The sequence below is a fragment of the Hesperophylax consimilis genome, chromosome 9 (genome assembly GCF_061612785.1).
Source record: "Hesperophylax consimilis isolate HC1 chromosome 9, BYU_Hcon_1.0, whole genome shotgun sequence".
Taxonomy (NCBI): Eukaryota; Metazoa; Arthropoda; class Insecta; order Trichoptera; family Limnephilidae; genus Hesperophylax; species Hesperophylax consimilis.
The window spans coordinates 12,609,804-12,748,560 of record NC_142844.1 but is presented as its reverse complement, the minus strand read 5'-3'; the positions used below and the strand labels follow the sequence as shown (position 1 = coordinate 12,748,560).

The window sequence follows — 138,757 nt, the reverse complement described above, 5'->3', positions numbered from 1 at the left end:
TTCATATTATGATGTTCCTAGTTCTACGTAGTTTGTTTGTATTGTCAGTAATTTTATGAAATTATCAGGATCTTAATAAACGTGCACAAATTCAAAAACTTTCAAAAACAATGAACATCATTTCGTTTTTACTTCTCCCCTCATACCCAGTACTTTAACCTTCAGTCTCCCTCTCTCATAAAGTTTTCATTTACTTTCACGCAATATAAACTAAGTAAGTTTAGAGAAAAATGGTCAAAATTAATTTAATGATCTGACATTAACCTACAAATCAACAGTATGAGTTTTTGTAGAAAGGGTGACTTTGGAAAGGGTGACGGTGGGAAAATATTGAAGAATATAATATTGTTTTAGTTCGATTATAGATTTTTCCTTAAGCATAGCATTTCGAAAGTTTTTATTTCTTTCCGATCCGTTACAAGGGTATTTAGAAGAGAAGGAATGGTCCAACTGTACTAAATATCTCAGAGTAAATAGCAGTTATTCTCCCCATCTCTCCTCAGATTGCTTCTTCGTTTACACAGCCATCATAAAAGTTCCCGAAGAGTTGAGCAGACAACTCACGAAACTGTAATCTTTTCAATAAAATAACATATTTCCTAAATTTACGCTCTCACATTCAGTAAAGTTATGATGCAGAAAACCCGCCAAAAAACTTTTATTTTTATTTTTTGACTTGTACGCAAGTTTTTAAATGTGAGAAAACTAACAAGCACTGGTTTCTTTTCATCGAGTATTATTATTTGAAGATCTCTATGTTTTTCATCAAGAAAAATCTTGGGAAACACAGCTAAATCGCGTATTGGCAGAAATTTGTAGGGTTTGTTTTTTTTTCTTTTAGCTGACGAATAATTTGGTTTCGCGACAAATTTAAAGTACTTACGTAAATAGATAGTATATAAAATGTTTGTTTCTCAAAACGAAATAATTTATTGCACGATTCTTTGAATTCAATATTTGGCATATTCAATTTCCATAAAGCATTATATTATTAAGCCCAGTAAAAAGCATTAATTTTATTCGGAATCGTCGTAAAACCTTGTGGAGTTTCTCAGAAACTATGTGGGAATTTTCTGAGAAACCCGTCGATGTTTTAGAAAATTATTCTTCCTTTAGCTCTTTCAATGCCGTTAATATTTCCACTTGAATAATAATGGAAACCCATCACAATTTTATTCGTTCCCCATTTAAAGAATCCAATATATTTTATCATTAACCTTTCATTATTTTTTACTAAAATACTATAATTTCCACCCTCCCGAATTTTTCTTGTAATCCCAATGGCCAATGGGGAAATCTAGTTAATTTTTATTTTATTTTATCAATAATGACCTTCTAACTTTGTTACCAGTATTTTTGAAGTGAAACTTCTTTAGGCGCGTAATGGATTTTCGTGGACGGAGTAAAACCGAGTCAGGATCGACACGAAAATGCGGGTACCCCCACCACCGCTCACCGTTCACCGTTCACTGTTTTCAGTAAAAGCAACAAATCATTAGCATGCGCATAAAAGTTTTTATGTGTTTTATTTAAGTACTTTTTTACTCGGTAGTATAATTTTGTTTGGCGCATGCCTTAGCTGTGGTACAGACGTGGACAGGGCTTTCCTGTACCGTCCGTCCGCCGTTCAGTCTGGTTTACTCGTCCGTCGAGAGCGCTCGCGTCGCGCGCTTTGCCGTTCCATTCGTATTCCAGTATATAAATATTGTTTACTGTCGAGGAAGTTGTTATAAAAATGAGTAGTGACGAGATATTTAATTGTAATATTGTTATTTATGTAATATTGTATACTTGTGAATAAATTGAAAATTTTTGGAACTATACATTAATCGAACGTCATTCATCTATAAGAAAATATTAGAAAAAGCAAATCCATGCTTCGTCGTTGAATTATTTAACCTCTAATTTTCAAACTATGAAAATAGAGAGAGAGGAATACTAGAAGTTTCACTTCTGTCTTGTTTATTTTTACGGTGAGTGTAATTTTAAATGTTTTATTTTTTCCGGTCCCCCAAAATCGCACCAAATCTATGACCTTACCAGTCACCAGTCTCAAAAAGTCAAAGTTTTTATCAACCGGTGCTATTTTTTTTATGAGAGTTGAAACGTGTTTTAATTACTATGATTATGCGCTTTTAACATTGAAGAATACTAGCTTAAATGTTAGCATCTAATGTTATTGTATTGAACCAGGGTGCAAATATATATCCATGACCGCACCTGATACTATTTACTGATGATTCAACACCTGCATTACTATGAAAGAAATGGTGTGACTGTGGACCTTGTAGACCACAGATATATTTTTAACGTTGTGATGTCAGAACTTGTCAGAGTCAGCAGATTCCATCGTACTAACCAAACGGTGTGTTTTAATGTGATGGTGTTTTATTAGTTTTTAAATGACGATTAATAAATTCTACGTATAATAAAACATACGAGTATATATTCAGAACCAGCATTTATTGATCTATTTGAATATTTATTATACTTTATGCGGGTTAATACAAACCACGGAACACATTGTGATAAAATGTTGATTTAGGTAGTTACCTACCATTAATTTTTAATTTGGGAAGCGGGTAGGGTTACCGCCGTCCCGGGAACCATTTAATGGATAACCAATACCTATGTCATAGATCACCTCAAGAGGTTCGCTACGTTTGGATGGGTGCCCAGGTTCATCGGGTGAGGTTTGTTCAGGTGTCGGCGGCGGGTGCATCTGCCTACTACCCCATGACGGGATCGGAAGAGGCCTATTTGGGGACATCCTTTGTCTTCTTCGACTGGTCTCTCTCAACTCAAAGTCTTGCATCGCAGCGGGAGGGATGGATTCATACGTACGTCACTCCTGAACACACTTTCCCCTAGATCCCTACCCACCCCTCATACCTTTTTCCTTCTCAGAACTTCTTCTCCTTCCTTTCTTTAAAAAACACTCTCCACACAGGATCCCCAAAGATGACACAGGCGCTGACGGAAATTATTATTAATAATGAAAATATATCAAACAAAATTAATAAAAGTAGGTAGGTATTTCAAGCAGTGTCATCCTATTTCTGCAACAAACGGATTTATCTGTTGTTTGTTTTATTTATATTGCACTTTTAATTTTTTATTAATTTTAAATTAATCTATCTATAGTCTTTTTTTTTTTTTTTTTTTATATCTTTATTACATTTTGTTAACTTTAATTATTTTTACATAATTATTAATTTTGTTTTATGTTTTATTTACGAGCAAGTTTTGCTGCGTAATTTTTAATAAACCTGACAACTGTTTCGCCTTCTGAACGCATTATCAAACTGCCTTGATTTATAAAATAAAAACATAAAAATAAAATGTACATCTACAAATTAAACTTGGTAATAATAAATGCATATATACTCATTAGGGCTGTATGCTTCAGTTAAACCGTTGTTTTGTGGATATTAAATTATCAAGACACCCAAAAACTGTGCATTTGTATTATTGACTAAAGATTTTTCAATTAGGTGCCAATTATGAAATAATTTAAAAAAAGTATACAGGTTTCCGGATATCTGTGCTATAAACACATATATTTATGTATGGAAATGGAGTCATTTAACAGGTTTCCAAATATATGCACTATTAACACATATATGTACGTATTGTTATAAAGTCACTAAACAGGTTTCCGGATATATGTACTATAAACACATATATGTACATAAGGAAATTGAGTCATTTAACAGGTTTCCGGTTACATGTACTATAAACACATACATGTACGTATATAAATAGAGTCATTTTAAAGGTTTCCGGACATATGTATTATAAGCACATAAATCTACGTATGGGAATGGAATAATTTAACAGGTTTCCCGATATATACACTATAAAACTTTTTTTTACTAAAAAAAAAACAGTTCTCTGTAAATCAAATTATAATCAATATATAATAATCATTAAAGTAAAAATTTTTGTTATTAATTCATTCAACTTTTGCAAAATCATACAAATAGTTATAATATTCCCGAAATTAAAACCGAAATTCCTAGGAAAAATATAAAGAACAGAGTTAAAAATTTATGTTCCGAAGAAGCGAAAGGCAGTTCAATATGAATCAGTGGTTCGGTTGAAGGAGAAAAAAAAAGTTCCAAGAAAACTTAAATAATATGATGTTATGATTCTACTAGGCATATAAATTATTACGTAGAAATTATATCTAGTGCTCCTACGGGGAAAAACGAGTCACGGACTTTGTTTATCAACAATCAATAACTGACTGTTACTACTGACAAAAAGTATTATGTAGACTATTACCTCTTTAAAAATATTTCATATGTTGCGATTTTATCGCCGTCCTACGCTACAACTATTTATGTACAAATTACAAATCTGTATAGTTTTACTCATCGTATAGTGTATTTCTTTCTGAGTTTCCCACGATTGGGCCGGTAGCCCACTACCGATATACTCGGAGATAATAAGGCAGTAAAAACTTATTATTTTAATTCATAAAAATCAACGAAATATTCATTACGAAGGCAGACGATAAAATCGACGAATGTGTGACAAAACCGGCGTTAGCGGAGAAACCATTCACAAACTACTTCCTACGCAGAGTGTGAACTTACGAGAAATATAACAGGTAGAAATAATATGGATACTACTATCCACAACACTTTCAAAAATATTACATAATCTTAGTAAAAAATGAAACAAAGGGTGTATGTTTGAATGCATGACATTAAAAATTGAAACAATGGGTACATGTTTGAAAGTGAGACATTAAAAATTGAAACAAAGTGTGTATATTTGAATGCATGACATTAAAAATTTAAACAAAGGGTGTACGTTTGAATGCATGACATTAAAAATTGAAACAAAGGGTGTATATTTCAATGCATGACATTAAAAGTAAAACCTATTATTAAAGAAAAAGATAATACTAATAAATCTAAACGAAACATAAACGGAACACAATAACATGAACACGAAACATAAAGATAAAAAGGTAACGGTCTCAACTTAGAATCGAACCCAGGATCTCTGTCTTACCGGGACAATGACTCTAACCACTTGGCTATTGGGACCTATCATTTTACAATGTTTCACCAACGTCACCAAACGTAACAAACCGCTTTGGGTAACCTATGGCAAAGGTTTAGGTTATCCAATAAACGGTTCCTGGGGCTGCGGTACCCATACCCGGCTCCCAAATTAAGTTAGATTATGTACCGTTCGATATAGGTAACTAACAGCCTGCTGGTCCCCAGCACGAGTAAAGCATCCAGAGAGGCCCACATAATCAAATAATGTTTTTAAATACTGTACGTAATAAAAATAAATAAAAAAAAACTTTGAAAAAAGTGCATGGGGCCGAAGACTATGGACGGTACAATGTAAAGACTGCACTAAAGGTGCTGAAGCTTGCAGTTAAAACAGCTATGATGGCTTCCACTTTTTTTACATTTACTCCACGCAGGAGGCCCTGAGGAAAATAATTTCCCTCAGGGCCTACGTCATCTCTGCGGATGATGTGTGGACGGTCTTCTTTAGGAGAGGAATAAGTAAACATGGGCCTTAAAGAGGCCCACAGCCGAGCTGTTGAACTCAAGAACGAGTCAAAGAACCGTCTCGTTCTTATTTGACAAATTTCATCCGTGTACGTTAGGCGCGCGTTTGGCGTATTTCACGATTACGCACCGGTGCCGAATTGTTCAATAACGCTGAGTTCCTCGGAGCATCTTAGACTGTAATACCGTTAGAAAAAGGACAACATGCTTACCTGACGCCGGTGATCTAAAGATTGCAATCCGCTTGTTAAGATATGGGTATGTATTTAAAGGGACCGCCCGTTTCTGCACAAAGTCAAGGGTATTTTTTGTTCATAGACCAGAGGTGGCTGCCAAATTCAACATTCAATCCAAGATGCAATCATTTTACAACTTATAAAATTACATAGATTATCCAGGTTGGGAGTAAGATCCAATCTTTTTAAAACTTATAAAATTTACGTTATTCTATCATAATCTTTAGTCTTGGTGTGTTCATTATTTACTTTAAAAATTATTTAAAAAATTATAATTTAAGGCAGTTGTTGTCAGTTTACCTTACATCATACATCACATAGGAAGTGTTTATGCCTTCCGCCTGTGGAACAGTGTTGACGTATGGAGATGGAGTAGGAACCGACCAGTGCCGCTACACCTCTACATGGTGGGCGGGAATAATATGTCACGGATCTTCCACGCCTCGCTGCCTCCATAAACGTTTTGACACTTTTTTACAAAACTCACTGTCAATTTATTGGCTTCTCTTAAAGCTTGAACCAGTGACTTTGAGTGGGCACACAAAAAACTATTAAAAACTAACAAATTATCAAAAAGAATTAACCAATTTCTCCGTAGTTATTTCTTTGTTTGTTTTCAAATTAACACTTTACTGTATGTGAGTTATTTCGGAAGACTTAAAATGTTTGAACACGTGGAGCTATGTACAGTGCGTAGGGATAACGTGTGTTTCACTTTAGATTTACCTAAACACGATATCACTTTATGTACATTTTCCAAGCGGGAAATATACTATAAATTAATAATATTGTTATTGTTATTACATAAAAAAACAAGTCATTCAGGCTCCTTAAAAAAGATATGAATAAATTTGTATAAATAAATAAAAAGAAGATTAAGTCAATCACAATAATCAGTGTCGTGTTTTAATGACATTATTTAAATTGTAGGCGTTGGATTGTAATAATTCTTTATTTTAGGTTTTATAGCCTTTTTTATCGTTTGCTTCTTGTGCATTTGAAACAATAATTATAATATACGTTTCTACTCAATAACGGAACAATACTTTAGGAAGATATTTCTTGAGCAGTGTTTGGATGATTTGATTAGGTAAAACTTAACTTATTTGGTTATGGTTAACTTAAAGTTATATCACCGTATAATGTCATATTCAGGGCGCTTCGTCATAATTATCTAAATTTGTTGGTCTGAACAAGTCAAGTTTGCATGTGCAAATGCATTAACCTATCATGTCAGCTATTTTTAAAATCAATCAGACGTCTTGTAAAAAATTCACAGTTCTTCCATCAGGCATTACTCACGGATCTATTTTAAATATTCAACTCATACCTATAAAGATAATGTGTCTGAACTACTCTCTGGATAGTGATAAATTTATAACGACTATATGTCATTGATTTTATTGTTGTTTTTTTTCATTAGAAAGTTCAAGCTAATGATATTGATAGTTGCTGTTTATGAAAATGTCGAAAACAATTTTAAAAATACATTGTTTTAGGTGATTTGAGTTTAATTAAGAAGATGAAGGTAATGTTGACAGTTCCTAGTAGAAGTATGATACAATTAAATAAAGGGATAGGGTCTAATTAACTCAGTGGTAGAGCAAAGCCCCGACAAAGCTGAGGACTTGTATTTCATTCATAGATGAGACTCAATCTTTTTATGATATATCCGTTTCTAATTTTCCTTTGAAAATCGCTTATATTGTCTTAAATGATTAAAAATATTTTGTGTTAGGAATTTTGGCAGCTACTAAATGTTATGTATACATACGTGAGCTGAACTGCCGAACTGAACCTCAACTTGAACTGGAACTTGCAGTTGCGTCGTTCCTTTCTCGTAATTCGTGGCTCGGCTCTCGTTTCAGTTCTTTGAGAATGCGACAAGTGATTTCACTGAATGATTTGGATATGAAAAATATTCTGTATGCCTCTGATCAAATTTATCAAAAGTATAAGTTTTTCCAATATGAAGTGTTATTTTGATATTAAATCGTAAAAGATCAATGGTTTTGTTGCTTGTGTGGCACATAGCACCGTTTTGTTAAAAGTAAACGTTGTCCAGATCAATACCATCCAATTCCGGCCATAAAAAATCACTAATTATCTCTCGATAGCGCAATCCATTCCCCGTAAATGTTGCTTCAGCCTCATTTTCAAAAAAGTAAGATCCAATGACTCCGTCGGACCATAAACCGCACCAAACAGTCACACGTTGAGAATAGAGAGGCTTTTCAACAATAATTCTTTGGTTTTCCGAGCCCTAGATACGACAATTTTGCTTGTTGACGAAGCCACCGAGGTGGAAATGGGCCTCATCACTCAAGATGATTTGCATTTGATTCACTTAAGTGATTTTTAATAATTTCAATGCATTGTTGAAGCGTGAATCGTTCCATTTTTATTAATGGCTTTGTTTTTACTTGTCAACTGTCAAAAAATAACAGCTTCAAAAGTAACATCTACCAAAATAGCGGGTTATTCAAAATAACACCTCTTATTGAAAAACCCTGTATAATTATTTTTATCCTGTTACCGATTCTACGTATATTACGAATCATATTCAACAATTAGCAACCATAAAAAGTGCCGTTCGTGGTCTAACCATTTAACGGTTCCATGATAACTCAACACAGTGACAATTTAACACACTTTTAAAAAGTGATATAAAGTCATTAGAAACGATGAAATTTTTTTTTCCTAACCTATCCTACTAAACCCAGTTTATAAAGTTTTTGTTTCATCACTCTCCATGACTTTATATAACTATTTAAAGATGTGATGAATTATCATTGTGATTATTTATCCGGTCACCCATTTAACATTGATTTTTTACTGCTGGTTTATATGACATCCTACGAATAAATAATATTAAATTGTGGATAAGTCACAGTCAGTAGCGTAGCGACTTTTCAGGCAATTTCGTCTGTTCTGAAAATAAAAATACATTTTGTAAATATTTTGGTTGAACTTGCGATGGTGATTTCTCGAAAAACCATCTATATCCAACAACTACAACCATCGAAGCTAAACAAGCTTTATTGTAATCTTAAAAGCGACAATCTGGCGTAGGCAGAATCTGCAATGGTGTGCTGAAAAATGTTTCCACATAACAACATGGCTAAACACGGATATATTTTATGTAAGCAGGCGCCTACCGATAATCGCGTACCGGAAGGCGTGGGAAGTAAAAAAAACACCGCTAACATATGAGTGAGCATTTCAACTGAAAGGGTCATCCAGGCCCTCGTTCTCGCCGGTTAGAAAACGTTTACAAACTATACCTACTGCCCGGTTAGTAATATTATTATTTGGATAATTTGTGCAGCGCTGTTTTTGTGGAAAAAATCTCGAGGGCGCTGTACAAATACATAATATATTTCTACAATCTTATCAATAACTATAGACAAGTCAAACTATTATCAACTTATGGTTAACAGATTGAATCCACCGGTTTGTCGATAACTAACACAAAACAATGTGCACAATGCATTTGATAATATTTGGCTAATTTATATAGCGCCGTTTTCGTGAGAAATCACCTCAAGGGCGCATAAATGAAAATTAAAAAATTGAAAATTAGTTTATTACCTTGGAGGTCACTAGAGATTAACACTATTTATTGTTTATTTGAGAAATTTAAATACAGTTCGCTTGCAGACGACATATTTTGGATTTTAATATTGGAAATGCCGTTATTCATTCTAATAATATATATTTATTTTATTTAATGAACGTGTTAGTGCATATTTCAAAATCATTTTTAATTGAATGCTATATTATTGCGCGTACGGGTTCGGCATGTAAAATGTTCCTAATTTTTCTAGAATTAAAAAATACCTTGATAAACATTATTTTATCAGTAATAACAGTAAAATTGGTTATGCTCTCGCATGAATTACATTGGTGTGTATGTTTCCTTTCTCATTGTAATGAGGTACCTACTTTTCAGATCATATTTGAGGATATTGGGAAGGTTTTGGGTGTGTCTTATTTTATCATCGTTTTCTTTTTAATAATTAGTTTGGTTATATGTATTTTAAGCATGCGGTGTACCTTTGATTATGTGTATGTTGACTGTCTTAAATCTGTCAGTTAATTTGAAAGGGAGATATGTAAACACTAATGTTAGAGGGAGCGGGTGAAAACGGTGAAAATATTTAATAAATAAAACACGACATGAAATAGAGCAAAAATCACTTGACAAATGCTTTATTTGCATTTAAAGATACACTGTGAATTTGTTCATGCCTATAACATATAGTAACAGAAAAAAAGGTACTTTTGATAATTTTTGGATTTTTTTCAATTTCATACAATTAACGTTTCGGCCAAACAAATGTATTGATATTATCTTCAAAAATAACATATATTTTTATTGGAACTTAAAAACTTAGGGTTAACAAGAAACTTGTTATAAATCTTTAGAACTTGGGTATGCGGGGCTTAAGATGTTATTCTTCTGTTTCTATTTGATTGTGACTTCTCGTTATATAATTAATATTGTGAACATGACCTGCTACTGGCAGTTGAGCGGGTGTTTATATTGAAGAATAATAAAAAATAAAAATAAAATATCTGAAAATTATCGATATGTTATAAATAGTTAAACACATTGAAGTTCGTAAAAATGTTCAAGAAGGCACCCAGACAAAGATATTAGAAGAACGAGATATGCTATGTTGGCCGCCGGACCGTAGGCGGAGTACTACCTAATTAGGGTACTTTGAATACTATCGGGACGTGTACGCACAGAAATCTGTTCTCTGTATTAGTGCGGATACCTTAGCGTAAACGAAGGTGTGCAGTAGTATTGGTGAACAAAACCGGCGACACTGGGCAAAGCAATTCCACACAGTATGAACTGCTCATAGCACATCTCGTTCTTCTAATATCTTTGCACCCAGATATTAGAGTTTGCCGAGGAACCGGCAGAACATGGCCACGCCACTGATAACTGCTACATAACACTATAAGATGATCTAATTACGACACGGCGCCAATAATTTCAGAATAGTCTGAGACATCAATATGACCGGCGCGGCGCGTGGATATTTATTTTATTTGTACGTTAATATTCAACCTTTACCCAGCTTCATTTACATTTATAAAGAAATATTATGTTTATATTTTTAAATTTCTGCCGGTCATCATTAACAGTCGCTGATATGAAGATCTAATTAATTATTCTTTTTTGTAAATATCTCTCATCGTGAATCTTTTCAGAGTAATTTTATTTCGCAGTCATGGGTCCATATAATTCACATATCATTCACCTATAACAATTGACACGTTGCATTAAATGCATATTAATGCAAATTGTTTAAAGTTATTTATATTTTATTGGAAATAAATCTTTTCAAATTAAAATTATTATTGCAGAAAGAGTATTTCATAACAAATTACTTCAATCAAAAATTACGTCTTCAAAAAATATAAAAATGTTAATTACATGTTTTTATTACATGTAAATAACCGAGTGGTAGATAGGTGCTCTCGGTAACGCCCTGGTAAAAGACCGTCATTCAGAATCGAAAAATTGCTTGAAATGGCTTAAGCCATGTTTGGTGCCAATGCTGCATCTCCTTCCAGATCCTAACGATATACCCTAATTGGGAATGCTATAGTCCCACAGGCTTCTGTCAGTCGGGATAAGTTGGGATTCCTCTGCGTTATTCACATGAACTAAAAATACTGTTCATTTTTCTAATACTTAAGTATACATAATACGATTAATGATATTATAGTATTTAGTAATTTATTCAACCATTGTGGTTTATGTGAACCTTAACTCAACAAAATAAAAATTAATGAAAAGAATTAGATCAACCTGATTCCGATTCACCTTTAAAATATCAGAAGAAGCCGACAGTGATGGCGCCACGCGATACTCTCTACTCTTTATAGTCGAATATCCGACACCCGCGCAATCCATGCCTACCAACCAAGGTACATGCTGTATTATGGTGATAAATAGGTACCTTTCTATACAGGGTGTATCGGCACGTACCCGACAAACTTTAACCAGCTCTTCCTTAGCACATTTGGAGTAAAAAATGTTATGGGCACTTTGCTGTCCGGTAACATTTTTTTTTAATAAAAAATTTAGTATTCATATTTTCACCACATGTCAACACTGTTTTATCCTTTGTCAAAGTTTGAAAACCCACCTGGTAATATTTTATTCGAGTTGTCTTAAAAACATTAGTTTACCAAAAAAAAAAAAATAATTAATATTTGACAAGTTCAAGTATTTCACCTAAAAATGTAGACAATTTGTCTTGACGCCATCTAGTGAGAGAGTTAGCACTTACAATGCCTTTCTCATATAAAATAAAGTTGGTTGTTTTCAGGTGAAAAAATGTAACAAGCAGTAATTGTTGAATGAAGCACTAGTATATATTGAATTATTTCGCGGGTAAGAGATAAGCCGCCATAGCTCAGTGGTCAGAGATGTCGACCGGAAATCGAAGGGATACGGGTTCGAGTCGCGTTGGCGTCATGTATCTTTTATCAGGAGATTTTTCAATGTGGATGAGTGTTTCAGGCGAATAATTATTGCTTGTAAAATAATTATTAATATATCATTTAATACATAAATTAATATATCATAAAACAGATTGTGGTTCAGATTCACTACTTTTGGGTCTTTATTTAAACGTAGATACACTTTTCACCTATTTTTTATAAAATTAAATGGACATTGTGTATTAGAATGGTGAGATTTGTAAATAATTAACACATTTTTGATTATTGAAGATAATATTCTATTTATATTATAATTAGGGTCCCATACGCTCAGTGGTAGAGCTGTGCCCCTGCAAGGCAAGGGTTCTGGGATCGAGTCCTAGATGTGACCGTATTCTTTTCTGATTTTCGTTTACAAATCGCTAATATTGTCTTCAAAAATTAAATATTACAATTTGAGGGTTTACTCAATAAAGTTATTACAAAAAATAAATAACACATTTTTGTCTGTTTCATAATCCATCCACATCTATAATTAGTTCACATTCAAAACTTGATTCCATTGGATTTGTTTTTCAATTACCGTCAAAATTTTGGTAATCCCTGATCTCGGAGTGTGAAAATATAACTACCTGGACCAGTTCTACACTTGTCCATTATTGTACATCACTTTTAATACAACATCTTAAAACTGTTAAATCTTACTGTGAAGATGCTTTTTATGCTCTGTGAAATTATTTTTTTTAGTAAAATTTCTTTTAATAAGTATTAATTAGTGAAGTACCCATATGAACAAACCTTATAAGTTGTTAGTTAGTAGAATTGGAGCTTAAAATTTAAGCTTTAGTTTTCTAAAGAAAATAAAAGGTATTGAAAAGGGTCCAAAAACATCGATGTTTTTGTTTCGCTGTGATTAGAAATTCACGTGTTAAAAAATAAAATACGTACGTCATTTCGTCCTAGGGTAGGTAGTCCGTAGTAAGGTATACAATTTAATTTAAAAAATAACGACAATTCTTGGCATCTACGTGTACATACAAAAAGTAAACACTAAGTGCAAAGCAAACGTTTCCCAACAAATTAAATTTTTTATCAAAATCAGACAATACCTACCTATTAAAAGTTTTATTTTTGAACTTAGCACATAACACAAGACATGACCATGAGGCCACTAACTGCACTCTTTTTATAATTATTTTTTGAATATGCTCGTATTCTTGTTGTAAACCTAATGAACGCATTCTTGACATTAAATTAAATGAGTGCCATCTTTTGCGTGACCTTCAGATGTGACTCATTATACAAAAGCCCAACATGAATAGCTATAATATAAACCATGTATTTATTTGCTTTCATACTTACGTAACACCCTTGACCTTTAGTTTTAGCGAACAACCTTGCTCGACCTTTTGTTCTAGTACACTTCTCATAGCTTCGTGCTTCAATGCACCCTTATTACATCATATAGACATCGACAGCCGACATTTATCAAATTATATATCAAATATAGCAGTTTGTATATTCCTATAGTTTAGGCAGTGGCGTAGCAAGAATGTTACGATCCCAATGTCAAATAAAAGCAATGCCGAAATTGACATATTTACAAAGGTACTCGGAGAAAACTTACTGATACGATATATTGTTAATTAATTAAAAATCTTGTCAAATCAGTTATTTTCCTGTTAAAAAGGACTAGAGGCCCATAACGAATGGTTTTACAAAATTCATAACGAGCTTTCAGTAAAGCACGATTACGTTATGCGGAAGTCAGAACATGTGTTCTTCAAAATAATAATATTTTCGCATATTGTCCTTTATATTTATTCGGAAAAGGGGCCCTGCGTGTTCAGATATATTCTGAATGACTAATAATAATAATAATAATTGTTATTAAACTTTGTATAGAAAATTTTTGGCTTTTCAGGAAACTATAGAACATATTATATCGGGATGTTCTATATTAGCACCGTCCGAGTATACATTAAGGCACAATCAAGTTTTTAAAATAATTCACCAAAATTTGGTAATTAAACATAACTTGATTGACTGCCGTAATATAGTACCATATTATGAATACGAACCAAATTCATTTTTTGAAAGCAAATTTTATAAAATATATTATGATAAAACTATACTAACAGACCGAACGATTAGTCATAATAGACCCGATATAGTTTTAAATGACAAAATTAAAAAAATAACGATTATCATTGATGTCGCTATTCTAAATTCATGTAGGTAATATTAAAAAATCTGTTAATGAAAAAATAAGAAAATACACAGATTTAGGAAATGAAATAAAAAGAAATAAAAACCATATTTTTTGTTTAAGACCACGAATTTTTATTAATTTTAAGACCGACCGGTTTCGCTTCACTCGAGCATCGTCAGGGTACAAAATAAACATTTTAGTTTAATTTTGTACCCTGACGATGCTCGAGTGAAGCGAAACCGGTCGGTCTTAAAATTAATAAAAATTCGCGGTTTTAAACAAAAAATATTGTTTTTATTTCATTAAAATGTTAAACAACAAAGTGATTGCGTTCTACGAAAAAATAAGAAATAAAAAGAATTTGGCATTCTCAGACTATAAAAATATTACCATTCGTTATTTCGGCTACTGGCATTATAACTAACTCTCTCATTAAAAATTTGTGCGTGTTAGATCTATCAAAAAATATATATATAAAGATGCAAAAGTCGGTCATTTTGAATACATGTAGGATAACGAAAGATTTTTTTAAATATTTATGTTGAGGGATCAGTAGGATTTATAGGCCCTGTTAGAACCCTCTGATATGAAAATATCTGGAGTCGGTGAATTATTTTCCCATTTGATCTCTGGAGAGTTGACATGTTGTTTTTGTATTGTTTTGTATTTATTTTGCTTATATAATGCACTTACATAATGTTGATTGACTAGATGATCATTTCTGTAAAAGTGTGTGGAAGGGCTTAGTTTTTCCTATGGAGAAGATTTAACCCGGACAATAAAATCGGAAGTTTAAAAAAAATATCTTATTAGGAAATGGTCATGCGGTCAAATTTGTATCAGTATCTTGATTTCAAAAAAGCCTACTCATTTTTCTCCGTGTATGAAAGCGCATTATTTCTTCTTGCATCTTGCAAAAAAATCGCTAAGCGAATTATTTTGGGTTCGCTTTGTACTCTGACAAGCAAAGGTCTGTACCATTTACACATCTATTTTATTAAATTTTCAATCTTAAAAACAAGCCCGATAGTCAGTATTGTGATTTATTTTGACTACCCTTATTGTACTGGAAAACAGAAAATTGTTTAATTGAAAAACGTTAAATTTCGACGAAATGTATCTACCGCGAAATTCTAAGCCATTTTGGAACTGATTGATTGCACAGCATGCAAAGCACATGTGTCAAAGGCAATTTTGTGATAGCTAGGTACTACATTTTCTGCGTTTTTAACGCAGGTATCTTTTAATGTGATTTAATTACAAAAAGCATGACTGGTGTTGGATTTAAATTATACGTATAATTCACCTTCAATTGTGTTGCTTTTATCGTTTTAATATTACATAATAGTTATACAAAAATAATAAATTGTTTTGTCTCTTCGCACTTAAGCGATGTTGGTATATTATTATCTATCTTCTATTTCGAAACGGAATGGAAGTATGAAAATAGTTCAATATAATAGTTTAATCAATCACAATTAATTGGGTATTTCATATAAGGATTTTTTTGCATTTTAACAATGGCTAAATATGTGATATTTATAATATATTTTTTTAATAAACTTCCAAGTTCCAAGGGTGCAATAACAAAATAAATCAAATATATTATCATGTTGCAAGTTATTAAATCTGTATTCATTATTCACTGTATTCACACCACTCCTCATTTCTGGGACAAATGGAGGTGTGGAATGATTTGCTAACTTTGCACAGGATGTCGTTGAAAATTTTACGCCTCGGAAGTGCTTTTAGAATCACTTTTGTATTCAAATATCTGAAAAGTATCAAAAAGTTTCGCAACTCCATATAATTATAAAGAGGGTAATCTTTACTACTTTTTAAAAATTAAACAGACATGTTTTATGTGTAGATTTACTCGTTTCCTGTCTTATCGCTAGAAAAGTAGTTCTTAGTTAAAATAAAGGTTACAATTAGGGAGGGGGGTACGGGTACCCGCCCTGGAAAACATTCATTTGATAACCGACACTTCTGCATAGGTCACCCCAAGTGATTCGCGACGTTTGGCGATTTAGCAGGGTGGTCGGATTCATGCGGAGAGGTTTGTTCAGGTCTTGGTGGCGGATGCGTTTGACAACAAGCTACGCGGCCAGATCGGAAGAGCCCGTTTGAAGGATACCTTTTACTGCAGTAGGAGGGATGGATTTATATTTCCCACCTGAATACACTGACTCCCAGATTCCTATATAACCCTGCTACCCTTTTCCTTCCCAGACCATCCATTCTTTCATTTACTTGGAAAGACCCTTCATACAGCATTCCCAAAGATGTAAAGTATTTTTGTCAGGATCTCCTGTGTGGAGTTAATTTTGTTTAAATGTGAATTTTTAGATTCCAATAATGGTAGGAAACAAAAAAATTACATTCATTATTGTTAACCCACTGTGTGGCTTATAATATGATAATTCTAATCGAACCAAACCAAACACGTCTTATTTTTATATCGAATTTTATTTTTATTTTCGGTAATGAATGAATGCAAATCTTGGTAGCCGAAATTAACCCACTTCCCGACATCGGATCGAGCTGAACCACGGCAGATATACTCGTGGTTGATGACAATGCGTTCATGAACTATTAGTTAACATTTAGATTAGAAATCGGATAACATTTCAGCAGTTATTTAAGGTGAAATAAGATTCTAATTATGGGGGCTTACTTGACGTTCACGTTTTAATTATTTCTGAAAAACGTATTATTAAGATGAGAAATATTTCTAAAAGGATCTTTACGTATGTAAGTTACTTATATTTAGAATTAATGAAAATATGACTTGACCATTAAAATATTTTATGTAAAATTATTTGGAAATATTATAAAACGTTTTTCAATTATAAAATTAGCGGTAAGCACCAGATTTTATTTTTTTAGATGATGAATTGGTCACTTCCCAAGGGATCCCTCTAGAAATTTGAGATTTTAGTAATACGTTCATCAAAAATAATTAAAGTAAGCCCCACGGAAAGACAGGGCAAAGTCGATTGTATGTCCGTCCATCACGCCGGGCCGCGCACCTTGTTTGTTCATGACTTCATCACGTATGTCGTTAAGATTCCGACTTTTTTATAGAGATTTTGATAGGGAAAATTCAACTGCTGGTCTATCAAATACACAAGAGGTATACCACACACCACGGCTGCTTCACTTCAGTCGCGTCGTTAAGATTCTGCCTTTATTTAAGTGTATTATCTTGTCTTAACGAAATAAATGTCGGGACGTGGTTCAGTTGTAGGCGTGGTTGACTCCAATCTCTGGGTAGGAATGTGCAATCCTCAGTTAAACAAAAAAAATCAGCAAAAAACTTGATTTTTTACATTTTTGCTTTTACCAATGTTTTCTGGTTAGAATCAGAGAAGAAAAGGTTTTAATTTAATACATAATGGAATTTCGCATTCCTAAAGCGCACTTGTTCGATAATTTATCACAAGTGCACTCAACTATAATAAACTTGACTAGAATATAAACGCATTAATGAGCGCTCTACTATACAAAATCTTGTTCTATAAACAATCGAAATATGTTTTGACATAAATAAAATTACTTGAAATACCCACACACCTCTTTGCCAATGTATAAATACAATACCATACCTCTTTTTCAATCTATAAATACAATTCCATACGTCTTTGCCAATGTATAAATACAATACCGTACCTATTTTTCAATGTATAAATACAATACCATACCTCTTTTTCAATGTTTAAATACAATACCATACCTCTTTGCCAATGTATAAATACAATACCATACCTCTTTGCCAATGTGTAAATACAATACCGTACCTCTTTTTCAATGTATAAATACAATACCATACCTCTTTGCCAATGAATAAACACAATACCATATATGTTTCATGTCGCATCTTGTTCTGAAAGAGTTCATTACTTTGATTAGTTTCTCCATTATTTAAGCATAATTCTGCTGAGAGAATATCTAAGCAGAATAAGAAAAGATTGAATGTAAATAATAGATGGACCCTCAATTTGAACTAATAAGGGTTTATCATCAATCAATATTTTTTGTTTACTATATTCTGATCGATGGCTCATTTATACAAGCAATTTCACTTAGGCCATCGTTTTTTTTCAGTTATTCCTCGACAAGTCTTTGTCTCATTGCAAATATATATGCCCTTCATCAATCATTTTCTTTACACTGCGAAATCTGAGTTTTCATGTGTGACCTTCAAATATATGATAAAGAATATTTTCTACATAGTTGCTAACGAAGGAAATATTCGAAAAACTGAGAAGATTTCACACATACGAATGAAGTTTTGGTATATTTTGTAATCTTCTTGAATTTTCTTAATACAATAAATTATTGGCCTCTATTTATTTATTTGTTTCGAGTTTTTGTTTTCTTCATATCTTTATTGTAACCCCATTTTATGTGAAATCTTGGCAGCATCAACATGTTCTGCGGCAAAGGTATTAAAGGGTTGGGGAGGATACGGTAAAGAGAAAGAGGACTTTATGAGAACCTGTCACTAAATATCTTTAATTTAGTTTATTTAAAATATTATTAACATTTTTTTAAATACATTAGTAAATTGTAACAATAGATTTTTCCACTAGGTATTTTTTTCATTGTTGGATTTAATACATCTGTTTTTTTAAAACTGTCAATAAATTCTTCTTAAAAGATCAATGAAATAATTATTTTTAAAACGTAACGAAGTTCTTTTTAACTCAACCGTTTTGCATTTCGTCCATATATAATTTTTTTTGAACGTTCCGTTTCCATTTCAAAATGGTGACCGTTTTAATAATTCAGTAAAAAATCGTTTTTCAGTGTGAAATCTTCGTATATTTTTGGACTTTCTTATTCGCATATTTTCCAAATTATAAACGGAGAAAAATGAGTTTTTGTGATTTATCAAAAATCTCTTTAAATTATTAGTTATCCGGTTAAAATAGGACTGCATGCCGATTCCTGATAAGATTTTAGTAATTTCATAATAATATAGGAACAGGTGTTCATGCACCTTCGTTTGTCTTAATAATACAGGGTTTTCCAATAAGAGGTGTTATTTTGATATTCAATCGTAAAAGATCTATGGTTTCGTTGCTTGTGTGGCACGTAGCGCCGTGTTGTTGAAAATAAACGTTGTCTAAATCAATACCATCTAATTTCGTCCATAAAAAATCATTAATCATCTCTCGATAGCGCAATCCATTCACCGTAACTGTTGCTCCAGCCTCATTTTCAAAAAAGTAAGGTACAATGACTCCGCCGGACCATAAACCGCACCAAACAGTCACACGTTGAGGATATAGAGGCTTTTCAACAATAATTCTTGGGTTTTCCGAGCTCCAGATGCGACAATTTTGCTTGTTGACGAAGCCACCGAGGTGGAAATGGGCCTCATCACTCAAGATGATTTGCATTTGATTCACTCATGTGAATTTCAATAATTTCAATGGGTTGTTGAACCGTGTATCGTTCTATTTTTATTAATGGCGTAGTTTCAACTTGTCAAATTTAAAAAAATGACAGCTTCAAAAGTAACATCTACCGAAATTGTAATTATTATTCGTTAAGATATAATTCTATAATTCCTATAAGAAATTTGGTTTGTGATTCTAGATAGATATTTAAGTACCTACTTGTCAGTTATAATTGAAATCTTTTTTGATTCTCTCTGGAACAAATAGACAGCCACTCTGAAAATACTTTTAAAAAATTATGGGGGAAATTGGGATACTTGGGAGAAATTAGGATCGTTGGGAGAAATTGGGATCGTTGGGAGAAAATGGGATCGTTGGGAGAAATTTGGCGCCATCTATTGAGAGCAGTATTAAATAATTTAAGTATTGGTATCCGCAAACTTCTACGTAAATAATATAATAAATTAAATTCCACGTCTCAGGTAAACCATAGATCAAACTATTATTTGTCTCGTCGGGACCATAAATCAGTCCGGACAGTTGGCAATCCTCGGTGCAAGTTTACGGTGTAATCCAATGGATGTTCTCTTTGTGTTAGACATCGCAGAATTGAGTGCATTATAATGTATTCGAGCCATATCTTATTTATAAAACCAATCTCTCTGCAAATTCATAGCTGTCTTATGTAAATAAATTGAAAAGTCTAACCAAAATTAAAACTTGTAACTGTTTTGAAAAGATAAACCTAAGTTATAATATTTTTAAGGTGTTAAATTATACATAAAAATATATAAATACTCAAAGGTGTTTTTTTAAAATCTCTTTCATATGTTAGGTATTCGCTGTTAACGACCAACGCCAGTATTTTTTTCCAGAAATATAGATAGAAGAGAGTTATGAATAGGTACACTGGTTTGGAACAGTGGTACGCAACTATGATATATTTCATTAGTGCCCAAAAAAATTTTTTTTAGTGAAATGAATCATTTCTATTTGCGCAAAATCCATTTATTTTAAATCTAAACCAAATTTTGTAACCATAATGACATTTCACACGTTTGTTAAAACCGATTATGATATCAGTTTATTAAACAAATGATTTTGTGTTTTTCTACGTACATTTACAAAATTAGGTAAGTGGTATTAAGAGATACTAAAATTGATCCGTAGCGTTTTTAATTAAGAAAAATTATTTTAATATACGCAAAGAATGATCAAAATTTTAAAACCTTCAATTATTTAATCTACACGTCAATGCACGTGTCTGCTTTTGCAAAATGCAATATAATTTTACTATACAAACAACGTAGCTCTGTTTATCTTACCAACTTATATCTTAGCAATGTAATTTTCCTAGTGTTATATTTTTCTATCTTGCATGGTGCAGTATCTAGTTTCGATTTTATTTCGTTTTTTACTTTTTTTATTTTGTCTTCTATTTTCATTTTGATTTTGTTTTTTTTTTCATTTTGTCGTGCTTATTTAAATGTTCTTTGAAATAAATAAAAAAATAACATGTTAAAGCCCAGCCGGGGGTGAAATAATAAATAAATAAATAAATCACTTAATCCCTAAAAGGTTCACGTCCCCTGGTTCTGTTCCAGGGGTTGAGATAATACCGCAGCCAAGGTAGATGTGATTTCTCACGATATTCTCTCCGAGTCACGGTATGATTTATAATCATTTTCTAACTTTCCCAGAACGATTTCCGATATTTTTCACCAAATTTTCGAAAATAGCTCTGCAGTAGATGTGTGGACAAGCGTAAAGTTAAGATATCTTGATGAACCAGAAAAATGTTCAAGTATGTTAGAATAATTTGCAATATAATTGTTTTTCTCGTAGGAAAATATCTTTATCTTTGCTTATTATGTTTCCTAAAATATTTCTTCCAGATGCTAATAAAAGCTCTACATCTTATTTAGATGACAACATGTATACATTATTCGTTAATACGAGATTTATAACTTTGTGTTTCTAGGTTACTTACATATTTTTCAAGGCTTTCAGCAAAGATGGTATCATATTATTGTTTTTTCGTCTTATCTGCGAGATTCAAATAGAGGTCACTCGAACTTAACTTTTTCTTTAACAAGAGCTTTTGTAACAATCTCGTTAACATCTCCTCCGCAACTAGCTCAGAATTATATTTAAATATATTGCTGTTTTATACTTACCTCTTCAGCCGTATACTCTGCCTTCTCACCAATTCGGGTTGCTTGGGTGGGGACTAGGGAGGTGAATTTAATTAAGATCATCTAATAATTATGAGTCTCGATGTTAATTGGGTTTGTCATGTTTTAATACTAAATCTAAATTATGCTTATGTCTACTTACATCTAAATCTTAGCTAATTGTCATATGGTTCGGATACAACTAACTTCGTGAAATCTTCTGCGTTCCGCCGGGGCGTTTCCAGGCGCGGTGTCGTCCGAATGCAGCAATGGGGCTGTGGGGGTTGGCAGTGGGTGGCGCGCGGTGTTTATTATTTTGGTTTATCACTATTTAATGTTCACAAGGTACATCGGCACTTTGCAGCACTATCCTTTGAACTGTTATTTTCGCAATGCTTGTTTGACACTTTAAATCGCAACAGCACTTTACAATATGTTCGTTTATTATCCTGTTTTAGTAATGTCCACTTCTCGTTTTAGTTTAACTGGCGATATCGATTGTCCACTTTGTACAACTCACTTTCTTTGTTTCTGAAGAACCTCTTCCTAACTAGCTCGTCTCTCTCCTGTCTCCCTATTGACTCCCTAGTTCCTCTCGTAGGACCTGTCGCCCTACCCCGCGTCGCCCTACCCCGCACCTCTCACTTCTTTCTTTAAAACCCCCGTCTGTCAACACTTGTCTTTGGGCGCTGGACACTCTCAGTTTATAACTCAAATTTATTTGTGACAAAATTTGAAACACTTTAAAGAGAAAAAAGATCTCAAAGAATTTTAAAATATAACAATAACAATAATAATAATAATTGGATGACTTGTATAGCCCTGTTTTTGTGCAAAATCACCTCAAGGGCGCTGTACAAACTTATAATACATTTCTACAGTGATCTATGTTATAACTTAACTATTTATGGAGAAAATATACAGTACAATACTTACCTGGTAGGTCACTTGAGATTAACACTTAATTAACATTATCTAATTGTTTATTTCGAAATTTAGATACAGGATTTAGGACTTAATTGAAAAATTGAATATAACTGGACTTTCTCTTAGGAATAGTATATTTAATCTAAGGGTACGACAGCTTAAAAAGGTAAGTTTTTATACAATATAGCTACATAAAAAAGAATACATTTGCAAGACGAACATTGGACTTGATCGTGTTGTAAAGTTTTTTAAATTATACTTTTTGGGGTGCAAAACATATATTTTTTAAATCGTTTCCATGCCTGTAGTACAAATGTTTTTGGTTATACTAACGTACTTAATTTCAGAAAAAAAATATTTAAAAAACGTTAAAGAATATTGTTTTCTGAATATACCTATACCAAACTTTTTAACATCGTTTTCTTCTCTGGAATTCTAAATTTTATTTATTTTTTAAATTATAAATTAATGTGTAAAGATAAATCCTAGCGATGAAGTACCCACATAAAATGTGCTTTAACAGAAAATTATTCTAATTGTCATTTAAGAGATTGGAACTGACTATCCCGTGATTTTTTCACGGATCTGCGCTAATAGGTACTACTAATTTAAATGTTTAATAGGACGCACTTTGAGCAGAAAAAAGTATTGCTGATTGGTAATTCTGTTACAAAACGGGGCTGCAGGCCGCTTACTGAAATACTTTTAGTAAATTCGTAATAATATCGGAAAACGTGTTCATACACCCGCGTCTGTCTTAACAATAATATATATAATTACGAAAATCAATGGAAATACATTGGTATTTTACTTAAAGTTTATCAGGAAATCTATCAATGAATTCGGTAATTGCCTGCAAACATAATTTGAAGGGAATTTTATATGATTGCCGCACAAAATTTCGAACTGCTCTCAAACGTCTTAATCCAGTAATATTATAATATCCCCATTTGGTGTATGTTGTGAAGCTGAAGATTGAGTTGAGGGGAAGAAGATGGGGAAGATGAAGGTGGGGAGTACCTGGCTATTCAGATCTGATCACCATACACGGCTAAAGCCATTTCAAGCAACGTTTCAATCCTGAATGGTGGTCTAACACCAGGGTGATACTGAGAGTATCTTCCACTCGTGTACGTACCGCAATTATACTGTATATTATTTAAAATTATGAAATTGTGAAATAGCACAAATTAATCAAATAAAATTTACTTGCGCACGCCGGGATTTGAACCCGCGACTTCGGCTTGCTAGTCGAGAGCTTTACCCATCGACCACGGGGGCCGTCAATGCTAGGAAATCATGAAATAGAACTTTAATAAATACTTTTTCACAAAGTTTATAATCAAAATGGAAAAAACTACTTTTTATCAAATACAATGAAGAACATTACGCTTTATTCTCTTTCAATTGACTTTGTCGCGGCTTTGATACAACTTTTCTTTTGAAAATACATATTTAACCGTGTTCATTATTTTCAATAAAGCAACTTTTATTGCTAAAGTGTCGTTTTTGTTCTCCACTAAAACTTCAACCTCTGTGGAAAAAGCGACTAATAACGAATGTGCCTTAAAAAACTTTATGTGACTTTGTTAATAATTTAAACAATTTACTGGTATCTCTTGCTACCGGGGGAACAGAAGGCAGGAGCATAAAATATACATTTTAGTAACTACGTCTAACGATGCAATATGTGTTCTGTATTTCAAGGCGCTTAGGTGTAAAATAAAATTTATTCAAGAATTAGCTTCTGATCGAGTTCACCACAACAATTGAGAAATGACAAGTGACGTATATTATATAAGGACGGGTTGTTTCGGAGAATTTGAACAATTCATCATATTTCCACGTTCATTTACGGGTTCTGTGAAAGTCCTATTCTAATTCTGTTATTATATAATTATAGGCTAGTTACTTGACAGAACTGAAATAAAAACAGAACTTAAAAAAATCTTTCATAGAACTTGAAAATTAGCTTTGAAATTTGAAGAATTGTTCAAGTTCTCCGAAACAACCCGTCTTAAGTGTCAGATGCCCATGAATATTAAATAAGTGTTAGATGCCTATGAATATTATATAAGTTTCAGACGCCTGTGAATATCAAATAAGTGTCAGATGCCTGTGAATATTTTATAAGCTTCAGATGGCTGTAAATATTATTTATGAATAGGCATCTGACACTTATATAATAATACCTCCGAAACAACCCGTCCTAAGTGTCAGATGCCTATGAATATTAAATAAGTGTCAGATGCCTATGAATATTATATAAGTGTCAGATGCCAATGAATATCAAGTGTCAGATGGTTGTGTAAATATTATATAAGTGTAAGATGCCTATGAATGTTGATGCTATAATATTCATATTTATGTGTATGAATTTCAGGGACGTGCTGAGATTTTATTTCTTTCTTTTTTCTATGTGAACACTGCACAAGAGTCCCAACTTTTCCCAGCGGTCTGAAGCCTGTGAGACTATTGCATCCCTAATTGGGGTATAATAATAATAATAATAATAATTGGATAATTTGTAGAGCGCCGTTTTTGTGAAAAATCACCCCAAGGGCGCTGTACAATTTGTTTCCTAGGATCTACATTTGTTATTTAGACCAACTGTGCCAACACGAGGTTCGTCATCCGTTCAGGTATGTGTCTGCCGCCAATATAGCGCTGACATGTGTCTGCTGCCAATAAAGAGCGCTGACACAACATCCTCACATAGATAACAAACCTTGGCAGCACCGCTGTGACGTTCGACGAAGACAGAAGATGGAGACTCTGCTGCAAGAATCCTAGGTAGCGAAGGAACTGTACCAGCTGATGCAGCGAGAGAGACTACCCCGTCCACCAACTATGCCAGCACGAGGTTCGTCATCCGTTCAGGTATGTGTCCGCTGCTAATATAGCGCTGACATGTGTCTGCTGCCAATAAAGAGCGCTGACACAATATTCTCACATACATAACAGACCTTGGCAGCACCGCTGTGACGCTCGACGAAGATAGAAGATGGAGACTCTGCTGCAAGAATCCTAGGTAGCGAAGGAACTGTACCAGCTGATGCAGCGAGAGAGACCACCGCGTCCACCAACAGTTCCAGCACGAGGTTCGTCATCCGTTCAGGTATGTGTCTGCTGCTAATATAGCGCTGACATGTGTCTGCTGCTAATAAAGAGCGCTGACACAATATCCTCACATAGATAACAGACCTTGGCAGCACCGCTGTGCAAAATTACCTTATCCTAGTCTATTTTAGTCTCTCTAGTCACTTCCTATCCATTCATGCCACTTAGTGTATCCTCTCGACCTTTTTAGACTCTTTCCTGGCTCCAATACCTAAATAAAATCCAGAAAAAAAATTACAATTCTTTTTATTGTCGTGATTCGACGATTTCACACCTCTGTCTCAGACCTTTAGGGCTCGCTTATCGCAGGCTATCATAAGCAAAATCTTGAACCAAAGTCAAAGTAAAGTGTATGTGTGTCATCTGTAACAAAATACATAAAGAAAAACAGAAAATGATGTAAATTGTATAAAATAACAATAATTACGTATCTGTGGAATATCGCGTAATACAATATATTAATCCGCGTTTAGAATTTTGCGATTTTTTTCGCGAAAATCGCAAAATTTTCAATTTTCGGGCAAATTAAGTGAATTTTCGTATTTTTCAAGCGAATTACTGATATTTAAACAAAATAATTAAAAATTAATAAAAATATTTCTTTGTATAATATGCTTTTGATAAGCTTGAATAAAGTCGTGAAACTGAAGGTAGTGAGAAGGGAAAGGGGAGGAGGAAGGTGAGGAAGTACCTGATAATTTAGAGCTGGTAACCAAACACGGGCAAAGCCGTTTTAAGTAACGTTTGAATTCTGCATGGTGGTCTTACAGCAGGGCGATACTGAGAGTGCTTTCCACTGTGGAAAGTGTCGCAAATATACTATACATTATGGTATACTATATATGGTAATTTGTGAAGTAACATAAATTAATCCAATAAGGGTCAGATGTATATGAATGTTTGTGCTATAATGTGGTCTTACACCAGGGCGATACTGAGAGTACCTTCCACTCTGGAACGTGCTGCAAATACACTTTATATTATTTGTAATAAGAAATTTGTATATTATGTAATTCTTGGTATATTATGGCAAGTTTGAAAAACGTCTTGAATGATCGCTTGCCATAATGTGCCATATTTATATAGATCCTAAAAATATGGGATAAACTGTGAAATCTTGGTGGATTCATTCAGTTCATATGTATTCGTATTATTATTTTGAGGAATCATATTAATTAAATCGAATGGACAACACCCAATGCTCGAGTAGTTTTAATAGTTAAATACAATGGTTTGTTAAATACTATGTATTAGTAAAATGAGGAAATCTTTAATTTGTTTCTCAGTTAAGTAAATTACACATGTATAAAGCAACCAAACCATAAACTGTAGGTTCCCTAAAACCAAATTAATTAATAAATAAAAAGGCAAATCTTTTGATGTTGTTGTACAGTCAATTTTTTTATAAAAATCTGTTTGGGTTCAACAAAGTATCTTTCCAGATAGTTGTTTAATACAATTGGAAATGGAAATAAATCTCCAAACTGAAAATGTTTGCTGTACAAATTTTTGATACTGTTTAAAACATATCACATTCCATTAAACATATTAACAACACACTAGATAGGTACTATTGAAAGTCATCCGCTTATTAAAAACACCTGGCAATGGAAAATGTGACTACCCCCATTTCATCAATCGTAAGTATCATTGGCAAATCGGCGAGCTTCCACAATCCGCGTACCTACAGCCTTCTCGTGTTCCGGAGACCGAAGTGGGGGCAGGGCGGACTCGGCGGCCTGCGCCGTCCAGCGCTCACTGGCGGCTCTCGACTCTCGGCACTGGCGCGCTCGCCTGCCTGTTGAACACACGTCGTACATACCCGCTCCTGCCGCACTGGCCTCAGAGGAACACAACTAAATTCGAACTTCGTACGCGAGTTTCATTCTCCCTAATTCTGTGGCTATTGTGTTGAATTTTAACCGACCTGTAAAAATTTTAAGTACCTACCCGCAAGTGTAGAGTTTAGTGTAACAATGTGTTAAGAACGCAAATATTTTTTTTGTGTGTGTTTTATAATAACTGTTCTCGCAGCTTTTTTGTACTATACCCGTTTTCGTCGTTTGATTGATGTGCGGAAGTTTCATTGGCGCTACGGGAGAAAGAAACAGCCGACTATTTCCTGAAGGAAATTCAACGCAAGCCGACTGATACAGTAATGTAGATGTATTTTGGCGGCATCCATGCTTCCCGGAAAACTTCGATATCACTCTAAAAGTAAGTACCCTTTCTTTTAATTTCATTTCTTTTTCTATAGAATGGCAGACTATATCCAAAAATAAAAAAAATTATACGAAACACAAACTTACGTAGGTAGTAAGTACCTACCTAGCTGAAAATCGTATTGACAATGTTCGGTTTTGAAATCTCTGTTAAACGAATAATTACCACCCGTCTTCGCCCAAGAATCAAAACTATTTTTCGAAAGCTTGTTTTTCAGAATTAATTGAAGAATGTGGAAACAATCTTGCCTTTTTATGGTCAAATAATTTTTGTATCAAAACTCGACGGATATTGATGGAAATAACTTTGTCCGCTTAATGTCATTGCGTTGGCCTAGAAATTTCACAGCAAAGCTTTGCATTTTTCAAGCTCACCTTTCGAAGGTGAGTATGTTACCAACGAGACAAGCAATATTCTAAAGTGGTTGCTTCATTTAATTTATAGAACGGTGATTGATTATACCTACTGTTTTTCATGATTTAAAAAATTGTACCAATTTCAATGAGATAATGAGACAATGTTTTAATAACTCTATGGCAAAACTCTATTTATGGAATGCCAAAAGAAATATTTTTATAATTAAATGTTCAAAGAAGCGAAGCTAGCAGTCCACAATGAAGTGCTGGTCCCTACCCTGATGTATGGCAGTGAGGCATGGAACTGGCAGAGGAAGGATTAAAGTAGACTGAATGCTGTAGAAATGAGATACCTGAGGCGTATATGTGGTAAAACCATGTATGATCGTGTGAGAAATGTAGATATCCGCAAAGAATGCAAGGTTGATGTAGACGTAATGATTACGATTAAGAAAAGGACGCTTAGATGGTTTGGTCATGTAGAGCGAAAAGAGGAGAAATGAACGAAAAGAGGAGTGTATGACGCAAATACGAATGGTAGCAGTAGTCGGGCACGCCCGAGAAGATATGGCACGATCAAGTAAATTAGATATGGAGTTTTACGATTGTTCACATGACATAAAAAAGACTTTATGTTGTTAAATATTTTAAGTATCGTTTTACCTTGAAAGTTTTAGAAGCTCAAGGGCTTATGAAATATACCATTACAGTCGGGCCATGTCAAGAGCTAGAATAATACAAGAGTATTTAATAGACGAGATGTATGAATGTGAATGAGGCAAAGAGTGTCAACCTCTCTGCCTACCCCTGCGGGGAAATGGCGTGGTAGTTAGTTATAATAAACGATGGTTAAATATAAAAATTATAACAACATATTATATTGAATTGAGATGTTCACGAACGCCTAAATATTTAGATTTTCAAAATTGATTACTTGATTACCATGTGACATTAGGTCTTAACTTCGATATTTACTTTTTGTTATTGAATTAACACGAATGTTTTTTTAAAAAAGTTAAATATTTCTATTTATTAATTAAATAAATCGTAAAACTGATACACGTGATTACTAACGAATTAATGAAAGTTGATCTCGAACCTGAAAACGCAATATTTCCTATGTTGTACAAAATAGATAAATCAAAGTCCTCTTCTTTTGTTCTCTACCTCTCCCGGGGGAGGGAAAAGAAGGAAATCCTCCCCCTTCCCATTAGTTCTGGCGGACATCTTCATCCCTTACTTTTGACACAATAAGTGGTCGGTATTTATTCTGATAGTTTTTGCGAAAACTCTTGGCGCGTATTTGTCATTTTTATTAGTCCGTTCAGGTTTCACAATAAATTTCTCGAATGTAATACAATCAACTAATATCTAACAAAGACAATAATTCTCTCAAAATCTTCGTGCAGATATTTCGATGGTTTTGTTTATTTAATTATTAATTTGACGAGATTAACCCAACTACGCAATTAGTACAACGCATTTTTATATCGGTTATTTATGTGAAAAACTTTAATAGTAAGAACTTTTATTTGTACTATGTATCTTGGTAAATTAAGAAAACTTTAAAATTTGCGTTCAAGTTATTATAATATTTTTTTCTCGTTTGTGTTCGTGCGTTTTTAAGTGAACACAGCAAAAGAGTCCCAATTGCTACCAAGACCTGTCCGGAGAAAGTGAGACGATGATTACCCCCAATTATTGGGGTTTTTTATAAGGCTTAAAAGAAGTTCGGAAGAGAATTAGTTGGGGAAGAGATAGGAGAAAAGTTAGGAAGGTTACTCTTCAGTAAAATAAAATCATAATATTTTTACAATATAACGAAAAAAAATGTATCGTCATAATTGATCCATAAAACCTTCTTAAATTAATGTTTTATTGATAAGGCCGGTAAGTTTTTGTGAGGGCATAAATTGATTTCTCTACTTGCATATTAAGAGTATCTGACCCTCGGTAGTTACGTTTTGTTTCGTAAAACGTTTAGCGATTGTTTAAATATTATTATTTAACCAGTTCATTATTGTTTGGATGGAGGCTTGATCAAGATTCTTTCAACATTATATTTTGCTATATTATTTCACACACCATAACGCTTATTTGTGTTTAATATTACCAATAGCTACAACGAGCGGTTATTAGATTCTCCGTAAATATAAAACCTACAATCATTTTATTTTACTGCTATCAAAAAATGCCAACAACTTCACACCAGAAGTCATCTGCCTTATCTCTACTCCACAGAAGTCATCCAATAGTCAGTTATTATAATAAAAAATAATGAACCCTTAGTTTAAATTAATATTCTCCGTTGGTAACTGAATATTACGGAATTTATAGCTGAATCCCACCCGAGTTAAATGATGGTAGTGATTTTAAGAAATGTGTTTTTAACGGCAGTATAAAAGTCTGACAGAAACTTAATATTTAAGTGTTATTCTTGTCATTTTATAATTATTTGGTGGTTCCCTTACAAGAAAAGCTGCGTTTGGCTCCAAGCCATTTCATATAAATTGCGGAATTATCAATATAAAACAAATACTTTTTTGGCCCATTTAGTTGCCAAATTTCCATCGTGATAGAATGTTTGTTTCCTAAAGCGCTGTTACTTACTTTTAATTTTTGGTGTTTTAAAATGTTTTCTTTAACGCGGTGGCTGGATAGAGGATAGTTCTTGCGGAAGCAGACTCCAAGTCGGTGAGGAAAGGTTAAAAGGTTATATTCTACGTGTTCATAGATTGCATTACTAAATTATTTTACTTAAATACGCTTTTTACAAGGTATTGCTTAGCAATATTAAGAAAAATTATTTGTTTGCGCCCGTACATACGCAGTATGAATATGAATAAATAGTTTTGTTCGTTTAAAAACTCAATTCTTTGAAGAAAGGCATACAAATACAATTATGTATCGATGATTCAATCCAACATTGTGTTTGTATGCCTATCTTGAAAGAATTGAGTTTTTACGGGTGCAAAAACATAATTTGTCTTAATATTGTTAAGCAATACCTTGCAAAAAATTTATTAAAATAAATTGATTAACGCCATTATAACGAGCGTCGCGTTTAACCTTAATGATTTCCGTCCTTACAATTTTCTTGTAATTCCCCAAAATTGATTGAAAATTATGTTTATAAACATGCCCAAATAGGCAAAGAGTAACAAAAATATGAGTAAGTGGATTTTTTTCCTAAATTAGGTTCCTAAATTTAAAAAAAAATTTCTTTACAAAGTTTCGATCATATTTATGTAAGTTTTTTTAACGTTTCGTTAAAAAAACTTATGAAACCTTATTAACTTATGTTGCTTTATTGTTGTAACCATAAAATATTTGTAACAATAAAATAAAATAAAATACCATAAAATATTTTTTACGTCTAGTGAATTCCTAAGAAAAATTGATAAACTGCAGAACAAACACACACATGAGACAAGGAAAAGAAATGAATTGAGACTCCCCTTCAGGAAAAAAACACAGAGTCAAAAGTCATTGATGTACGGAGCGTTGAAGATATTTGGAGAGCTACCAGAAGAAATAAAATCAGAAGAAAACATAAAACATTTAAAATTAAATTGAGAAAATATGTGATTGATTCATTTTAAATGTGTTACCATAATTATATGTATATTTATATAAGGATTGTATTAGGACATAGATAACTATGTACCTACTTAAAATACCACAATAAACAATAATAAACAATAACATATCAATAGAATAATATGAACAAAAATATATGTTGTTGGTTTAAAACCAAACAACGAACTTAAACAGTGGATAAATAAAATATTTCAAAACATTTGGTTCAGATAACATAATATTGTGATGGGCGGAAAATCACATAACGTTTTCTAGATTTGGAGGTATTTTTGAAAATTATGTTTTACAATAAAAGCGGATTTTGGATCCCCGAGGTTTTTTGGAAAGGCTGACAGATATATCGAAAGAATGGTAAATGCTGGAAACTGCGAAGGACCGAACGCGAGTAGCGCTAACAAAAGATTGAGCAAAGAAGCGATGCTAGCCATCAAGGCATAGAGCTGGCGGAGAAAAGACGAATAATGTAGACAGAATGCTTTAGCAATGAAATCCTTGAGTCGTATGTATGGTAAAACCATCCATTATCGTGTGAGAAATATGGAGATTCGCAAAGAATTCAAGGCTGATTCAAGCATAATTAGTAAGATTAATAAAGGGACGCTTAGATGGTTTGGGTATTTAGAGCGAATGAACAAAGTAAAAAGTGGAAGTTGAATGTATGACGCTAATGTGAATGGTAAAAGATGTAGGGGACACCAAATGAAGACATGGCACGATCAAGTGAACAGAATACTTGAGAAGCAAGGAGAGTGTGCCAAGACCGAGTTGATTGGTGGTCAGTTATTTCTGCATACCCCTGCGGAAAAATGGCGTGATGGTTAGTTAGTCAAGTTTGTGTGTTATTATGTAACATCATAAAATGAGCCTTATATAATGTGCAAAGGGAGGGTGATTACATCCCACGAATTTAAAATAAAATGTAAAGATAAAATAGAAATATTTTAAGAAAGAAAAGAAAAATAATAAAATATATTCAAAATAATAATAACAAAAAAGGAAATGAAAATAAAGTTAAGCTTTTAGATATCTATGATATCCGGAATTGGCTCCATCGCTTGTAAATGGGACCCTGCCTGAAGTCCAGTGCTGCCGTCACAAGGGCGTTAGGCTAGTCGCGTTCTCTAGCTTGTGATCCATTTTTTGATTAGGGCTCGGAATCCGGGAACGTGCCCTTCTTCGGACATCTCAGTGGCATTGCAGTACCGGAACAATCCAAAAAGCATTCGATACTGAAATTCCATTCCTTTTATATGTTCCGTAATTTACAATTATGGTCTCTACAATATGAACAATAAATGATAACTACTATCGGGCGAAGCCAGCATAAATGTGTTGTTGGCATAAATTATTATTTATAAAAATTATTGACATTCCTCGTAAAACCATAAAATTTACATACCAAGTTCTCCCAGTAAAACCTAGATACATAAAAAAATTATCATTTACACGTATCAATGAAACACGAAACATGAAACACGACCCAAGGTTGAACACCTCTGGCACTTCGTATCCGTGAACACCATGTCGAAAGGCTTGACAATGTAATTGCATGAAATGTACTTGTTTCAATAAGGCACGACGCTGACGCTAAGGCACAAGGAACAAGCTGTATCGATACTTAGTCGACAGTGTTTGGGTAGGATTTAATTGATGCCGGAATTAATGTGAAAACTATGCAAATCGAGGGAACAATGAATCGTGAAAACGAAGCGAAAATCCACATTTCGCTCGTTAGTAAAACGACTGTCGATAATAATTATCGACAGTTATAATGATTATTAGTAGGCTTTCGTTTAAGCACTTATTTATGAGTGGCAGATAATGAAATCATAAAAAACAGACATTTATTTTAAGTCTGAGATTTGTAGTGAAAGATATGAAACGACTAATACAGATAAACTAAATTTTTTGAGGGTTTAGTGATTTTTTTGCTAAAAATACTCGCATTGACAAAATGGCATAAAAAATGTGATTTCAGAACTAGAGTTTTTGCTTTTCAGAAAATATATTTCTGCGGGTTTTGTAAATCATTTTTTTTTAATTCAAAGGTGCAAGTTTTTTTTATTGTTTTTCACTGATTTAAATGATCAGAAATATTTAAATTTTTTGAGTGCTTGAAATCATTTCAGTTATTGTTAGATTATCAAACTTATTATATACTTATACACTTAGATATTATATACTTAGCCATATATTATCAAAAGGGTTAAATCCCATTCAATAATTATACATGCCTCTGTGGCAACCAAACACGCAATATCTAGAATCAACGCCAAATATGACGTCCATTACTCTATGGAAAACGCCTTATGAAATTAACTAAACATTTTCCTGTACCAAATTTCGTTAGACAAAAAGAGATGAGATGAATCTGTCGACTTTTTCTTCAAAAGAATCATATACTTTGTGGTTAGACATTATATTAGACAAAATAAACATTTTGTATTAAAATACGAAATTGATTATATTTTACGTCAACCGTTTCGCTTGGACCAAGTTTTATCTGGACAATTATACGAGTAATACTATAAGTTGTTACAATTATCCTGATGATGGTTGGTTCAAGTGAAAAGCGATTGATGTAAGATATTGTAAATGTCGTGTTTTTAATACTTGCAAAGTATTTGTAATTTTAACTATCAATTTTTGTTTCATTTTTCAATTCTAACCAATTAATTACAATCTTTAAAACATCGAAAAATTATAAATAAATCAATTTAGACAAATATCATTAAAAATGAATAGATATTTAAAATTTATTAAGAATCACAAATTATTGGTAATCCCGTTTAAAACTGAACTGCAGGCCGTTTCCTGAAAAACTTTTAGTAAATTCCTAATATATCGGAACAGGTGTTGATTTAATGATATTTTAAGATTCTACTTGTTGTATAAATATCATACCTAATATATATATTTTTTAAAGTGAAAGGATTTTTAATCGGCTTAAATTTTAATTACAAACGACTAATTGAAGTTGCAACAAAAATTTGTCCTGCATAAATTAAAATTTCAACAACAAACACGCTTTTTACGATGTTTTATTTTTGATGTGTTATTTAATTACATTAGCATTAACATATTGTTCCGAGAGATTATTTTTTTAATAATTACCATTAACAATAAATGCCAATAATAAAACAAAATGACATTCTTTAAGGTGAAGTACTACGTAGTAATTTAAATTCGTTTGTTTTTGATTTTAAAATTTAATCAAAAATTTTCGATGCTTTAATGAATACATCTTGGCCTTTGAGTGAACCTTGGAGTGGTTTAATTAGAAAATCTTTTTTATAAGCACGGAAAAAATAAAGTATCAGGCCTAAAACTGTTTTAAAGTTCAAAATCTTCTACTTACTTAGAACTCCTTTTGGCGAATTTTTTGTCTTGCGCAAATCAAAACAGGCGGCTGCTGTTAAGCAGTAATTTAAACTGTATCGCCATCTACATAGTTGTAAGTCACTAGTTATAAGCTATAAGACTAATAACTTAACATAAAAATATGTATAGTTTTAAGTCACTAGTTATAAGTGGCTAATTCATAATCTTAGTTAAAAACCAATAGTTATATGACTTAGTTGTAATTCACTAGTTATAAATCGAGGTTATAAGTAAAAATTAATGGCCTAAATTTTATTATTCAAAAAACGAATAAATCAAATTACTCACATCCGTATTATATATTTATCATTCCTTTTAATTAAAAAAATGGTATTTTGGCCTCAAATCTAAAATTTGCTTTTGTGTGAGAAAGACCGAGTAGACGTTCACTTTTTTGTTTTCTCTAGAAATTAATTTCAGCGAAATCATTTAACATTTAGATTAATGAGTAGGCGCCAATAAGCCAATAGCATTAGAAGCCTCATTGAAATCTCTTTGTCATTCTTGGTTCGCTTGAAAAAAAAACCTTTTTGTCTGAGTGTATTGATGTCACCTCTTGGGAATCAATCAGATATATGTCATCGCGTATTTTTCCATGTCATCCTCGTCGATGACAAACTTCGTGAAAGAGGACTAATACATAATCATTAGGTACCGGTAATGTATGCAGCGACACGGGCAATCCTTCGACCGTCAATTATTGATATCACGAGTTTCACATTACATCGGTTTAATTGTCTTGTCAACCCTACGACACAAAGCGTTGTAACTTTAACTACGTTGGTTTGGCGGAATTACATTCCTGGTGAAGATACTATCCCTACTCCCTACATACCAATAAGTATCGTATGTTCTAACTGGAATATGGAACTTACCAATCTATCTAACCAATCAAAATTAAGATTAGTAATAGATGAGGAAATATAATATTGCATTATGCTTTATTTTTTAGAATGCACACTTTAATTTGAACCACTATTCCATTGGCCAACTTAAATAAAATAAAATTGAGATATTCAAAACAGAATATTTTACTACATCACAACATTTTCATTCCAAAATATTTTACCAATCCTGAATGCAGATAACGACTATCGTTTATACATAGCACAGAAGTAACAAAAATATAAAGTAAAAAGCCAGTTTTCACAGAAACCTATGCCTTACAATTGATTTTCGGAGCCACCTCTGGGCTGGAGCACCCAAACTACCTGATAATTTACGAAGGAAGGCGGTCCGATTGTCATCTCTAAAGCACATGAGATGTAGGCATGATGAGTCTGTTCTACAGGTAATTAATGAAACACGACGTACATTCGCAAAACAGCAGGTTGTCAGCTTCACGCTCGTTTTTCCAACTTGTTTTTTTGTAAATCACTATAACAATATACGAACAAAACACAACTGTTGGTACATCAACACGAATTTCACAGAAAATCCTAACTACTGTGTAAGGAATATCCTTTTAATAAGTACTTAAAAAATTTACTGCTTAATTTTTTTTGATTAAGAAAATACCTTTTTCATCTGCGTGTTCCTTATTTAATATGCCGACTATTCTACGGTTAAAATATTACAATGGATAAACCTAAACGTTGATCTTATCCTGTTTGTCGGTCACTTAAAATCGCATTAATTCTCAAAAAAAATTAATAACTAATTCAGCGTAATATATTCAGACCGGCTTGATATACTGGATTGATTTTTTTATATTGTCACTCCAAACAGATTCAGATGCCCGCAGGAGATAAAGTCATCCTTCGATTGCGGATTCTGTGTGGGAGATTTAAAATTAAATCTCGAGTAGGATATTGTTAAAGCTCTCCATTTTTTAATAAATACATACCTACCTACAGAAGTGGCAATGAAATACCTACATTTTTTTGAGTGAGATCTCTAAGGTATGCGATCTATTATATAGGTAAATAATATAAAAGAGTTCTTGCATTTTATAAATGTGGAGATCCAAAAAAATAGCACAACGGAACCATAGACGGTTTGGTTTCAGCAGATTTTTGACATGCAAGTCAAAATCAATAATTAAATTAAAATATATGTCTTTTTTACATCACTATTTAAATTATATGTTATGACGAACGACATGATAAGATCAAGTGATTTAAATACTTGAGTCGGGTCATATCAAAGAAATATTACAAAAGTACTTATAAGACGATATGTGAAAGACGCATCACATTTTTTTTATGCATGTCTAACTAGGAAATACCTGTGTCAACACAGATGTAGGAGGCAGGTAAATGCGTACATATATACATACATAAATACTATACTGTTAATAGAATATTTTTTAGTACTGCTGATTTATTAAAATCCGGTTTAACGGGATTGCAGGCTGTTTCCTGTTAAACTTTTAGTACATTCCTAATATATCGAAACACGTGTTCATGCACCTGCATTCTTTTTTACAATATATAATAATGATTTGTGAAAATATAATAATTTTTATGAACAGGAGTTCCGACAGGTGTTTCAAAAAGTTTTTGACGAAACCTATCAATTCATTAGTTAAGGGCACGCAGTCCTGATTTAACATGATTACGAATAATTTTAAGAGGTTCAGTAAGTTTTCTCCGTGTAATATTACAAATTTGGCAAGAAAAGATGAACTAAAATTGATATAATAATATGTGTGGAAGTTAAATTCGACGAGATTATATTATTAGGAGTATAGGTATTATTGGGGTTAGGTCGTATGCAAATAAGTATTCTATAATGTATTATGTGTGCAAGAAAGGGTTCTGTGCGGTTCGTCCTCTCTGCCTATCATTGCGCGGAATTGGTTGGTTAGTTTATTAGTTCTTATAAGTACAGAATTTCGGGATTTGATTCAGACTATGCTCTAATCTTCAAATTCTCTAATTTTTTCAAAAGATATATTTAGTAGTCAAATAACTTTCTAAATCTGATAATAAATAAATATTTTCGTTTCACTGCAAAGCTTAAAAGCTTTTCGTCTTCTAATAATGCTGTGACAAAATGATTTTTCGCCGAACATGATAAGTTCTTTATTGAGATAGTCATCAACAATCTTATCATCTTCGACCCAACCTAATCACACATAATTCTCGCTAAACCGTACAACAAAGCTTTTCGGAAAACTGAATTTCGTCTTTGTTATTTCAAGTAATGAAAAGTGTGTTTTTCTCAGTGGAGCAACTCGGATATATTCTGCAGAATCTGCATATCTTCCTGAGACGTATTCCATAAATAACAGCACATTTTGTACTTGACTGGCGCCATCCAATAATAAATAAACACGAAAGTTTCAAGAATATCGATCCAGGAATGCTTGTCATTATTCTTTGCAAACACCTTTGTTTAATCATTAACTTATTGATAAACATCACAGAAATCTATGGTATTTTATGTATTTCTTTCTGTTTACTCTTTCACCGTAGATAATAATATTTGGCTAATTTATATATCGCCGTTTTCGTGAGAAATCACCTCAAGGGCGTTGCGATAGTAATTTGAAACATGACAAATGTACATGGTTCAAACAAGCCCATGTTGAAGGCATATCACATGGAACAGAATACAAACTTGACAGTCGGTATAACAGTGGAGTTTTATAAGGTTGTATATGAATTATTGACTATTTATTTATTTATTCATGTTCTCTATAACACTTTTTATGCACCAATACATTTCAATGAAGTTTATAAAATTGATGTACATGTAAGTACGAGTATTAAAGGTCATGGGGGTAGTTTAAGTATTTTGTGACATACGTCAAAAGATAGTTGCTGAACTGTCTGTAAGTGATGTTGAAAATTTCGATGGTCAACGCAGAATCATTAAGCAGGTGAGTCGATCTGTTGATTGGCGCGTTCGAATAGGCAGAAGTCCCCTTTCAGAGTATAAAAAAAGTGCATGGGATCTCCCACGAGTAGACATGATACACAAATTTAAGTTAACCTCTTCAAGATGTGGATAGTGTATATATGTATGGGTAACGCATGAACCTTTTTTTGTACTTTTTCTATTTCAAGGATATCATTTTTTTCAGAAGGGGCCCAAATAATAAAGGAATGTGTGCAAATACAGATTTATTAGACAGTCTGTCACATCTACCTTGGTAGTTACCATCGTTGAAAATTCATAACGATGATTTTATATCATGTTGGCAGATAATATAACACGGTTTTAGGCACTGTACTGTGTTTAACGTGCAGGTCGAAAACACCAATAAATTTCTCTCCATTTATATAATAAGGTATATTTTCAAAATTGTGAGATCCAAACAATATTAAGTTTTTGTTTCTGAAATTGTTACAACTGCACTAATTGATAATTCCTTATTAAGATTTTTACTAAATGTAACTAGCATTGTACTCTTTAAACGGTGCTATAAAAATGATGAAAACATAATTATTCCACCTATGAATTAACAATTTGACCCGACACCCACCACAGTGCCACACAAATACCATACAAATTAAACAAAAGGCATTCTTAATTACACAACGGTAAAGATCGCGTCATCTAAATTGTCTCAGAATATTGTGACAGAAGCGTCTCTCATTCAAACAAAACATTTGAAATTGAATCCATACGAGGGGCTGAAGGTTGAAACATCTCCCGACCAGGGAAAGGATAACTACGCTAACCAGTAATTTGCGTGCAAACCAATGTCTTTTACAATACGGTAAACAAAACTATCAAATTATCAGTTAATTCGACAGTGGTTTCAAAGCGGTATAATAGTTAACCAGAAAAATCGTAGTTGAACAAAGAAATAAGCCAAAAACGTTCAATAATTGTAAGGTTAGATGGATACAAAATATTTCCAATTAAATAGCTGCTTAATTTTAGACGAAAACTGACTGCCAAAATATAAATTATTTTAAACATCTATTCTTTTATTATTTGTTACCGTATGATGTACGTGTGACAGGTGTTGATCTTTCTAAAAGCATTGGCGTATTTCTTTTAATATGCATCGTATAATGTATTTTGTGCATTGAAATACATTAAGACATATTGAATTAACTCACAATACGTCAAATCACCAGAGATATCAAATGGGAAAAAAAAAATTCACCGTCTCCAGATATTTTCATATCAGAGGGTTCGGCTCGGTAGAACTTCTAACAGGGCCTATAAATCCTACTGATCCCTCAACATAAATATTTAAAAAATCTTTTGTTATCCTACATGTATTCAAAATGACCGACTTTTGCATCTTTATATATAAATTTTTTGATAGATCTAATACGCCTAAATTTTTAATTAGAGAGCTAGGTATAATGCCAGTAGCCGAAATAACGAATGGTAATATTTTTATAGTCTGAGAATGCCAAATTCTTTTTATTTCATTTCCTAAATCTGTGTATTTTCTTATTTTTTCACTAACAGATTTTTGAATATTACAGGAATTTGGAATAGCAACATCAATGATATAAGTTATTTTTTTAATTTTGTCATGTAAAACTATATCGGGTCTATTATGACTAATCGCTCTGTCTGTTAGTATAATTTTATCATAATATATTTTATAAAATTCGTTTTCTAAAAATCAATTTGGTTCGTATTCATAATATGGTACTACATTACGGCAGTCAATCAAGTTATGTTTAATTACCAAATTTTGGTGAATTATTTTTAAAACTTGATTGTGCCTAAATGTATACTCGGACGGTGCTAATATAGAACATCCCGATATAATATGTTCTATAGTTTCCGGAAAAGCCAAACATTTTCTACACAAATCATCAATTTGATTTGTATCTTTGATTATATGCTTTCTATAATTTTTAGTATTAATGACTCTATCCTGAATTGCAAGCATAAATCCTTATATTTCTGCGCTCAACTCTCCAATACTCAACCATTTGTTTGACTTAATTTTGTCAACATACGTTTGGTTGAGATAATTGAAGTGTTTTGCGTGTAAAATTTTATTTGACCAGGAATCTAATAATTCCTGGTTGGGATTTATAAAAATGTTGGCATTCTCATCGTATAAATTTAAAGGTGTAATATTTCTGTCTGCCTTGCAAATTATTTTGTGCATTTCTGAGCTATGAGCTTTCCTATGGAAAAAAGTTCTTAGCATTTCTACCTGATTATGTTTCAAAGAAGTTATTTTGACTATACCTCTACCTCCTAAATTTCTAGGTAAATTAACTCGTTCTATAGCTGAATTTGGATGATGGCAATTAAACTTTGTTAGCGTAGTTCTAATTAATCTTTCTAAGTTATCTAAATCTGTATTAGACCAGTTAATTATGCCAAATGAGTACGTTAATAGAGGTATTGCCCAAGTATTTATTGCTTTTACTAAATTTTTAGCAGATAGATTGCATTTTAAAATTTTCCTTATCCTAGTTTGAAATTTAATCCTAATATCATTTTTAATACTACTATGGTCTAATCTATTTGATTGTGGGTATCCTAAATACTTATAAACCTCATCCCTTTTCATACTAGTAATTTGGAAATTTCTAAATATACTCTCGTCCCCATCTACAATTTTGCCTTTCTCTATATGGATCGTTCTACATTTATCTAAACCAAATGTCATTTTGATATCATCTGAAAAGTTTTTAACTACCTCGATCATTTTCTCTAAATTTTGTTCAGAATTCGAAAATAATTTTATATCATCCATAAATAATAAATGCGAAATTGTACTACTCTCCCTTGTATTACCCTTAACTTTTATTCCAAACTTGCTTTTAATTAACATTTTAGATAGAGGATTCAATGCTAAGCAAAACCAAAGAGGACTCAATGAGTCTCTTTGAAAAATCCCTCTTTTAATTGAAATGCCCGGTATTACTATTTTCTTACCTTTTAAATTGATAAGTAAATTGGTATTCCAAAAGGACATAATATTTTCCAAAAAGCTAATAATAATGGGGTTAATTTTATATATTTTTAATACTTTGATCAGCCACGAGTGCGGGACACTATCGAAAGCCTTTTGGTAGTCTATATAGCAAGTATGTAAATTACGTTTTCGAGTTTGAATCTGTTTTAGAATTACAGAATCGATAACTAATTGTTCTTTACATCCCATATGTTTTCTGCGACAACCTTTTTGTTGTTCAGATAAAATATTTTTTTCATCTAAATGAGTATATATTAAATCTGTTAAACAAGAGGTTAAAATTTTGTATATTGTCGGTAAACATGTAATGGGTCTGTACTGAGAAGGATTATTAATATTTTCGCTTTTGGGTAACATATAAGTAATACCCTTAGTTAGAAAATTTATATTTTAATTTATATTTTTTTTGTTTACTATTTTTATTAAGAGATGTTTTTTTATTTTTTTTTTGTTTTGACTGGGAATGAACCTTCCTCCCCAGAGACTTGCTCTTAACTACTGTGAATGTAATTTAAAACTATAAAAATAAAAACTAATTGTCTGACTGAGGATTGAACCTTCATCCCCAAGGTCTGGAGACAACCCGCTAACAACTGAGCCATATCTCGATTGTTTTGACCGATATTTATTTCGTTTATTAACTGCTGTAATGTCATCCAATTTCAGAGAAATGCTTATATGTCCGCGTGTGTATGTGCGATTGCCACAAAAATTCAGGACAAACCTCTCCTCATGACCCTGGGCACCCCTGCTAAGTCACCAAACGTAGGAAACCACTTAGGGAGACCTATGGCAGAGGTGTTGGTTATCCAATAAATGGTACCCAGGGCGGCGGTACCCATACGATTTACGAAAACAAAATCGAAATTCAAATAGATGTACATATTTAAAAATATTTTTAATTTCCATAAGTTTTGAAAGAATCTTTTCTTCATTAGGGCCAATATTCCAATATCTTTGAGGGAAACCATCACGGTAGTCCCGAAAAGGGTTAACATATATTTATTTTATCTTACTAAACCCATTATTCGCATGACAAGCCACAATATAAAAGCATGTTTAATGGATTAAATCAATGTAGGAGACTTCTTTGTATTTATTTAGTTATGCAAACTTGACTGAACTGTCGCAAAAGGCTTCAAATGCTGGGCGTAAATAATTATATAAATACTGCATCCGTTTTGCACAAGTGGGTGGCGGTGAAAAACCTACTGCCACTTAATTTGTTCCTCGGAAAACCACGGTATGTAGGCAGTAGGGGCCTACTCGAATCTGACCATAATAAAGTGAGTATTGGCACTGAATGCAATACAAGAAACAGCGCAACCACTGAACTTATAATCCCTAGAAATTTATATTTACCAATTTGAAAGAAAACTTACCAATTTACTCGTTATAAATCATTTCAGAAAATAACCCCAGAATGTCAAAGGATAATGTATGAAACGATTAATGACGGCCTCCGAGATTAAGTTTATATCCTTCACTACGAATCCGAAGCTTGCGGGTTCAAATTACTTTTGATTAATTTATGTCATTTCACAATTTATTAATTTAAAATATCGATATAAGTTATATTTTTAGCAATTACCTTACGGTAGATACTTCAAGATCCCCAATAATAATCGAAAGGTTGCTTAAAATGGCTTTTAATAATCTGTTTTTAAATAATAAGGATGTTTTTGGAATCTGTTTATAAATAATATAATTAGATTGAGCCTTGGATCTCGTAATTAATTGGGCAGCGCCCTTGAGGTGATTTTTCATATAAACTCTTATTACTATTTGGTGACCAAATCTCAGTATGTAGGTACTTCCCCGTCCTTTCTCTTCCCATCTTCTCCTCCCCAATTCCTTCGTCGTACAACAAATCCCAATTACGGATGCTGTAGTCTCATTGGCTAAAGACTATTGGGAGCAGTTGGGACTTATTCACATAAAAAAGAGTTAGGAAAAAATGACCTTACTTCAGGCATACGGACTAGCCTAAACCACGCTTCATCAAAGTATCTGTTCAGTGAAGGCAACCAATACAGCACCGCTGTTGTAATAGCAGTATTATTTGCGATCATTATAGGCTCATCTCCGCGAAGCTGTCTTTGCAACAAGTAAAATGGCACAATGTAGCCATTACTATTCAAGTTGTATCACTGCGCTAGTGAAGATATTATGATTTTCTGTGAAAAGCAAATTGAATTGCCCCATTTAACAGCTTTTCAGTAGCGGCGATTAGCTTTTAGATTATAAAATCACATGGCTTGAATTTTCACTTTGTTTTTATCAAGTGGCTTTTCAAGCTTCAGTGCTGTGGTGGTATAATTTAGTCTAGTCAGTTTTAAAATGAAAGAACTGTATTCGTGGCTAAAAAACTACATTGATATTATTAGTAGTAAAGCATTTAGGGAACAGACTTATTTTAGTTACTTCACTTCGACGTCAATTTTTTCTTGGTTCAGCAAAGCAAATGTTCGTAAAGTGAAGATAGTGTTATTTTTTGCGACCAGAATTTGAACTTAGACAACTTCTAAACAACTGATAATATTACATACAGTATTATTATGTTTTCATTATTTTTATAGAATAATGGTGCTCGTCATGCAGTTTATAAGGTATAAATAATTACAAGTTTGTTTCCACCAAAAAAACTTGATTTAATTTAGAATATTCTAGAATATCGACAGTAATATATATTTTTTGATAATTCTGTAAAACGAATTTCAGTTAGCAAATATTATATGGTTTACTTTAGTTTATATATCTACCATCATATTTACCATTCAGGGAAAGGAATTTAGGTACTAACCTTTTTTGGTTCCCATACCTCTAAGGCGATATAAGACTGTAATATCGGGGATTTGCTCGAGCTCACATTTTAATTATTTCTTATGAAAGTATTACTAAAATCTAAAATGCTTCTAGAGGGATCCCTACGGATGTAGGTTATTTATATTTTAGATTAATAAAACCAGCACCTTACAATAAAATTATTTCGTGTAAAACGGTTTGGAAATATTATAAAACGTTTTTAACTATGAAATTAGCGGTAAGCACCAGATTTTATTTTTTAAGATGGTGAACTGGTAACTTTTTTAGGGATCCCTTTAGAAACATTTGCGATTTTAGTAACACGTTTATCAAAAATAATTAAAATAAACCCCATGGAAAGATAGGTTTTCTTAGGACAAAGTCGATTGTATGTCCGTCACCGAGTGTCGTTTATACATGACATCATCACTTATGTCGTTAAGATTCCCACTTTATTTTAAAGATTTGATAAGGCAAATCCAACTGCGGTCTGTCTAATACACCAGCTTTACTTACGTCGTTAAAATTCTGGTTTTATTTTAGGGTATGGTCTCGTCTTAAATTAAACATACATACCCAAGAGTACCATTTCTTTTATTTCCTATTATATATCTTAATCACACTTTTCTTACTGGATTAACTTACACACCTCAACCTGTCTCTTTCCGAGGGATGAATCACATTTAGGAAGATAAAATCCATGTACCGCCCATCTTAAAGATTGCTTTTCCTCTCCTAAATACGTTAATTAAAGAACTTATTATTAAATAAATACCTTTATTAAATAATATTGCTTCTGATAACACGTGTTCCAAATTGCGTGCGAACTGTATCTAAATTTATTTAATAATCAATAAATAATGGAAATCTCCAATGACCTCCCAGTAGAGTATGATCTTATATCTAACCTGTACAGAATATTATAAATATTATAACTTATGTATATTTCAACGCAGCATCACGTTCATTGGTCAAATTCATTGTACGTATAGTTTTATATTAGTGATAGACGAACCGATGGATGCAATTTGTTAATAAGCAAAAAGTTGTTATATAGTTTGTCTAGTCCATATTTAGTAATAAGATAATAATTAAATGAATATATTATATATTTTACAACGCCCTTCAGGTGATTTTTCATATAAAACGACCCTATACAAATCATCTATATATTATTACTAACCCTTCGCAGTAGCTTCCCACCGATCGCACATTTTGTTCCTTATTATCGGGTTGTAATTTATTATAGGTGGATTTTTTCTATTATTAGTACTAATGTGGCCAGTTGCCATTTGCCATGCCATCAAAATTATATCTGAGCACTATAATATGTAATAATTTCCAGAATCTCTAAGGATGCATCATCCACAATTCATCAAATTACAACTTAATATTCCGGTTCTGTGAAAGTTCTTTTCAAGTTCAGTTATTATCAAAATTCAGTGTAACAACCGGCACATGATGAAATAAACACACAACTTGAATAAATTTTTCACAGAACACGAATTAAACTTTCAAATTTGATAAATTTATTGTTCGATTTCTGCTGTCCTAAGAAACTTACTTTTAAAAAGAGAACTTATATTTACAATGACAATAAAATTTAAAATGATTGGCCAATTAATTATTTAAAAGAGCGTAGTGAACCCTGACCGTCTTGCATTTCGTCTCTACATTTGCTTGTACTTTAAGTAGGGAGCTCTAGACTTACCTTCTTATAAATCTTTGGTTTTCATTTATTAAATAAGATAAAATTAAAAACACACTTTTTGGGACGCGAGTACTGCTACTGTTCACAGAACTACCAGTTGCCGTAGCTTTCAAAAGGATTCTTCAACTTTTTCTATTACAAGATGCTTAATTAAAGTATTATTATTGTCAACTTCCTTCAGAAGAATTTCAGAGCCTACATCAAAAGGGATCTTATTTCAAAAAAATCATTTAAATAATTTATGGATTTATTGCAAATATTATTACCATTCTGCATATAAAATATAGAAGGTGTTAAGAAGGTACGTATTTGGAATTTATCTTAAGTTTTAAGAGGGTCAATTTTTAACATGATATCATATTACAGTTTTTAACGGTAATGTTGTGATAAAAATCATACAAAAATAAATATTTGATGTCATGGCCAATTTTAATGGTCAAGGGTTCAATATTTCAGTTATAATAAAAAGCTTCTAATTTTATGCTTAAATGTTAATAAAAATGACATGTTTTATAACCGAAGTCATACACAAACCTTTGTTCAAATTGTTTTAATATTGATGAAAATGTAAAAAAAAAACATATTTATTTGCATACCACGTTTTTGCTATGATCCACCGCAAATGCTAATTTCTATCCTCCACTTAACCTGTGTGTTACGATTACTCAATGTTTTTCAATTTACAGGTGTCAATTTATATTTTGTGTTTCGCCTGGTTATTAATAATAATAATAAGTGTTATTATCTTTTTTTGTGTAACAAATAGATATAATGATATCCTCACTGGGATCTCCCGTGCTGAGGATTTCATTTACATATTATGTATAATTTAATTATAAGAAAATTAATATTACATCAAAGTTACAAATAAATTTAATTATGAACAAATATCATGCAATATAATTTTTTTTTACTGCCCCAACGAAGGCAGGATGTATTCGAAACGAGCTGGCAATGTTAGCATTATTACTAGTTTTGAAATGCACGATTTAAACAATGGTGTATTTTCCCAAAAATTAAGATTTAAATGTTATTTTTTCTGATTCTGATCAATTCGTATTAAATTAAAATTTTCATTAAAAAATATTGATTTTAAAAATTATCTAAAATAGTACATTCCGAAACGGTTCCAATTGGCTGCAACGTCATTATGACGAGGAAAACGCTACAGTCTTGCAAGACAGCTGTCAGGCAGACAGGCGGTGTGACGTCAACAACGCCATATTCACTAACAAAAATGAACGTGTTGTTTTGGCGGTAAATAAAAAATAGCACCGTATAGATCTCTTTAGAAAATTTATTAGTTAACTTACAAAATATTATAAAAATGGTTTCAAAATCTTATTTTTATTTCATAATTTTTTTTTCCAGAAATTAATAAAACAACAGTGAAAGTATCCCATCGTTGTGCTGAACAGTAGAAAAAATCAGTGGAAATTCAATTATTTGTAGCTTAATCAAATATGGGCTCCGCACTCCTCAGCCTCCGATGTTCAGAATGACATATGTCCCATGACATCACGACCGCTAATACTACGTTCGTTTGTTCCCCGGCCGCATAATCCTCACGCATTAATATTGTTGAACATTGAGCATATCTCGACTGGTAATCTTAATGAATTACATATTACTTTACATGTGAAATGACACATATTTAAATGGAAATGAGGAAGGACTCCGAACAGGTCCCTTGTGGGAGTGGAGAGAATTACATAAGCACTCTCATACCGACCTGTATGATTCGATTTGCCGCTATGTTATTAGTTGCGCTAATTCAAAGTTGTTAAGTTCTTGTTTGTTTTCTTTTAATTTTACACATCGAATCTACCTACTAAATAAGTAGTTGAAATATTGGACATTCAGTCTCAACTACCCGAGAACACTATATTATCTACACCATCCGTAAACGGAGAAAAACGGGAATGGCTGATTAGTTGAAATCCTTGTTAAAAACGCGATGGCAATTTATTTCCTGATAAAATACAAGTCCATTTGGAATATATCGGAACAAGTGTTTATGTAGGTGCGATTTTCCTGATAAATATATTATATTTCCTATGAACACGTGTTCTGCCGTCCTCATAACACATTGGTGTTTTACTGATACTTTGTTAGAAAATCTGTCGATTCATTCGTTAAAGGCCTCTGCAGTCTTGTTTTTGACAGGAATACTAGCAATTTGACCATATTTTTAATAAATTAGGAATATTTTATATCTTTTAGTTTTCTCCGTGTATTCTGGTTATTTGTGTCCTTGATGTAACATGGAGCAAAAACGGATGTATTACGTGTACCAAAATTAGCTTACCTAATGTGATAAGTCACCTTTTTCACTGTTCTGATGAAACGCGCCGCGTAATATTTACACCACGTCTTTTAGTAAGGATGTAGTAAGACTGAAAGTTCTAATCGGGTATATTTTCAATCATTTGATAAAATATTAGAATACAAAGGTTTTTAAGCTCGTACATAAACAATATCAATGTAATAAATATTGGCTGGCTACTTTGAGAGCAATAGTATAACGATTTCTTCGAGGTTGTTTTGATATCATTATTGCTGCTCCAGTCAGAAAACACGCAACTATCCGCCATATCTTTATTCTCCGGAAAATTTTAACCGATTTACGACTTGTTTTTGGATGAGAAGTTTGTTAAAAATTGGGGATGATCCTTTTTGAATAAAAACTGGTTTTCTTGACACCACTTTACATTTATTTCAAACTATTGAAACAGGTATAATAATTATAAAGAACTGTGCGAATAACACTGCTACTATCGCTCTGACTTATGAGCTTGTTTATTATCGAGTTATTGTTGAGAAAGGGACGAAAAAACACATAATGCGAGCCTTTTTAAAGACTTCAAAACCCACTACATGTAAATAAAACACTTGTCATCGTGATGTCTAGCAGTAAAAATGAAACCTGCTATACCGACCAAATTGACACTATTTTCTAAGCAAGGACTCACACCATTTTGGTTAAACGTAGTAACTTCAAATTTCTAGACTACAGATGTCGGTAGCCTGCAAAATTGAACATATTGCCAGGGGGCGGGATTCAAAAATTGCACTAAATTTTTGAATGATAATCTATTTAAAAATAAACTATAAAACAAACAGAATAAACTAAAAATTCTTAATCTAAATATACCACAAAAATACTAACAAAATAATTCAAAATAGCAGAAATTAACAAAATAAAACTCCCTTTTTTATGCCCTACTGGTAAACTTATAAATTTAACTGTATAAATGCTGTTGAATTACTCTATTAATAAACTAAAAATAACTAGAAAATTATTAATCCTATTAAATAACCAAAAAAAAAATTCAAAAATGACTAAATTACACACGTCTGCATACTAATTTTTACATATTTAAATAGTTCAATAACACAAATAATATAGTTCACACTGAACACAACACAATTATTGTTCCTTTTTTTTTTTTTTCTTTCTTCTCAGGTCTTCTGCTTGATCCATCCAAGGTGGAGTCGAGAAGATAAGCATCATAGTGTAATGTACATAATCAATCCTTGGTAAGGTCCGGGACGTCAATTACAGGTTTAGTGTCTGAATCCAGGGGCATCAGACATATCTTTGTGATGGGCCTCACAAAGACTCCTTGAGGTGTTTTTAGTGTAACAACTCGTACTACTCCATCCGCTCCAGGGTGTGTATGCAGAATTCGGGCCATTTTCCATAAAGGTGGAGGTAAATGATCTTCCTTTAAAATCACCAGATCGTCTTTTTGCAGTGCCCGTTGAGTGCTGGTCTGCCATTTAGTTCTCTTTTGTAGTTCCATCAGGTAATCTTGCTTCCATCTAGACCAAAAAGATTGAATTAGCGAACTGATCCTCTGATATTGAGTTAGTCTGTTGTCCGGTATCGCCCGGACGTCTCTCTCAGGAATGATACAGGATTCAGTGCCTATAAGGAAATGGTTTGGGGTAAGAGGTTGGTAATCATGGATGTCGTCGGATAAGGAAGTTAATGGACGGGAGTTCAAACAGGCCTCAATCTGACAAATTAAGGTATATAAGAGTTCAAATGTTAATGAAGAATTGTTAGTGATTCTATATAAATGGAATTTTGCTGATTTTACTGCTGCTTCCCACAAACCTCCCTGATTAGGGGCTCGAGGGGTTATGAACTTCCACTCAATACCTCTGTTCACTAAATAATTTTGAATATTGTCGTTGTTTTCCCTCAAGCTGGTGTACAGCTCTTTGAGTCTGCTGCTAGCTCCTTTAAAATTACTAGCATTGTCGGAAAAGATCTTTTCAGGTTGTCCCCTACGGGATATAAACCTTTTTAAACTGTTCAAAAAAGCATTGCTAGATAAATCCGAAACTAATTCCAAGTGAACAGCCTTGGTTGAGAAGCAAATAAAGATACATAAATACGATTTTATGAGGGAAGCCTTCCTCAGCGTCCCACTTTTAATTAGAATTGGTCCGGCGTAATCTATTCCGGTGATAGCGAAAGGACGACTCGGCGTAATTCTTTCGGGTGGCAAATTTCCCATGATTTGATGACCGGTTCGGGGACGACATCTAAAACATACAATACATTTATTTAATATTTTTTTAATAGTGTTTTTACCAAAGATGGGCCAAAATTTTAATCGTATTTCAGCTAACAAAGCTTGAGGTCCTGCGTGTAGGTTTACATAATGGTAGTGACGTATTATCAATTCAGTTAGCTTATGTTTAGCCGGCAAGATAATTGGGTGTTTTTGTTGGTAAGATAAATGTGTAGCCAAATTCAACCTACCGCCTACATATATTAGACCATCATGTAAGAAGGGATTAAGAGATTTTAAATTACTTTTCTTGTTGACGATGCCATGGTTTTTTAATTCTTTCAATTCCTTTTGAAAGGCGTGTATTTGAGCTGATCTCAATAGACATTTCAAGCCTGATTCCAATTCAGCCACACTTAAATTGTCTGAAATTTTACCCTTAACACTTCTGCAGTTATTGACAAATCGCAATACATACGCAGTAACTCTTTTCAATTTAATAAATGATGAGAATTTTTCAAATATCTCCCATTCTTGAATATCTGTGGATAATAGAATATTTTTGCCTTTGAGTTCCGGAGGGTTTGAACACGAAATATTTGATATAGGCCAAGCGTTGACTCCCTCGGTCAACCAACTTGGTCCATTCCACCATATTGCAGAATTTATCAATTTATCTGTAGTGGTTCCTCTTGAAAGTATATCTGCTGCATTGTCGGCTGATGATACATGTCTCCATAGATCTGGATCACTAAGTTCTTGTATTTCCGCTACTCGGTTTGCAACGAAAGTAGCCCATCTCGTAGGTTGACCTTTCAGCCAGCACAACGTTATCATGGAGTCACACCAATAATGTGTGTCGATCTCCACTATATTTAGCGCTTGTTTTACATTTTTAATTAATTTCGCCAGTAGCACAGCACTACAAAGCTCTAACTTGGGCAGGGAAATACACTTCAATGGCGCCACTCTTGATTTGGACGTTATTAAATGTGAATGCCGCTTACCGACATGGTCCACTGACACCATGTAAACGCAGGCTCCGTAAGCTTTCTCAGATGAGTCGCAAAAACCGTGTAGTTGTAGATATGTAGATTGCCTGCAAATAATTTTTCTTGGTATTTTCAACACATTTAGTTGAATTAATTCTTGAAGGTAGGACCTCCAGGGTGCTAATATTTCATTAGGCAATGGATCATCCCACGCTGCTTTAGACTGCCATAACTTCTGCATTATTAATTTGGCTACAACTATAATCGGTCCTAGAAGACCTAATGGATCGAAGGTTGATGCGATGCAAGATAATATCTGTCTTTTACTCTCGGTTCGACTTGATGGTTTCATTAATACATAAGAAAAATAATCAGATTCATTATTCCATATTAATCCTAATATTTTCTCAGTCTTTGGATTGTCAGTAATAATTTTTTCAGAATTGCCTGATTCGGCAATCTTAGCTTGGCCCGACTCGGCTGACAACTCCAAGACATTGGACCTCCATTTCCTCAAGGTCATCCCCGCAGACAAAAAGATGTTGATTAATTGCTCTTTTAACTCTCTACAGGATTCCATGTCATCTCCTCCGGTTAACAAGTCATCCATATAGAAGTCATTTTCTATGACCTGACTAGCTCTAGGAAAATTTATATTGTTATCCATACCAATTTGCCGTAGACTTCTAGTGGCTAAGAAAGAGGAAGGCCCCAGACCATATGTGACTGTCTTCAGACGGTAATGCTTGAGCACCTCCTGCGGCGACTCGCGCCACACTATCTTCTGCAGGTCACGGTCCGCTTCACACACGTTAATCTGGCGGTACATCTTCTCGATGTCAGCCGTCAGTACTACTTGATGTTTCCTGAAATGCAATAGTTGGGTGTATAAGTCCTTTTGTATAACAGGTCCTGTCATCAAGGCGTCATTGAGAGAAATTCCATTTGAAGTTTTGGCGGAGCCGTCAAAAACGACCCTCACTTTAGTAGTAGTGCTTGATTCTTTTGTTACAGCGTGATGAGGTAAAAAATAGGATTCACGATCCCCCTTTGACTGGTCACACACCTCCATATGACCTAATTCCTCATATTCACGCATGAATTGTATATATTGTGTCTTCAATTCGGGATTTGACACAAGTTTTCCTTCTAAATTTTTAAATCTTTTTTCAGCAGTGAGCAATGAACTTCCCAGCTGATCAATGCATGCTCGACGCGGTAAACTTACTACGTATCTACCGTCGTCTTGTCTAGTATGAGTACTAGCAAAACTGGCTTCACAAGCCTTTTCTTCATGATTTAGAATCTTAGTGGGATTAATCTCCTCCAATTTCCAAAATTTTTCTATTTGGTGACTTATTTTATTTATAGATAAATTACAACAATCTGATACAGGCCTTTGCTTTGGGTACATGTGGATTGGTCCTGATATGATCCATCCCAGTTGCGTACGTTGAAGTGTTGGTCCCGATTCGAGTTTCAATCTATCGTTGGTTAGGATTTCCCAAAAGCTCTCCGCGCCCAACAGGATGTCGATGGGTGCAGCTATATTGAAGTTCGGGTCAGCTAGCTCCAATCCTCGTGGTAACTTGAAGTCTTTTTTCGCCATTGTCACTTGTGGTAAATTTGTTGTAATCTCCTGTAAAATCAGACATGATATTTCACTTTTATAATCAGTATGAAGCGAATTCATCTCCACTGAAATTCTCTTTTTTATGTGAGTGATGTTATTATGGATCCCAGAAACGGGTTTGTTTATCAATTCACATGGTAAATTTAATTTATTAGCAAATTCTGCTCTCATAAAATTTGACTGGGCCCCTGAATCAATCAGAATGCGGGCTTTAAAAATTTTATTGTTACTACCCACAACTCCTATGTTGGCAGTTGACAATAATATTATTTTTTCTGCCTTATCCGATGCAGAAAAATTCGATACTGAAACCTCGTTATCAGCATCCATATTGGAGGCCTCCCGCAGAGGTACCTCATTGTGTAGTAAGGTGTTGTGATTATCTTTGCCACAACGCCTGCAAGAAAAGGTTGCCTTGCAACTCTGTGCCTGGTGACCCACCTTTAAACATTTAAAACAAGCTTGGATTGATTTCGTAGCATCAATCCTCTCATGTAATTTTAATTTCAGAAATTTTTTACAATAATAAATATGGTGACCTTTCTCGTTACAATAAATGCAGTTGTTAGCCTTTACCGCTAAAAATACTGATGAATCTTTTTTGCAATTATTGTTGCCTAGTTGTGTTTTATGTAAGCTAGAAGATTTTTTCTCAGAAGCGTTCATCAGTTCCAATACTTGGGCTCTAGCAGATAAACATTTTAAGAATTCCTTTAACGTCGGTAATTCGTCTTGTAATATATATTGTTCCCAATTTTTTCGGGTAGCTGTGTCTAATTTATTTGATATTATATAAATAACCAATGGATCCCATTGATCTACCTTGACCCCGATATTTTGTAATGCCTTTAAACTAACGTTTGTTTCATCAATTAGATACCTCAATGCTACAGGCTCTTCTTGTTTCATGTCTTTTAATGAAAATAGAGCTTGGATGTGTTTATGAACGGTAGTTCTTAAATTTGCATAACGTTCATTTAATAATTCCCAAGCGGAAATGTAATTTAATTCAGAAATTTCTAGATTAGCAATTATCTTTAATGCGTTTCCCTTTAAAGTTGATTGCAAATAAAAGAATTTTTGTACGTTGCTTAAATTACTATTGCTATGGACTAAAGTCTTGAAGGTTTCGACGAAATTAACCCAATTTTTCTGATCGCCATGAAATTCCCGTAATTGGAGGTTGGGTAGTTTAATTTCCACCTTACTTTGATCGACGGATTCGATCGCGCCTTTGGCCGTTGCCAAAACTGAGAAATATTGGTTTTCGAAAGCTTCTCGTTGACTATAATTTTCAATTTCGTCTGAATCCGGTAACATTTCAATTTTCTGTTGAACTGCTTCGAATTCATCTAACAATGATTTCACCCGCTCATATCTTAATTTAATTTCATTTACCGACAATGCATTTAAGGAATCCGCGAATCGGGTTAGTTTTCCTTTGATTACGCCGCGTTTGTTTATTAATGACTTCATATTTTCCATTTTTAATTATATTTTGTTAATATCGGTTGACAATTATTTTATTTTAGCAAACACCCGTTTGAAAGAATACCACGACAATCTTGACAATACTATTTGAGAACACTATTCAATAATATTATATTCTTATTTTCAAGTGGGTAGTGATTTTATTTATAATATTGACTCTATTTAAGATTAATCTCGTTTAAATTACATGAGACCTGAATAAACATAAAATGGATGATAGGAAGGAAAGCACTGAATACTTATCTCAGATTTGCGATGTGGTCCACTTTCCTTAATGATTTCCAGTTTCAATCAATTTTGTATCCTTTTGGCTGCTGGTTCTTTGTTTTTTTTACATACAATCTCCTGATCGTAATCCGGTTGAAGGATCAAATGTTAAAAATTGGGGATGATCCTTTTTGAATAAAAACTGGTTTTCTTGACACCACTTTACATTTATTTCAAACTATTGAAACAGGTATAATAATTATAAAGAACTGTGCGAATAACACTGCTACTATCGCTCTGACTTATGAGCTTGTTTATTATCGAGTTATTGTTGAGAAAGGGACGAAAAAACACATAATGCGAGCCTTTTTAAAGACTTCAAAACCCACTACATGTAAATAAAACACTTGTCATCGTGATGTCTAGCAGTAAAAATGAAACCTGCTATACCGACCAAATTGACACTATTTTCTAAGCAAGGACTCACACCATTTTGGTTAAACGTAGTAACTTCAAATTTCTAGACTACAGATGTCGGTAGCCTGCAAAATTGAACAAAGTTCACATAATTACACTTCTCGGTATGAACCGGAAAGCCAAGTTCACTTTAGGGGTAAATACTACCCATTTATTTGAAAAAAGAACAACTTACATAAAAGCTCGATTATTAGAATATCATTTTTCAACCGCAAAATCACCTCACATCTTAAAAGTAGGTAAGAGACGTGTATAGTTTATTGAGTTGCCTAACGGTGGAAATTTGTTTACGTTTATAAACCGTCACGGAAAATGAAGTTTACTGAAGATTTGCCAAGAGATAGAGATCTATTCATGTTTTGGAATGGTCCTCCCACATTATTGGTTAAAGGGACTTTATTTGAAAAAGTTACGATTGAACCCTACACTACATTTAACCAGTGGCGGTTTTCTCTAAAGTGCGTTTGTGCGGCGAACCCCCATTAAAAAGATGAGAAAATAAAACAAACTTGTTTTATAATAATATAAGCACATTATAGATAGCACGCTATTAAAATTTCGCCTTCAAAACCCGCGCCACCGAAAAATACGATACCTATTCCAAATTTGTGCGAGTTGAAATCCGCGCCAAACTCTTCATACAAAATAATCTTAGCCGGTACAGACCCTATGACGGTGATATATACAAAATTTGGTCTTTCTTTGCAAAAATAAGACAAATTGTGTGCGTCGAACACGCGTTACGATATCACGTGACCTCCGAACATTGACGAATGTAACCGAAGAAACCCGAGAACTTCGCGGCCGACGTTTGACCTTTGAACCATAGGTATGCAAGTTAAGGTTAAACGCAACGCTCGTTGTATTCTACGTGTTCACAGATGGCGTTAGTTAATTAATTTTGTTTTAATACGCTTTTGCAAGGTATTGCTTTACAGTATTAAGACAAATTATTTGTTTGCGCCCTCATATACGCAATATGAATATGAATAAATAGTTTTGTCCATATAAAAACTCAATTCTATCGAGAAAGGCATACAAATACAATATTGGATTGAATCATCGGTAAAATATTGTATTTGTGTGCCTTTCTCGAAAGAATTAAGTCTTTAAACGAACAAAACTATTGATTCATATTCATATTGCGTATATACGGGCGCAAACAAATGATTTGTTTTAATATTGTAAAGCAATACCTTGCAAAAGCGTATTTAAACAATTTAATTAATTAACGCCATCTGTGAACACGTAGAATACAACGAGCGTTGCGTTTAACCTTAAGTGTTATTTTTTTATGTTATATTATGGTATTTAACTTTGTAGTCATTTTTGTACATATTTTTGTTTTCTTGTTTCTGCATTTCTCCAACCGTTTGCTTATGGCATTTGTAAATCTACTACCTATTGAAGTAGACCGATTTTGATTACTGTTTTCGTATTTTTTTTTTAGATAAGTCGTTATATTCCTTAATTATATTTGCGAAAGTTTCGGCAAACGCCCCATTGTCGTCGCTAGTTATGCAATTTTGTGTTTTGTCTTCTCCAGTTCAGTTCTCCATCTCCACTATCTCCAGTATTCTTTCGGATTTCAAATTGAAAGCGTTTAATAATTAGCAACATACCTACATTGAGTGCTATAAAAACATTAAACAATTTAATTCCTATAAAACTTTTCTCATTATCTAATAATTGTGTCTAGGTAAAGTGATTTAAAAACAATAATATGTAGGTACCCCTCCCACTAACTTTATTTAAGTTGTGTGACTGCTGCCGTATTCGACTATTTGACGAAGGAAAACAGTAAGTAAATTTTAATTAGATATGTTTATCTTCTCTTGAATTTCTGAACCCCCTGTTAAAAAGACCACGAACCGCCACTGCATTTAACAAACAATAAGGTTGTGCAGTTCTACCAACCTTTAAATTTTATTTGAAATAGCAGTTTGCCCATTGCACCCAAAGGAGATGATAAAATTTTATTAAATAAATACCCTTGTGAACTATTTCATCAAAAAAATTGACATGTTTCAAAACCAATGGTTTCTTCGTCAGGATAATTTTATAAAAAAATTATTATTCCCTAACGTAAGTTCATAAAATTGTATCTTGCAAATTGATAACTGAATTTATTTTTACCATTTTCAGCTAATTTTTTAGTTACTTTGCATTCACACATTAAAGGTTAAGATAACTCTTATCATAACGTCTAAAACTGGGCCTCGCGATGCTCATCACTATCAGACATTATACAAATTCAAAATAAGGAAAATATTATCAAGAGTCAAAGTTGAGAGAAATACTAAAGGTTAGGCCATCTTGGAATAGGGATGGTCGATTTTCCTGCCCCTATAACTTGGTCACGGTGACTTTTCTGTTACTGGGACAGAGTAGATCGAAAATAGTAACCGTTTGCTTTTTTTTAAGAATTTCTCTAGCATGCACCCTATCAATTTTTAAAATATTATTTTGAGGAACCGGTTTCAAAAGTAACTAGATGAGGAGCTGGTGTAACTGATAGGATTATCACACAGCAAATAATAAATTTCACCTCATAGTCCCCCTTAATTGCAGTGTAAATTATAGGGAAAAGCGAATCAAATTCGTTGATTTTCAAACATCGCATCGGTTAGACTAAATAAAATAAAATGGAGTTCACGCTGTAATAGACCATAGTGTAGTGATAGATGTGGGGAATCTAGAGTCAAAATCGGAATTAGGACAGATTTTTGAAATTATTAATATTATGTGGATTTTAAAATACTGAATTTATATTTTGAAAATTCAATTTGTTCTTTTGTGCGTTCTATTAAATACGTTGATGACTAAAATGAACCTTATATCCATTCATATTCAATTATATACACATTTAAGATGCTGATAGGTCTATTAACCCTATGCGTCCCATAAAGAGTAGTCCGCTCCGGGCGCCGTACAATGACTATGGAAAGAAACCATGGAGCCAAGACGCTGATTATAACCTAACACAGCGCCCTTGAGGTTTTTCTAGCGATAAAAACGCGGTCCCCTAACCGCGTACGACCCTGATCGACCACGCGCAGTTGTTGAGAAAAAGCAAGAATGGCTATGGATCATGTGACGTGTATTTACAAAAAACTACAGTTATGATGTCTTGTCTAGAATGGTCAAATGCTGTTATATAAATGTAAGAGAGGGTCCGAAAACAATACGCAATATATTTATGTTTGTGAAATGTGAATGATGAATACTTGGAGCAGGTGGATGAGTTTGTGTATTTGAAAATATGTTGATGATAGATAGAAGGACTGACTGGGATATTGAAAGAAAGGTAAATGCCTGAAACTCCATAAATGGGGGACTATACGCGGTTGTGGCTAGCAAAAAAATCCATAGAATCGAAGCTAGCAATCCACAGTGAGGTATTGATAGCTACCAACCCTGAGGAAGGATGAACGAAGACTGAATGCTGTAGAAATGAGATCCCTGCGGAAAATTTCTGATAAAACTATCTCATGTGAAAAATGTGGATATCCGCAAATGATGCAAGGCTGATGAAAGAGTAAATGCTTAGATGGTTTGGGCATTTAAGCGGATAAAACAATAGACAGTAGAATAGTCAGAAGGGTATGTATAAATGTGACTGAAGCAAAGAGTGTGCGCCAAGACCGAGTAATTTCTCAGCAGGAAACGGCCTGATGGTTATTTTTTTACATTGCAAGGAAGTTGTACCTAATAAGTGTAGCACCGACTTCAATCATATTTTATGCATAAAGAACTGTTTCCACTTGAAAACCCTTCATTTACAGAATGAATTGGTCAAATAAAATAATATAAAATGCCATTTTACCAAGTTGCCTACCCTGTCTAGCCAAAGCCGGCGAGGTACATATTATGCATAAACTGCACATTTAGTCCATATCACCATGTCTAATGTTCTTTTTTATAACGGCATTTACAAGTTGCAGATGTTACACACGTTCAATAACAACTGGCGATGTTCACTCGCAGAACCTTTAAGGCTCATTGTAGTGGCGCCAGACAGGGAAGATAACGCTTTTACAACGGTGGGGTTTGGGAAAATAAAAAGCAGGTTTTCCCCCGCCCGAAACCAATAATATTATTTCTCTGTCTGCCTGAAACGGCGCGAATATGTTTTGGCTTTTATATTATTTACTGAAACAAAAAGGGGAAGTAAATATTTTTCATTGCCATTAGTAGATATTTTATTTTAACGAAATGCACTAGCGCCCTTTAATGATAATGATAAGTACAGTGCCAGCGAATGTTTACATCGCGTAGTTCACTGGTTTTATTGTACAATGAAGCTAAAACTCCTAAAATAATCTAATAACAAGTTGCGATCGGTTGGTTAAGCGCCCCAAAACAAAACAATAGATATGAATGCTTCAAAACCTCCGTTAGAAGAACTTCCGTTGATATTATAATAACGATATTATTAATTATCTTTGGTTTTTGTTATTCTTCTCACAAAACTCTTCGGTAATTTTAATGCAGGTACTTAGGTGTGCGTTTTTTTCTGCGCATTTTATTTTTCGTATAATGTTGATATATTTTCTTATTTTTCAAGTTTTATTGTATGCTATGCCAATACAAATTACATTACATTGGACAACCATTGTCCAGCATAAAAACAAGTAAGCGACATGTTAATTGTGTGATTACGGAGACGAACTCAAGCAAATATTACCTGAGAAAACGTTTGGATATTTCTTAATCATTAGGTATGTGGGAAAAATGGATTAAAGGTTACTCAAATGAAAAGTACACAAATATCGATGCGGACTAAACCATCTCGGGTGGGGCAGTTTGCAGAGCGATTTGAGAGTAATATTGTATATTTTTTCACAATGATTATGTTCATAATACGTTGAAACATTTGAAGGCTAGGCCATCAGAAATTTTGCTATCTGTCTAGGCTTTTTTCAGGTATGTACGATCACCCAGTATAATTGAAATATTTATTTCATAAAATATACTTAAAGATGTAAAAAAGATGCAAGTAAGATTATAACATTTTTTACCGTTTCTAAGCTCAACAGTAATTGCCAAATTAAGCAATATTGTGTACTATTTGTAAAGTTTCCTTGTTGAAATGTACGTACAGGTTCTTAAGGATTTAACTGTTTAGTTATTTAAATATTAAAATATGTGTCGAGTAATAAAATGGAATTAAGCTGTCAAGAGATTTAATGCGCTATGCTTTGTTTTATACGCTTAAGCTCGGTTTAAACAAACATATTGTTATATTATATTTTGCAATCTATCAAATAAGAGATTGTCTCGCTTTATAAGATTAATTTTCAGAAAAATAATTTAATCCTTATACTAATTTCGCACAGTTCTAAAAACTGTAAAATAACTAATTGAGGTAATTTTTTCACTCTGTGATTCGTGCCAGATTTCAGAAGATATTAGAAGTCGTTTAAATTAAACGTTAATGCCTTTGGACACTGATAGAATTAGAAAATTTAATATTTAAGCATATATATATCTACAACCTATTCTGTGTGTTTATTCACACTTCTTAACAGCTTTAGGCCAATATTTATTTTATTTATGTATAATATACTCATTTTTTACAATAAATTTTCATTTAGTATTACATATTCAATGTTTAATTAGGTTTTAGGAAATTAACAAATGCTAATATTTGAAATCGACCCACTTCCCGACATCCGATCGAGCTGAAACTCGGCAAATAGACTCGTTGTCGGTGACAATTAATGTAACTTTTTGTGGCAATCACGTACACATACGCGGGCATGTACGAATTTCTCTGAAATGGGGTGACATTACAGCAGTTAATACAATTCCGATCCTACGGTCCGATCGGCATTTGTCGAGGTTGTTAGCGCAGTTGACTTCAGTCCCTGAGAAGGAAGGTACAATCCTCAGTCAAGTAAAAAAAAATTATTATTATTTTTTAATTGATTTTTAGACTTGTTTTAGTGTATATGTTAGTTTTAGAGCAAAGGGAATTTCATGGATTATTTTTTGTAAAAATGTAATTGATTATTTATAGATTCACAAAACCGAGCTAAAGCAATTTTTGGAAACTTTTCGATTTTTAATGGCAGTTTTACCGAACTAAAATTGGCATATTAAAATTACGTATAGTTATATATTGCTTAACCAGTAACATAAAATGTACCTTTAATTCCTATATTTTTGCTTTTTGTTAATTCCTAACATTTTTTTATGGATTATCTTGAAATTTGAATGTATAAGACATTTAAACTAAAAAAAACTAATGTTTCCACTATCTACTAAAAATTGATTATCATTTTCCCTCACTGGGTTTTCAACACTCAACCTCGGAAAGGTATGACTTTAAGATTCTCTAGGTGTAATTGAAGATAGTAATAATGACTGGATATATTACAAACAATGGAACCTTTCGATTCTTACCTTTATGAAAATTGGAAAGTCATTTTGAATTTCTATTTGGCAAAGGTACAGGATAAAGTGTACTCGATTATTCACTAATATCTAATTTTTGCATATTTTGTTATTTTACCTCTTGGTATTTTGATACCACAAATCATTATGCAAATACGTTTAATTTATCCTGCCACCCACATTAACTGTATGAGTCGGATCGTGCATAACACAATTTTTTGACTTTGTACACTGATAATAAGTAAAATAGCTAATTGGCAATTTGGTATTTAATTATAAATTAACGTAATAATATAATTAGTATGCATTACTAATTAAAATCATACAAATGGTCAATTACTTAGCAGCCATCGACAAAAACATTAAATAAACTTTTGATGTGATACTTTAATTTATTTATTTTACAATGTATCAGTAATTATTGTATTCTTATTGGGTATTACTTCAAATTTAAATATCGACCTTTAAGTCATCTAAGGCCCAGTTATTTCGCAGAAATTTACATATGACAAAGTTATCAAAGAGCCAATCAGCGTTTTTTTCGTTTTTTTGACAGTTGAAAGGTTCCCGTTAAATGCCGATTCCAAGTCCGTTTCAGCTTCTGAACAAATTGTGATCAGCAGAAGAGGAAAACAATAATGTTGTTACACTTGTCAGTTTATTACAATTTGATAGAAAGCTGAAGCACTGGTAGAATCGGTGCTTATCGGGGAGTCTTAAAATGTCAAATTTATAATAAATCGGCGCTGAAGAGGAAGCTACAAGCCAAAAAAGTGTATATTCTTGGTATTTTTTATATCGTAGGTAATAGGCATATTAATCGCTTGACAAACGGAGTCTAAAAACGTTCGATTTCAAGCACAAAACTGGTTTTTATTTATTTTGTAAATAATTTTATAATAAAGCAAAAAAGTTAATCATGTGAAACTGTGACAGATAATCTTAGCTATAGTACTGTATTTTTTAAAAGCTGTTTCCTTTATGCGTTCATACATTTCTAATGGTAATTTAATATGTTTTAGTAGTTTACATTTATTTTTTTTATTGAGTATTTTTTTTATTTGTATTCTACCCAAGCGAAACGATAGGAAAACCTTCAATTTATCTAAAACATATTTTTTGGTATTCATAATGTACACCAATTCGTTATAAAGGTTAATCAAAATAGTGATTTGGCATAAAGCTTCACCTAAATGCCCATTTGATGAAAATGTTACATTTGAATTTCTGCAAAACAACTGGGCCTTATTTAGCATGTTTTTAATTTTTTAACTAGTTACCTACGAAAAACTATCGATTTTGACTGTTTAATGCTAATGAACGAAATTCTTTGTGATAATGTTAAGAACACTATACCTGGAACTTTTTTTAAAGATTTGAATAGTATTGGAATAACTAGAGAAACCGTACTTAAGATTTTAAATGTCTCCCCAATTACTTCATATATTATTACGATTTCGTTTTAGGTTATATTAATTGTTAAAAAATAGGCTAGCGAGAAACACGTAATCCAAATACTACTAGTGTAGCATACTGCCATCAGAATGTATGAGAAATGTCAGAAATTGGAGGTATTATTAATATTAAGGCGATGCACTACGTCGTGTAATATTTTGAATTGAGCCGCTATCAATAACAACCCTTACGTAGATGGCGATAATGTTTAAATTTCCGCCTGTTTTGATTTATGCAAGAAAAAAACATGGCCAAAAAGTGCTTTTTATTTTATTTTGTGGATGTTCAGGCATATTTTTTTTTTCGATCATTTCATAAATAACTTAATTTTCCACATTATACAATAAAATTATAACCGAAAATGGGTTCGTAAGTAGGAGATTTTGAACTTTAAAGCAGTTTTCATAGGCCTTTATACTATTTTTATCTGGGCTTATAAAAAGACTTATCTAAAACATTCTTTTTATGATTTTACTTAAATTATTTGTAAAATAATACAAATTAATCAATTTAATTACCTCCGGTTTTGTAGTCAAAGTTTGTACCCTCTCAACCACGGAGGCCATCAAAAGTAATGATGGAAATGCCTCGGATTTTCTAAGCTAACATGTATTGAGTGCACCCAGCTTAACTGCTAAAGAGTGTTTGTGAAAATATCATTTACCTACCAGTAATTTTCAAAACATAAATCAATTTCATTTTACATAAAGGAATGCCCATTAAAGATTTGTTAATAAACCTACGCTGCAAATAATCGTCAAAAATGCACGTAATGGATCAACATTTTCACGCTAATTTGATTTCTGTACATAATACGGCTGTTGCGAAATTGGTTGGCAAACGATTCATTCCGTGTTTATTACCTGGATTATGGAATGCATTCTCAAACGTTAAGAACATGGGTGTTCAACTTTTTGACTTCTATGGACCACGTGGAGATAATGTTTAAGGATCCGCATTAAAAATATGTTTTTTTTTAATATCAAAAAAATAGTGCAACCTAATGTATGGCAGGTATTTATTTACCTTTAACCCTTTCAGACCTGAATTCAATCTGCAGTGGTAGAAAATATTTGATGATTGATAAAATTTATGAAATTTTTTTTTAAATTTTGGTGTTTTTTGTTTGTTTTTTTTTCAATAGGTTATTATTACAGATAATTAGTTATGTTTTACATCGAAGTTTACAAATTTCTAAGTGACGCTTAAATAGTTTGGGCATATAGAGCGAATGAACAAAGAAAGGAGTGTAAGTGAGTGAGTCGGGAGTTTTCAACAATAGAAGAGTATGTATGAGACGATGTATAAATGTGAATGAGTCAAGGAGTTTCTGCCAAGACCGAGTTGTTTGGCGGTCCATCGCTCTGCCTGCCCCTACTGTTTTTTTTTTCCTTTTTGATGGAGCCTAATTTCATTGCATGCTCTTGTGTTATATTTGTGAATGTCCTTGTACGTAATTTTCAATAAAAAACATTTTGTAATAGGTTATTTATTATTTTATGTATAAATATCATTGTGTTTAAAGTCACTTTAGAAGTAGTCACTTTTATTTCTCGTAACTGTCTCAGAGGGCGTCTTTCACAAAAATGACAAATCTTACAAGTATACCAATATAAGATTCTGTTAAATTACAAAACTCTTAAAGATTGAAAAAATACCTTCAAAACTTACATCACAAACAAAAAGGGAGAAAAGATTCGGTCGAGACTAGACACAAAAATTGACTTTCAAAATATAGAAAAATGGCTACCGCCAGTAGTGCCAGCAATTGGGAAACGAACACTACCATTTTTTTGTTAGTTCTTGATAGTGAAAAAATTCTTGAATGTATGCATTTTCAAATATCTACACGGTCTGAAAGGGATACAATAAAAACATGGTCAAGTAATCTCCTTTTTGCCCGAAATTTATGCTCTTATCATTGAAAATATGTGCCAAAAATGTATGTGCTGAAAAATATCCGTTATACGAATAAGGTGGAAGGTGAAATCAAAATATAATATTTTGAAATAATGGAATAATTCATCTGTGTTAGTATGAGTTGAATCGAAGGGTACGTCAGAAAATATACTATTTTGTGAGTAGCATTACTAGCTGTAATATTTAATATAATATTTAATTTAATGAAAAATGTGAAATAGAAATAAAAATAAACAGAAAGAGAAAGAAAAAGATCCATTCGTATCCTTACCGAGGAAGTGCTCATACTCTGAACTTATTCGACTATATCAACTTACGACATTTTTAACTGTATCACACTTCAACTGAGAGCTACAAACGTTTTCTTCATTTTCTTAACACATATTTTTTTGGCTGCTTTCATTATATATGCTTCCAAGATTCTACTCGTACTAAATGAAATCCAGATAGTGTCTTCGATAAATATATCCATTTTTTGTGCGACATCTATTGACTTTTCTACAAGTATAGGATTAATATTTTGTATAGTTGAATAACTTAATGATTTCAATCTTAAATTGAAATATTTGATTATTGAAGAGAATATTAATGACTTTCAAACAAAATACGTGAAACAAAAAAGACAGAAAGGGATTCAGTCGCATCTAGGAAATCGATTCCCTGGCAAGGAAGGGGTCCTGGATTAAATTCCTAGTTACGACTGAATCCTTTTCTGTCTTTTTTGTTTCACATAATTCTTTAATATTGTCCGTAACGAAGAATTATATATTCCCATGCTCCCTACATTCAAGAATTTAGCTTTATTATATTCGTTCAACCAATTTTATAAAGTTTTTTTGTTTCGTAAAGTTAATGCGAAAAGTTGGAAAATATCTGAATAAGTTTGCCAAATACATGACCTGCTCGCTGGCTGTGGTTTTTGCCAACAGATTGACGCGCTCCGGACCGGATGCAGCCACGTTTAGTTATCCTTGCGATTAGTTTGCCAAGGTAACAATCCTGCCCACTAGTCTTCAATTAAATTGTTGTATTCATGCAATGTATACCTTGTAATTGCACCAGCATAGGGTCGTTTAACTTTAGAGAAAGCTAACCCTTGAATTTCATGTAACTTATGCTGAAAACATCGATAAACTGTATGTCGCCGGTCCGTGGCGTCCGAGGACCCATATAAACAATGCTCAAGGATCATGTACTTTGTTAAGTGAAGCTTCATAAGTACGTACTGTCTATAGTACGTACAACCTGGGGAACTACTTAGCCATCCAGGGAGACCTTAGGAAAGAATGTGTTGATACAGATCTTCAAGAGATCCAGTGCTTAAACAAGGGAGGAAGGACGAATAGATATTTCCACATGCGTATGATTTACATACTACGGATGGGCTGTTTCACAGAATTTGAACAAATAGAACTTGAACATTAACTTTGAATTTTGATGAATTATTCAAATTCTATTAAACAATCCGTCCAAGAAATGTACCCACGTCTTCATGCTATATGTTTGTGCATACAACAACAAGCAACAACTACTGTGAACGTGAACGGTGTTGCACTCTTGTTCGTCGAGTTTCTCGGTGGTGCTACTAATATGCTTAGGGGATCAATGCTGCTAGGCAAACAAATGCCTCCAATAGAGAAATCTCATGTTTACGTCCACTTGTTTTTATTCAATTATTGTAAATAGGTGGAAAGTTGGTTAAATGTGTAATGACTTAGTTAAATTTTAAATGAGAGAATATTTGTGGGTAGTGAGCAAATATTATAACACAATATCATTTAAGGATTATTAGTTTAATGTTGCAGTTGTGAATAAGTTCCCGCAAACCTTTTTTAAGTCCTGACATTTTAACGTCTTGAATTAGGCAAGGGAATTGGCTTAGAATTAGAGGTTAAGCAATAAAGGTTACCGTGCCCTTTAGACACAATAAACTTAGTCATAGATTGTAGATAACTTCGTATCTTCAACCTTCTACCTACTCATCGTTTTTCATTAGATAATAAATTATCACCGTGATCTATTTCTGTAACTTTGAATATAAGATAATTAATTACTTATTACAAAGCTTTATGTTCAGCATTTTATTGGATTTGAAGTCATCTGGTTTCAGAAATAATCGTTTCTTCGTCAGGGCGGTACAACATAATTGGTAAATTAAAAATTTAGAAATCAAACCGTGCTTTATTTTTTATTTTATTATTTGTTATTATCTATTATTATTGAGCCTTACTAATATACCGGTTTTTAATTTTACCCTACTGATAAACAAACATTTATCATAAATAAATGGTTGGTAATAAAATAAGTTGTTTAGTAACAAAAATAATAATAATAAAATAAGTTGTTTAATGTTTTAACACGTTTATTAATAGCGGGTTGTAATAATAATAATAATATATCGTATAATAATAAATCCCTCTATACAATGAAAACTATGTGTAGGAAGTGCATATCATGTGAAAAAGCGATTAATATAACACCATATCGCTAGCCATAAAATCCCATACATACCTGTCACACCTGACAGGTTACGTGTTATAAGTGTGGGCGTGGCGACGATGATACGCTGTGATCTGCTAATCAGGCTGTATTTGAAAATGATGCGATCAATTTACGGAGTGCCGTTATTTGATTAGGTGACAGATCCCATACAAATAAATGATATTCTGCGGCAGTTCCCCAATTGATATGTTCCCGTCTACTGGGGAAGATTATAGCGTAGTGTGACACCTCAACTATATTCACATGTTAATTTACAGTCCCAAATAAGCGTTGATGCGAATAGTGTAATGCGTCTTAGTCTTAATAAAACACGCATGAAAAATGTTAACATTCATATATACTTAGATACACACATCCAATTTGATATATTTTAAACTTCTATATTGTTTCCCCAGAAATTTTCATAAATCTATAATATTTATTAACCTCATTTTAATTAGTATTGTAACGTGATACAAGTAACAGAGTTTTTTTCCACAGACTTAGTCTGACAGGCGTAATGCATAGCCAGGTTGATTCCTATAACTGTTCCGCGGATAGTGAAAATGGGGCTTAATGATTTACATTTCAAAAGGAAACTTGGGTGATTAGTTTGCACCCACGTGACATCGCTCTGTTAACGTTTCAAATGTAGGATGGGAGATTTCTTCAGATGATTGGAACGATAGAGGAAAGCGAGATTTTAAGGAAAATGACCAATAATTCCACAAAATAAAATGACTTTAATGTAAAAATCACTGAATAGGCAGGGAACTAAAGATAGTACGAAATAAATACAATATCTGCTTCACGGTCTGAAGGAGACCATTATCCAAATCGAGGGTACCCAATTTCCACCTATTCACTCTCGTATCACACAGTCACCATTAAAAAGTTGCTTGAAATGGCTTAAAGCTTGGGTAATACGACGCTAAATATTTTTTGGGCGTGGCCTATACATCTTAGCCATCTTAGCATCTTAGCCACGCCCACTTATAACACATCATCTGTCTGGTGTGATATGTATCTATGGGATTGTATAGCGAGCGATGTGGTGATGTGGTGATGTGGCTCCCAGCAATGGACGCCTGAGCATGTGAATTAATCATTAAGAGATTGACGCTAAGAGTTCACTTGTTTTGTGGAGGACATTTATGGAAGCGTAAATTAATTCATTAAACGGGACTTTAAAATTATTAAACAATCTCAACTCAGCGGCCGGTCGGTGGCTGAGTTGTCATCGCGTTTGGGTAGCCCAGGAGTAGTGTCTTCAATTCCTCGGCTGGCTTAGTGTGGCCAGGAGTAGTGTCTTCAAGTCCTTCATCACAAAACAAGCAACATTTTCCGCTTACTCATTTATTATTATTATTCTGAAATACAAAATTCTTATATTTTCAGAAAATAAATTGAATTTATGCCGCCGTTCTCGCTGGTGGTGTAATAAATGGTCATTACGGTTGCCTTACAAGCAGTTAATCGGGGTTCGTATCTCAGTAGTAGAATTTTTTCTATTTTTTTTTTGTTAGCTCTAGGAATAATATAAAACAATTTCAAATTAGTAAATTAAAAACGTAAAATGTGAGAGTAGTACAATTTCAATACAGTAAAATGTATTTATTTATAAAAGGGATAATTGGATCAGTATAGTGGAAGAATTGAAAATAAATCTAAATTACAATATGGTATTATTGGTTGGGGAGGAACATATAATAAATTTTTTAACCCACTTAAAGTAGTTCAAAGATTGGTAATCAAAGTAATTTTGAAAAAACCGTCAAAATTTTCTACCGAAATTCTTTTTACAATTTTCAAAGTACCTACAGTAGACAAAATGTATCAAAAATATTCAATACTTCAAATTTACAAAGAAATACAGTCAAATACTCATAACTTGAAATTCAAATACATCAGCAAGATACCTTAAACTATTAAAATCCCAAAATTTAACACTAAGCTCATTCAAAATACCTATCTTTATCTAGGCATAATTTATTTTAATAACCTTCCATTAAATTTAAAAAATATCGAAAACATTCAGGAACCTTAAATTAAAAAATTACCTTAAACTATTATAAGTCCAAAATACGTTCACTACTTACATCTAGAAGTAATATTGCTTAAATCTTGTGTTGTTTCTTAATAATTTATTTACCTTAATACTAACATGTACATAATTGAACTAGAATTCCCTCACCAAACACAAGAGCATTGTCTCTTTATGGTGAGGAAAGGCTACTTTAATTTCTATTGTTTTATATCTTGTTAATATCCTGTATTTATCTATGGAAAAAAAATCAGCAACTTATTATCAGTACCCCTTTGTGATTACACAATGCACAGCACTAGGGGAGCAGAAAATATAGGTGAGGCAATGCGAGCATGATACACAATTTCTCTCGGATCGTCAATGGTAAAGACCCAGCATAATAATAATAATGATAGTAATTAGTAATAAGTAGTTTCCTTTCAAAAAATTAGAGTTATTGAGAGCGCCCTGAAGGAGTAACTCCTTTTATTTAGAACGGGAATCGGGAAGCGGGAAAGCGGTGGGTCACCTCGACTGATAATAATTGGATAAATTGTCTTCATTTTCGTGAAAAATTGCCCCAAGGGCTCTGTATAAATTAATATGACTTCCTAGGCTCTATTTAATTGTGTTCAAATAGGAATAGAAAAAATATTTCCCCAGACTTCTAGACAAACACAGTTTTATTAGAAAATTTAAGCTTGGGAAGGTACGATTTATGTAGCTATATTGAAAATTTGTTATATTGAAAACAATGCACGTTGTATGATTTTAAAGTTGTTGTTTTTCAACCTCTTTCTTATTATTGTGTAGAATGAGATTGGTATTTATTTTGTAACTAGCTGACATTTATCCGCCGTTGCTTGACTTTCTATAAATATAATATGCATGTGTTATATATTCAAACCTTCTGGAAGAAAGTTTCTAAATGATAATGAAAACCCTATTAAATTCCATTGCCCAGTTTAGAAGAACTAAGCGTACAAACAAACAGACGCGGATAGCGACATTATTTTATACCATTTAGAGATTATCAGTTTCCCCGAAATATGTAACAATACAGGAAAGCAATGAAGATAATAAATTTTAGAATGGGTTTTATGTTTGCGCTGGTTTTTCTCCAACCTATTTGACTATGTACAAGAATTTCATTATTAGAAACTTGAATCTTATCAATTTATACTTATATCACTTATGTACATAGATTTTTCATGAATTTTGGGTATCAATCTTTTAAAATACTGCTTACTATGTGATTTATTGATGTGAGTGATGAGTTGGATGTCTTGTTCGTCCTGATTAAATTAGTTTAAAATGAATAGTTAACCTTTTTGAGTATATATATAGAGATACCAAAGATTGCTTCTACGCACAGGAACTCTTGTATTAAGTAAAATAAATAAATCAAAGTGTGAAACGGGGGTCAAGAATTATATTAGAGTACGAGTTTTAAGCAGGTATGTGCTTTTGTTAGGTTAAGTAATCCTGGTACTCCGGCGTATCAGAAGGTGGAACGTGACCTCAAGCTGCGTAGGCGGAGCAGGAAAGATTCTCGCCGGAGAGTGAACGTGAATTAATGTCACCACTGAGGATGAACATCCTTATTCAGTGATACCGAAGGCTTAACGCCCGTGTTGAAATGAAAATGAAAGTTACCGAACGCACTATACACAAAAGATAAAAAATATGAAATTTTGTTTACGATGGAACGTCTGCGCGGCCTTGTGCATACAAAACTTAAACATGGATTTGAGGCCAAAATACTTGACCATACTGAATGTTTATATTTAAACAAAAGTTCAAACAAGTAATACGAATGTCGCGGATTTAAATTCCGGCGTGCGCAAGTAAATTTTATTTGATGTGTATGTGGTATTGCACATATTATTAACTGAAAATTATGTGTAGTAAACTTGCGGCACGTACCAGAGTGTAAGATACTCTCAGAATCGCCCTAGTGTAAGACCACCATTCAGAATTGAAAATTTGCTTGAAATGGCTTTAGGCGTGTTTGGTGACCAGATCTGATTAAACAGGTACACTCTCACCTTCCTCTTCCCATCTCCTTCTCGTCCCTACCCTACCTACCTTCAGCCTTATAACATGCCCTAATTGGGGATGCCAGTCTCACTGCCTCCAGACGGTTGGGAGCAGTTTTGACTCTTGTGCGGTATTCACTTTTATGAAATATATATAAATATTTAGTGCAGATACGTATTATTAAATTTATTGATGTTTCAAATTATAAAATATGAGCCGTAAAGAAACAACTGCAATCATTGTGAGTTAATGATAATTATTTGAAAAAAATATTTTTTTCCTACGTGCTATGTAAATATAATCACAAAAAATATATTTCTTTGTCTGCCTATATTTTATAATTTAAAACATATATAAATAAATTAGCACATATCCGTACTCAATGTTTGCTGTACATTTTGTTTAAAGAATTATTCGGAATATATCTTTAAATCCAAAGGCCGCGCAGTCATTCCTCTAAAAAAATACATTTGTAAAAGATTTTACTTGCAAAAGCCATTTAGGCTTTTCATTAAATACTGTAAAAATTGTAAACAAAGTATAATCAAGAGATAGGTGAAACGTTTTGTTAAGATTTGACAACATTATTATAAAATACAATTATTATACCTACTTGTAATTGGTCAACTTTAAACAGCTTATTTTAGTCATTTTATTACTTAATTTGGTATTTATGTTATCCTTTCGAAAGAGGACTTTTTTGAAAAGGTTTTCTGAATATATTAAATATTTCAATTTATTTTTTCCTTCTAAATTAAATTTATAATATTATATTATCCAAGCACACAAAAAATCATCGTGTTACGTATCTGAATTTAAAGCAAGAATTAGAAACATATTTTTTCTGGTATTAGAAAGTATTTAAAATAATTGTGAATTATTCACGTACTTGGCGACATAAATTCGACAAATTGAATATTTTGGATCATTATTAAGTACGTACTAAAATGTATTTAAAGCTATTTATAATTCAACAAAATAGGAATGTTTTAAATAACCATAAAACGAGTTATTCTTCTAACATCACCTAAACAAGTTGCAGTAGGTACCCATTATCTAACTAAATTAATTTTCAAGGTACATTACGCAATTAAACATACACCTCCATTACGCCAACGTTCAAGCACAGTGTAATTAGTTAATTAAACAAAATAAAGCTTTCAAATCGACCTATTATTAACTGGCCTCATGATTGAAACAAATCATTAATTTTTCAAATAGTGACTGTGGGCTTTTCCACACAGAGGAAAGGCTGAACGCCGTTTATGCAAATACGATTTCTTTGTTTGTGTCGAACGTTTTTGAGATACAACAACTGAGAAGAAATTATCAGTGCTCAAGATTTAATAATATATAACTGTAAAGTAGATTTACAGCGCAACGTGGATAAACCCAACTAAGCCAGGTCAAAAATGTGAAGCATCGTAGCTCACCCTATAGCTATTTTTAATTCGATATCTAAAAGGACATCCTGAAGCTGAAAACTAAGTTGAAGCTGAAAATAAGGCCAAGGATTATAATATTATGTTTACATTTATAATGTGATGTTCACAGCATTATCAAATTCCGTTTTTGTCCAAAATGGAAGCTGGAAAGTCTCTCTCACCTACCGATAGCTTCACCTTCACACCATGATGTTCACATCATTATCAAATTCCGTTGTCATCCAAAGTGATAACTGCAAAGATGCATATATCGATGGATTCGCCTTCAGACCGTGAAGTTCACAGCATTATCAAATTCCGTTTTTGTCCAAAATGGAAGCTGGAAAGTCTCTCTCACCTACCGATAGCTTCACCTTCACACCATGATGTTCACAGCATTATCAAATTCCGTTGTCATCCAAAGTGATAACTGCAAAGATGCATATATCGATGGATTCGCCTTCAGACCGTGAAGTTCACAGCATTATCAAATTCCGTTTTCGTCCAAAATAGAAAATGCAAAGACGCACATATCGATGGCTTCACCTACACACCGTGAAGTTCACAGCATTCTCAAATTCCGAATCGGCGTAACTGACCGTTGTTGTCCAAAATGGAAATTGCAAAGACGCACGATATTTTACTGCGTTCCCGGTGACTTGCTGGTGTTATTTTTTTCTCAGATTAATAAATTCATCATAATGCATACACATACTTGACAATTTCAATTATTTTAAAATATTGTGCACTATCTCAATAAAATAGTTTTCTTCGTACAGTTGTTGTTAAATGTGTAGACTGCAACGTTTTTGCGAAGTTTTCCACAGTTATAGCTCGTAGCTCATAATGTTCGTACATTGAAGCAACGCACAGCGGTGTAATACTTATTCAAGTGCCTGGTTCCATTATGATTATTGATATGAATGAATGGAGGTACAGACTACAGAGCTCAGTGCAAAGTCATTACACCGCCGTGTGCCAGCTACAGTCAAAAACCGGTAATTTATCATTGTAGCCTGCTTTACAAATCTATTTACAGTCAGATGTATCTTCTGTTTGAATTGATGGCAGCACTATTATAATTGATATCTCAAACATGTAACACCGCAGAGGATATTTTAGTTTCGATTTGTAAGGTGTAAAATAATACAACATTGTAATGCAAAATTTTTCCTCATTACAGATTACATAATTTGTTTTGAAGATTAGTAGTTAGGTACCTTTGTGTAAATTCCTACCTCGGCTTTGTGCATGCGTACATCCCTGTTTGTTTCCTTTTATGTTTTTTCTCTAATATGAGTTTTGTAACTCATCTAGATTGCTGTAGCAAGAAATAACTACATGAAATCATGTGTTTGTTTATTTCGTAAAACTCCTTTAAATTATTTGTTTGTATTTACCTATTCGGAAAAAGCTGTGTTTGTTTATTTCGTAAAACTCCTATATATTATTTGTTCGTATATACCTATTCGGAAAAAGCATTTACTTTGTGGCTTGTCATAATTACAGAACTTAACTTTGTTTGATACAACTTAATACGATTCTCTACCGGTTTTGGAAGTATCCCTCCGTCATCAGGAGAATAATATTTAAACGACTTTAATATTCTTCTGATGGAGACATATTTATATATACATAGTAATAGTAAATACATAGTTTCTTAGAAGAGGCACTACCTAGTTTGTATGTGTCATAATGTATTCACAACTGTGTTGCAGTAATAAAATTAAAATATAGTATAAATTATTAATATAGATCCATATTTATTATTCTATATCCATTGTGCATTTAACCATGTTTAAATTATTTGTTCTAAATCTATGTATACCTACTTATAATATTCTTGTGTCAAATGTAATCAATAAATGTTATATTGGATTCAGAATTTAGATCCAAACTAAAAACTCACTTTTTCATACACTCATTTCCATGAATCCATCATTCTATCCAAATATTGCATTTTTTTCTTTTCGTTATACCGTAATTGTTGATTCACACACATAAATTCTCTAGTGATTCCAACTACTTATAATAAAATCAAAATGCTAATGACTTTCCTACCAATGGACAACAGACAATATCAGCGGGAACATAACACGTCAATCGGTTTAATTGTTGGCAGATGAATCATCTAAATGCGTTAAAGATCGACGACTAATTTAATTTATTCACTTCATTTATTTAAAATATATATCCAGCTAACCCATTGGGAGCATTTTGCACCCGTGTTCTAAAATTAATTATAAAAATACTCTAATATTATAGAATTTCCTTCTTCTACTGGCGCTAGTAAAATTAGATTTTTAATGTTAATGTTAGCTCTAAGTTTCTACATAATATAAATATATGTCATTAAGACAGTAGTAATAGGTCTTAGTCGTAAGTCATTAGATATAAGTTTTAGATGTAAGTCACTAGCTTTAAGTCAGTAGTTCTAGTATAAATTATTTAAGACATATATTTGTACAGCGCTCTTGAGGTAACTTTTCAGGAAAACGGCGCTATATAAATTAGCCAAATATTATTATTATTATTCCTACATTTTATTAAGATTTAAGGCATCTCGGTGCGTTGATGTTTACACAACCATGACAACTATTTCGCTTTGCGAAAGCATTGTTAAACTTTGAAATTGTTTAGAAGAGTTTCCTTTATCAGAAGGTCACCAAAATATCACGATGCTATTGGAAGGCCACACCCCTGAGATGCGCAAAATGAAGAAAAAATACATTTAGAGGTGGGTCTTTTCAAAACTCGTATTTTCCACCCGCGAACCGTAATTGATTTACAAATTTTGTGTCTTTCTCCGCTTATAAAAAACAATTACCAGTGTAATAATTAATACATTATAAACTTTTGTAATTCTTATGAAAAATGAGTACACTCATACGTTGCATCGGATAATTACTAGTGTCTGAGATATGCTACCGTTTATGGACACGTGTCGAATCCGGAAAGTCGAGAATGGTGGGTTAACATTGCACGTGCGCAGTTCGCGACGTCCGGTACTGGCACAAACTTTCATCCTAAATAGAGAAATTTTAAAGACATTTTCACGTCAAAATATATTAAATATTCGCATTAGTTCTACTGTCTGCTTACGTAATTATAAATAAATTGTTTTTTTTTTTGATAGTGAGCATGAGTATTTTGAATAAAAATTAGTAAAACACCTTAAATTTCGGATATTGAATAGTTACTAGTTATAACTCAATGAAATACACTGATCGTGCTCTAACGCCATTAATCATTTATAAATACATCAACTTTATGTCGAGTAGTACTCATTTTTCATTTCATTGCTATTAATTTGAATGGCGCCTTGCGCGCATCTTCGCAAACAAACGACGCTTTAGAAAGTTGGGAAGAGCGTCAGGAGCGGATTACGTCGTCACACCGTAAATCATGTCTCCCATTAAATTATTTTCAATACTTTCATAATGTAAATGTTTTAATGGGTAAAAGTTTTATTAGCAAAACTGCACTCCTACCAACGCGCAACGTAGGTTTCAAGCGAGGTGGCTCATCTTTCTCTACTGCGCCTTTTTTAATCTTTCAGACATTTTTAACATTTCATTAACCTCTTAAGAACCACGCCCAAGTATACTCGGGCGGCTATTATGTGCCAGAATTCGGAATTCATACTAAAGAAATTTTTTAATTATTTTTTCACACTATGCACCACAACATCAATATTCAGTCCCATTTTGGGTTTATATAATGGCTTTTATATGAGAATATATATTTTGAGTAAATAAAATTCATTGATAAAAAAGGTGTTTTTTTCCATTTTTAATTGTTAAATGATTACTGAAGGGGTTAAGGCGATGCCATACGTAGTAATGCAAAATCACGTGTTTTTGGTTTGAAAATTTGGTCGCCTAGAAATGTTTTAGATGCTTTCATTAAATACTGCGATTAGAATACATTTTGGCCTTTGAAATAATCGATTATTTTTTATAGTCTTTTTATAAGCCCAGAAAAAAATAATGTAAAGGCCTATGAAAATTGCTTTAAAGTTCAAAATCTCCTACTTACGAACCCATTTTCGGTTATGATTTTATTGTATAATGTGGCAAATTAAGTTGTTAATAAAATGATTTAAAAAAATTAAATATTTATGCCTGAACATCCACAAAATAAAATAAAAGGCACTTTCTGGCCATGTTCTTTTGTTGCATAAATCAAAACAGGCGGATGGTGTTAAGCGGGAATTTAAACCTTATCGCCATCTATGTAAGGGTTGTTATTGATAGCCACTCAATTTAAAATATTACACGACGTAGTGCATGGCCGTAATAATATTTATTAATAGTATTTTTTCAACCCTTTTTCAAATTTAAACAACATTTCCGGTTAACAAATAATCTCAGAATGTTGAAAATCCACCAAATTCCATCATTGAAACTGGAAAATTTGGCTTGCGTAATGATGGAGGGCTAAAATAAGAAAAATCGAACCTGCGAATAACAGTTAACTACCAAGCTATCAACTGGTTGGTCGTAATATTTCAAAAACATGTTTTTTTTACCTTTATAAGTTTTTTGCGTGCGGCGCATTTTCCATATAAACTGTCAAACTTTCTTTAATGTTATGGTTGGGGTGGGGGGGCCTTTGTCGACAGATTATTGCTCTATTTTATATAAGTCACGCTTTATTAAATGTTTTCGCTTACACATATTAAATATAGTATTTGTTTAATATTTGAGCGCTCCCTCTACTATTAGTTTTTACATACGTCCCTTTCAAACAATCTTCTTCTTCTTTTTCATCGCTTACTACGGAGCCTTAACCATATCGTTTGGGATCTCAGTAAAAACTTGAAGGCACAAATCGCCTTGATCCCCCTCTGTGGGTGGTTTTTCGTTAGAAGTTTAGTAATGGTCCCTGTCTGACAATCAGATAGCAAGACTTCTCTATGGATCTCACCAACTGGCATCGGATTTACACTACTAGAACTAACTATAGTGGGAGGATGTCTATTTATAGGAGAATAGGAGTATCGCATGTGGGCGCCCAGACGCATCTTTCTTCTCGGCTAAGTACAATGCGGGCTATCGGAACCAATCTACGTATATTGCCTAATCCTAATGTAATGTATGGGTACTCTCAGTGAAGTACCAATTCTTGCGAGCACAACACTAAAAAAAAAGAGTCCCCGAGGAATATACTTTCCCTCGGGGCTTTGGGGATGCTGTGTGGAGAATCTTTTTGAGGAGAGGAAGGATTGAAAATGGGCCTTGAATAAATCTAGACATGTTGTAAGAGGGAAACGTGTTTCCCGACTATGCACCAGTGCTGAAGGGATCAATGACGCTAGTTCTTCGAAGCATCTTCCATTAAAATTCCGGTAGAAAAAGTATGTCATTTTCAGTTGACGCCTAATTTAAAATTGCAATCTGTTTGTTAATGTAAGGTGGCTAAATAATAAAATCCCAAAACAAATCAACAAAAATGACAAAAATAGCTGTTGATTTCATTTTAAGTAGGAATCTAGGAACTTACAAGTAAATAAGGCAAATTTCTTATTGGCTCTTGCAAGAAAATTCTCCACTTAATATTTACGTATAGCTTTTGACTTGATATGTGATTTAATGTACGAACTTCCTCTAATTGTTCTCAATAATGTCTCAAAACAAAAAATAAAACTTTACAATCAAACAAAGAGAATTAAATAATTTAAAATTCAAATTACTATTCATTCAGCAAACATTCTTCTTTGTATAAATTCATAATAAAAAATGTTCTTTCTTATGTCATTAATTATTTTACTGTATGAATGAGTTTCTGTGTTTATTTTAATTATTTCTGATGAACGTATTACTAAAATCACATGTTTCTAGAGGGATACCTAGGAAAGATACTAACTCATCGTCAAGAAAAATAAAAATCTGGTGCTTACCGCTAATTTTATAAATGAAAAAAGTTTTGTAAACTTTTCAAACCTTAACATAAAAAAATTTAATTGTGAAGTACGTTTTTTATTAATCATAAATAATTATAACTTGCATCCGCAAGCATTGCTCTAAAAAAACATATTATGATAAATTTACATGTACGTTACCCGCCTCACTAGATGATGTCTGTTCTAAGACGGGTTATTTAAGTTTTTTTATTTTTTTTATTTTTGAAAAATTTATAAATCTATTCGCACGCCACTGGGGTACTCGAATGCATCGGCTGAAGGCGAAACACTCGAATGCATAGCGCCAACTACCCATTTTCAAAAGCGATCCGACAAATTAACATTTTAATTTCGATTAAACAGTTTTTTATCCTTCTGCCCACAGATGAGAATTGCATAATTGCTTAATAAGATTGTTGGAATTGTATAGATTCAAGGAAAGACCCGTGTAGGTATGAAACGGTAGACAAGTCTAAACAAAACTGAATTCATAATTTATGCAAATATTTTAATTGAAAAATTTTAGCCAGGACAAGAAGTTATAACCTTAAGGCTTTTTAGAATCCTTGCAAGCCGATTGAAGTTATTACTACAGATGTATAAATACAGCGCTTTCAGAATCGCTAAGCGCCTCTCCGTATCAAATCCTGAAGATAAAATCTTTAGACATAAAAAAGAATCCTTTGAAAATAAGGTTCTTTTTATTGGTCGTATTTAAAGGAATTAATATTACAAATATGCTGGCGTATAATGGTCCATTAGTAACCTCGGTTCTCCTTATTTATTTTGTTCAACACCTCACAAAGTCGGCTTCATTATAAAAAGCATATCCTTCGAAAAGGTTTTTTCATGTAAACGCTTCCAAACGAACTATTGTGCCGCGTTCTTAGACTGGATCTTACAATGTACGTTAGTCAGTCCATATTCCTCGAATCGCTATAGAGCGATGGTAATCTGAGATCCTTTTTCTATAAAGGTGGCATCGGGAGGCTACGGGCTTCGAGCATCTCGGGTCCATTCGAATTCTCCGCCTTGCCATATCAAAAGAATGGAATGTAAATCTCCGATGTGACAAAAAAGCGCACAATAAAATGTATGAATGGGGGACCCTAGAGGTATGTGTGTAATTTTAAGCGCCGTCGTAAATTCCGACCAACGCATGCGTGATATTCATAATAGACTGAAGATTAATCCTATACTCCCAGTCTCTCGGTCCTCGTTCCTGGCACAGAAACGATAAACACGAAGCACGGTCCGGTCCGCGGGCTCACCGCGGCAAAACTCGAGACTCGAGCTGGGTCGACTGCGATGGGTGACTGTGACTCCTACGTGGACACGAGGAACGGCTATTTTATTACTCTCTCGGTACTTTGTGTCACACTGCGCCTGTTATTATATTAATATATCTCCAATCACGCACTTCTCACATTGTTCTTAGGCGGAGACAAATAATATTATTAAAACATGCTGTTCTCTTTCGGGTACTTAAGACGAACGGCTGCGCGGCCCTTTTCGTACTAAACTTCATTTTGTTTTTGAGGCCAGATTACTGACAACAAACTGAATATTTTTTAGTAATAACTTATGACAAATATCTTTTACGGATTGAAGCTAGTTTATTTATTTATTTTTTAGATTTTAAAATACATGCCATTAAAATTAGGTACAAGTTCGGAAATTATTTTGCGAGTCTTTAATATGATGAAATAGTAAAGCAATTATTATTTCATCATATTAAACGAAATTTGATGAGCTTAAATTTAAATTACTACGACTGATTTACGTTGGAATAAAAATTTAACCTACTTGATTCTGTGCAAAGGATCAATTGACATTTATCAATTGTCCGTTTAATTGACAATCCATTGTTAACAGACCGATTGCCACATATAATGCACAGAAGCAATGTGGGAATTCTGAGTCTGTTCTACATGTATTTTATTATTACAGATATTTTTGTATTTTCTGCTCTCAGGAGCTAGCAGCATTGCTCCCAGTTCTACTGGTGCACCAGTAGAACTGGGAGACTCACAAACTCGAACACCCGTTCACAGTTGATGTTGACTTCATGAGAACGGGCCCTTTCTTTGACTCTTTTTTGAGTAAAACTGCTCGTATGTGGAACGAGCTACCGGTATCTATTTTTCCTCCTTCATATAACCCGCATTAATAAAGCCCTTCTTACAAACCTACCTTAACCAGCCTCACAACTCTGCCCAACCGGGTGGCGCCATAGCACCCCTGCCTTAACACTGTACAGTGTACAGGGGTGCTCTTATGAGGTTTCAAATAGATATAAATTAATATTTTCCCCAGAAAACGCTTCTTTACTATGTTTTTTCTCATTAGTAATAATTGCTATTAACTAAAAAAAACATTCCTAAGTAGCCTCTAAAATTATGAAAAATTGCATTCCTTATTGGCCTTATAAATCTCATATTTTAAAGATTGTTTCAATAGGTGTAAAAATAGTGAAAAAATTACAAACTTCTCTCACCTTCATTGCGACCGCTTCTCAGAAGTTTGAGTAAATGAATGGGAGGTGTAATAATTCATAATTTTTAAACGAACTGCACTTCCAACGTGCAGATAAAAAGCCGGTAGCTACCTGTGAAAAGCATCATCCAAAGGAGATAAGGTGCGTGACCATATTGAAACGTCCTCACACCTCAATATATATTTCACACTATCTCTTTTGTGCGTACGAAAGCGTGAAAATAAAGATTAAAATTCCTGTGTGGCTTGTTTGTTCCGTTTTCAAACAGCTCAAAGTGTCAAGGACAATAGTTATTTCTAATTTGATCCTCTTTTTTTGAAAAGGCCGACTCATTATTCCCATGCACGCATGCTTCCGGTGCATTTTTGAAAGCCTTCTAGGATGTGCACACACAATGACACTAAACAGTGTCTACGTTTGGACAATGGCACTGTTAAACCGAGCCGTTTACCCCTGTAGATACATTGTCCAAGTACTTGTATGGGAATAGCGTAGTAAAGAGCAGACTGGCGCAACTGACGGCGCCACAAATTCCTGCGCCACATGACGTCTTGAACTTCCCCTTTGTAAGTAAAAGCTGAATGGCTCCAAAACGATATTTTACTAAACAATATTCACTAATGATCAAAACAATTTGTAAAAGTTTCAAGCTTGGCCGACTAAAGTTCCGACCGCCGAGAAAATAAATATTTTTTACAAATCGTCGCCACTTAGATATAAAGTATGTACAACAATAAATTAAAATTTATTTCATAGCGTTAATGCAAGCGTTCTCCTAATAAGTAGAATAAATCATCCAGTTTTACATAATGTATCTAATATTCCTAGTAACTATCACGCCTTAGTTTTTGGATTGCAAATTAGTTTTTTTTTTTTAATTTCACGTTCGTCTAAAGCAGTTTTATTTCGAAAAAAATAATTTCGGTGGGTTTAATCTGTTTCGTATGGCAGAAAGTTGAATAAACATTTTTAATTTTACTGTAAATTTAATCGTAGCCTAGAGGAAACACATCAATTAAGGGTTAAAAAATTTACATACAAATACAACGGGCTTACAATTAGATAACTTCAGAATTTGAATAGTTAACTAGAAAACGTGTTTATAGTCAATAATTTTTTTTTTCTTCTCAAAAAATTTGTTTTCATATTGATCTTTTTTTATTTAAACATCTTAGTTACTCCTTGATTCTGTTGTGTTAATTTATAAAAGTTTTTGATACATGTATACATAAATGTCTTAATTTTTTTTTTTTATGTATCTGTTTGCATAAATGTGTTATTTTATAAAAGTTTTTCGATATAAATGCAATATATGCAAACATAAATGTATTAATTAATAAAAAGTTTTTGAAATATTTGTAAACATAAATGTGTTAGATTATAAAAGTTTTGGATATATGTATACATAAATGTGAAAGTTTATAAAAGTTATTGATATATATGTATACATAAATGCAATAATTATCTATTTTATGACAATTGAAACTAATTTGTCTAATTGTTTTTTTAATAAAAATAAGTAATTATTCACCTCTCATCGTAATATTTTTTTCTGTAGGTACTTATTTGTGTATTCTTATTTTTTTAATTTTAATTACACGTTTATCCTTAGAAAAAAACATTGGTTTTAAAACGTCTCGATCATTTTTTAAAAATTGTGGTTTATTTTATTTAAAATAAATATTGGTATTAGTCTTAATATAATATCGTGTTCTTTCTATTGTACGACTCCAATCGTTAACACAGCAAATCTAGACGGATACCGATAAATTAATTCGCGTGTAATGGCCATTACAAACAAATTCAAAACGTGTTTCATTGATAATGTGTCTCCGCGCAGTTCGTGACGAAGGCGCAGTCAATATCTCATAATAAAGTACAAGCTTTTAAGTGACGATTTGTTTCCTACGCATCCTGTAGCTCGGCACAGTACTATTGCCTTAGTACTGGGACTGATGTGCAAAATCTGGAATTAATATAGAATACATAAATAAAACAACTAAGGGCGTATCGTTAAAAAAAGTTGTCCTATAAAGGGTTAAGAAACTATTTTGATAATTATTATTTCAATTTTTCGTTTTGTTTTAGAACCATTTTTAAAAATGTTTCAGAAACAATGGTTCATTCATCAGGATACAAATAACAGTAATTAGTACTGTATTTCAATTTAATTCACTTTATTTATTTAAAAACATTACAAAATTGTTATTTGTAATACGTTTTCAAAATAATTTTGGTAATAAGAATTATTAGATTAATATAAACAGTATTATTTATGAACTATAGCAGTAATAATAGATCTTGCCTTTTAAAAAAAACTTGTGGCCAGTGGCGTGCAGTCCATGAGAGAATACGGCAAATTTCTGATTCGAATATATCTCTAGTGTAATTAGGGAATTATATATACATTTAGTCAAAGAGCAATGCACGCCACTTGTACTAGTACACAGTACCCAATAGCGCAGAATTGCCAGTGGCGGATCTAGCGCAGGTGCAATTGGAGCGTTTAATCGGGGCGGAAAGTCGTGAAGGACGCTAAGAATCGCATATTATTTTTTCAATATTAGAGCGGAATTCTTTAAAATCAGTTTTTTTCGTGTTAATTACTGGCATTTATCAACATTTGAATATATTGCAGGACCTCATTAATACCATCTACCTTTATTTACAATAATATTTCGATGAATCAATTACAACCTAAAAATGCTGCCTTAGAATTATGTCAGACGTGGTTGTATTACCCAGAGTCATTAATAACTTAATTAAAAGCCCTGCCATCGTCGCCTCTATGAAATTCTATGTACCGACTAGGAACACAAGACTAAATGCAACATTCTTTTGTAATACATACACAACGAACTATCAGACACACTCACTAACCAATAGGATGCACGATCAAGGCAACCAATTTGGGGGTACTATTGATATATTTAATGACACCATTTATAGTAATAAGCGTAATCTATTCCAGCACCTTGTTGAATCCTACAAATTATAATAGCGTTACTAATGTAGTTTTTGTTATTTGTCTTATGTTTTGTATTGTTCTAGTTTCTACTGTATTTTATGTTACTCTTCCGTTTTACTACAAACTTTTAGTATTTATTTATTTTTTAATTATTTTTCAATATAATCCCATTATACTTGTAATCACACAGTTTTACATTTGTGTATTCAAAGATCTATTTTGTACCTACTTTATAATGGATTATATATAATAACAGTATGTATATATATACTGTTATTATTTCATTCAGATGTTCTAATTTATATATACTGCATCATGTATCACATTTATGTAAAAGCCTTTAAAATAAATATATAAATTTAAAAAAACGTAACGAAAAAAAACTCCTATAAATTCCCTCACCACACACAAGAGCCTTGTCTCTTTATGGTGAGGAATAAATATTATTATTTTTTTAACCATTTTGAAAAGAGCAGAAAAAAATGATTATTGCAATGAAACTGAAATATTTGAGTATTTGACCATAATCTCTATATTTGTAGATCAGTTAAACTGGGAAATATTTGATACAACATCTAGTCTCAATCTATTCATAAAATAATGTTTTTTTTTTATATGCAGGGTTATTTTATTTTCTGTCATATTATAAGCAAGCATTATTACCGTCTTATGAAGGGTATGCGCCATTTATACATAATTTTCGCTGTAGACGAACATGTTGCTAGTGCGGCCCTGAAGGCAGCGCTTGAATAGCACCATACGATTAGCATATCACAGCATCAACACTTGTACCAGAGATGGATCTGGGGATTCCCCTACAAACGCCTTAGGCGAATGGTTATTAAGTACATGAATAATAATTGTTTAGTAAAATCATCGCACTACATCTAACTGTCCCTTCGTGTCGTACAACAGTAAAGTTGTTACCATACCTATAGACGTGACAGATCATGGCATGATGCAGTCATTCATCATTGTCAACAGAATAAGGGATAATTAAAATGTTTTATCATTCAATCATAAGTGATTAATTTACTGTGTACGGTCGTGAAGTCGTGCTTGTGGTTTCTCGGTACTTACTCTTTGCAACATCTTTCCTTCATCTTACCTAATTAAATAGTAACATAACTTTAATTTCAATGTCTGCATCCAACTTACTACGTCATCAAAGGGGCATGCATGAATTGTAATTAACTACCGTAAAACGTGAATTATAGACACTGCAATAACCATCAATGGAAGTAATTATATGATACACGAAGACGAACTCAACTATTAAATGTGGAACTGAGTATCATTAGCACAAACTATTGAGCGAGGTAAGTACTGTTAACTGGTATCTAACTACCAGGGGGTAGACAGGGAGAAAAGACCGCCACATAAATCTGTCTTGGTACATTGAGAATGGCAAATTTACTAAGAATCTCTTTAAATTTTTCCTAATTCAGTTAAAAACGGGATTGCAGGACTTTAACGAATACATTAACGTTTTTCCTGATTGACTTTAATAAACTGCGATTATATTATCATCGTGATGATCATTGTGACCTTTATACTATCAATCTAACTCTTGGCGTAACCCGACTCGACTTGAGAATTTTATTCACTCGAATGTTTATTAGTAAGTTATTCGAATTCAACACTTTTCAAGCAAAATTAAAACACTGACTAGACACAGGATATCGGTTTACGGTTAACGGTTGAACAAATATTTTAACGTAGGTGCCCCAGAAGAACTGAGAGGCGAATATTGTGTAGTCCGATAATATATGTAAGGAAGATCTAAATTAAGGTTTTAATAGTAAGAATTATACTGTACCTATCTATCTATACGGAGAAAACTTACTGATAAAAAATATTGCAAATGTATTAAGAATGTGATCAAATTATTCATATTCCTGTTAAAAAAGACTGCAGGCATTTAACGAATGAATTGACAGGTTACCTAACCAACTGTCGGTAAAACACGAATTTTATTAGGTTGTCGGAACACGTGTTCATAAAAATTCTAATATTGTTGCATTTCGTCAATGCATTTATCAGGAAAATCACAGCTCCACGAACACATGTTCCGATATATTATGAATGGATTAAAAGTTTACTAGGAAATGGATAGCATCACGTTTTTAACATTTTTTTAATATTTCACCCATACTCATTTTCTCCGTGTACAACCGACGAGTATAATGTTGATGTATACTGTTCAACTGCCCTTTACCTTTGTCCGGCTCTGCCCGTGAAGTAATACTTGGAACACGCCCGGATGATGGGGAACCACTTGAAGTATCAGCCTGTGCCAATTCCTGATCTGAAAATATGCCAAACGTTTTACGGACACTCAACAACATTAAAAATTGACGTGAGAAATATTTTAAGAAAAACAATCTTAAACCTAAGCGTGCAATACAGCTGTCAGGATTTTTAGTAACTTTTAATATCATAGCAATTTTTGTGATTAAAATCCCATCACAATAAAGTCATTGCGGAATGGTTAAGCAAATATGTATCCACCATTTTACATAAAAACATCACACCAATATCTGCAAGAGTAGGCAGAGTGACTTAAATGCAGCAAAACTCTGCCTTGCTGAACAACCTTCACTTCAATATGATTTGAGATTTTGATTTGTGTTTTATTCTCGGGCATTATGTTGTTGCGCTATCTCCTTCTTTAGCCAGCGTTTCGGACTGCATGACACTGTAAAGCTGTCCGAAACGTTGGCTAGAGAATGAGGTAGCGCAACATGGCATAATACCCCAAAATTAATCACTATAACCATCGCTTCATTTACATTCAACCATCGCTCATACACACTCTTCCGTTTTTACGAATCTTCACGGTTCCTAGCGCGTTCGCTTCTTCTACTTTCACCTACATACTTCCGCGTCATAATATTGTCCTTATCCGAATTTCTTTGTCAGGAATGAATTTTATCTTGATTACTCTGAATTACTCTTAGATCGGTCATGCATTATTTTCGGTATAACTTCAAACGCCTCAGGGATCTTAATCCAGTGCATTCAGTCTAATTTGTCCTTTCTCTGCCAGTTATATGCCTTGCTAAATTATATTTTGATCAGGTTGGGTTGTCGATACCTACAGTAACTGGATTTGCAGCTGGTGTTAGAAACATTGTTAAATTAATAGAACAGACTACCGAAACTAATATTAAACAATAAACTTGATTTACGATTTACACTTCCCAATAATTCAGCGAAAAAGACAATCGACAGATAAAACAACTTACGCATGAATTAAATTCGTGTCACGCAACTGTCACGAAATCCCGGTCAAATTATTAAACTAATTGACATAATAATCGAAACGACATTCAAATTACTTTGCATTCATTTCCAGTGTCTGCTTTTCGTTAGCATTCTCTTATCTGAACTTTATCCGATAAACTTTTGCCTCGTGCCGCTTTGAACCCACAACAACTTGAACATTCAGGAAATTGAAAAAGCAAAAAGGAGGTACAAAATGTACGTACTTACTTACTCGAGCGCACCAATAACAAGTTTATGGATCTCAACGCCCGCCAAAAATGAGAATGTTGAAAAAATCAACGCGGCTGTCAGACGCCCATCTTAGCGCCGTGTGAGCGTAGGTGGTCATGGACCATACAAAACAAATGCCTAAATGCTTGATAAATTATTTATAAAATAAAGGCAGGTTGTAAAAACAATCTCTTTTACAGCTGTCATAACTTTTGACCTAGTCACAGACATAATTCATATGTCTATGGACCTAGTCATAAATGTGCACGTTTTGAAAAGTTTACATAGACTTGACGTGGACCTAGATGAACAAGGATATTTTTTATATGAAATGTCGACGTTGTACATCTTACTATCGATAAATGTGAATTATTGCTTTCTGTAAAAGGTAATTTTCAATGATATTGTTAAAATTTATACGCAATATTACACTCGAATGCAGCACGTGCATATTTTTTCGTTTGTAGATACGTCTTACCTACCGTCAAACTACTTGTTATTTTCAATGAAAAAGTTGTAAAAAGATTTTCAATGATTGTTAAAATTAATACGCAATAAATAATACTCTAGAAGCCTTTATTTTCGTATCAACATTACACGAATTCCGATGCAGCACGTGCATATTTTTACATGAACTCAACCTTGTACATCATACCATATTCAATAGATAGGGGAACTTGAAGCATTGTCTACTGGATTTTTATACAATTTGTATATAAGCATCTTAACGCAGTGAAAAACAAATCGTAAACTCCGCATTCTGTTAACATATTTAAGGGAATTAGTAACATTTATGCTCTTCCCAAAGTTTTTTTATAAAACTTTATCATGTTTTTTTTTGTAAAAACGCAAAAGAGTCCCAACTGCTTCCAAACGTCTGGAGCCAGCGAGACTATGGCAACCCCAATTAGTATATGTTGTGAGGCTTAAGGTAGTAGGTAGGGGAAGGAGATGCGTATGAGGAAGGATGGGAAGTACTTGGCTATTCAGATCTGATCACTAATCACGGCCAAACCATTTTAAGCAACATCAATTCTGAATGGTGTTCTTATACCAGAGCGATACTTAAGAATATCTCCCACTCTGGAACGTGCCGCAAATATATTGCATATTATTTGAAATGTGTAAATTGCAAAATAACAAATATTAATCAAATAAAATTAACTTTCATGATTTGAACCCGCAACCTCCGTCTTGCTAGTCGACCATGGGGAGGCTGCCAAATAGTAAATACTCTGTAAATGTTCCAAAAACACTAAACAAATTACAGTTTGAAAGGTTTTTCTACTTTGAGGCGCTATAATTGAGGAGGTCTAAGTACTTTGGAAGTCCGAAGGCGGCCATATGCAGTTTATGACTCGAGGATGTTCCATGCACATGCAGGAAAGGTCCCAAAGCAGGGGTGGCTCCTTGGGCGATGGGGTAATCAGAAACACATGTAATCCTCTTAGCGGTCTAAAAGCCGGCGCATTCCTTGTAATAACGAAGAAAGTACAGAAACAATACACGTTTTAAACATGTCATACTTTAGTACAGTACGGGGAAAATAAAATTAAACCATCCAAAGATGAAATAATAATAATTGCACTTAGGAAAATCAACATTATGGCGCCTACTCTAGAACGCCATCGGAGATGAATTATTATTTGAGAAATTTAGCATAATTGTTTGGTCCTTGAAAACGTAAGCATGTGTTCATCATAAAATCAACATCGTTCTGAAATTCATGAATGTTCGAGTACCTAATAAAATATCCAAATCTGATTTTAAGAAGTATTCGCTTTTAGGCATTATTTCATTATACAATCAAACAGAGAAAATTAATGCGAGTATTGTAAAGCTTGTTTATGAATATTATTGCAAAGTGGGAATCAGTTGCCTAATACCTACGTTTTTATGTCTCACTGAAAACTTGTGAACAGTAAGCTCTGGTGCCACGAAAAAAATCACGAATTATTAGCCTGAAATTACTATGTCAAGGCGACTAATTTCCGCCATGAAATGTTGTTACATTAACTATCAAAAAACAAAAAAAACTCGCCTGTCGTTTTTGAGCCAAGTACCTACTGCCGACCATGGGGATGTTATACTCCGAATATCTTTGACCTAATTTAGTTTTGCGTGGTATTAATTTTTTTAGGAAATAATATTTTTAATTTGAACGTTGGTTGGATGAAACCGGATTGTAACTAGTACTTACCTACAAAACATATTTCATTTCAAGCTTGTTAACACTTGATTTGTAATTTTGATGATACAAGATGATTTTTAATACGCTTTTTCTTTAGCATCGTGAAGTGTCGCGTTCGCACATCCAGGCCGTGGGCTCAAGCGACTTTGGGCACGTGGGTTCACACCCACCGACCATTCATGCCCTCTTCCCCCCCCCCTCGCTAGCCCTTCTCCTCCAATCACTTGTCCACCGGACCCCTGCCCCGCTTCCCCTTACAAACCCGCCTGCGTACCGCCATTCAACTAGAACAGGTTGTCCTAACCCGCCACTTACGGAGGATTTCTTGGGATCGTGTAATTACGCTTAATTTGTTTTACGATAGGAATTCCACGTGCTCTTTAACCGAAAAATGTATACCCTCTGTTCATACCATTGTTCTTGCAGATCATTTGAACCATAGAACTTCTAATGAAATAAATTCCTAACCTCGTTCTATACCTCACATTCTGTACGATATCGATTATTAAAATGATTGTGTAACACATATATGATGCCAGGTAGGTACTCAACATTTATCCCTCATTCAAAATAAATTATCATCTTTTTGAAAGCAATCCTATTTCAAAGTAATAATTTCGCCATTTGGATTTCCAATATATTTTATACCATAGCATGGATAGATTACGCTTAATTATTCATGGTGTTATAAAATATTTCAATAGTACTCCTAAACTTGTTGCCCAGATCATGCATCGTATTGTGCCTGATAGTCGGTTGTGTATGTATTGCAGAAGAATGTTTAATTATGTCATGTGTTCCTAGTAGGAACAATGAATTAAATAGCAGCAACGATGGCAGGGCTGTCAATTAAGTCGTTAATGACTATATGTAACACAGCCATGTCTCACATAATTCTAAGTTAGACAGCGTTATTAGATGCAATTGATTCATCAAACTGATAAAATAAATGTATTCAATTGGAAATTTGAGGTTAAAATTTACGTAGTACCTAAGAAATTTGTGCTGAACTCTTTATATATTATTTTTTTTATTTTTCGTAGAAAGCAATCACTTTGTGGTTTAACATTTTAATGAAATAAAAATAAAAATAAATTGTTTAAAACCACGAATTTTTATTAATTTTAAGACCGACCGGTTTCGCTTCACTCGAGCATCGTCAGGGTACAAAATTAAACTAATCAATAATACAAAATGGTGCACCGGTGCTAAGATTCTCCATAGAAAAGACCATAGTAACAAATTGAATAACCTAGAAGCACTAGAAATTAAGAAAGCCATTAAAACCAAAAGTTTAATTCTGAATAATCAATTAGATTTGTCAAAAAGCCCAATACTGGGAATATTCCCTGTAAACTGTAAAATTCCCAGTATCCCTTAATCACCTTACAATTATTAATGCCCATTCTCTATTATTATAATATTTATATACACTAATTGTTTTCTTTTAATATATTGTTTTTTCATTTTGGTTTTACGTTCTATCTCCCTCTGTATGTATATATAATTACACATTTTGTATTATTGATTAGTTTAATTTTGTACCCTGACGATGCTCGAGTGTAGCGAAACCGGTCGGTCTTAAAATTAATAAAAATTCGTGGTTTTAAACAAAAAATATTGTTTTTATTTCTTTATATATTGTTAGAGTGAACTTTATACAAGGGGGACCAAATAGGTGAATTATATTCCACTTGACTTATAACTAATGAAATATAGAGGGTTATCATACAATCTAAGGACTTAAAATCAGTTAGAGATCTGCAAAGGAAGCCAAACATTTTAAAATCCTTATTATTTATATAGTTAATGTTATGCTCGATATGTTAGGAAGTGCTTACATAAATATTATCTGGAGCAAGATCGCAAGTCTAATCTAGCTTATCTTTGATAAATGTTTGATGTGAAACATCTTTTGGCGCGCCTAGGGGGATAAAACCGACCCTTGCGTAGCAAGATGGGACCACATTCTTGCACAGAAACTTCATTCGGCCAGCTTCGTGACCCGTCGGCACTTTCCGCCTGGTCGCCTAAACTCTGTGCGATTTATTTGCTTCTATTCTCACTAAAATTGGAAATGGTTCTATTTTAAACGATAATTTTATTTGTGATATGTTTCTTTACGTATATTTATCAAAAATAAAAAGACTACTTTAATTTTCACTTGCTTTAATAAAATCAATTTCGATGTTTCACATCTATGGTTATTTCAATATTGCATATTTAATTAGGTACACAATTTTAAATAGTGGGTACACAAAGCAACAAAAAGGCACAAAATTAAACGAATAACTCAAAATCCTTGTGATTGCTTAAATCATTTATAACACGAGAAATTTATATAATGTCAATTCTCAGAATATTCGCCACTGTCACTGTGGGGTTTTCGCGCCTATCCATTCGGGTTGCACGTTTCAGTTTGCAGTACAACCAACCGAACCATAAGGCATTCATTAATTGCACAGGGCCAACGCGGATTACCGCTAGTCCCCGAGGGGCGTGTGCACTATCATGTTACGTTTGTGGAGAAGGACAAATGGAAGCATTATCAAACTCCGCATTTTCACTAAGAAATATAGGCACTTTATGCAGTAGGTTCACAAGGGCTGATACCTACCCTAATGTGTGACAGAGATGCATGGAGCTGGCAGAGAAGGATGAAAGTAGACTAGATGCTATAGAAATGATATCCCTGAGGCGTATGTGTGATAAAACCATGTTCTTATGATCGTGTGAGAAATGTGCAGATAGTAAGGCTGATATAATAGTAATGAGCATGCATTACGAAGAAAGGAGTGTATGAAGAATATATGACTCGAGAACGCCGGAGGAACATATGGTTTGATCATATGAACCAAATACTTGATTTGGGCCACGTCAAAAGTCAGAATAATAGAAGGATGAATAGTGAATTAAAAAATGAGTGTGTGCCAAGATCGAGTTGTTTGTCCTCTCTGCCTACCCCTGCGTCGTAACGACGTGATGGTTAGTTAATTAATTACTTAAACTATTAAGAAATTGAACGTTAAAGTATGTCTTAGTTCATGCATGGTCTTCCAATATAAAATTATATATTTTCACAAATGTAAAATTATATTTCAGAATTGTATTTGTTATAAGACGCTGGGTAAGTAAAAAGACAGACGGAATGAAAGCAATTATATTTTTTAATCGATTCATGTAACGTGCTTACCGTAGTTGTAGTGACATTTTTACTCAATTTAACCTATTTATTTCTGATTAATTACTTATCAAATGTTTAGAGAGATACACAGCGAGTAAACTAGACAAAACCATTTTTTTAACACGCAATTTAACAATATCGATATTCTAATACTCTTGTGAAATACCGAAACGAAGTCAAGCGTACGACCACAAATGTTAATTAAATTAATGCACAGTTATAGAAAAGGTACAACATGAGCATCTCCTGTCCCTATCCCATCTTCCTCTGCCTCTTGCCCTTTCCTATTCCTTCTTCCTTCTTAAATATTTATATGATTTTTTTTTGTTAATTTCATTTTCAGTTAATGGTTATAACCAATTACAATTTTGTATTATATCATATTAACCAACATTAGCATAAGAAACTATTTTGGCTTACCTCATATTTAACCTCTTGTATAACTCATCCTGTATAAAATTGCTGTTTGTTTCTTACAATAAATAAATAAAAAACCACCTGAGATATTCTCATGTTTTACAAATGTTACATTTTGTTAACCTTTTGTTAAAAGTTCGAAGTCGTGGTGTTGTATGACAAATCAAATAGGTAGGTATTCAGAAATTACGAAATGTAATTTGACAAGAAGCAAAACAATACAACAATATTTTGTATATAACGTTTTTACGAATATTAAAATTAATGACGCCTTTAAATTTCATAAATCAAAATTTTGTTTACATCTAAATATTATGGGTCTCAAAAGCATTCATGTTAAGAACCTTCTGTAAATTTCTGATTTTATGCGTCGCAAAAAAATGTTTTGTATAAATGGCCCAATCGGCGCCAATAAATAACCAGCTTACGATTTTGGTTAATAAAGGCTGACAAGAGATCAATACGAGAAACCTTCTGCAGTTGGATCATTGTGCATTACCGCGGGTAGGAGTCAGTGTTACTGCAAGCGCCGATTTCATTAAAGTCGATTCGTAATTCACGTCAGGTTACTGCCAATTAGCGTCCCGGTGATATGTTTACAACACTGTATAAGCTTGTAATAAAAACTCTTAAATGCGATATTATATTATATAAATACACAATCGAAGACTATTATTTGTATTATACAAATGACGCAGTCAATGAAGGAATCCTACGACCAAAATATTCCAAATACGGATTGACTGTGCGTCAGAAATACTAAACCTTTAAGTAATGCAAAATAACATTTTACAATCTATTAATATCACAAAAATATTATCGATAAAACATGATCCACAACGAACATGTAAAGATAAAAAGTCTTCACTCTTTGATTATACACTTTTAATATACAAATCCACGGTAAAACCAAAATTAACGTACCTACCCAAGCCCAATCTGGGCCCACGCTTCAAAAACCCAAATAAAAAGATTACAAACATTCTTAAATAAAGCCATTCGCATAGTCCTGGGAGCTTCCAAGTGGATGAAGGTTTCCCAGCTCCACCAGGACTCTGAAGTCCGTCTCCTTAATGACCACATCTTAAGTTTCGCGGAATCTTTTTATTCGGGCATTCCAACCCATAAAAACGCGTCCATCAATTGTCTCGCCCGTAAATATCAAAAACGATTGAAATATCAAAACTAAATATAAAAAACCGAAACAAATCTTAAGTGAAGTACCCCCCTAACTGCAGCCATGTACCATTGTAAATAAATTTTCATAAAAACTTAATCAAATATTTTCCAACAACCATAATTTAAACTCATGATGAAAGAGAAAGGGGCCTTTTTGGCCCGGACCTCTGTATGCCACTATATCAAAAAGTTACTCTTTTATTACATTTATTAGTCATTTTGACAACCACTTCCACAATAATAATAGATCTTCGATATTCAAAATGTTGCTTGTTTCGTGACGGAGGACTAATTGAGCTATTGGTACCTAATTAAATTCGGTTAATTTTAATGAATCTCATTCCACTCGAGCGATTTGTGCCGTGTATAAATTTACCGTGTTATTTCATTCCTCAAAATATTAATATGGAAACATATGAAACTACTTACTGTGGTTTAAAACTAATGAATCCACCTAGATTTTGCTATTATCCCATATCTTTAGGTTTTATGAATTTGACACATAATGGCAAGCGATCTCCCAAAACGTTTTTGCAAAATTGGCAAAATATGACAAAAATCGCTCCAATGGTTATTCGAATTTTGAAGAATAACTAACAATGCAAATTAAAACAATTTTCCATATTTTTATCTTATCAATTTCCTTCCTATTTTTCTTTTACGAAAATTGTTAATGTTACTTTCAATTTTTAATTATCAAAATCAATTTTAAACTTCACTAAGTTAATCCTAATAATATTTAAATAACTATTATTTCCGAAAAGTTTTCTTTAAAGCTCCTGGTTGATTTTAGAGTTATTTTTATCATATTAAATCATCATTATTTGTCCGTTCTTTTTGTATAAAGTAAACAGCCTTTTTTGGTTAGCATAAACATTATAAGTAGATACATACGTACCGTAAAATACTCCATATTATTCGTCATAATTCCATGCATAATTCCATTCTCATTAATCACGTACGATATTGTGTTTGAAGAGTGTATTATATATTTCCTCAAAGATGGAGTGTTTTTCCCACTTACTCATTTAATCTTATATATTTAGCCTTGCTCCCACGATATGTAGATATAGATATATACATATCATTATTCGTTGAAGCGATGACCACATGAAAGTCCCAAGTTCCTGGAGCAAGTGGGACTGTGGTACTCTCAATATCGGGGAATGTTGTAAGTGAAAGGAAAAGAGGAGGATGAGGAGAATAGAAAGAAATCCTATGAAGTTATTAAGCAGCGCCAAATACCTTTAAAGCAAGGTTTCGATTCGGAAAACGGTCAACTTCACCAACCAAACACTATACATTGTGGGTAAATTTGGTGTTCCAATCCATGAATTAATGATGCAGTTCGTTTACCAATGGTGTCCCCCATGGCCATAAAGTATCCACTTGAGTATCAGCCTGCCGGCTAGCCCACGGCCGGAGTGACATCATCAGTCCCCTCTTCACATCTCCTCCCGCCCCGCCCGGCCTCTCGCCGGAGTATGGGCGGCGCCCACCAGCTCTAGGGTCAATTTCTAGATGATGTCCCGAGCAAACGGCTCACTTCATATCACGTATAGGAGTATTGTATAGTTCAACGTAAACACACCTGCTAAATTAATTTATCACCACACTTGGTTTTACATAAGATATTCAGGGCTAGTTGCGTATATCATGTACTCATGCATTTTATTTCTTCTTTTCAGGTGAAACCATCAACGTCTAATTCGAGCCGCAAAATGCTTCTGTTGTGGATTGTTGTTCCCGGCCTCCTCCTATTGACGACATCGACGGAAGCAGCATCCTACAGACGAGGAGCGTCTACATCCGACTCTATTCTGGAGATCATCAACACTCAGGAAGTGGAACGCCTCCTCGCGGCCAGAAAGCTCAACAATTCCCGCGCAGAACGGCGCTACCTCGCTCAGAATGACTTGGATGAAGATTTTCTAGAACCCAACCCACAAGCCATTCTTTATGAGCCACCCGAACACAACAATGATTACGAAAAACATAAGCCGAGAGACAGCGGTAACCGAATCGGTATCGATGTTTTATTGAAACAGTATAACACATCTTTCCAATCACCAGAACTGCTCGCCGAACTCGGATACACCGGACACAAGTTACTCAAGTCGAGCAAGAACGCCTTGATCGTAACCAAAAAGCAATACCTGAAAAAGGATTGGTGTAAAACGGAACCATTGGTACAGAGAGTTAAAGAAGATAAATGTATCACTAGAACTGTCATAAACAGGTTCTGTTACGGACAATGCAACTCGTTCTACATCCCGAAAAACCCCCGCAGGCGTCGCACAAAGCCACCACTTGCTCCAGAAGATGAAAGGGATGATTTGGATCAAACTGGAGCGGCTTTCAAGTCATGCACGTTCTGCAAGCCAAAGAAGTTCATCTGGATCAGTGTGCGGCTCGAATGTCCAACTTTGACTCCTCCGTACAGAATAAAACGAATACAGAGAATACGGCAATGCAAGTGCACAACAGTGGATGTCAATTGAGGAACTTTATGGCAATTTTCTGAGTTGTTATAGAATTAGCGCACACGAAGTGTGTTGGCAGCACAGGCAGGAAAATAATCCATTCTCGTTAATGGAAAATTATTTGCAATGGCGAATAAATTTTTACAGCTTTCGAATTGATATTCAAAAGCTTTGTTCCTTATGCAAAAATTTGTGAAAATTGTTCGATGTACTGTAGAAAGTTCTTGGCTTTTCTGACTCTGCTTATAGTGAAATATTTTCTTAACTCTACACCAAAGGTGCTTGCGGTAATATTGTTGATTTTTGTACATTCCTCAAATAAATGGTAAGCGGTAGAATGTCGCTGTATTTAGTTCCTAATCAAAGTAACTGTTTTCTATAACATGAAAACGGTGTTGTTATTTTAGAAAAACACTTCTTATAGAGACGCTTAAATAGTGAACATTTAATGGTTTTACAAGAACGCGGAGTGATTTAATAATAGTTGGTGAAGAACGGTTGTGAAATGTGAGTTCAGTATTCAAAATGGGAAACTTTGGAAAAGCTTACAAAGTAGACTTTTATCGTAAGAAAGTATTATTATTAGGTTATTTCTGTGTTAAAGTTTTAATTATATGTATGGGTATATTTTGTTGTTTATAGAATTACATAATACTAAGTGAATATATTGTTGTCATAAGTAGCTAGGGTCTCGTCGGGACGGGACGAAGGTGGTACACAAAAATCCCTCCCCCCAAACTTTTCCACCCCTTCCCCTCACACTCGCCCGTACTCGACAGCGGGCCGCAGAAAATGTTCGTAAGTAAACAGAGTTGTTTCATTGAGCATTGTGCAGGTTTTAATCGAGACATTATAGATTTTTCTGGACAGAGGGCTCCATAACGGTTACAGTCCCGTTATATTGAGAAGGATGGTAATCCTATGAATGTATGTAGTGTGATATTTATCATTGAGCTATTTAATATTTTTTATGTTTTTCAAGTTTTCTAAGACGCTCGTAGCAAAATATAAGACAAAATATAAAAAACGTCCGACAACATCAACATCCTTTTGGACCCATTTTCTAAGTTCCTCTCCATATTGGCCAACCTTTGAGGCATTGGGTGTTTCAATTATTTATGAGCCGACCACCATGGGTTTTACTAAAAAAGGTTTACGCCATAATTCAATTATTTGTGTACATTTGTCTTATTATTCCGCAATACCACATAACTTTAAGTAGTACACCATAATGTTTTGAAAGTTCAGGGGTAATTAAATTTAGATGATTTTATTTTGAGAACTTTATTTTTTAATATGTACTTAAATACTTATAGGTACTGCTATAAAGCTGATCAACAGTAATATTATTAATTTAGGCAGTTACATTCCAAAATATGTATGTTTATTAAATTTTATTTGGCCATTTTGAAAAATGTTGTTTTATATACCCTAATGGAAGAATACCATTTTTATCCTACTGGTAGCTAAAATAAATTTATATTTCAAAACTTTTCCGTATATCTACTTTGATATGTATTAGATACTATTTAATGTTTAACGCGGTGTAAAGTTAAATTACTTGAATTTAATTTATTGCTGGATATAATGAAATCCTAAAATGTGCTTAAAATAGGAATAACTACCTTACTAGTAGCTATCGACGTGATTATACTTTATTAGTCAGCGATGTAAGTAAAATACATTACTGCCATCTGTGGGCAGAAAGAGAAATAAAAGGAAATTAATAGAAACGTAAAAAGTAAAAAAAGTAACCTTCTAATTTTTGTAAAACTTTTCATTTCGTATTGCACGATGATTTGGAAGCAAACCCAATGTTATTTTATTTCCGTAGTTCTGGTAATTCAATATTTAATTACAAAGATATCCCACAGTTTGGAGTTCCAAAGAATTTGATGAAACATTTGGCTTCTCAATTGGTCTCGCAAATACTTGAAACATCGGACTTTGGGTGTAAACTTTATTAGCCATCTGGATATTGTTAGACTTATTGGGTAGATATTATTTGTAATTTTTGCAAGGCTGAAAATCTGAATTTTTGTATATGATTTAATGAATTACGCAACGATATTTATTAAAGTGTAATGAGATAATAATCGCAATAATAAAATTCTGCTAGGAAATAACGTATGTGAGATGATGATGTGAAGGTTTAATGGTTTAACAATAAGTTGTGTTATTTTAATCTTTTACAGCTTTATCACTTATTTATTTAAGTAGACGTGGTAAAATAAATATTTATGATGTTGAAATAAATACAAGTTAGAATAAACTATTTGTTTGATTTGTAGATTATGAATCACACCATGTGGGTATTTTACCATCCTCTTAACAGCTTACTCATACTCATGGCTTAACTTTTATTTTCGATTTACGATCGAAGATATATTTATTATATAAAATCTGAGTATACTATTCGGTACTCGAACCTATTAATAACAGTGGCTAGGTATCCGTTAAGTAAGCCAAGTTCTTTACCTATTTCGATTATTATAAATGTTTATTTATTATTATACATTATCCTATGGATAAGCTATCATTTGGGTGGTAAAATACCTATCTTCACTTATGTTATTGGGTTCCGAACTGTAATTATTCAATAGGCAGGAAAAATAATTCATAATCTACTATTTCATAGATGGCGCTAATTTAATTATTTTTGGAAAAAATAATTTTATAGTTCTACTTTAAAAAGTTGTGCATGATCAATATAAATGCGAATAAAATATTCATTTTAATATTAGAAAGCATAACTTGCAAAACGTGTATTTAAATAAAATAATTAAGTTAATGCCATCTATGAACGCGTAGAGTATAACGTACGTTACGTTTACCCTTAAGGTTAAACGCAACGCTCGTTGTATTCTACGTGTTCACAGATGGCGTTAATTAATTAATTTTGTTTAAATACGCTTTTGCAAGGTATTGCTTTACAATATTAAGTCAAATTATTTTCTTCTAATATCTTTGATCGGTACAATATTGTATTTGTGTGCTTTTCTCGTAAGAATCGAGTTTTTAAAAGAACAAAACTATTTATTCATATTCAATTTGAGCATGTACGGGCGCAAACAAATAATTGTTCTTAATATTGTAAACCAACACCTTGCAAAAAGATTATTTTAATAATATAATTTAATTAACGTCATCTATGAACATGTAGAATATAACGAGCGTTGCGTTTAACCTTAAACCGTTACCTTACTTTCGGACTTGACATTTCTTGCGCGGCGGCCTGTAATGGCGCGCGGTACCGTCGCTCCGAAGTGGACGTGTAATAGGCAAGTATATTAATTGAATTTATAGATTTGAGGACGTTTCTCTGTATCCCGATATAATCGTGAAAAATTATAAGAAAGTAAAATTAAAATAAATGATTAATAAGTGGTTGATTGCATCAGAAAAGAAGATAAAGTTTATTATACTATTTTATTAATAACATACATTTCAATAAATATGTAATAAATAGTTATACATAAGGTTATTTAAATAACATTTATTAAAAAATCATGCATTATACGTGTTGCTATGTTTGGGTCAGCGATCTCTCAATAACTTATTTACTAAAATAGTTATGTTATTCTACAATATTAGTGACTATGGCGCGTTGAGGCTTCAACCTCCAACGCATTTCCTTCCGTTCTTACATGCCTCGCGCTTTATGCATTCCTATTTCTATACATTAAGTACAAGCCGCAGAAAACACCTCAAATATCCAGAAAAATATAAGTATTTTTAATTCTAGGCATAGATTTAATATTATTTGATTAATATTAACACTCATCAATAATTAAATTTTTTTAAATATGTTTGGTTGGGCTATTGAAGAACATTTGTCAGGTTGACAACTTTCCTTGCTTTGATATTTTAAACCTTAAATCTAGGTCCTTTATGTAGCATGTACTTGCCTACGTATTAATTACTTAAATTACAGTACTTAAGAACCTTCCGTTCGGATGTACGCGTCGTGTCCATAGGATATGTGACAAGCTCCACTGGTTGACCAATGGTATGAAATAATAATCGTGGACCTGTCGAGAAGCACTTAGGCCCACGATCATAAACTTCGCTACCACCAACCCAACCATTTCACCAAACTAAGCAACTGAACTTACAAACACACCTGCCAGCGTCATTTGCCTATCCGTAAATCAATTATTCGAGATATCTTTTCGCTTCATCAAAACTACAACCACGTTTTCATAATAGTAAAATAAATGCCCCAGATATTTTACGCCTTTTTATTTATTTTTTTTGTCTCATTCTTAATCGATTCTAGGATAAAATTAGAAGTTGATAAATAAATCTTTGATGATATGAAAATTTAAAATATTTATGATTAATTGTTGCAATTTGCATTAGATATCAGTAGAATTATATATCACATGTCGGTGTATTCAAACATGATGACAATTTTTAAAATGATAATTGCTTATTGTCATCACGATGTGTCACACACCATAGGGCCACTATGTGATATATAATGTTCAATATTGCGAAGGTCTTTCCAACAACTGTAAGAATATCGAAAATATTATTTAAAATTATAAAATGAAAATGAAAGAATCTTAAAACTGGTTACATTTCCAATGGACACGCCTTCTATTTGTTCACTCCATCTTACTAAGAAGAACAACAAATAGATATGAATAATTAAAGTAGTAATTATTAGTAATTCAGATAAATACAAACATTTGAGTACATGGTACATATAGGTTACTTTAAAATTACAAACAGCAACATTGATGATAGTTAAAATATTACTTTCTGAATAACCTATTATTTTACGATATCAATTATTAAAACATTATACTGGAAAATCGCATTTAAATATAACTCAAAAATTTGTCAATTCGTAATCCTTAGGTAGTTTGCCATGGTCGTCACCGGTAGCATCAATTAGTCTTTACAAAAATATAAATAATCCATTTCCTTTAATAAAAATATACTTTTTAACAACCATTTAGGTGGTTTGATAATTGTTTTACAAATCATACAAATATTTGAAAAGTTTACGAAAAGGCAAAATTAGAAGGAAAATAATTGGATCGAAAATCTAATCCATATTTAAATCAACATTAATCCCCTTCTTTGCGGCAACCGGTAGTTTTTCTCCATCCAAATAAGGGTTCACGCTCTGAAAGAAGAAAATAAAAGTATGAGAACTTATTTAAGAAGAGTAGGAACATGGATGCCACGGAGTTAAATTTCATGACATTACGGGGTAGAATTTAAGCGTTTTCAAGGGTTATTAGGTGCCAATGTTGCTTTTTTTTCTGCTGGAACCTCAATATGTATTTTGCAATTGTTAAGAGTTGTTCTCCTGGAAATCTAAGCTGAATTTGTAGCAGGGTGGAAGAGAGCCCACCGATGGAGAAGTTTGTGTTCGAAGTTATAAATATGCTATATGCAATGTTAAATTGAAAGAACTGCGGAATTGCAGTTCCAAATTTCCAACAGGCGCGCAGTGTGGGCTCTCGAAAATATGTTCTTCCGATACTAGGCAGTGAGCAACAGACCGAGAACCAGGGGACACATAACGATCCCTTAATTCAATACTGACAACGACCCAACACAATTACACATACTCACAGATTCTCTAAAGAAATATGAGCTGAAAAAAATAATGAATTTTTTAAGAATAAACTTAAAATACGCTTTAGAATAAACTTAATTTATCTAAAACTAATTTGGTGGTGTGGTATAATTTTACAATTTGCATATGAAAAAAACAGTATAATATAGAATATAAATGTATTTTATTTATTTTTAATTTTCTGCTAATTTTTATTGCGATAGATAATTAATGCATAGGTATGTGTTTTTATGTACATGGATGTTCATGGTAGTATTGACGAAATTATTTCATGTATACAACTCATGATACTCAAGTACCCCCCTCCTAAACACGAGTTATTCTCAATATTAGCGAGGCATTATTTTCATCAAGGAACACATATAATATATATTTTACCTTATTTAAAAAAATAATTTTTATATTAAAAATATGCTAACAATCAATATCAATATCACATTTAAAAAAAGGCAAAAATTCGTGATTATAAACAATTAATACCTATTAATCTAATAAAACTGTTGAACTTTAATTTATTTTCTTTTATGTATTCATTATTTAACATTATTATTATTCAAGTCATGTAAGTGGCTTCATCACAGTTTGATAATGCCTTCAGAAGGCGAAACAGCTCTCAAGCGGATTAATAATAATTAAGAACAAACAGAACTTGTTTATAAACAAAGTGATTTTTTTAAATAAATTGAATAATATTATCGAATGCATTAAAGAAAAACTTAAAATAACAACGAAGTTCTACAAATGAATAATGATAATAATCATTTAAAAATATAAATAAATGGGCCGAAGGTATTAAGGAGGGGAAGGAGATGGGACAGGGGAAGGCGGGGAAGTGCCTGACAATTCAGACCTGGTCACTAAACGAGGCTAAAGCCACTTCAAGCAACATTTCAATTCTGAATGGTGATATTTCACCATGGCGATACTGAAAGCATCTGCCACTCTGGAACGTACCGCAAAAATACGAGAAATACTCGTACTATATATTATTTTTGATTAATCAAATTGTGAAATAATATTAATTATTAAAGTTTAGTTTAGCATCTAGTATTACCCCCATCAGTTAATACGGACATGTGTCTAGTGTGGTAGTCGAAAAGCATGTAAAAAACTGTATCCAAATATATTTTTATGAATAAAAAAATAAAAAATTATTATTATTATTAATTTGGTAGGGTGTAAATTAATATTCATTGAGTTTTGTTTCAGAGAATATGAACAATTCTTCAAATATCGAAGTTAATTTTCAAGTTCTGTAAAACATTTTTTCAAGTTCTGTTATTATTCCAGTTCTTTCAAGCATCAAGCCTATAATGATATAATAACAGAACTTGAATAGTACTTTCACAGAACCCGAAAATGAACGTTGAAATTTGATAAATTGTTAAAATTCTGTGAAACATGCCTCAATACAAAGGACTATCCCATCAAAACCGTGGTTTCAGCAATTCCCTCATTTTTCCAAAAAATAAATTTCTTCTCTTATTCGAATGAGGATCGGACATTGTTCCGTTCCTGCCCACCTTTTTAAAATTCACGTCCTTGACTCCCCAGATTGTACATTCTGTGGTCTAGAAGTGGGAACTTTAGATCACATATTTTTTGGTTGTCCCTCTCTAAACAAATATCCTCTCTTCTATCAAGCCTTATCTAAAATTGCCTCCCCTCCATTCAACATCTCATCTCTTCTAAGTCTGAACTCGACTCCAATTTTCATTATAATTTTGAAATTTTCCTATTTAAATAAAATTAATATTTAAATTCACCTTTCATTTCTAAATAATTTTAAATGACGGCTGGCATAGTCCAGTGGTAACGCATTGGACTGCCATTCCGAAGGTCGCGGGTTCGAACCCGGCGTGCGCAAATAAATTTTATTTGATTAATTTATGTTATTTCACAATTAATTAATTAAAATAATATAGTAAATTTGCGGCACGTTCCAGAGTGGAAGATACTACCAGTATCGCCCTGGTGTAATACCACCATTCAGAATTGAAACGTTGCTCCAAATGGCTTTAGCCGTGTTTAGTGACTAGATCTGAATAGCCAGGTACTTCCCCACCTTCCTCTTTCCCTTCCCCACTTACCTTCAGCCTCACAACATCCCTAATTGGGGATGCCATAGTCTCACTGGCTCCAGACGGGAGCAGTTGGGACTCTTGTGAGGTATTAACTATAAAAAAAATAAAAAAAATAAAAAAAATGATGGCCAAGAACACCCTTGAAGGGTGAAAGCCAGAAATAATGAAAAAAAAAAACACATACTTAAGTTTTTTCAATTCACAGTAAACATAAATACAATTGAAGTCCTCTTAAGAGGAAGCTACAAGCCAAAACTGTGTATATTCTTGGTATACCTTATGTTTTAGGTAATAGGCATTAAAATCGCTTGACAAAAGGAATCTAGAAACGTTCGATTTCAAGCACAAAACTGGTTTTTATTTATTTTGTAAATAATTTTATAGAAAAGCAAAAAATTTAATCATGTGAAACTGTCACAAATAATCTTAGCCATAATACTGTATTTTTTACTGTAAGTTGTTTCCTTTACGCGTTCATACATTTTTATTGAAAAGATATTTTTTTTAGTATTTTACATTTATATTTTTTATTGAGTAATTTGTTATTTTATTTGTATTCTACTCAAGCAAAACGATAGGAAAACCTTCAATTTATCTAAAGCATATTTTTTGGTATTCATAATATACACCAATTCGTTATAAAGATTAATCAGAATAGTGGTTAAGCATTAAGCTTCGCCTTAAATTATAATGCAGTCTTCGATTGATTTGACAACCAAGTAATTTTTTTCATCATCCGCAAAATATGCTAGTTAATTAGCGTGTAAAAACATTTGTGAATATAAGAACGACAAACATTCCTGAGTTAAAAAAAACCTGACAATATTTTAAAATATCCTACTAGCATTACAGTAAGCGGAAGATGTTGCTGGTGTCAGGATGGACAGGAAGACTTGGTCAGACAAGAAATTGAACTCACTACTCCTGTTTGGTACCCAGACGATATGTTATCTCAGCTAATGACCGGTCAAATAGTAAATATATAATATGTTAATTTAATAATGGCCCTAAATAAGGACCCTTAGATACGCTGGAGGACACGAAAAAGAAGCTGAACTTGGTCCCCTTAACTGATACACATTTATGTGAGTACCGCACAATAGTCCCAACTGTGTGGAGCCAGTGAGACTATGACACTTGTGAGGCTGAATATAATGGGGAGGGGAAGGAGGTGGGGAATACAAAGTAGATAAGTACCTGGCTATACAGACCTGGTCACCAAATACAAGTTAAGCGTTTTTATGCAACGTTTCGATTCTGAATGATGGTGCTTGAAAGTATCTACCACTCTCGAACGTTCCGCATAAATTATATACACTTTTAAATACGAATTAAATTTTGAAATTGCGCACCCCAGTATTTGAACCCGCGACCATCAAATTCGTAGCTAAGTACATTTTTTAAGTAAACAAGTAATAAACAGTTGTCTTACCTTCTTGGCATGAAACTTCTTGGCCACCAGGTTCTTGTGCTGGTCCATCTTGAGCTGCTGCGCCAGGAAGTAGTCGAGGCGGGCGGTGGGAGAATCCTCTCCGCGGGAAAGTCCGCCCAGCCCTCCGTCACGGCCCTCGCCGCCATCCCCGCCCTCACCGCCCGCCCCTGGACACTCGAACATGTGCTCCCCGTCGCACATGCACTCCTGCTCGGACTGGTACTCCCGGCTGAAGGCGGCGGTGTTCTCGAAGTTCAGTGTACATCCTTGCTCCTCTGAAAAATAAATAACACAATTTTATCAATAACATAAATGTCCCGTCTGTAAATTTATATGTTACCTTCCGGTTTCAGTTCAAGTTGGTGGCTTTTTTACCTAGATTCTGGTTTGCATAGTCATGATTCCTACTACGAGCTATAATCAATATCATAAATAAAAAACCACTCAAATCAATATTCTGATACCTATCGTTCTGAAGAAAGTTTGAAAGAATTTTCATTGAGATTGTGACATTTCTCTACACAAATGGTAAAATTCCTTATTTGAAATTTAAAAAAATTATACATAAAATACTTTTGGTTAATCGTAAGTAGGTGGGTGTTTCATTTTTGTGTTGTGTTGACCTCTACACAAATGGTAAAATTCCTTATTTGAAATTTAAAAAAATTATGCATAAAATACTTTTGGTTAATCGTAAGTAGGTGGGTGTTTAAGTACCTACATCGAAATCTTATGATTTCAGAGGATATTTGTCTTTTGATTGATTAAATAATAATACGATAAAATAACTCTACAAGATAACTCCCGCTCCAAAAAAAAGTTGACCACCACCAAGGTTCGTGCCACGGCCAACCTGGTCAGTTTCAACGTCTCAAAAATCCAAGCGTGTCTGATTTCGGCAAAGAAGAAATGCCTGTCTGGTGCAATTTGTTGGAAGCACCCTCCCATATAAATACTTCTTTGAAATGCTTGGAGTAAGTATATCAGACCGTTTCAAGTATCGGGACATTATAGAAGCCTGAGTAAATCTGTCTTCCGAGAAACTGGGCGTCTTGTATAGGGCTACCAGATTCTTCAATAGTAACCAGTTGCTAACCCTATACAAATCTCAAGTACGCCCAGCAATTGAATTTGGGAACCACCTGTGAGCTGGAGCCTCGCAATACATGATAAACATACTTGATTCTGTGCAAAGGAGGGCAGTTAGCAAACCGATTGCCATCTCTAATGCATCTCTAATGTTTCTACAGGTATCTTAATGGTACCTTATGTAAGGAGCTAGCAGCATTGATCCCTGGTACACCGGTGCACGTGCATGAAACTCGACGTACATGAGAGGAAGACCCTTTCAAAATTAATGTTGGCTTCATGAGAACGGGCCGCTTCAAGACGGCTCGTATGTGGAACGAGTTACCGGCATCTATTTTTCCTCCTACTTATAATCCGGGCCTCTCTTAATAAATCCATCCCTACAGCCTCTACCTTAACCCGCATCACAACGCTGCCCAACTGGGTGGCGACATAGCTCCCTTGTCTTTACACTGTATAGTCAGGGGCGCTCTTGAGACGAGTCATATAAAAAAGAGAGAAAATTATAAACATGCTGTTTTGGACGCGAGGTCTACTATTCACAGAACTACTAGTAAAATAAGAGCGTAGTTATATCATTCACATGGGGGATGGGTAGTTCGGCAATGGGGAAAGGGGGAAGGGGGTTGTACCCCCCGCCTTATACACAGGGTTTTACATCATCACAAGGCCGGGACACTCATCCAAAGCAGCCTCCTAACTTATATGGGATTTTACAAAAAAAATATTTTTTTTCCTTTTATTCTTATTTAATAAAACATCGTAAAATGTTACAGTTCATTTTAAAAAAAAAAATGAAAATACATTTTTTGGATTTTGTCCCGGCCTTATGATCTAGGAGGTTTTGCTTATCCACGCCCTTGAGTATAATTATTTCTTTCCAATATAATAATTTGTCATACATCTTTCTGCCACAGAGTGTGAAGGCATTATCCGACACCTTCTAGCAGTGTACCTACCCACCTACAACTTTGCTCTCATTAGAATAAATGTGGACCCCCCTTGCGGAAACATCTTGAAAAAATATGCACAATTTTTAAAACACCATAATATACTTTTTGTTGACAATCAAAGTATTTTGAATGAGCCATTTCAAATTTATGGATACTCCATTTCTTCTATCTTCTCACGGAAACGTTATGATAGAAATTGAGATTTCCCTGTAATTATTGCAGTCTGGCTTCGATTTTTCCACCCAAGGATATTATCGCAAATGCTACTTCAAAAAGTTATTTACAATTTGCAGTCAAACATTTTTACGGTAGAACCTGTAATTTAGTTTTAGAGTATAATAGACGACATCTGTTAATTAAATACGAAACTAGTCACCTCATTTAAGTCCCTGGTAAAAGTAATAATTGGTTTGAAACATGAAAAATAATACTGATATAGTGGAACAAGTTTCTTTTCTGTAATTTTTTTGCAGCCATATTTTTTAACTTTTCATAAACTACTCGTTCATAGATGGCTCTAATTAAGTTATTCTTTCAAATAGCCCGCATATAATGCATCTCTAAAAGTGCTGATAACTCCTTCTGCCTTTCTGCTATTTTTGATTGCTCGTTAATTCGTTTTATTTGAAATATTTATTTTCGTTCTTAAGGTTAAACGCAACGCTCGTTGTATTCTACGTGTTCACAGATGGCGTTAATTAATTAATTTTGTTTAAATACGCTTTTGCAAGGTATTGCTTTACAATATTAAGACAAATCATTTATTTGCGCCCGTATATACGCAATATGAATATGAATCAATAGTTTTGTTCGTTTAAAGACTTAATTCTTTCGAGAAAGGCACACAAATACAATATTTTACCGATGATTCAATCCAATATTGTATTTGTATGCCTTTCTCGATAGAATTGAGTTTTTATATGGACAAAACTATTTATTCATATTCATATGGCGTATATGAGGGCGCAAACAAATAATTTGTCTTAATACTGTAAAGCAATACCTTGCAAAAGCGTATTTAAACAAAATTAATAAACAAATAATTTGTCTTAATACTGTAAAGCAATACCTTGCAAAAGCGTATTTAAACAAAATTAATTAATTAACGCCATCTGTGAACACGTAGAATACAACGAGCGTTGCGTTTAACCTTAACCTTAATGGTTAGTATTTGAGAATCATTTCCTTCTACCAGATTGTATTTACTTACTTTGTCGCAAGAACATATAATAATAAAAGGCGACTGAGTGATTTTCAAGAGAGTTACGGTTATTTTCACGGTTGTTACGGTGTCTTTTATTTCTTTTTCTTATTGCTTCTAACTGTTCCTTCAGGAAATAAATATGTGATACTTCTTCAAAAAACTTCTAAATTTCACCTTCACTAATGAAATATACTAACTAGAATCTTTTCGTCTCTTACAATATCCCATTTCTAAAACCAATCAGAAATTTCAAATTGTGCCATTAGAAGATATAGCCTAGCCAGTTTAATCTAGTAATTGTCTACTCAGTTTCTTACTTGACTTAATGTGGATGTTCAGAAAAAATATTTTCAATCTGCAATACTATATATGAACATATTATGTAAAAACGAAGAAAGTAGTGTCTTGATCTCTAAGTTGATTTCATAATGTAAACTTAACATGTTTACAAGTCCCAGCGACAGATAGTTCTAGTAGCTTCAAACAAGACGCGTGAGAAGGAAGAGGACGAACGTCGGTGACATTCGTACGAGCTCTCGCTGGAACTAGTCTATTTATAAGTCTACTAATAATTTATTTTTAAGAAACAAACAGCTTAATGTTACAAAGATAGACACGAGGTTAATTTAGGCTAAGCCAAAAAAGTTTCCCTTGCTAAAGTTGTTTATAGATAGGATTTTTACTGTCTTCAAACTAATTAGGAGATAAAGAGAAGAGGGAGAAGAATATCGATTATCGATGGGAGATCCTCCCGATACCGATGTATTCTATACTGTATTAATTTATGATCATACTCGATATTTCTGTTAGATATTTCTAAAGGTTATTGCTAAAAATGACTACATTAGGAAATTTTGTGTTATACTGCGCCCATGTACGGAGAATTGAGGATTTTTTCTAACGTTGGTTTAGTTTAGTTTAACATACAGTATTACCTCCAAGGCCTCCAATAAATTGTACTTCACTGATATGTGTACCTTTTAAAGGTATACTCAAGGGAAATCTTATTTTTATCACGTGTTAATGATTATTTATTGCATTTTTAAATATTTATAACTTTGTTCATTTCGCAGTAAACGAAAAGAAGATTGAGGTCCTCTTTGAGTTTTTATTTTATTTTATTGGTACATGATTTAGAGTACATGTTGTTTTTTGTGATATTTCACCCTCCATGCTAGGGATGACCCTGTGTTATGGCGGATGAATTTTACAAGTTACGGACATAGAATCTATACATTACTATAATATAAAAAAGAAAATTGATCTATAGCTACTTTGGGTTGCAAGAAGAGGATGGAGAAGTTTAAGTTTAAAGCATTTTCTATTTATTTACAACTAAGTACTTTTTATCATATGCACAATATGCTATGTAATTAGAGTGTAAAAAAACGTTTGTGAATATAATATACATATTATATAATTTTAATACATTCTACGTACAATATATAAGATTGGCCCTAAATTTGAATCTTGAGGTACGCCGGAAAAGAAGCTGGACTTGGTTCCCTCAACTGATACAGATTTAAGACTACTTTAAAAAATGAAGTTAGCCAATGCAGTAAGTTACCATGGATGCCTAATTGGTTTAATTTTTTTAATTAGAATGAAATGGTGATGCAACATATTGCATCTTATCAAAGCCAGCAATCGTACCTAAACAAAATTAGTCGTAATAACATAGTATCAAGTTACCAGTGTATCCAACCGGGCAGGGGTTGGGCGGGTTACAGTAGGCGGGAAGGGCGGCGTCCGCCTTCAGCTGCTGGGGCGGTCTTCCGACGTGGCCTGGTTTCACGTGGGATCCCTCGGATCCTGGCCCGTTTACGTACTGGCCCCACAGCGTGCTGCAAATAAGAAAGACCAATAGTATATTCGTGTTCCTATACAAAGGAGGAAATTTGATAGTAGGTATCTATAATTTTGGTAGTTGGTATGTCGCTTGGGATAAGCGTCTCTCAAACTGCTGACGCATTTCGAGACTCTGTACCTACTTGAGTCATATTTAGTTTAGGGGTCTAATAATCAAAAAAAATTTTACATTTCTAATAAAGTGAAAGAACACATGCCGTAGGCTACCAAAACAGAATAATTAAACTAATCACTACTTCTTCTAGTAAGTACTTAAATATTACGCGAAAGACCTTAAATACTAACCCCTTTTCCGTTGCTATCCTTAACATAGCATATTACGATATTCTAACATCGGGGGTGTAGTGGAAACTGTGATAATGGAATATGAAATTCAGTAAGTATTGCAATAAAAACAAGTAATATTTTATTTTGAAAGGCATCTGCGATATAGAGGAACGCAATCTAAGCTTCGAATAACTTTTATGATTCCCGATCAATACACCGTTTTTTAAAGTGCACATTAATGGTAATAACAGTGAATAATCCTTATTTTTCCACTTAATTTATTATTAAGTAAATATTTATTATTAGCAGTGGCGGCTCGTGACTTTTGGGTGTACTAGAGTGCTAATATTATAAAAAATGGCAATTCTGATGTTGTTATAGCTGAAAATGATTTTTTATTTTTTTTTCGAAAATCGATTTTTTGTATGAAGATTTTCAGGAAATTTCAGTATAGCCGTGCGCCGCACGGAATTCCTGAAAATCTTCATACAAAAAATCAATTTTCGAAAAAAAAAAAAAAAATCGTTTTCAGCTACAACAACATCAATTAAGCCATTTTTTGTAATATTAGCACTCTAGTAACCCAAAAGTCACGAGCCGCCACTGATTATTAGTAAATATAATTTTCCCATTAGACAATATCAGTTATTTGTGTCGATTTAACATAACAGCAGTACCCAATTATCAGCTGTCATGTTTTATCGTCAGATAATATTTACCGTTTTATTCAAACAGGTCGTGAATATGTACCTATTATGAATTCTCTGAGGTAAGTTAGTTAATTTACAATTCGAGATATGGACAGACAAGTTATAATAAATTATTATTATGATATTGAAGTGGACATGGTCGTATACAATCAACATTAGGCGTTGATACCTATGTTTTATGGTTTATGGAAGTGGATTACGGATGATACTATTTAGTTATAAGGATATTTGCAAACCTATATCGGAGGGTCTCTGGATCCTTCAAGCTAGTATTATTGAAGTAAGAAGTGGTTAAGTTAGGTTTGGCCAGGTTCGGTAGGTATTTTTTTAGGTTATTTTGATTTAGGTACCTACATTTAGTTAGGGGAAAAATGGAACAGGTTTTATTTAGACCGTAACCAATGCCAACCGCCTTAAAATCTAACCAACTAAATATACATTGGCATCTGGATTTCTGGATCAAAGTTAGTTATAAACCAATTAAAATAGGGTACTCTTTCCACCTATTTAATGTGTAAGTCCCTAATTACGAGTAGAATATTTTTCAAAGATTTTTATAAATATTTTTAATGTGACGGACCAACGTTGACGAATCAGCGTTTAGATATAGAAACCTTTGTTCATGCCAAAAGTTATAATTTTATTGATATTTGACTTGACTGCTGTGCCATTAGTCATACCTACGAGCATTACTAAATATAAAAAACCACACCATACAGAAAATATTTATTTACAAAATCAGCAGTATCTTGGCCGTTAATGTCAGGGCCAAAGTACAAGCCTCTATATTATATAGCCACCCATGATCCGTACCCTGGGACGTACAATAATGAAGGGTTATGAATTTACAGTAAGAAACTCAATAAAATAAGTTGAGCAAGGCAAGAAAATATAAGATAGAGTAGATTCAAGATAAGAACAGAGTATTATTTTGAACCATAGAGACTAATAGAGGAAAGGATAATGGAATCACAAATAGAAACTTCAATACAATATATAGGTCAGGTTGGGTTAGGTAAAGAAACACGAAGTATAGTACCGTAATGTGGGGCGACTTTTGAATCGGGGGATGAATTTTATCGTTGCGATTCGTTTCTTTTAATAATGATTTTTTTGGGAGGCGTAAATTCTGTGATACTTAGTTGGTTTCCAGTTAACTCTTGACAGGCTAAGATGCCAAACAAAACCTCTGTAATCAAGTGGGTCTTGCGACTAAACCATGCATTATCTTATGGGCTTTTAAACCATAGAAATTCCAATCATTAAGTCAATTATTAATGGTAACTTCTGTATTTGCGCAGGAATACGTAAAATGCTTAAATTATATGTCAAGCATTTGTTAATATAAGGAGGATAGTAATTTTGGGTACTACCCACTACCTCTCTTGGCTGCGGGATAGTTAAAGGAGTTTAGAGATAGTTAAACAAATTTATGGTGGAATTGTGAAGCAGTTTTTTCTGATATTTTCGAAAAGATAAAAATGTTAATTAATTTTATTAATATCTAAATTATCATAATAGTTTCTTGTAACTTATATTTTAAAGCATATGAGTGTCTATCGACATTAATAAAAATACTTTAATGCTAGAAAACGCTTTTTTTCAATTTTTTGTGTTTGGCGTATGGTTATAATAAGCTTATAAAAATGGTATGTCAAAATCGCATCACTCCTAAATATGACTTTGATCAGCATGTTCTTTTTTTTACTCCTCAAACACGTGTAGGTACTTTTTAAAGTATATATGTCGTCAATAATAATAATAACATAGCATTTATATAGCGCAATTTAGTGTAATTTAGTATTAGTGGTCATGTTTTAAAATTATTCATTTTCAAACGTGCGCAAAGGTTATGACATTAAATTTTATAAAAAAATTTATTTTGTTCCAATGTTGAAAATTGATCAAAGTAACCCCATTTTACGGTACAATAAAAGTAATGAAATATAGGATTAAATTAATTTTCCTAACCTATGTTGGAGATATTCCTGATCCCTCAGGCTAGGGTTGGGGTTACCGTCGGAGAGCGAGTCGTAGTCGAACTGCTCGCTCTCCAAATCCTTGGCGGCCCGGGACATGAGGGGCAGGCGGGACTCTCCCCCGGGGAAGTCCATGTAGGAGTCGGCCGCCTCTGCCAGGTCCTTGCCCATCCGGTCCACCACCTCGCGAAGCAGAGCATCGGAGATGTAGTGGTCTTGAGCGAACTGAAGGAAAACATTGCCTAATTAAGTCCACTTCAAAATAGGGGTAGTTACTTATAAAAATATGGTTAATTTAACCAATGAAAAAGTTCACAAATTCAATGATTAGACAAAGAATCTTAAAATACATTGCGACTAAAATATACAATAATCAACCTGACAAAACAAAACAATAATCAACCTGACAAACAAGACAATTTAAAAATCTAAACAAATTTATAATCTTGACTAAACAGTGGATTATCGACACGGGATATCCCTACAATAAAACATAGGTAACCTTACTGATATTAAGTTTCGTAAAAATAATATATAAATTTTATACGTAGGAGTTTAAGGAATTACTTAAAGAATTCATAATCGTAATAATTCTGCATCGGTGATTCAATCAAATGTTGTATTCAAAGGTCAAAACTATTTTTTCTTATTTATATTGCGTATGTTCGTATGCAAACAAATAATTCATCAGCGCAACTCGCAAAAATTGTTTTTTCCTAAAATAATTAAATTAACGCCATCTATGAAAGAGAAGCTTGCGAATTCTTTGAAGTAAACCCTTTGGCAGCCATCTACACGGAGAAAAATTGCTAATTTATTAAGAATTATTGGTAATTCCGGTTAAAAACGGGATTGCAGGTCTTCCGAATGAATTGACTAGTTTCCAGATATTATCTAGATTGTGGAGGGTCTTTTCAGTCTGTCCAGAAGTAACGTATCAACCCATCTATCCCGTTGCGGTGTAAACGTTGGGTCGAGAGAATCCGGCTCAAATTGTTTTTCTCAACCGGCCTCTCCTGATCCCGCCCGCCACGCAGCTGGTACCTCTGCTAAATCAGTTGACTTCTTAGGGCAGAGGTGTTGGTTATCCAATTAATGATTCCTGGGTGAAGTTACCCGTATCTACCTTCTATATTTGATTGAATATTTATGAAGTTTTATATTTTCTACGATAGAACGGGTCATTTTTACAACTTATTCTTGTAGACAGCTCCGGTTTTGTGACCTAGCTTCACACTGAAATAATCACCAAAGGTGACAGACCCTGAAATTGTTTACCTACCTGTCTGTGGTTAATGTAAAAATGTGATCCCTATTATTGGTAAAACAAGTTCTGAAGGCAATCGATAGCTGCTTTTGTTGGAGAATCTAATTGAAACGCGTGCCTCTGTTATTTCGATTGCAATCTCTTACTCTTTATCAAAGAGCATATTCACTATTTATTACTCAGCCGTATTCGCAACTACAACTTGTTCAAGTTACCACACGGCACAACAGATGTTCTAGCACAACACAGCACGAAAAGATGAATGATGCTATTGAATGAGATTTCTCAAACAGTAGATACCCATACTTAATTCTTCTTTAAATAATCTTTAAAAAAAATTGAATGCTTATCTTCCATATGCTAAGAATTTTAAAATAAGAAATCTTGTACACTGTAGTCTGTCGAACAATAAAAAAATAATAAATTTTATTTTAATAATTAATAGTTAGAAATTTAAAACTAAAATTATTTTTTCTATGTAAATGGTAGCATTAAAAGTAGTAATCAATAAATACTTACATGAACAGCCTGTAACTTTGGCCCAGCGTCATGAGGGAGATAGGCCAGGGCCCCAGTAGCGAGCAGCGCCACTAGCGCCATGAACAGCGCCATGTTGACACTGGGACTGGAACTGGTGCTATCTGAAGGCTGAGCGGTTCCTGCACTCAAAAAGGACCATTAGTTAAACTTAATTCCTTGACGACCCCTGTGGCAGAGCGGTAAGTTCCTTGGCCATATTGGCACTATAGCAAACAATACAATATAAAAAATATTATAGTAACAAAATGATTAATTATTCGTAAAGACAATAAATACAAAGAGAGTAGAGGAAAATAGGTATGGATACCTGCCTAGAGAAAGTAGCAAAAATCAACATTAAAAGAAAAAGTAAATAATACGGTAAAAATGCACATAAAAAGTTAGCTTCAGATTTTATATAACTTTATTACCGAAATAAAATATTTAAAAAATTGATTGAAATTTTGATTTAGAATAAACCAGCTGACGTGTTTCTCTACTTTCTATAAAAATAATTTGTATGTATAATATATATAGATATAAACCTTCCTGAAGAAATTTTCTAATTTTTTGTGAAAACCCTATCAATATCCGTTGCGTAGATTAGAAGAACTAAGAGCACAAACAGACAGACGCAGATAGCGACTTTATTTTATACTATTTAGAGATATATATTTTTTTTTTTATAGTGTAATACCTCACAAGAGTCCCAACTGCTCCCGTCTGGAGCCAGTGAGACTATGGCATCCCCAATTGGGGGATGTTGTGAGGCTGAAGGTAAGTGGGGAAGGGAAAGAGGAAGGTGGGGAAGTACCTGGCTATTCAGATCTAGTCACTAAACACGGCTAAAGCCATTTGGAGCAACGTTTCAATTCTGAATGGTGGTCTTACACCAGGGCGATACTGGTAGTATCTTCCACTCTGGAACGTGACGCAAATATACTATATATTATTTTAATTAATTAATTTTAATCAATTAATTGTGAAATAACACAAATTAATCAAATAAAAATTATTTGCGCACGCCGGGTTCGAACCCGCGACCTTCGGAATCGCAGTCCAATGCGTTACCACTGGACTATGCCGGCCGTCATATTAGAGAAGAAGATATGACAATATCAACGGAACTGAATTTATTTCCAAGCCTATGTTTCCTCTGGACTGAGGAATGAATGAAGTATTTTGTTTTCGACGAATAAATAACTAACAACTCGTGTTACGATTTTATACTCGGAAAGTTGTTAGCTTTGTTGAGTCAGGTGCATCCATTGAACCATTAACCGGTAACTAATTTGTTATTTAAAATTATCAAATTGCTCGTAGTTCAAGAATTAAAATGTTGCTAGTCATAGGATACCTGGCTACGCGTAGTGACCAGTTTTGAAAAAATCACGTTCCTCCCATGCATCCTCCAAAGTCTGGTCCTCAATATGTTATAGCCCCACTGGTTCCGACAGTTACCACTTTTATTAATATTTTTCGATTATAAAATACAACAAAATATGTCGGGCAAAAAATATGAATTATGCGTTCATTATTATTCCTCATCCCACTATTAAATGACTCATTTGGTTAGGACAAACATTATGCAAAATCCCTTAATTATAAGTTAATGCGTTTGGTTTGGTCAAACATTACGTATGCGTAATCCCTTCATTAAATAATTTAACAAATGTGCTTAGGTCAAACATTATGCATAATCGCTTCATTAAATAAGTTAACACATATGCTTAGGTCAAATATTATGCATAATGGCTTCATTAAATAACTCAATTCATTTGGTTACGTCAAAAATTATGCATAATCCCTTCATAGAGTAATGCAATAAAGTCCGTTAGGTCAAACATAGAATATAACCCCTCATTCTGATAATGCAATGACTCCCTCGAGGCCAAATATATTCCAAAACCATCAAATTTAAAAAAAAAATCTACAACCTTCCTTCCTGTACTACTATCTACTGTGTCAGCTGAGGCCACATCCTTCTGTTAATTCGTATTTCAGTCATGGCCTATGTAAATTAAATTTATTACCGGAATCAAAAAGTTACGCGCAGAGATGTTCAGGCAAGTAAAAATACTGATTGTATTCAAAAGGATTGAGAATTTAGCAATTATCATCACGTATTTATCGATTTTTTCTGAAAGATAAAAACTTTTATTGCGGAAAAACATTTTGTAAGATAATTTAATTTTTCTGTTTCCAAACGTTGTAAAAAATTCCCAGGGTTTTTGCTTTAATTTCTTTAGTGAAAGTTTATTTAGAACGCTATGTCATTTGCATAATGAACTACAAAGCTTTGAAATATATATAACTTCAACTGGTTAAAAATAATACGATGCGCCATTTTGCGTGTGATATATCAGTAAATTGACAAAAAAATTAAATATATATATTTCCATTACTCGTGCGAAGCCGGGTAATACAGCTAATCCTCGACATACTTTGAAAGAACAGATACTTCAAAAAGACGAACTAATTTGTTCAAATGCGTTTCAGCGAATCACTTCTTATGACAAATAAATCTAAGGCTTAATAATGTCTCCAATGTTAGGGACATAATAAAATAGGTCAAAGTGAATCTAATACGTAATATGTTTCCCTGCCACGTCACCAAATTTGCCACCACCTGTAGGAGTATCAATGAATATCAGTGGGCCACTGGAATTTTAAAATGGTTTGGGTTGTCAATGTACATGCGTATTATACCCATATTATTAGGAACATTTAATTCTACTTTTAATAAATTAACCTCTTATCTTCTACAATCAAAAAGAAATGTGGTGAAAAAATTGTTATTATTCTAAAATTCACACAACTTACAATAAAATAGGGAAATAAATAAAATGATTAAAAATATACATAACGAAACTAAAAAAAAATTCTCTACCCTAATTAAAACTTTTTTGAAGAAGAATTTCTAATATATGTACATGTAATATAAATACCCAATAACATGACAAATAAAATGGTATTTTACTTCGTTTTTTCAAATTCGATAAACCTATTCATCCACTTTGTTTTAATGTACATATTGTTACATGAATATGGTTTGGCAAAGGTTAGAAAACAAATACGTATATTGGTGCACAGTCAACAATATTGAGTAGTTCACTAAGAAATATGTACAATACGAAGAAAATAACTTTCAAAATATGCGGAACGTATTTAGTAAACGAAGTTGATTTGAAAATCATTAATTACGTTGATTAAACAAGGAATTATGAAGAAAATTCAAAAAATCAGACTCACCTTTAAACACAAGTGTCAGCGAATGGAGTTTGATACTGAAAGTTCATTGAGTAAGATCGATGTTAAGGGCGCATGCGCAACAGGGAATCATGTGGGTGTCCCGGTATCGACCTGTACCGCCCTCCCCGCCCCCGCCCTAACCCCCTCACCATCCCGCCCTACCACCGATACCCGCCCACGTCATAGCTGTCACTGAGGTGGCGCTTTCATCGCTTAATCTTCACACAACCCTCTAGAATAATCCATGAGAGAAATGACACGAAAAAGGGGATTTTCATCTTCAACCTCTCATAATTACACCAAATAAAAAAGCTGTCTCTTTTATTGAGTTGTTTATTTTACTGGCAATATTTCATGGTTTATTGAGTGGCGTATTGTTCCAACTCGTGCGTCTAATGGAAAACGTCGTCAATTTATGGCAGCAAATGAAAACTGCGCAATAACAATGGGTGGCATGGAGTGACAACGGTGTTTAGTGTAAAGTATCATATAGGTATTAACATATTATTTATACTTCGAATATGTACTTGAATCTGCCTCACGGAGATAACGAACGTCATCGTTTTATTCTCGTAGCATAAAAAAATAAAAATAAAAAGGGTTCGAAGAAATTATCTATGTCTTTTCTGAACCTGAATTCAAATGGAAATTCATTGAAATCTGGTACTTATTGACATGGTTTGAGGTTTTCACGGACAAAAATATTATAGTGATTTATTTTTGGGGTATTATGCCGTGTAGCGCTACCTTCTTTAACCAACATTTCGGACAGCATTACAGTGACCATCATCAGGGCAGATGTGTCACACATATGCCCTGATGAAGGACACTGTAATGCTGGCGGAAACGTTGGCTAAGTAAGGAGGTAGCGTAACACGGTATAATACCCCAAAAATAAATCACTATACTATTGTACGCATTGTATTTTGGGGTTTCAATGAAATACATGAACTAAAATTTCATGAAAATCAAATATATTTTCAAGGGAAAATGCTATGTATTATGCACAATCTCACCTCACATTTTTTGTATTGTAATATAAGGGTAAAATGAACAGACTAATACTTCTGTTAGTAATTAATATATATAATATATAGTTATATTTACAAAAAAATAATTCCAGAATATGGGGAGTTTAGTACGATCCCACACATCCCATAAAGCTTATACATACATTTACACACTTGGATAAAAAATATATAATGATATGTTGAAACTATGTTAGTTTTTAAATTTGGTGCCCTTTGTTACGAATAAATTTTTTAGTGTTCTGACCTTGTGTAGTGGCACCTTTTGACGTTATTTCAAAGTTATTTAAAACCATGTCAATAAAGTCAGAAGTGTTACTGAAAATAATATTTAGGTATTTATATTTGGTGCTAAGCTTCATTACGAAATAATTTAATATTATCCTAACCTACTGTAGTGGCACCTTTTGACATAATTTCAAAGTTATTTACTATTAACTATGTCACCAAAGTCAGAAGTGTTACTGAAAATAATATTTTTAATAGATGACTCTCAACGCTTTTTATACCGTTAAATTTTACAAACACAGGAAAAAATATTAAATTATGTATTCAAATATAACGAATAAACGAAAAAAATTGTTAAATAAACTTGAATTTATTTTTACATAAAATGTAGCGGCCTTGTAAAGGTTCAATTATTGGAAAAGGGCACATAAGAAAATTTTAGACGGTAGTGAAGTAATGCGACGAGCGCTTAGGGTGTATAATCGCTAGATGTCACTAATCATAAAGTACGAAAAGCGGCAGAACATTTATGTACTAGAAAAATGAAATTCACAGATTGTTTCGTTTATATCTAAAGGTCAAAGCCGACCTAAACAGATTTTTTTTTTCACGAACTAAAAATCTGCTTACAATAACCATGCACGAGTGAAGTGCAAAACTGCAAACCACTTGAACGAGGCTGACATTTACATAGAACGGGTCGTTTTTACAATGTATCTGTAAACATTTTCTCATTGTTCGATCAAAACAGTTCGGTTGTGGTTTCTCCCAAAGCTCACCTTCACTCCTTCCTTTCCTTCTGACTCTCCACTCAACATCCAAAAACGAGATCTTTTTAATATGGCCTCTAGTTCGAAAAATACAAATTCGATCGGCAATATTGCATCTTTACTAAACCTTTCAAATTAGATTATTTTATTTTAATGAAAATTATTATTTAGTTTATTTCATATTTGGACGTAAAGCATTTTACCCATACAACTAACTACCTGATGTTGTTATAAATATATTATACTGTGTAGGTATCAATATTAGTATCTTCTTCGACAATCATCAATCGACACATTTTCCAGGAAGTAGATGAAAATTTTCAGTTTCAGTTCCGGTAATCCGGAAGTTTATTGATAATATATCTATCTATATAAATAAAAATGTTCGTCTGTTCAAATTCTTAAATCTCCAAAAGTTCTTCAACGATTGATTTGAAATTTTGACACAACGTTGCACTCAAATATACGTGTGTTTTTGTATACCTATATTATATATATTTATATGTCATCTGTGACAGGCAAAAGTCTTAAAAACAGGCCATATGTTGGGCGTGGTAAACGGATAAATCATCACAATGATAATTCATCTCATCTTTAAAAAGTTATATTAAGTCATGGAAAGTGATGAAAAACAACTTTATTAACTGGGTTAAGTAGGTTAGGTCAGGAAGGGTTAAAAATTTTTTTTTCATCGTTTCTAATGACTTTATATCACTTTTTAAAAGTGTGTACAATTGTCACTGTGTTGAGTTATCATGGAACCGTTGGGCGTAAAAACAACATGCGGAATTGACATCGCATTTGAGTCCCACCCAGGCGTAGTGTGTTCAATTCCTTAGCTGTAAGTCCTCTATCACACCACAAGCAACATTTCCCGCTTACTGTTGTGGTAGTAGCAGATTTTCAAATATTACTTTTAAATTATTTTTTTAAATAGTAATTTGCGCAGTACCTACAGCTACTAATTTAAGTGCGTTACCCGCCTTTGGGCTGAGACAGGTAAATAATAAGTCGACTACTATTTATTGAGGTAAAAATTATATTTAATTGAACGTAATAACAATAATGATTTACAACAACTGCCGTTTACTTATTCACGGATTCTTAAATTTTTAAAATTACGATTTGGCCATTGATGTTTTTGGTATAGATACTTTTATAATACATGTAGACAATATTACAAAATGCTGTTGATCTTAAGGCCCCGTAGTAAGCGTTCAAAGATGGTTTGAAAGGGGGGTATGTAAATACGAATGTTAGAGGGAGCGCGCTAATAAAAACGATAATCATTTAGCGAAAACGTTGAAAATATTTAATAAAACACTCGCTTGATATAGAGCAAAAAATCTCTCGACAAGTTGCATTGAAAATTACGTGCCTAAAAAATATTAAATAACAGAAGAAAACGTGTTTTAAATAATTTTCGGAACTTACTTTCTATGGAGGGAATTTCATATAATTAACGTTTCGGTATAACAAACGTATAGATATTATCTCCAAAATTAACAATTTTTTGGAACTCAAAAACTTAAAGCGTCAGCGAGAAACTTTTTACAAATCGGTAGAAATTAGGTATGCGGGACTTAAGTCCCTTAGATTATTGCTAGTCTTCTTATATTACAATCGTTACACACATGCATTATTAAAAAAACATTTACTTAAAATAAATTAATGTTTATAATTTATGTTTTCTTCTAATTATATTTTTTCTGTTAATTCGCCAAAAATCTTCATTGCTCCATATATCAACGACTTTTGACTTTTTTTCATGTGTGTGTTTGTGCTGCAGGTTTTCATAGAAATTCTGTGATCGCTCTATTTTGAAGTATTGTCATTTTGCATCATTGGCTAAGAATATAATACTGCCTCAATATTTATCGTATAAGATTGCGTTGAATACATTTTTAATGGAGACTGTATTTACGAATCTCATCATTCTTCCCAACAGTTTTGGCAATTTTTTAATAATATTTTTTATTTTATGTTATCACACCCAAATATTACATTTCATTCCCTTCTTTTAAAGTATACCGTCTAACAATATTTTTGTATTCGTTAGTGTTCCTCGATTTACCATGTTCACAATTGTTGTTTTATTTATCATCCTTTATTTAAATCCTCTTTTTTCCTATACCAATATATACTTATAATTTGTGTATGTTATGAGTCAACCTGTGTGTTATGTTTCAATATGTATTACAACCATCATGCAATATTACCAATACAATATTATATGGTACAGACGTATTCTCATCCTAAATCCAAATAATGTATTTTCGACCGATTATTTTATAAAATATATGTGCACAATTTGGGAGACGGGTTTGGGTATCGCCGCCCCGGAAACCATTTATTGGTTAACCGTCACCTCTGCCGTAGGTCACCCCAAGTGGTTCGCTACGTTTGGTTATTTAGCAGGGGTGCCCGGGTTCATCAGGTAAGATGTGTTCAGAATGCGCCTGCCCACAAGCTACGTTGCGAGCCAGATCGGGAGAGGCTGGTTTGGTAGCTCCAACTGGTCTGACCCATCGCCTTGCACCGCAGTGGGAGGGATATATTCATATGTCCTTCACTCCTGGACAGTCTGTACACACTGACCCCTAGATTTCTACCCAAACTTCATAACCCTTACCTTCCCAGAACTTCCTTCCCCTTCTCTTTTCCTTAAAAATGACCCTCCTCACAGAATCCCAAAAGATGGAAATCCCTGAGAAAAAATAAAAAGATCACCGAGGGAAATTAGTTTTCTCAAGGCCTCCTGTATAGGGTTTATAGAAAAAAAATTGAAGAGGCTTTTATAAAAACCTTTAAATAATTCAAATATTCGAATTCCGTGCCGTCGTTTTTTATGTTTTTCAGTTTTTCATGGGTTATGTCTCAATGTTGTGAAGTCCAAATTAAAATTCAAAAAATATTTATTACACAAAAATACAGAGTACAAAGGGTATAGCTTATAGGTTACATCCTATTTCTTCCAGCTAACCCAACAAATACAAATTATATTACATAACCCAACATTTACATGTTAACAAATCTATCTGTATAATAAATTTAAAAAAAACAGAGGTATTTAATTTATGTAAGGTATTCATTTAAGGTGTAGTGACATTTGTTTAAAAGAAATGTTTTTAGTGATGATTTAAATTTAAGTATGTCGGTTATTTGTTTGATGCTACGTGGAAGGTTGTTATATACTTTAATGGCCATGTATTGTGGTCCTTTTTGAAATATATAGTTTTGTTTGCTTTTGGGATTAATAAGTTTTCTGTGAACCTTGTAGGGTGTTTATGTGTTGAGTTTTTTTTTGTGGGAACTTTTCTGGAGATGATCGAACTAACAGGCATAACTCCATTATATATATGTCCGTCACTATCAGAAGTTTGAGATTTTATTAAATTGGTCTACATGAATCCCGGTGATCAGAGTTTGTTATTTTTCGTAGGCACCTCTTTTGGATGATAAAAACATCTTTGGCGTTTACTGAGTTTCCCCGAAAAACTATTCCGTATTTTATCATGGAGTATACGTATCCAAAGTATGCGGTGATTACTAGAACGCATAGAACAAAATAAAAGCTACTGATTTTTGTTACAACTTTAGATACACGTTCTTTCCAGTTTATATTTGCATCTAGTTGTATTCCCAGCAGTGAATAAGTTTGGGAAGGTTCGATATGATTGTTATTAAAGTTAACATTTATGTTTATAGGTGTAGCTTGTACTGGACAAAATTTTAGAAGTTCACTTTTATATTAACATTCAAAATATTAGTACCTACATAGGTATTGAATATTTTTAGTAGTTTTAGATTAGACGTAAATTTTAAATATTATAAGTAAATAAAATATTCATAATATCCGCTTATTTTATTAAGTATGTATTATTTTTTTGTGCAATAGCCGTTCCGAAGTCTTAACATGCTTTCAGTCTAGGCGACTAACTAAATGTTGACAAAACTAAAAATGGGTTGGGAAATTTTAAAATTCTTTGAGTAATTAAATCATAATCGAAAATTCCTTAAAAATATGCTTCTAGACTGTTTAGATCTTGGTACTTACAAAAGTACCAAGATCTTAAAGTAATTTGAAAAGATCAAGGGCGAGTTATTTTCCAATATTGTCCCGACGACTACGCTTCGCAATTTACGCAACAAGCCGCTCGTATTTTCAATATTCTAGCAATCAACTTTATGGGATCGAGTGTCAATAACAACCTGATCGTATAAGTGCTATAGGACGTTAACCTTAAATAATACGTACGTCAATAGGGACAATATGCCTCATTAGCCTTCCCAATAAAGTGAAACGAACAAAACATCTATCTATTTATAATAACGAACGATACGAAATACATCAGGGATAAGGTTACGTAAGTTGACATCATCAACTGGCCCACCGTCTTTTGTTGTATTGGTTCTTTTAGCAGCTTAAAATATCAATCATGGACTGGAACTCTCCAGAACGATCGGAAAACAGTTTATTTTAGGTAACTACCGTTTATCACCTGTTGGTTCCTCATTTTAGGGTATTCCCTTGCTTTACAGCATGTTTTGGCAGCTGCTTCAAAGTACGTATCACCAACAAATTCCAGTTGCGTATTTAAGTTTGCTTCGTCTTGAAACTCAAAGTCAAAACGACGACGCCAAAGCAGCCGTGACCAAAGCCGAACAAATTGCAGTTGTGCAGTGTCGGAAATTGCCTTAGTTATTTTTATGAAAACGTCAAACATGTGTATTCTAGGTCCTAAGTTCCTACAATATTCTATGCTTAATTCGTTCAAAACTTACATTTATGAATGAGAAATAGGACACACATGGCTTTGAAATTATTTGAATACCGCTTAATATTGCACTTTCCATCTCATCATCTACGACAGGTGTGGCGAACCTAGGGCACGCGTGCCCGAGGTGGCACGTTTAATCATTTGGATGGCACACTAACGATTTCCAAGTTCAATTTTATTTTTTTTTAATTTTTAAGTTTAAAAAATATTTTTTTTTGATTTGACCAGCTGTTTCAAAAATATCTGAACAATCGTTCATATTCTTCTTTTATTTTCAAATATTTGAAATGCAATTTATCGAATTCCAATCGAGTTCGCTACGGAAACAAAATTTGTTGATTTGAGAAATGATTTGGAAATAATTGAAAGCGATCGATTAACGAACATAAATAATAAAAATGCAGAAGAAGAAATAATGAGAACTTGGAAATCCATTCCAGAAATCTTTAGCGATTTAAAAAAACTAGCGAGATCAATATTATCAATTTTCTCTTCTACATATGCTTGTGAGCCATTATTTTCAGAAATGAATTTCATAAAATGTGATTCAAGAACGAGAATGACTGATGAATCCAGTTGGTCGTGTGTGTTACTGAAAGTGACGAAAGATGATCCAGATATTAAAAATTTGTCATCGAATGTACAACAGCAAAAATCTCATTAATAAATAACTAATATGTACATTTATTGATTATGACTTTATTTTTATGAAACTATTGCAATTTTTAAGCTTATGAATAAATTTAAAAAAAAAAAACTTTTTTTATATTATCTATTTGGTTAATTTTTTTTACAGCTTGGGCACGCCACACAATCTAGAAATAATTTTTGAGGATTTTTGGCACGCGGGCCCAAAAGGTTCGCCACACCTGATCTACGACATCCATATTCATACTTGACCCAGGCTCAAAAAAAAATTTTTTTTTTGGAAAAATATGTTTGTAATACTGGCACTAAAACTACAAATCTGTTACAATTTTAAATTCAATCTTGAATTTTGCGAAAAACATTTTTTTTTCTTTATCAAATACATAATAGATACAATGAAAGCAATTTTTTTAAGTAGTAAGATATCATGTTACAGCCTTTTTTGAGAGCAACACTCGTGTAAAAAGGGAGGATAAACATAGTAAAACAAAGTATTTATATTAAAGTTTTCAGAAATGAATTAACTTAATAGCAAAGGAAGATAGAAAATTTGAAACACGAATTTATTTCTAATAAAGTATGACTTGATTGAGTTGACTTTCGGTAACTTGAATGCATTTTAAGATGCTACATTTTTATAATATACATCACGTTAGGGCTAGGGTTTTTGGGGTGTTATGCCGTGTTGCGCTAACTCCTTCTTTAGCCAACGTTTCGGACAGCATTACACTGTCCATCATCAGGGCAGATTGACACATCTGCCCTGATGATGGACACTGCAATGCTGTCTGCAACGTTGGCTAAAGAAGGAGTTAGCGCAACACGGCATAACACCCCAAAAACATATAACAAAAAAAAACATTGATACATTTTCATAAATTACTATAAATTATTCGAAACGATATCATTTTGACTACATGCACTATAATCGGCACGTAAACTACAAAAACGCCTTGAGCTCCTGTAAAGCTAAGTGGTGGAGGCTGTGCACCGTGCAACCCCCAGCACGGGGAACAACTAGGCGAGGGCCTTGACCTCAGCACTAGAGCCTCGCGCCTAGCCGCAGCAATACCCAGTACCCACACTCTACAATCTACATACTACACACAATGATACGGTGTGACCTGAAATACGAGGTCAAACAGGTACCAGTGCATGGCCAACAAGACTATAATGCAGTTAACGTAATATTGTAGTTATTTTTTTTTTGTCGTAGGGGTTTTATTAGAGCTCCATTCTTGGTGCTCTTGATTTTGTGAAAAATACAGTAAAGCGCCATTTTTACAAACCCTTTCTACTTCAAAAATAATTGTTTCATTTCGTTTTAAACTATTGCGATTGTTTTCACATCTTAATCAATATAGCTACATAATCGATAGATACTTCGCTATTTCTTATAATCTGTGTAAAAATAAATAAAATAAAATATTCTGATTTTATAAGAAAATAATCATTTACTCCCTTAAAAATATAAGTTTTTTTTATAAATTACACAAATGATAAATAACCAGTTAAGACGAACACTCTCGGAATATGATAATATTTGAACATATCCTGCTACCATCACAATAAGCGAAAAACGATGCTTGTATTGTGATAGAAGATTTAGTCAACCGAAGAATGACTCACGACGCCTGAGTGGGAACCACACCAGATGTTCACTGAGCCACTGATATTTTTGAAATTTAATTTGGATGTTCTGAAATTTGAATTCTTTACAGTGCAATTCTTGCGAATCCTGAACATTCCTATCTTTTAAGTCTTTATTGGGTTTTTTCTTTCAGAGAGCACGAGGCAAGCTTACGTTTCATGATGAATGTGATCATTATCCGTGTGATTACATACTTGGGCATTGGACCTGAAAAAATCCAAAGAATTTTTCTCAGGACTCTCAAACGCTCAGAGTCTGTTAATTGTTTATTTTTTTAGAATCCGGGTTTCACATTTGCACAGTACAGTGTGTCATACATAATAGCGTGTGACCGACGTTAATTATTTTTATTTTTTACCATCGAACATTACGATCGATCGTTTAACTAAATAAGTTATAACACCATAAAAAAATCCGGAAACATTTTCCCCGTCAAGTAAGACTTAATCAATTATTTTATTGATTTTTGATTGTGTGTTTTTGTTGACCTTTAGGTAATGTATTCATGATTGACACAGATTAAAACTATTTCTGTAGTTTCAACTTCGTCATTACACGTCAAATGTCGCTAATTTCGTGTCAATTTGTAAATGACAGTCGGAAAAGCATGTTTTTCCCTCGTTATTTGAAATACGAACCATTACCGTGAGTTTATGAGCTATTTTTGAATGTCACGTAGTAAATATAGAAATCGAAAGGTTTTCTAATCAATATTTACCCCACCTCCCCTCGGCCATTAACACGATAAATAGATATTATCAACACTTTTATGCCTGAACATATTTAGAGCAAACCTAATCGCTCATTCACACAATGGTCTGTTGTCCAAGTAATCATAAATTTTCTACTGATAGATTTTCCGCTACGTTAACTCAAATTTGAAAAAAATATTAAAATTGCTTCCATGGCTTAAAAAAGCTAGTAAATATCTATTAACTATGTTACAACCACTTCGAAAGCTTTTATATTGAGTTAACTGTCATAACTTGGTCATAGTTTATTATCTACATCCGAGAAACCTGTATTCTATTTTGCTTTCAATGCCATAATGTCAGAGGGAAAATAATTATTTTCGATTATTATATAGTCACTGGACTGCTCCCACACTTCTAACAGCCTTCCCTTCACATCTTTACCAACATGGCGCTGTAAGTGGGAATCCACGTATTATTATTTTCAAACTCTTTAGAAATTCATAAGTTTTAATGGTGCTAACCATTGATATGGTTTCTTGTGTCTATGGTAGTAAAATTACGAATTAAGTTTCTAATCTGAAAAATAATTATAAAATTAAAGTCAACAATGACTACTGTGAAAGCTTAAAAAAGTTGCCTTTTTTATATTTCCTTAGCATAGTTATTTACATAATTGTTGGTCTATAAAATAAGTACTTCACTAAGTTAGGGGGGTCACGATTTTGTTTTTTTGAGCCCATTTAATGTCTCGTATTCCTCTTGTTGTTTTGAGAATAAATACTTGTAGCTCATAAGCCTTAGGTTTTATTTAATATACTGATTCCTTTCTGAAATAAAAAGCAATCATGTCCATAATCCATACCTCGTGTCACCGGGTTACCTCAGTTTTGACCTGCATCTTGATGTCCAAAAACACGCAAATCTACAAACATTTTTTTAGAATATTCACATGCTTGAGAAAAAAAATGTTTGACTTTGTATGTCCTTTACTGAAATAAAATTCGTTGAAGATTAAAATTTTTATTTGTTTTCAAATCATTTGTATGACCAGTTACCTCAGCTTACCCTAATAATTGTTTTATTAGGGTACATACAATATTCTCAGCCAAAGTTAATTGGTATGTGGGAAATTAAATCTTTTTGAAATGCAACTTAAATTTAAGATCTCATTAGATTTTCACTTGTTCGTTTTTTTAATAAATAATGTCCTTATTTCCAAAGTGTTAAATACTCTAAGCTCTCTTTTGAGAAGACTAAACTTGAAACATTGCTCGAAGTGACATAATCTATGTTTGGTAACCAGTTTGGTAACCGGGTATCTCCCAACCTATTTCTCTTATGTTGCACTTCTCTCTTATCATTGCATCTTGTAACTGGGCAATTGGACTTCACATCATTCATCAACACGGAATTCCTTTTTAATTTTTTTTTCGTAATTTCATCTAGGAAACATAAGTATTTTTGGGGATCAGTGGAAGGCACGAAATAAAAGTTGGGTCGTGAAGGTCACAGTGTTTATTGAGTCAGTTGCCGTGACGAGGAGATGATGTAGGACAGATGTTGAATACTCCGGTTGCTTCGATGGTGTGGTGGTCAAGCGCGGGTCGGTGAGTCGACGCCGGGCGCTGGTGACCGGGACTCGATGACTGTCAGGCACTGGCGATCTGGGGAATCAATACTCCAGTGCTGACGGAAGGCCGAAGGTGCGGCGGACCTTGTAGGCGGTTGAGCGGGAGCGGCGTAGACCAGTGAGGATGCTGCGTGTCCTCGTGGTGGTCATGGTGGCGTGGAAGAAGCGCTAGTCAGAGACGCTGGAACCAGGGCGCTTGTAATCCGAGTAGCGCTTGCCAGGAACGGCGATCTGGACAAAGCGCTATGATGATGTCCCGATGGAGTCCATGATGGTACGGGCGAAGCCGGGAATATAGTCCTTTGCGCTAGTAAGAGGAGCGCGAATGATCACTCGTTGATTTAACTGACGGCTGATAGATGACTGACTGACTGACTCGCTGCGTCGGGCATATTTATACTACACGGCCGACGGCAACAGTAGGTAGATGGATGGCAACTAAATCCTAGGCACTCGCACAGTCTGTGTGTTTCACGAAGTTTCGACGGCGCGGCAATTATGCCTAGGCGGTAGACTCGAACCTTCTGGCGAGTTCTCGTAATGTGAAAGACGGCCTGTGACGTATTGTCACCTGGTAGACAAATAGGTGCTTGTAGTAAGTAGACTGCTTTGTTTACGATGCGATTTTGACTGCAGGTACATAATTCGGGAGTAGGTACTAAGTAGATCGAGCGGTTTATTATTAACTTTTTCGCCGCTACGCGCATCAATTCATGCGAAAATAATTTGTGCCCCCAACGCATCATATGATGCGTTTGACTTTAGCGGCTGTATACTACGTAAATACGCGACGAATTTAGCAGATAACTGAACCAAAAAATAGTTCAATCCTTTATCTTACTGACATCTGACGTTTGCTGGTTAAAATATAATAAATTGTTTACATAAAACATTGTGAAGGCGATGATTCGTTAAATCTTCATTCAGTCATTTGAATGTCGCGCCGCTGAACCGTTGTGTCATCCATAGTATTTCTTAGGTGATCCAATCAGCTTTGATGGACTTATGCGTCGATGTAAAATATTGACCGATTTCTATTTTGCGAATCTTTTTAAGTAATTTATTTTTCTGTGATAAATTAGTTTGTTTGTGAACTTAAGTGACGTGACGTGTCTTAAAAATAGTTATTTTACTCAAGATTTTTTGATTGACTTTCGTTTGTGATTTTATTTCTAAATTTTGTGGACAGCCTAAATAGTAATATATCTGTCTATATTTATAGGCTTACCGTTTATATATCAAAATTGAACTCCCTTAAAAATGGCAAACCCCAGTCTTATGGAAGACGAAATTTATGAAACATTTTTAGACATTGACTCTGATTTAGAAATAAGTGAAGATGATCAAGATATACCAATTATTGAAGAAGTTAGTGACAGTGAAATAAACGCCCCTGGGACAAGCCAAGATCATGACTCTCGTACACCTAACTTAGACTATACCGCAAATGCAGACTGCTTTTATTCTTGGACCTCTGGTCCATTTATTCCAATAGTTCATAAATTTGATGATTTTGTGTCAGATTTTGATCCATCCACTTTATTTTCTGGTAATTCATCGGAAATTGACTTTTTTGAATACTTCTTGAACAAAGAAATAGTGACAAAAATGGTGATCGAAACTAATCGATATTACATAGCCACCATATCAAACAAGAACCTTCCCAAAAATCCAGACTTCGTAAATGGGTTGACACATCTGTCGAAGAAATGTACATTTTTTTGCACTGTTAATGTTAATGATGAGAAACCGACATCTTACTATCGAAGAATACTGGTCCACTGACCCATTGCTCGCTAGTACAATTTTCGGAAAAACCATGTCTAGGGATCGTTACGAAATTATATTGCGAATGTTACACTTCTCAAACCCGACACACAAATTCCTGGTGACCGACTTTACAAAATGAAAATCCTAACTGACCATACCCAAAAAATGTTCAAAAAAACTTTGATACCTTATGAAAATTTATGCATCGATGAGAGCATAATTGTTTTCAAAGGGCGTTTAATTTTCAAACAATATATACCATCCAAAAGTCACCGGTTTGGAATTAAAATGTTTGTATTGTGTGACATGAAGACGGGTTTTATATTAGACTTCATTATTTATTGTGGCGAAGGGACTGACATAACTGACTCTGAATGTCTCGGAGTTTCGGGGGCTGTAGTAACGACACTACTTCAAGATTATTTAAATAAAGGACATAATCTTTTTATTGATAATTGGTACAGTAGCGCTCAACTATATGATTTTTTCCATACGAACAAAACCAATGCATGTGGTACGGTGCGGAAGACACGAAAAGGCATGGCAAAATTTAATAAACTTAAAAAGGGTGAAATGAAAGCACAACATCGTGGACCTCTGTTGGCTTTAAAGTGGTGCGATAAAAGAGAAATTCACATGCTAACAACCTTACATGACGACTCCATGGACATGACGGGAAAAGTTGATTGGAAAATTCGTCAACCAATTATGAAACCCAAGTGCGTTCTAGACTATAATAAGTGTATGGGTTCTGTTGACAAAGTGGACTTGATGTTAAGTAGTATTAATTGCATGCGAAAAACAATTAAGTGGTATAAAAAAGTGGCCTTCCATATTTTTGATCTGTATTTATTGAACTCTCATATAGCTTTTAAATCAATTACAAATAAAAATGTTAGTTTAGCAGATTTCCAATTAGCCGTAATACGACAATTGTTGCAAAAATATCATGAAACTTCCTGATCTGAGCCTCATTCTCCGCTCTTCACGCGATTTACCTCTGAGACTAACTGCTAAGGCATTAGCAAAACATATGCCCCACCCAATAAAGGGAAATAATTCTCAAAAACTTCACCGAGCCTGCCGAGTGTGCGCCATTTCTAAAAAAAGGAAAATGTTCCAGTATAAATGCCCAGAGTGCGATGTGACATGTGTGTGTGGCCATGTTTTAGAAACTACCATGAAAAACAAAACTTATAAATATTTCTCCTCGTGTTAACTTTTTATTAAAACTTTATTTGTTAGTAGATATAATAATAAAAATAATTGTGTTTTGATGATATCGGCGCAGTGGTCCAAATCCCATCAGACCGGGTAAGTAACTACTATAAACAATATAGCAGTGTGCATGCGTATGGCAACAGTTCTTGTTGATTTCTTGTGATGGGTCACTGTTTATAATATTATTATTATTATTATTTTTTTTTTTTTTATTTATTCGAGACACAAACAGGATATTTATAAAAACATTAATTATGGTTTACAAAATAAAAAAGTACAATTATAAATATCCCTAGACTAATGTGTCTGCAGCATCACATTTGCACATTCACATAAGCAAACATGTAAAACAATAACAGTATTTATTATAGAAAACATAAAACTTAATTACAAAGATTGAAGCACATAATAAGTAGAAAAATTTAAAGAGTACATATTTAAAAAAAATTCTTAACCACTAAACAAGTTTTTTTTTTTTTTTTTTTTAATTACAGAAATCGTGGAGATATTTCTTGAAACACATTATATTATTTGCAAAAATATCTATGACAGTGTGTATTTTAGCAAGATCATTGTATGATCGAGACATTCTAGACATAGGATTAAAATATCCAGTGTTATTGGCAAAAATTTCGGTCCAAAATATGTTCATATTTCTAGTATATTTGGGCCTGACGTAAAAAGTGATTTGATTGACTAAGTTACTATTAACACGATTATTTACAATTTTGTAAAGCATTAAGAGGTCGTTTATATTTCGTCTTTTAACTAAACTCTCTAATTTGAAATATGTAAGTCTTTGTTCATACCCATTTAGAAGATGGTAGACACCTGATCGATAAGACAAAATCCGTGTAAATTTTCTTTGGACAGATTCAAGTCGGGATATCTGTGTCGTGTAATGTGGATTCCAGACTGTTGACCCGTACTCAAGAACACTACGGATTAACGAATTGAATAGAATTATTAGGCTATTAGAGTTCTTGAACAGTTTAGTTGATCTTACAATAAAACCTAGTACTTTATTTGATTTATTTACAATGTATTCTATGTGTTGGTTGAACGTTAGTTTGTTGTCGAATATAATTCCTAAATCTTTGATCGATTCAACTGTTTCCAGATTGTGACCACATATGCTATATGAGTATAGAGTTTTGTTGGTGTTCTTGGTGAAATTTATAACTTTGCACTTAGCTATATTCAATTCCATTTCATTGTCAATACACCAGGCAGATAATGTGTTAAGGTCTTGTTGTAAGAGTTCACAATCTTCCATAGATTTAATTGCTTTATATATCTTGAGGTCGTCAGCGTATAGAGAAAAATTACAGTGGAGTTTACATGTAAGGTCGTTGATGAAGATTAAGAAAAGCAAGGGTCCAAGGTGTGATCCTTGTGGAACGCCCGACGTAACTAATATTGGGGAAGAGTTAAAACCGTTAACAGTAACTAATTGACTTCTATTTGATAAATATGATTCTAACCAACGAAGCAGATTTCCGTGTATGCCGATTTTATCCAGTTTATTCATTAAGATAGGGTGACTAACTTTGTCGAAAGCCTTACTGAAATCGGTGTATACGGCATCTGCTTGTGTTTTATTATTCATTGATTTACACAGAAAGTCCATATACTCGATTAAATTAGTGTTTGTGGATCGTTTAGCTACAAAACCATGTTGGAAAGGGCTAAGTATGTGTGTTACGTGATTAAATATGTCTTTATATACAATGGACTCAAATATTTTGCCAAAACAAGATAAAAGGCTGATAGGACGGTAGTTCTTTACATCGTTTTTACTGCCAGACTTATGGATCGGAATGACGTGGGCAACTTTCCACAGATCTGGAAATACCCCTTCGTTCAGACTTTTGACGAATAATTTGTGTAAAGGTGCTGCAAGTTGATCTGCACAATTTCGAATGAATAGTGGAGGAATACCATCTGGACCGGAACCCTTATTGATATCGAGAGTGTTCAACTTCACCTTGACCTCGTCTAGGGTTATTTTGATATGAGATAGTGGATAATTATAGAGTGGGAAAGAAAGTTTAGAGTCACTTTTAGAATTAGATGGTGAGCTAAATACAGAAGAGAAGTAAGTAGAAAAGAGTTCGCATGTTTCTTTGCCATTTGTTGCTGAATTTTCGTGGAGGTGCATGATTTTTGGGAGAGAATTAGAAACTCTTTTCGATTTAATGAGGGTTGACAGATTTTTGATACTGTTAGGGAGAGAATTTTCTATTGAATCTACATAGGCTTTAAGGCAGGTACGTATGGATAATTTTACTCTAGCCCTCAAGATGGAAAAACTGTCATAGTCACATTGATTTTTGTATTTTTTCCACTTCTTTCTAAACTTTTCTTTTTCTCTAAGTTGGTGGATCAAAGCACTGCTGAACCAAATTGGAAACCTTTTGTTGCTGTTTCTTAAGCGCGGAGTGTGTTTTTCAATTGATAGCCATAATAAGTTGTAAAAATGTAGTAGGGAATCATTACAATTCAGAGAATTAAGATCGTTCCAGTTATTTAGTGATAGCATTTCGTTGCATTTAGTGTAGTCCGTTTTTTTGAAGTTATATTTGATGTGATCTGGGTTGGTGGGTAAGGGTCTGTATTTAGACATTAGAAAATCGAACTCAATAGGAGGATGATAGGAGTCAACTTTAGATAGCACATGTGAAGCAATTTGAATTTCCAGGTGATGGTTGGAAAACACTAAATCTAAAATTCGATCTATGTTATTAGAGACATGATTGAACTGATTAAGTCCAGTCAAATTTTGAAAGTCTACTAGGGATTTTGATTTTTGGCTATTATATATGACTGGTCTGGTGTGAATTTCGTTGACATTTAGTGGGCATTGAATAGATGGTACATTAAAATCACCCATTATTATTGTTACATCCTCTGATGATAAATTATTATATGTTGTTTGACACTTTTCGAAAAAATCTGTGAAATTTTCGATTGGTAAATCTGGAGGCAAATACGCCAAACATAAGTTGATGGTTTGCCTAGATGTTTCATGCAATTTAAATTTAATCCATAAATCTTCTGTAAATTTTGAGCTGTGTGTTGGGACTGTGATAGATGTCATTTCTTTCTTTATGGCTATTAGAACTCCACCACCTGATTTTTTAAAAGAACTCGATGTGTCCCTATCTCGTCTGTAAATATTATATCGATCATCTACTATTTCATGGTCATAGATTGTGGAGTCTAACCATGTTTCAGTAAGACAAATTAAATCATAATTGCAACTGAGCACTTCGCAGTGCAAATCATTTAATTTGCTTTTCAAACCACGAACATTTTGATAGTAAAATGTTATTGCCGTTTTGCTAGAATGCATTTTGAAAGTATATATTAAGCATTATTAAATATGTATGTTTTAATAATGCTTAAAATTGAAATGAATGCTTTGAAAAGGGGCAATTTTGAACATGAGAATGTTTTGTTTGTTTGTGGTAAATGATTTTGTATATGGTATCAGATTTTGACAGAACTAGGTAATTGAAATGTTGGTATTGAAAAATGTATAATAGTATTAAAAAAATTAAAAATTCTAAAGGGATCCTAAGTTTAGAAATCCAAAACATTACATTTTCGTGTTTACAATAATAATACACATTTGTAGCGATTGCAATAGACTGATACAAAGATAAAAAACCGGTTAAGTATTTGCTATAAACTAAAAG

General features: G+C 33.3%; 3 protein-coding genes across 4 annotated transcripts; 1 reads left to right on the top strand and 2 right to left on the bottom strand.

Moving 5' to 3' along the window:
* The first annotated feature begins 27,871 nt into the window (after positions 1–27,871).
* Positions 27,872–99,169, top strand: LOC149420934 (uncharacterized). Its single transcript, XM_089635302.1, has 2 exons — positions 27,872–28,305; positions 97,619–99,169. The coding sequence occupies exon 2, from the start codon at positions 97,652–97,654 to the stop codon at positions 98,429–98,431; it is 780 nt and encodes a 259-aa protein (XP_089491428.1). The 5' UTR covers positions 27,872–28,305; positions 97,619–97,651; the 3' UTR covers positions 98,432–99,169.
* LOC149420935 (uncharacterized) lies at positions 49,877–54,172 on the bottom strand. The gene is made up of 2 exons (XM_089635301.1): positions 53,208–54,172; positions 49,877–50,845 (listed from the first exon to the last, which is right to left on the bottom strand). Exons 1-2 carry the CDS (start codon positions 54,145–54,147, stop codon positions 50,826–50,828), a joined length of 960 nt encoding a protein of 319 aa, XP_089491427.1. The 5' UTR covers positions 54,148–54,172; the 3' UTR covers positions 49,877–50,825.
* Positions 99,170–101,801: 2,632 nt separating the features above from the next.
* On the bottom strand, positions 101,802–120,723 carry 7B2 (Secretogranin_V domain-containing protein 7B2). 2 transcript variants are annotated; one of them, XM_089635299.1, is made up of 7 exons: positions 120,635–120,723; positions 117,383–117,522; positions 115,589–115,821; positions 113,854–113,883; positions 112,464–112,615; positions 107,526–107,800; positions 101,802–103,550 (listed from the first exon to the last, which is right to left on the bottom strand). In XM_089635299.1, exons 2-7 carry the CDS (start codon positions 117,473–117,475, stop codon positions 103,470–103,472), a joined length of 864 nt encoding a protein of 287 aa, XP_089491425.1. In that variant the 5' UTR covers positions 117,476–117,522; positions 120,635–120,723; the 3' UTR covers positions 101,802–103,469. The 2 variants fall into 2 exon arrangements, with proteins under 2 accessions (XP_089491425.1, XP_089491426.1); XM_089635300.1 differs by lacking the exon at positions 113,854–113,883.
* Between the last annotated feature and the right edge of the window lie 18,034 nt (positions 120,724–138,757).

Excerpts from the sequence above, each read along its gene's own strand:
- LOC149420935 (XM_089635301.1), bottom strand. The coding sequence starts at position 54,147 with ATGGCGAAAAAAGACTTCAAGTTACCACGAGGATTGGAGCTAGCTGAC. Across the intron at positions 50,846-53,207 it reads TAGAAGTCTACGGCAAATTG|ATGGAAGCAAGATTACCTGA; the intron begins GTATGGATAACA and ends TTTTTGGTCTAG.
- LOC149420934 (XM_089635302.1), top strand. The coding sequence starts at position 97,652 with ATGCTTCTGTTGTGGATTGTTGTTCCCGGCCTCCTCCTATTGACGACA.
- 7B2 (XM_089635299.1), bottom strand. The coding sequence starts at position 117,475 with ATGGCGCTGTTCATGGCGCTAGTGGCGCTGCTCGCTACTGGGGCCCTG. Across the intron at positions 112,616-113,853 it reads CCAGAGACCCTCCGATATAG|CACGCTGTGGGGCCAGTACG; the intron begins GTTTGCAAATAT and ends TCTTATTTGCAG. Across the intron at positions 103,551-107,525 it reads AGAAGTTTCATGCCAAGAAG|AGCGTGAACCCTTATTTGGA; the intron begins GTAAGACAACTG and ends TTCTTCTTTCAG.